The 136,783-nt window shown below is 38.7% G+C and overlaps 2 pseudogenes; both read right to left on the bottom strand.

Moving 5' to 3' along the window:
• Positions 1–36,014: 36,014 nt before the first annotated feature.
• On the bottom strand, positions 36,015–127,232 carry LOC124985690 (eyes absent homolog 1-like; annotated as a pseudogene).
• On the bottom strand, positions 58,884–59,527 carry LOC124985356 (pleckstrin homology domain-containing family J member 1-like; annotated as a pseudogene).
• Positions 127,233–136,783: the final 9,551 nt, after the last annotated feature.

Genomic DNA, 136,783 nt, shown 5'->3' with positions numbered 1-136,783 from the left:
ATACAAACACCTAATTGGGTGTGATGTATGCCCACCTGTTGTCCTAACTACTTGGGAGGTTGAGGCAGGAGGATCACTTGAGGCCTTGAGTTTGAGACCAGCCTGGCAACATAGTGAGATTCTGTCTCAAAGACAAAATAAACACATAAGTAGATGGGTAGCCCTTAGCACGGTCTCAACAAGGAAGTGAAAATGGTTCAGCCTAGATTTTAAAGGGAACGTTAGGAAGAGACTGTCTATGTTTCAAAAACCTGCCTTTATCTTACCAGGAGTGAGGCAAAGCCTTCCTGGTTTATCTTTTTAGCATTATCTAGGGGTTCTTTCTGTTGTCTTTTTTGTTTGTTTGTTTGTTTGTTTGTTTTTTTACCAGGGGTGGGGGATAGTGGTATGTAATCTTTCGTTGATAATGTGAGATGTAAATATTTTTTCCCAGTTTGTCTTTTAACTTTGCTTGTGTTTTTTTTTTTTTTTTCCACATTTTTTATTTGTAAAATAAAACTACATCAATTGTACGGAAAAAACAAAAAGAATAATCCATCATTTGGGGCATCAACATTTATGATTCTTTTGTCCTGTTAATGTGAAATTCCCTTAAGCCATATGAAATGTTCTTCCTATTCCTTTTGATTAACTTTGACTTAAAATCTCATTTTTCTGATATGAGGATAGAAACCTCTGCTTCTTTATGAGATCCAATTTTGAATGGCGAGCAGGGAGAGAACATGTAACATATAGGATGTGATAATTATGAGAGAAAAATTAGAAGTAAAAAATTAAAGTAAGAATGAAAGAAAAATATTTGGCTATTTGCAAAACAAATGAGAAAAAAATCAAGGGAAAAATAAGTGAGAGAAAATAATACATATAATTAAAAATAAGTGAATAAAATATAAAAAGAATACAAAACAATTCTAAATAGACTAATCAAACATCTTTGCCCTCAAAATACTGAGTCATGAAAAATAACTGACTTCAAAAAATGCTAGAAAGGAGAAAAAAGAGACAAATATGTATTTGTATAAGTATTCATGAACCATTCATGTTACAATTAAATAGAAAAAAGAAAGAAAAAGAAAATAGAAGTTCTCAATGAAAAGTTAAAGAATTATTCTTATTGTACTTTAAACCATTCTCAGCTTCCCTTCTCAGTAGTGTTATGTGTAGTGGGATGGAGTGTGATGTCTCCTCCATCCTCAGGATGGGTTGGCTAGAGTGTGAGAGGAGATCCAGTGGGTGCACCTCCTGAGGACAGCAGTTAGGCCTAGATACACTTCAGGGTCTTTGTTGAATGGCAGTTGGTCTCAAGATTTTAAATCTGTGCATCTCCAGGGCCTGTAGTTGCTAGTCCATTCTGGGAGACTGCACTCTAGGAATCTCCCCTGGATTTCACTTGTGTGGCAGAGGATCCCATTTCCCCTTCCATCACTCATAAACACTGCATTTCTTGGTCTTTGGGGTTCAATCTCCAAAAAAAAATCCCTTCCACCCAGCCCTTTCGAGTTTCTGGCCAGGTGTGTCTCTCCCAAATGATCCTGTGAGTCACAGGACTCAAGGATCAGGGGGAAGCCAGGTGAATTTTCACAACCTGTATTCCTATGTGTAAAGCCCTGTCAGCATTTGATTTTCTCCTAGTGACTTAGGCACTCTCTATGTCATGCAGTGCTGGTTTGCCAGTCTTGCATTTTGGGCCCAACTTGTTTGTAACAGGAATTGTCTCCCCCTGCTGCCAGCCTCCTGGCAAAACTGCAAAATCAATCCTTCCTGCATCTTCCACACACTGCAGGCAGAGATGCAATACTTTGCTCACAAGGATATTGTGCAGCATGATTTTTAGGTTAGTTCAGGGATGTATTTGATCTCTAATCTCTACATACCCAGATATGCCACAGGCCTCTTATAAATGGATTTTTTTTAAAAAAATTCCCTTATCCCTCCACCTTCCTCACAGAAGGAACACTTTTTTGGTGGTGGTGGTGCTGGGATTTCTTTCTCATTATATTTAATCTCCTGAGTCTCCAATTTTCTTGAATGTCCAGCACTAATTCCCAGTAAAGGATCCCCTCTTTTATTTTTATCCCCCTTGCTGAGGAGCTGCCTATCTGCTTTCTTGGTGTCATGCCACAGAGCAGCCAGGAAAGCAACCTCCTCTATTCTGCTGTTTTAGTCAGCTATTCCACTGCTACCACAGAAAGGTCTGACCAGAACAATGGTAGAGGAGGAAAAGTTTATTTGAGGGTTCATGGTTTAAGAGTTCTTATTCCATAGAAGTCCAACTCATTCCTTGGTTCTTCCATTTTATCACATGAGCCTTTGGGGGACACCTCATATCCAAACCATAACATCTGCCTTCTTGAAACAAGCCCTCTTAAAGTAACTCTGTATTAAAAAACCAACTCATTTTACTCATTTTTACATGAAACTGTTACTTTTAAATTTCTTTTTTTCTTCCTTCCTTCCTTCCTTCCTGTCTTTCTCTTTTTTTTTGTAATACTTTTCATTTATTTCCTAAATAAATAAAATATTAATGACTTCTTTCATTCTCTGATGACTCCAATTACTCCCATAAAGGTTAAGAATAAGAAGTAAGGAGCATAGATTTTTGGTTCTCTTTCAATGTTTTTATATTTTTGACACAGTTCACAGGTATGTACAAAAAGCTATATTGCATTTTGATATTGTTTAACATTTTGCTGATTCTACTTTTTCTGTATTAACATGCTCATGTTGGTAATAACATCATAAATATGAATCATAAGTAGGAAATTTAGATAAAGAACTAATAGGAGGTCTCAAAGACAAACACCTTAAAAGGCAATTGTGAAAATAATCACTCCAAATATCAAAAACGGATATGTTGAAAGGAAATTTAGTGACCTGGAAAATGAAGACAAAATATTCTGAGGACACAGTCCATAAATCAATTGTAATTATCAAAATTCAAAATAAGTTAAAGTCCTAAAACTTTCTCTTTCTTATTGCTTATTTGATTGAATTTTTTATTTGCATATTTTATACCATTTTTGAGTAGGGTAAATTTTTATTAGTATTTTTAATTGAAGGGCATTAGGATTCATTTTCACTTAATCATAAAAGCACGGAATATAATTTGCTCTAATTTGGTCCCCAGAATATCCCCTTTCCCTCCTCTCCTACCACCCCTGTTCCCTTTCCTCTGTAGATTTTTCTGCTGTTTTTTTTTTTTTTTTTTTTTTTTTTATAATTAGTTCTTGTCGGTATACATGTTGGTAAGATTCACTGTGGTATACTCATATATGTACAAAGGAGTGTTAGGTCAGACTCATTCTGCTATTCTTCCCTTATCCCATCTCTTCTCCCTCCATATCAGTCCTCTTCATCTAGTCCACTGAAACTGTTTTATCTCCATGTAATCCCCTCCTTTCTCTTCCTTTTTTTTTTCTCTTATTTTCCCTCTTATTTTGGACTAGCTTTTGCTAATCAGAGAAACATTTGATCTTTGGCTTTCTGAGTCTGGTTTAGCATGATAGTCTCCAGTTCCATCTACTTTCCAGCAATTGCCATAATTTCATTGTCTTTTATGGTTAAATAATACTCCACTTTGTGTATATACCATACTTTCTTCATCCATTCATCTATTAAAGGACACCTGGCTTATGGTTTAGATACAAGAGGTCCCCCAAATGTTTACATGTGAGACAGTATAAGAAGGTTCAGAGAAGATTGGATTTTGAGAGTCCTAATCCAACCTCCTCTCAGCCCCTGGACACTACCATCATATTCTCTGCTTCTGTTATTTTGACATTTTTATCCCATATGTAAGTAAAATCATAGAGTATTTCTCTTTGTGTATCATTTATGTCACTATGCTTGATGTCCTCCAGCTCCATCCATGTTTCATAAATGACAGAATTACTTTTTTATAAGACTGTATAGTGTATTACATACATATTTTCAAGACATATATATTTTCCTCACCCATTCATCTGTTAAAGCATATTTGGTTTGTGTTCTTATCTAGACTAATGTGAATAATCTTACAATGAACTTAAAAGTATAGATATATCTTTGCAACTTGTTTTTCAATTCCTTCAGTTATTATATGGTAGTTCTAGTTTTATTTTATTCTTTTAATCAAACACTATGCTACTTTTTGTAACAGTAGTACGAGTGTACATTCTTACCAAAAATGCACAAGGACTCCCTTTTCTCTACATCTTTGTCAACATTTATGAGTTTTTGTCTTTTTGATAATAGTCATTTTAACAGGTGTCAAATTACTTCTCACTGTGGTTTTGATTTGTATTTTAATAAGAATTAGAGATATTGAGCCATTTTTCATATGCCTATTGAGCAACTGAATTTCTTTTCTGACAAGTATTTATTTAGCTTCTTTTGCAATTTTTATCAAGTTGTTTGTAATTTTAGTATTGAATGCAATGTTTCCTTATATATTTTGAATATTTAAACCATATCAGTTAGATGATTTGCAAATATCTTCTCTCCTATTCCATAGGTTGTCTTTGCATTTTATTGTTTCTTTCATTTCTCTAAAAGCTTATTATTTCTTAATTGTTTCTCTAAAAACATTTTAGTTTGATGCAATTTCTCACTTATCTGTGTTTTTGTTGCCTGTGCTTTTCTGGCCATGTACAAAAAATATTTTTATGACTAATGTGAAAGTTTTTCCTGTTTTATTTTAGGAGTTTTACAGCTTCTTGCTTCATGTTTGTCTTTAATTGATTTTGAGTTGGTTTATGTGCACAGTGTGTGACAGGAGTCCACTTTCATTGTTTTGCACGTGGCTCCTCAGTTTTACCAGCACCTTTTGTCGAAGAGACTATTCTCTCCCAATTGGCTGTTTTTGTTTTCCTTGTGAAAGATCAGCTGATGGTACATGAATGGATTTATGTGGGGGCTCTCTATTCTGTTCCATTTGCCTATATGTCTTTGTGTTGGTACCATACTGTTTTGGTTACTATCATTTCATATTTTGAAAGCAAGAAATGTGATACTCCCAGCTTTTTTCTTTTTTTCTTTTTCTTTTGTCATGATAACCTTAGTTATCTGGGATCTCTTTTAGTTCCTTAGGAATTTCAAGATTTTTTTTCTATTTCAATATAAAATGTTATTGGGATTTTGATAGGAATTATATCAATTACTTTGGAAACTATGAACATTTTAGTAATATTAATTCTTAAATTTATGAACACATGATATCATTTCACTTCTTTGAGTCACTATGTGAGAAGAATTCTTTTACTGATGTTTTATAATTTTCAGTACATAGATAATTTTACCTTTCTGCTTAAGTTAATTCCTGACTATCTTATGAATGCTTGGCTAATGTAAGTGGCACCATTTTCTTCTTTCCTATTGCAGATAGTTTTCACTGGTTTTTGTGTGATAATTTTATATACTTCAACTTTACTGAATTTCAGTATTAGTTCTTAGAGCATTTTTGCTGTAATCTATGGGATTTTCTATATAGTCATGGATTTTCTATAAAGTCATGTCATCAGAAGATAATTTTACTCTTCCCTGATTTAGAGGACTTTTGTATATTTTTCTTTCTTGATTTTTCTGGCTTGTACTTTCAGTATGATGTTGAATAACAGGGCTGAGAGTGAATATTCATTTTACTGTTCCAAAATCAAAGAAAAAGTTTTCCATTTCCCCTTTGATTATATTAGCTGTGGAATTTTCTTGCATGGCATTGGTTATATTGAGGTAACTTCCTCCTATACCTAGTCTGTTGAAAGCCTTAATCATAAAATACATTGAATATTGTCACAAACTTTGTCTGCATCTAGTAAGATGATGATATGATTTTTGTCTTTTATTCTATTAATGTGCTGTGCTGCATAGGTTCAATTATTCTTGTATCCATTGGTACAAATTCCTCTTGAGTGTAGTGCATTAACCTTTCCATATGCTGTGAAATTCAGTGTACTAAGCATTTTATTGAGAGTTTCTGCATCTGTTTCCATCAAAGTTATTGGTCTATACCTTTCTTTTCTCCTTTTCTTTGTCTGACTTTGCACTCAGAATGATGCTGGTCTCATATAATGAGTTTGGGAGTGCACCTTCTTCCACTTTTGGAAGGATTTCAGTGTTAGTCTTGTTTCTTATTTGGATGTTTGGAATTCACCAGTGAACCTGTCTGGTTCTGCATTTGTCATCATTGGAGTGTTGTTGATTACTGACTCAGTCTCTCTGTCTGTTATTGTTCTATTCAGGTTTTCTATATCTTTTTGATCCAGTCATAGAAGGTGTCATGTTTGTAGGAATTCATCCATTTCTTCTGGTTATCCAATGTATTGGCATGTGATTATTCATAAGAATCTCTTATGAGCATTTTTATTTATGTATGATTTAATTTGTTTTTACAAGACTATGAGCTGAAAAATGTGTGAGTTGTCTTAGAAGGAGTCATTTTACTTATCAATATCAAGAGTTGAACATTACAGTCTTTCAATAACAACAAGAAGTATCATCTTTACCTTTAATTGACTGGATGGTGTCATATCTACCAGTTTCATGAACCAATCTCAGTGATTCAAACCTCCTATTGAAAAGAGCTTTTAAGAAAGTATATAAAAATGACTCTCAGGGCTGAAGTTGTAGCTGAAAGAATAGAAGCATTTTATATTTACAACTGTGTTTTATTGTTACCAGTGTCTGAAGGGAAAATGTTCTGACATTTTCCCTGAAATGATTATTTTATCATCTTCCTAGAAGTGGGTTGGAGTTCTCCAAATAGCACATTCATTCTATTTGCCTAAGAATCTGTAGTTCAAGGTGGAGCATTAAAATACTGTAATGTAGCACAGAGTCTTTAGCCATATTCTAAATTTTCACTTCAAATCTGCAAAGCAAAAGGTTTCACTGCTTATCATTTCTTAAGTTTATATTTAAAATGCAGGATGAGAGACTAAAAAAGAAAGCATAGGATTTAATCTTTGATAAAAATAATGCAATTTGCAACCATATATTAAACATGTCTGATGAATATTGTATTTTTCTCACATTATTTTTAAAATTGCTAGCATATGTAAACATATTGCCATGCTTTAGATGTTAGTGCTACATTCTTTTTTAAAATTTAAGATAAAAACATTTTGTACTATTTTAGAGGTAGCTATTTTGACCTAACTTTGCATTGATCAACACTCTTACTCTTTGATTGCAAATGTGCCCTTCTCTTCTATGTGTAATTATTACCACTCTTCAATATCGCCATCTTTTTTTATTTAGTCTTATTACAGAGTTTCTTTTGTCTTCTTATGGGAAAGAAGCTTCATATTAGAAATATTGTAGTGTAATTGCTTTAAAAGCTAAATTAACTCTTTAATATAAGAAATACTAATACAAGAGTAGACCATGATAAGCTATACTTTTAGAGGGTACATTTGTAGTTTGCATTATGTAAATCTGCATTATGTAAAATTAGTAAAAATCAGTAAAAAGAATTGGTAAAAGTAGTATGATACCATTTTAATGTAATTAATATGCACTACCAGTGCAGTTTGTTTTCTTTTATTTTAAGTTTTCCTTGGTGACTATTCTGGACTACAAATAGTAAAATGTCTCATTAGAAGTGGGTTAATCAGTAAGATGTACAATTATTTCAGTTTATAGTATTGCAAAGGTAGGCAGTTTAAGGTTATTTTCAATTTTCTGTTCACACTATACCAATAATATCTTTATTGTTCACAACATGGCTTGGGAAACATCCATCATGAAACTCATACAAGGTACACAGAGCATAAGGGAAAAAAACTTCTTTTTATTTTTCTGGTTCATCATAAGGAACATATTTTCTAGAAGCTTCCATACACATCATATATACATCTATATTAAAATTTAAAATTTTGTTTATAAATGACACATACTCATTTTATATGTTTATTGGTACAGTGTGAGGTTTCAATACGTGTATACCTTGTATAAGGAAGTGAAAGTAATTGGCCAATCCATCATATCCTGTAAGATGTTTATTATTTCTTTGTGGAAAAATCTTTCAAGATCCTTGTTTCTAACTGTCTTGATATAAACAATAGTTTATTCTTGACTCTGGTCATCCTACTATTATAGAACATCAGAACTTATTTTTCCTATTCATAACTTTGTATTTATTGACCAACTTCTCCTTGTGCATCTCTTTCCCCATTCTCTCAAGTCCTTAGTAACTATAATTCTACTATTTCTTTTTTTTTCCCCCCCTATAGGGTAATACTGTCTGCCTCAGTCTACTGTCTTTACTTCTACTTACTTTTCTTTCCACAGGGTAATACTGTCTTTTTTTATTATTATTTAATATTTTTTTATTTTTACAGACACATTTTGATTCATTTTACACAAATGGGGTACACCTTTTCATTTCTATGGTTGTACACAATGTATATTCACACCATTCATGTAAGCATACATATATACAGGGTAATACTGTTTCATTCTACTGTTTTTCCATCTCCACCCCCTCCTACCCCCTTTCTCTCTACACCATCCAAAGTTCCTTCATTCTTCTCTTCCCCCTGCTACCCCACATCGTTATATATTGTTGTGCAATTATCAGAGAGAACATTCGACCTTTGGTTTTTTGGGCTTGGCTTATTTCACTAAGCATGATACTTCATCCACTTACCAGCAAATGTCATAATTTTATTGTTCTTTATGGCTGAGTAATATTCCATTGTGTAAATATACCACATTTTCTTTATCCATTCATCAATTGAAGGGTATCTAGGTTGGTTCCACAATCTAGCTATTGTGAATTGAGCTGCTATGAACATTGATGTGGCTGCATCACTGTAGTATGCTGGTTTTAAGTCCTTTAGGTATAAACCAAGGAGTGGGATAGTGGAGTCAAATGGTGATTCCATTCCCAGCTTTCTGAGGAAAATCCATATGCTTTCCAGAGTGGCTGCACCAATTTGCAACTACACCAGCAATGTATGAGTGTGCCTTTTTCCCCACATCCATGCCAACAACTTATTATTGTTTGTGTTCTTGATAACAGTCATTCTAATTGGAGTTAGATGAAATCTTAGGGTGGTTATAATTTGCATTTCTCTAATTACCAGGGATGATGAGCACTTTTTCATATATTTGTTGATCACCTGTATATCTTCTCTGTGAAGTGTCTTCCTATCGCGCTCCCCGCCCGCAGAGAGACACGATACCGGATCAGAGCAAGTTCTTTATTTTCTGCTATCTGCTACTTCTGGCTGGCCGCGCACGGCTGCTCTTGCAAGGGCCTTACATTACATACAACAACCAATCAGCTTATAGATCACGAGGGGAAAGCATGGACAGTAATGGAGCATAATAGTATGCATATAGCAAGCATGCAGTGTCCACGAGGACCCATGGCCAATCACATTAACTTCCTCAAATAACGCCACTTGTTGCACAGAGAATTAGTCTGCTGGAGGTACCTGGTTTTGCTCTCAGCACTTCCTTGGCACATTGCCAGGCGCCATCTTGGCCGCATCGTAGGGCTGGGGGTCCGCGGTACCCCGACAGCTCCCCCTTTTTTATTTATTAAAAGAATGCTGGCTCGGGACCGTGCCTGTCTTAGGCGGAGTGGTCAACCATCGTCCTTACCCGTCATCGGATAACTGCAGAGCATGCTACAGCTCCTGTCTTAGGTCGGTACGAGGTTACCTCCATCCTTACCCGTCATTGACTACCGGTCCAGCATGCTCAGCCAGACTTGAGGAGAGCTGCCAGCCTCTAAGGCCATCATGGCTTGATGGAAAATGATGCGATCTCTGGCATGAACTTGGCGTATACGCATGATAAAGCGTGTGAGGAAGATAATTGCAATAATCATTAACATACACAATGCTCCCATTCCTGTCCATTGCTTTACAAAACTGAAAGAAGAGGATAACCAATTTTGTATTTCAGACATAGGGGCTATATTAACTCTAGTAGAATTAAGGCTAACAATTTGTGATCTAAGAATGGCAGTAAGATTATCAAATTTATAAGACCAATTGGCACGTAGCTGAGTAGATATGATTTTAGACAAATTTGCTGCATAACTAAGATTATGATAAGCTACAGGTGTAACGCACAGTCCCGGCAGATGATAAATACACCCCACGTTTAACAGTTCCTGTAAAAGGTCCATCTGTTCTTGAAGTGAGTCCACACGCTGGTTCACCAAAAGTAGTCCTGCTTTTAGGTGTTGATCCACTGTTTGTTGAGTAGACAGAGCAGTAGCTGTCTGCTGGACCACATCATTAAGCTTAGTTGCTGACTGTACTGATGTCGTCAAGGCTACAGCTGCTGCAGCAGCTGCTGTTGCTGATGCAACTACGGTGGTAATGACTGCTACGGTGATTCCAAAATCCCTCTTATTTCTGGAAAGCAATACTGGCAATTCATCATCTGTAACAGAAACTGGCATAGGCAGAAAAGTAGGGATTCGCATGACGACCGCTCGGGAGAAATTGGCAGCATTCCAACATTGAGAAAGGTAGCATCTAGATTGAGAGCAATTAAGGTTTGTGCTATTAGTGTTGGTTAGTAAAAACATAAAAGGAGGGAACACACAGACTGGGGTGGACAAGAATGAAAGATTTTGAGTACAATTAGTAGTAGTCTTGGCTCCACTCCTGTTAACTCCAGTCCACTTCCTAGAATTCCATTCGCATTGTCTGAAAGATCCTCCTTTAAGAGCAAAAAAAGGTTGTAAGTTAGTATATCCTGAAGTCGAGGTAAATAGCAACCAGTTATCAAAAGGATTAGTGCGCCTTCCGCCAAATTTGCCGTCATAATCATCAAAGTCATCAGTGGTACGCTGAGAAGTAAAATTTGGTGTGAAGAAAAATCCATGTTGAACTGGGGCTGCTTGCTCAGCATTTTGACAACCTGTCCAGGTAGGAAGTGTGGAAAATTTTGGATTACATGGAGGAAAAAGTCTGGGAGTTTTAAATCCATTAGTGGGAAGTGGTAATTTGTGAGGTATAAGTCCTGTAATCAAGGTGACTGCCCCTTCCCAATATTCCTTTGATATGGTTATGTGTGTACCATTAACAAACTGAAGACCAAGCGAACCGTAGCCTTGGGGTAGAGCATCAGGAGAATCCCTGGATGTAAAGAAACCCTGTACCTGCTTTTGGAGAACAATACAAGGGTTAAAGTCATTACTACTAATAGCATTATCCTCAGGTATATCAAAGCACAAGGTTCCAGGGAGGGAGAAAGTGGAAAAATTATATAGATGAGTATCTGGATCAAAAGACGTAGTGGGTAATCCTGTAGCCATTTTGGTGGTGAACAACGGAGAAAGTAAAGAGGAAGTATTAGTTAACGGTAAAGGATATGGCCAGGCTTTAACTATCGCCCATAATTCTCGTGTCTTCACCAGTGTTAACATCATCATTAGCAGGGCGCTTATCAGCACGATGTTCTTCATCGTTACTTTGATGCACCAGTCTGGTCAACCTTTCAGGTATCTAAATTGGTGTTTGCTGATCCTGTGGGAAGACACAAACAGACCCTCGGACCCACCGAAGAACTGGATCTGGACCTTTCCATGTACCTGTGAGAATATCTTTCCACTTTACCCACATTTGAGTACTTGTGGGATTAGCATGTCTCTCTGCAGCCGTGCTTCCATTTTTGTCCACATTTAAAAAATTTAAAATAAAAAGTACTAAATTTAGTTTGTCTTTAGGTGCTCTAAAGTCAGCACCTATTCCCCCTTTTTGTTTTATTAAACAATTTTTTAATGTTAAATGAGTGTGTTCCACTATTTCTTGTCCTTGAGGATTATAAGGAATTCCTGTGATGAGCTGTATACCAAAATTTTTTGTGAATAGAAGAAAACTTTTGGATGTGTAAGCTGGCCCATTATCAGTTTTGATGATTTTTGGAACGCCCCAGGCTGCAAATGTTTGTAAACAATGTTGTATAACATCTTTAACTTTTTCACCAGTGTGAGCTGAGGCCATGATTACCCCTGAAGCGGTGTCTACTGAAACATGATTTACTTGAGATTTCCAAATTCTGAAAAATGAGTAACATCCATTTGCCAAATATGATTAGGTAACAGTCCTCTGGGATTTACTCCAACAGACTGTACTGGCAATAGGGTGGCACAATGTTGACATGTTTTAACAATTTGTCTAGCAACATCTTTAGAAATATTAAACTTTCTTCTAAGAGTAGTAGAATTAACATGAAATTGTGAATGAAACATCTTAGCTTGTTCAAATAGTGTAAAAGCAAAGATGGTTTTTGTGGCTTTATCAGCCTTAGCATTTGCTTTGGCAAGTGGTCCTGGTAGGCCAGAATGAGCTCTAATATGTCCTACATAAAAGGGGTATTTGCGGTCTAAAATTAGGGCACGCAAGGTTCGAAAGTAAGGAGCAACTGTGGATCCATCGGGAATATAAGGCACAGTTTCTAAACAAGGTATTGATTGTACTATATAATAACTGTCAGATAACAGATTAAAAGGTTGATCCTTCATGATATTAAAAGCTAAGACTACTGCAGCAAGCTCCACTACTTGGGCAGACGAGGAAGGGACAATGATGGTTTCAGTTTTATCTCCAACTATTACTGCTCCCACTCCATTTTTAGATCCATCAGTAAATAGTGTTTGGCAATGACGCAAAGGCTGCGTCTTTGTAATTTTTGGAAATATAATTGGAGTATTTTTACAAAACTGTATCCATGGATGTTTAGGATAATGATTATCAAATGTTGCTGTGCTTGAGCAATATAAAACAGCCCAATCATCATCATGCTGAATCAACCACTGTATTTGTAGTTTAGTATAGGGAATAATAATGACCTTAGGGTGACTTCCAAATATGGTAATACAGGCCTCTAACCCCTTATATATCAATTGAGCTATTGCCTTAGGAAATGTTTGTAACTGTTTTGTGGGCGATGCTGGGAGATTGATACTCTGTAAAGGTCCTCCTTGCCATAGAATTCCATATGGGCTATGTTGTTCTGGGATAATAATCAACATTAGAGGTTGGGATGGATCACATCTTTCTGTATGATCTGATTGCAATCTCTGTTCTACCAACGTGAGAACCTTTTGTGCTTCCGAAGTAAGGACTCTCGGGGAATGGAGATTAGGGTCTCCTTTAAGTATATTAAATAGAGGTTTCAGCTCTCCTGTGGTAATCTTTAAATATGGCCTAATCTAATTTATATCTCCAAGGAGTTTTTGAAAATCATTTAGATTTTTAAGCTTATCGGTTCTAATGGTTAATTTTAAAGGCTTTACCATAGTAGCTGTAAGCTTAGTACCTAGATATTCTTGAGTTTCTCCCATTTGCAGCTTTTTTGGAGAGATGTTTAAGCCATATTGTTGTAGAGTGGAAATTAAAAATTGTAAAGCCTTTTCCAAGAATTGTCTGTTTTTGTGGCAGACAAGGATATCATCCATATAATGATAAATCAACAAATCTGGAAAAGTGTCTCTTGTAGGTTTTAAGGCTTTATCTACATATATTTGGCATAACGTGGGACTATTAGTCATGCCTTGAGGCAGCACGGTCCACTCAAATCTTTGGTCAGGCTGTGCATGATTGAGAGAAGGTAAGGTAAAAGCAAACCGCCAACAATCCCTTCTATGTAATGGGATTGAGAAAAAACAATCTTTTAAATCTAAAATGACAGTGGGCCAATTTTTAGGTAAAGCTGTAACTAAAGGCAATCCCCGTTGTATAGGACCCATAGGGAACATCTGTGCATTAATGGCCCTTAAATCATGTAATAGTCTCCACTTTCCAGACTTTTTCTTAATGACAAAGATAGGAGTATTCCAGGGAGAAGTAGAAGGTTGTAAATGTCCTGCCTGTACTTGTTCTTGTACTAATTTATGAGCCGCTTCTAACTTTACTGTAGTAAGGGGCCACTGTTGAATCCATTGTGGCTCATCATTTTTCCAAACTATTGGAATTGGTGTAATAACAGTGGCCCCTACATAAAACCCAGCCCTCTGAAATCATTTTTTGGAGGAGGTAAGGGCAAGGGTTGTAGTGATCCCTGTTGTTCTCGACCTAACCCTTGACTTTCTGTATATTGCATCTTTTTCATCATATGTGTCACAGGTTTAGAATTAATATTTGTTGTTAATTTAGCATTCATTTGAGTTAAGACATCTCTCCCCCATAAGGAAATAGGTATTTTACAGATATATGGTTGAAAAATCCCTGAATGGCCCTCATTATCCCTCCAGGACAGCGAAGCAGCACTCTGGTTAGGTGATTGAGCCACACCCAAACCTTGTAAATTTTGATTAGCTGTAACTACAGGCCAACCTTTGGGCCAAACTGCCTCACTTATTATACTTTTATCAGCTCCTGTGTCCAGTAATCCTATAAAAGGTTTATGTCCCACTATTAACTGCATTATGGGCCTATCTTGGAGGTCCATAGTAAAATTAGCCCAGGGTCCTCCTGTAGACCCAAATCCGTTAGTTCCCCTTATTGTCTTCTTACTAGGCCACAAGGAATGCTGACTAGGTAAAATTAACATTTGTGCTATCCTATCTCCTGGAGAAATGACTGTGATTCCTTTGGGTGAAGAAACCATAGCCTTAACTTGTCCTTGAAAATCAGGATCAATTACTCCTGGGTGGATTATAAGACCTCTTAAGGTAGAAGAACTTCTGCCTAGAAGCAATCCTACTGAATTTGCCGGAATATTTCCCTCCCAATCTGTGTCTATCATTTGTACACCCATATCAGGGTTTAATACGAGTCTGGAGGTGGCACAGATGTCCAATCCTGCACTTCCTGAGGTGGCTCTTCTTTCCTGAGCTTCATTCCCTTTTCGGTTGGAGGATACCACTGTCGTGGCACTTGTTGAATCACCCCGTATATTTGTTGTGGGCCCCAGGGCGGGCCCCTCACCCCGTTTTTTTGTAGCTTGGGGTTACTTGGTAAAGGATTCCCTTCTTTGTCCCTAACGGAATAACATTCACTAAGCCAATGATTTCCTCTTTTACACCGAGGACATAACCTGGGCCCCTTTCCTTGGCCATTGTTCCTGGAAGGGCAACATGCTCTCAAGTGTCCCATTTGTCCACATATGAAGCAGGAACCAGGAGGTCCCCCTTTTTTACCCCCTCCTCTTTGTGCTAATGCTGTGGCAAGAACAGAGGTTTGTCTGTCGAGTGCCGCAATAAATGCAGCACTATTTCCAGAGGCCTCATTAATGTCTTTGCAGACTCTTAAATAAGTAGTCAAGTCTTTATTTCTCCATGGCCTGAGGGCATCTTTGCCCCATTTATTGGCTTGTTCATAGGCTAACTGTTTTATTAATGGCATTGCTTGATCAGCATCTCCAAAAATTCTAGAAGCTGTTTGAATTAATCTATCAACGAAGTCTGCATAGGGCTCATTACTTCCTTGGGTAACTTTTGACAACTGTCCTTGTAAATCTCCTGACCCTTGTAGGGTTTTCCATGCTTTAATAGCAGCCACAGCAATTTGAGCATACACTGCAGGATGATAATTAATCTGTGCCTGGACTCCCTCATAAGGCCCTGTTCCAATCAACATGTCTCTGTCTACCTGAGGATTCCCTGAAGTTGCATTGCGCCTTGCAGTGTCCATTGAAATTTCCTGCCAAGCTGTTTTCCACATAAGATACTGTCCCCCTGACAAGGTTGCTCTAGCTAGATTAGTCCAATCCAAAGGTAGCATATTTAAGGACATCATGGTCTCTACCAGTGAGACTGTAAAAGCTGATTGAGGCCCATAAGTGCTCACTGCTTCTTTTAGCTGTTTAACCATTTTAAAATCTAACAGCTGATGAAACCTTTGATTCTGGGCATCCTCAAATACTGGATATGTAGCATTTTGTAAGGAGGCCCACCCTCGGTGTCTGCTGTGGTGTTCCTTTTTCTTAAACTCCATAGGTGGTGCACTGGGGGCAACAGGTGTACTAAGCAGTCTAGGCGCTAGGGGGCGCTCAGGTTGCATGCTTAACTTTCCCATAGCTTCTTCAAGTTTTTCCCCAGTAAGTTCCTCTTCGGAACTTTCTCTTTCCGTATAATTTTCTCTTTCTGAATTCTGAGAACATGATCGTTCCTCTTTAATTTCTTCTAAGATCTGACTTCCTTCTTCTAAAGGCCCCTTTAAATCCCTAAAAGGGTTTTTTGATTTACCTTGCTGCATCAAACAAGATTTACTAAGCGACCATATGGCCAGTGTTCCCATTGGCAATGGCTCTCGTCTCTCCGCATCGCGCAAATCCTCTCCTAGCTGCTCCCACTGAGGAAGATTTAGTAACCCTTCGTCTAAAAACCACGGAGAGACTTTCTCTACAGTATCAAGAAACTTCAGGGCCGTTTTTGCCTTCAATGGTGTTCCGTGATTTTTTAATAGTTCTCTAAGAGGCTGCTGCATTCTAATCTTAGACAGTTCCGTTCCCATGATTAAATCTTACAGCACTACGAGCTAGTTTAAATACACAAACAAAAAGACAAGCGCGCGCACGCACACACACACGCTCACGCACGCACACACATACACAGTTTGGTACCACTGTATAAGTCTGTATTTGGCCACTTCACTCGTCCCTCCCACGGGGATCCTTTTGTTATGAATTGTCGCGGCTCCGCGATCGTCGAGACGTCTCACCTTTGTACTCTCGGACTAATTTTGTCTTGATTTGAGAACTTATGTGAACTTACCCTTATATCTTTACTCGTTCCCGGTCTGTTTCGGCACCATTTATCGTGCTCCCCGCCCGCAGAGAGACACGATACCGGATCAGAGCAAGTTCTTTATTTTCTGCTATCTGCTACTTCTGGCTGGCCGCGCACGGCTGCTCTTACAAGGGCCTTACATTACATACAACAACCAATCAGCTTATAGATCACGAGGGGAAAGCATGGACAGTAATGAAGCATAATAGTGTGCATATAGCAAGCATGCAGTGTCCACGAGGACCCATGGCCAATCACATTAACTTCCTCAAATAACGCCACTTGTTGCACAGAGAATTAGTCTGCTGGAGGTACCTGGTTTTGCTCTCAGCACTTCCTTGGCACATTGCCAGGCGCCATCTTGGCCACATCGTAGGGCTGGGGGTCCACGGTACCCCGACATCTTCCCATTTCCTTAGCCCCTTTATTGATTGGGCTCTTTGTATTTTGGGTGTAAAGTTTTTTCAGTTCTTTATAAACTTTGGAGATGTGTGCTCTGTTTGAAGTGTGTGTGGAAAAAATTTTCTCCCATTCTGTAGGCTCTCTTTTCAAATTGTTGACTGTTTCTTGTGCTGAGAAAAAACTTTTTAGTTTGAATCTATTCCATTTATTGATTCTTCCTTTTATTTGTGCACTATGAGGGTCTTTTTAAGGAAGTCTGGTCCTAAGACAACATGATGGAGATTTGGGCCTACTTTTTCTTCTATTTGGTGAAGGGTCTCAGGTCTAATTCCTAGATCCTTGATCCATTTTGAGTTGAGTTTTGTGCAGGGTGAGAGATAGGGGTTTAGTTTCATTTTACTGTACTTATATGGGTATGTCTCTGTGTCTTCTATCCTGCACCATTGGTCTACCTGTCTGTTTTAGTACCAATACCATGCTGTTTTTGTTATTATTGCTCTTTAGTAGAGTTTAAGATCTGGTATAAGATTCTTCCTGCATCACTCTTCCTGCCCAGGATTGCTTTGGCTATTCTGGGTCTTTTGTTATTCCAGATGAATTTCATGATGGCTTTTTCTGTTTCCATGAGTAATGTCATAGGGATTTTAATTGGAATTGCATTAAATCTCTATAGCACCTTTGGAAGTATGACCATTTTGACAATATTAATTCTGCCTATCCAAGAACATGGGAGATCTTTCCATCTTCTAAGGTCTTCCTCAATTTCTTTCTTCAATGTTTTGTAGTTTTCATTGTAGAGATCTTTTAACTCTTTGGTTGGATTGATTCCTAAGTATTTTATTTTATTTTATTTTATTTTACTTTTGAGGCTATTTCAAATGGAGTTGTTTTCCTCATTTCCCTTTCAGATGTTTCATTGCTTTTGTATAAAAATACTTTAGATTTATGCATGTTGATTTTATAACCTGCTGTTTTGCTGAATTCATTGATGAGGTCTAGAAGTTTTCTGGAGGAGTTTTTTGGATCCTCTAAATATAGAATCATGTCATCAGCAAATAGTGTCAGCTCAAGTTCCTCTTTCCTATTCGTATCCCTTTAATTTCCTTAGTCTATCTAATTGCTGTGGCTAGTATTTCGAGAACAATGTTGAATAGAAGTGGTGAAAGAGGACATCCCCGTCTTGTTCCCATTTTTAAAGAGAATGCTTTCAGTTTTTCTCCATTAAGAATGATGTTGACTGTGGGCTTAGCATAAATAGCCTTTACAATGTTCAGGTATGTTCCTACTATCCCTATTTTTTCTAGTGTTTTGAGCATAAAGGGGTGTTGTATTTTGTCTCCATCAATCGAAATAACCATATGATTCTCATCCTTAAGTCTATTGACATTATGGATTATGTTTATCAATTTAGGGATGTTAAACCATCCTTGCATTCCAGGGATGAACCCCACTTGATCATGGTGCACAATTTTCTTAATATGTTTTTGGATATGGTTTGCCAGTATTTTGTTTAGGATCTTTGCATCTATATTCATCAAGGATATTGGTCTAAAATTTTTTTTCCTTGATGTGTCTTTTCCTGGTTTGGATATGAGGGTGATATTAGCTTCATAGAATGAGTTTGGTAGGGTTCCTTCCTTTTCTTTTTCCTGGAATACTTTGAGAAGTATTAGAATGAGGTCTTCTTTGAAGGTCTTGTAGAACTCAGTTGAGAATCCATCTGGTCCTGGGCTTTTCTTGGAAGGTGGGTTTTTCTTGGATGGTAGATTTTTGATGGCTTCTTCTATTTCATTGCTTGATATTGATCAGTTTAAATTGCGTATGTCCTCCTGGTTCAGTTTGGGAGGAGCATATGTTTCTAGAAGTTTGTCAATGTCTTTGGTATTTTCTATTTTGTTGGAATATAGATTTTCAAAATAGCTTCTCATTATGTTATGTATCTCAGTGATGTCTGCCATGATATTTCCTTTTACATCATGAATTTTAGTAATTTGAGTTTTCTCTCTTCTTCTCTTTGTTAGTGTGGCTAAGGATTTGTCTATTTAGTTTACTTTTTCAAAGAACCAACTTTTTGTTTTGTCAATATTTTGAATTGTTTCTTTTGTTTTAATTTCATTGATTTCTGCTCTAATTTCAATTATTTCCTGTCTCTATTCTACTATTTCTATGAAAGCACTGTTTTTAGATTTGAAATCATTTGTGAGTTGTGTATGAAATTATAACATTAGATTTGTGAGTGAAATCAGCAATATTTGTCCTCCTGTGCATGACTTATTTCACTTAACACAAAGTCCTCCAGGTTCCTCCATTTTGAAGCAAATGACAGAGTTTGATTATCTTTTTGTAGATTTGTGCATTTATGCAAAATTTATTTTATCAATTTATTTATTGATGAACACTACATTGATTCTATCTATTAGCATTGAGAATAGTGCAAGAACATCAAGAACATATACTAGGGAAAAGAATGTCTTCAGTACGTGATACTGGGAAATTAGATATACACAGGAAGAATTAAATTAGACAAGTACATCATATACAAAAATCAATGCAAAATAGATCAAATACAAACATAACCCCCTAATATAAAGATAATAGAAGAAACACAGCAGGTATGCTTCATAATATTGGTTGGCAAATGATTTTTTGGATAAGTCTTCAAAATACATTCAACAAAAGCATATGGAGACAAATAGAACAAAAACATCAAAGTAAAAAAGCTTTTGCAAAGAAAACAATCAACAAAGAAACAAGCTACAGAATAGAAGACGATATTTGCAAACTATATATCTGACAAGGGGTTAATGTCAGAATACTTAAGAACACAAAGAACTCAATACTGATAATAACAATTAACAAAAGGGCAAAAAACCTCAGGAGATATTTCTCAACAGAAGTATACAAAAGGCAAGCAGGTATATGAAAAAATGTTCAACTTTACTAATAATCTGAGAAAAGGAAATAAAATTCACAGTGAGATATCACATCACTCCTGTTAGAATGGCTATTACCAAAAATATAAAAATAAAAATGCTAGGAAGGAGGTAGAAAACAGGGAACATTTATACACTGTAAGTGGCAATATAAATTAGATGGTTATCATGGAGAACAGTATGGAGGTTCCAACTGTTGAACACTTCTTTTGCCAGCCATCTCTAATTACACTTTATTTTCTGCTATTTTCACCCAACAAAACACCAATTCCTACTTCAGAAAGCTATCCATTAGCATCAGATCATTGTTAGAAAAAAACTAAAACTATGTTGAATGATTTGCTGTCATTCAGTTTAAATGTTCACGATGATTTTATATATCAACTACTGAAGCCAGAATTGGGGACAGGCAGTTAGTGTAGATAGATCCCCTATTTCTATAGGGGATCATGTCAAATCAGAGGAATGAATGCCATGAAAGCCATCTGCCTCTGGAAGTTGGAGACTGCCCCTGGGAGAATGAATTGTCAGAGATCTCTGGAGCCCATGACTACCAAATTTACCTGCCCTTATCAAGGACTTGCAATCAAGGAGATGCTAATTAATGCTCCCTGGTACATTGCCTGGCTGAATCACTTTGGCCTTCCCCTGCCCCATCCACTCTCACTTTTTACATCTCACCTGCAAACCAGGCCTAGTCACGTAGGCAGAGGAGTGAACTGGAGAACAAAGGAGACCTTAACCTATAAAAGATGTAGGGTGCGCTCACTTAAATGGCGGTTTCACTAGTACTTTTATTCCTTGAAGAAGCTTATTTCAGAAATAGAAGAAAAGAGCTTAATCATTAAAAGCAGGAACTTTAGAGCTACAATTTTGGTTTGAATTTTACTTTCCTGTAGTGTAATTTTGAGTAAATTATTACTTTGTATGCCTTGGTTTCCTTACTTATGAAATGGGAAAGTATTAGTAGCTTACCTCAGAGAAATGTTAGAAAAAGTTGGGCTCATAGTAAGACATTGGTAAAAGTTAAGTTTCATGATTTTGATCATTTTCAAGATCTATAAATTTAAATTTATTTTGAATTAGTTATATAGCTCAGAATGCTATAATTCCTATTGTGAATGTTTTGGACTCTTGTTTTACATTTCTAAGACTTCCATTCCATAAGGGTCTTGAAGATCTCCTTTAGCTTCTGTTATCTTGTCCCATTTCAATGATATGCTATTTCTAAATATTTACATATAATATACTCTCCTTGGAAATGGTCTCCTAATTCCCTCAAACTCTCTTTATATTAGGAATCCTAACTACAGTTACTCTTATCCCTAATACTGTTCTCTAGTTTCTATATAAGGAGGGGTTATTCTTCTTGAGGAAAAAAAGTACATTTCCAGTTACACACAGACTGTCCATATTTTATTTATCATCTTTTTGGACCTCGTTTCATCAATTATATTCTCTCCTTCTACCTTCAGGGAGTCAATTGCTTTCTTATTCCTCATAATCACTTAAAGATGTTTCTATTTTTCCCTTTTATTTCTAGTTGTAATTTCTTTGCTGTCTGTGTTCCTTCTCAACCACTTTTCTGGAGTTAAGAGAATATATTCTTGGTTGTTTCTTTTCTCCTCCGTCACTTCATGACCCACCGTGGACTGGCTGCTGCATTCATCACACATGGAAAAAGTTCTTCTCAAGAAAGACATCAAAGGTGATAATGACAAAACCCAGTTATGTTTTCACTTCTCACTTTTTATTTCTTATCACTTTCAGTCTGTTAAGCTCATTCTTGAAATTTTATGTTCTTGTTTTAGAGACAGAGTCTTTTTTTTCCCTCCAACAGTTAACCTCTGAATTGTGTTCCCCCTTGAGCTCCATCTCTTCCTCTACTAATAAATTAAAAAATTCTGTTTCATTAAACTTTGGTTCATGCCTTTTTCTAAAACTTGACATCTTTGTTATAGTCTTTCACTAAATATCAATAATTTTTTTTTTCTTTTAGTATCTGTACGGAGTGTCTGGCAAGAAAATACCTAACAAATATTCTCATTGAATGAGTCAATCAGTTAATTTTAAGGAAGAGATTATTTTTATTGAATGTGAGGTGGTGTTTGCCTCAAGTTTTTTTAGATTATTACAAGAGTCAGGTGAATGCGCTAAATGGAAAATGCAGCCCTGACTTCAGGGCAATAAGAAACTAGCAGCTGAAGTGAATTAGAGGACTTTCGCCCTATCTAAAATGCATATGGTGGTGGCACGCCTGTAATCCCAATGGCTTGGGAGTCTGAGGCGGAGCATCAAGAGTTCAAATTCAGCCTCAGCAACAGTGAGGCTCTAATCAACTCAGTGAGACCCTGTCTCTAAATAAAATACAAAATAGGGCTGGGGATATGGCTCAGGGGCCAAGTGCCCCTGAATTTAATCCCTGCTAGCTCCCTGCAAAAAATTACATATCTACAAAATAATGAAGGATCATTTTAATGTAGAACCTAGTGTTTTCATTTGTTACTGTTTTCATTTTATTTTTTCAAAAGAAGCCATAAATTCTATTTCTTAATATGAAATATTCAAATATTCAGAATATGTGGCAAGCCAAGAAAAGGCCATCTAACATGGAAGCCTCTGGGGGACCACATTTCCACCTATGATTATGAAGACTATTAATGTCTATCCAAACAAGTATATGAGATTCTAAAAGAGAGCATAAAAGACTTTAAAAATCTAAACTAGGACTTTTTTTTCCCACTGGATTAAACTATTTGGACATATTACAGGCATTCTAGATATAGAGAGAAGGAAATGGAGTGATAGATGTAATTGCTCACATTTTATCCCCCACATCTTACTTATGCTAAATATCTACTACACTGAAAGAAAACGTATCACTTTAAGAAATACACAAACAGAAATGACTCATTAGTTTCCAAAAATCTAGACCATCTCCTCCCTGCTAGGTATCTGTTACGTAGTTTGGGATGCTACAGTGGTGAGAGTAGGTGAGGGGTTAATCCTACTCCAATCTCCAAGGGCACACCCTCATGTTTCTAAACAAATCACAATGATTTGCTGGGATCACCCAGGTCTAAGTCAATGTAATGACCTTAATAATGTACACAAATCCCCAAGCTGTTTGCTTCCTTCTGGACTATTCAAGTACCTGTACCAATAAATTCTCCTTATATTTTATTTATTTTGAATTAGATTTTAATTACAAGAAAGACCATAACTCAGGATTACAAATTGGATTATTTATATGAGATGATAATATTTCTGTTATTTAGTTCATTTGCTAAAATCATCCTGTTTAATTGGAGATTCAATAAATCATTTAACTGAATGAAAAATCAAAATGATTTTTATGTTGAGTGTGAGAGGTTGTATATCAATATTTTATACCATGGTATATTTGATCTCTTCCTAGAGGCAGCTCAAATGTTTAGATTTTTTTAAGAAAATCCTTGATATTATTTATATTTAGATATAAAATTTCCAAAAATTATTGCACACAAACAAATTTGATGAACTTAAAAGGTGCTTTCATCTGTTCTGATTAATTTGCCATATAAATCACCTCATCTTAACTATCCTTGCTAGCTAGAATATGCCTATCCTACACTTCTACCTGTCAAAGATAAAATTCTACCAAAGGACTAACTCAATTCTTAATTCATCCATGAAACTTTTCCAGTTATAACACATCACTTCTTTTATTGACCTTCAATAGTTCATTTATTTTGTGGCACTGAGGATTGAACCCAGAATCTTGCACGTGCTAGGCAAATGTTCTATTCTACACTGTGGGATGTCCCAACCTAACATAGATTTTATTTTAAAATATGCTTTTCACATGATTTTGAGTTACTGCCACAGGTCATCTATTGTTAGGTTGGAGTACCTATATCCATTTCTGTCTCCCGGTGATACTTAATGCAATACTTACTCCATAAAACAAACTCCATTAGTGTAAGTGGGATTCAACTCATTGGAGGCTCATGATTTAAATTTACAAAGATTCCTTGGCTGCTCATTACACCTAGCTCCTGTGTAGCTTTATGATCCAATATTCCCTTTAGAAAATAAGATATCAAATAATTATGTAGACATGTTCACATGAATCGGAGTTCTTACAAATTTGCGTGTAACTTAATGTGTGTAGATTATATATTAGGTGTCTCCCCAATGACATGTGATACAATATGTGAGACAATGCAAAAAATTTAGAGATTAAATGATTGGGTAATAAGAGGTTTGACCTAATTAATGCATAATCCCCTGATAGATAGGCATTAACTTGATGGTAACTGTTACAGGTAGAGTGTGACTGGAGAAGGTACTTCCCTGGGGTGTGCCTTTATAACTTTAGGTTTAATTTTGCCGTTGTTGAGCTGAGTTTCTCTCCCTCTTCCCCTCTCTCTTCCCTCACCCCCTCCCTCTTTTCTGGTGTGATATCTTGAGCTGCATATTCTTCCATGATGTCTTGCCTTACCTAGATTCCCCAGGAATGGAGCTGGCTGTCTATGGACTTAGAACCTTGAAACGGTGAGCCCCAAATATACTTCTCCTTCTCTAAAATTGTTCTTGTTGGGTGCTTTAGTCACAACAGCAAAAAATTTGACTAAAACAAATAGAATTGAGGCATATGTGAATCAGGGAGATGTCTGGTATTCCTAATTCATCTCCCCACAGTCCTCTTCATACACTGGGAGTGCAATTTAACATGTGAGGTCTTTAAGTCCTATGACACCTGAGCAACAGAGAGTTGATTAGTCACAGAAACAACTCCGTTTCAAATTTGGATTGATACATAGCTTTATATTTCTAGAGATCAGGCTCATAAATCATAAATTATCAGATTATATACTGTAAATAATCACATACTTCTCAATTATATCCTGTTAAACATTTTATAGACACAAAACTTTGAGACATTTCTACAACCCTTATTCAGAAAGCATATATTACAGCCTGTTAATGACCATTTCCTACCCACAAAAAATGAGATATGATACTTTTTTTCTCCATAATAATATTTTCAGGCAGCGTTCTAACTTTTATCCAGGGCACCAATAGATTCATTAAACTATATGTAAAGTAACCAAACTTACATTTTAAGATTATATTTTCAAGATACTAGTAATGAATTTTAATAGTGGTGAGGTATGGACCAATAGTTTCTTTCAGATATTCCAAATATCTGAAGATTTAAATAAAATGAGAACGATCATTTAAAGTGAATATTTTGATCATTCAGAATAATGGGGATAGTCATTTAGATTCATGCATAACTGACAATTTGCTAGTTTATTGTTTCCCCTTTCTTTCATACTAAATGTTTTCTTTTTCAAAATTCAAAGCCATAGACTTTGTTAGAGTTAAATAGCATAGAGCTACACATTTATCTAATGTATTTTTCAGTCACTTTCTCATTATTTCACATGTGTTATGTTCTCCCTAAGTACAGTTATCAGATAATATCATTCCATATTCTAAGTCTTTCAGATCCTACTGCTTAACACCATGTATGACTTTTGAGAGTTGCTTTAAAATGAGAAGGATGAAGAAGTAGATTTGATAAATGTCAATTACACTACTTATGCAACATCCTTTATTTATTTGTTGACCTACAATGAATCAATCCAAATTCCCCCATTCTGTCTCTTGAGCCCATGATTATTGTTTTTTATTTCTTTTATCTGGCTAATGCATGAAAACTTGACTTTCATGAAAGATGAGTGGGAGAGTTAAATCTGAGACTTCAGGATATTTTTAAAAAGGTAGGACAATGTGAACTGAAGAAAGTATAATTGAGTATCTTAATTTAAAAATCACAATTAACATGTGTTGTGCAACTATGAAAGTTAGAAAAGGTATATGGTAGGGAGATACGTAGAACAGGACTATGGAGCCATTCCATTCTATTTGTTTAAAATGAGTTTATCAATTGAATGTGTTAAAAACAGACTTTTAAATTCGGAATTAAATGAAACTGAGAAGGACAGCTTGTATGATAGATTGTTAAATCAATATTTAAAATGAATCTGGTGAACTGCAATACCAACGTGCAATTAACAAGGCAAAATTTGCAAAACTAAATGTAAAAGTTTTGATTAAAATCAGCTTTAATTACAGTGTCATTGTATGAAGGAGCCCAGGACAACTTAGATGAAAAACATCAATGCTGGGACATTAAACTCCTAATAGAAAGCATGAAGGGACTTCCATCTGTGAACCTAAACTGAAGCTGCATTAATAAAATTATAATTCTTTATGACATAAAGTAATTACACTTCACACTAATACAAAAATTACTGAAATTCTAATTAAGTAATCTCCCATTTAATAACAAAAGGGGGTTTTGTCCAGGTAAGGTTGATCATCATGGTGAATGATGTAGATATGTTTAAAGGAATATGAGATGTTCAGATAAGTTCATTCATATTTGAAGGACTGTAATTGTAAATAAGAAGAAAATTTGTTCAGGTATTCTTCAAGAGGTTCAATAGAACTAGTAGTTGAAATCTATGAAGTTTAAATTACTTTCAAGAGAACATTTTCAAGTAATTAATTCTGTCCTAGGTAGAAATGAGTTATTTAATGATGGATTACTTTGAAAACTGCTGTTTTTCAGATATTCCCAAACACCCAAGATCAAAGGTTCATAACCTTGATCATTTGCATTCCTGGAAAGGCAGGACCTTCATCCACCTTCAATGCCACATCCATTTGATTCAGTATGAACTGTTGTATCTTCAGTCTAATTATATTTTTTCCATCTTTGTGCTCTTACTGTTAGTTGATTTTGGTGAAATTTCTCTGATTGATCCAAGTGGACTTAAATTCTCAGGAAAGATTCATTTATTGAATATGTGGTGAAATAGTTTTGAAAGTGAATAAATATGACAAAATTTACATGGAGGACAAGTATGTAATAGATGAAGATGGTCAATACAGCCTACATTTACAAAAGTACAAAGGAGGCAACAAGGCACAATTACAGTGTTCTTTTTAAAGTTTTTTGAAAATGAATTTTCCACTAGGGAGGCTCTCCAACTACCTATATCACAATGGCTCCATGATCCAAGGTCACCTAAAGCAGATGCTACCCCTCCTGACAGTTTATCAGGTGGTCCTTAGCAGCCTGATGCTGCATCCCACAGCCTGCTCATTTGCCTCCTCTGGCCTCTTCATGCAGGCTTTGCATCATCCTACAGCACCACAAGAAGGCAAGAATATTACAGCAACATATTTTCAGAAAGAGACCGTATTCACATAAGCTTAATAAAGTATGTTAAAACTGTTTTAGTTTAGTAACTTTATTACTATTGTTATTATAAATGTCTTGCTATACTAACTTACAAAGTTTATCATTGGTATGTATGCATAGAAAAACCATGATATATAGGATTCAGTATTATCCAAAGGTTCATACATGCTCTGGGGGTCTTGAAACATGTGCCCTATAAATAATCAGGTACCACTATTTGTTCTAGTGGAAGTTTTTATAAGAGGGGATAAAAATAAAAATATGAATTAACTTCCCTTAATACCCAATTTGCTATCTTATTCTGTTCAATGTAAAGAGGTTCAATCAAATTCCCATACCCCCAAATATATATATACTGTTCCTCAGCATGCTTGAGTTCCAAAGGATATTAATACAAACAAAATTTCAAAGTAATTTACATAAAAAATAAAGGAAATATGCAATAATGTTACTTAAATTAATAAAGTTATATGTTATGGATCTTTTAAAAACAAAAAATAATTTTAGTGTTTTAGGTACTCAATAAACTATATGAGCAAGTAAAATCCTCTGGCATACATGGATAGATAGATTAGATAGATAGATAGGTAGGTACAGATATGTATGTGTATATTAGAGAGATATTAGTTATAGATACATATTCAGAAACATTCCTAATTGTATCAGTCTACCACACTTTCTTTCTGAGCTCCTATTGAATTTATGTATCATCTAATCACTCATAGCATTCAAAAGAAAAACTATTCAGTTACCTCAAGGTAAGTAAGTTTTTTTAAAATATTGCTTTCTTCCATACTTTTCTTAAACCCAAAACAGTACACAGAAATTAGTGGGTGCTCAATGAATATGTATTATTGATTTTTCACATCTAGATGTAGAGTTTTCTAAACTCCAATGACTTGATTGTTTCTCTCCACCAAGTAGTTTCCTATAATAACCCCTTAGAATGTAGTTTAAAGTAAATTGCCAGGTCACCAGTGAAGACAAATCTGCCAGTTTAGAAGCATATCGGTTATTACTGTCGAGTTGGATTCTGAAGTGTTTTTGTTGAAATATTCCACAACTGCTAGCATCTCTGCACCTCATTATTGTTAGGTCATGAGAGGATTTCATCCTGGTAAATTGCAAATGCCCCATTTGTTCAGACGTCCTGTATTTGGCACATCTGTGTGTATGTAAAACATTATGAGGAAGTAGGCCAAAAGAAAATTGTCATAATGCACCATTAGTGAGTCATCATGCCCCACAGAAACTTTCTGGCACTATCTGGTTATAATCTTATGCTCTGAAATATGAGAATTGATAGACCTTTTAATTTTTATGTCAGCTAGTGTAATTGCAGATGCTATTCTTATTCAAAATGGACCACATTTTGCCCACAGCCAAAAGTATCCAGCTCCTATTGACTTTAATGTGAGGGTGGGCATAAGAAACTGACAAGAGAATTCAGCCTAATACTTCTAATTGCTTTATTAATCTTAAGCTGGTTTAACTTAATAATATTCAATTGTAGAGAGTTTCACAGGTTATTTATTCATTTTCCATAGAAAGCATTTTCTTGAACCCTTTCAGAAAGGGCTTTTTTCATTATAAAGCAGATTCTTTGACTACAGAGAAGAGAGATAAATAGAGGCTACTCCCCAGTATCAAATATCAGCATAAGGTAAGAATGAAGCACACATTTCTAAAAGGAGATAAAGGGGAAATTTTTTGCAACATTTAAAGTAGCACACATCCTATTTCTATACTTTAAAATTTTAAATTATATATATATATATACTATATATATGAATGGAAAGAGTCCTGGAATGTGAAGAAATGAGGGACCATAAACCCAGGTAGGTAGGAATGAATGGAGTAAAGGACAGGTGAGAAGTGGAAAGGCCCCAGTTATTTTACCAATAAACTCTCTTGCATTATCTCACATATGAGTTTCTGGGGGGACACCTAATATTTAAACCATAAAAGAAAGCATGTCTGCCAAAATTAAAACTCAAATTTTTGATGGTTTGAAATTCAGAAAGTTGTTGCTTAAAGAAAAAAAGGATTATGGTTCCAAATTTATTCCTATTTTGAATGTAGTTGGGATTTTGTGGACCCTTGAGCTTGCATATATTTTTTAGAATAGCTCTATTTCTTAAAAAAAAAGAAAAAAAAGTTTTCTTGGGATTTTGATATAGATTACATGGAATCTCTAATCATTAAAGGTAATACAGAAATCTTTTTACATTATCTTCTATTTCTTAAATAGACTATGTTCATGCGCTGGAGTTGTAGTTCAGTGGCTAGAACTCTTGCTTAGCACATGTGAGGTACTGGGTTTAATCATCAGTACCACATAAAAAATAATTTAAAAAAAGACTTCTGCAGTATATGGTTTAATTGTCTAATATTTATGGATTTTCTGATTTCTACTTTTGATTTCTAGTTTATTCTATCATTTTTAGAAAAGTATTTCAGTATTTTAATATATTAAGTTTTTTGTGCCATAACAGCTGGTCTATTGATGATAATATTCTATGAAACTTTAGAAAATGGTGTTTGTGGATCTAATTGGCTTATATTCCTTTACAAGGCTCTGTGTTTCCTGATTAACATTCTGTCTGGCTATATTTTCCCCTAGTGTGAGGAGATATTGAAGTCTTATATTATTGTTCAGCTTTTATTTCCTCAATTCTGTCAACATGTGCTTCCCATATTTGGGAAATAGATTTGGGAAATTTGAGTTGTGTATGCATTTCTTGTTATTGTAGTATACTACAGGATGGCCCACTTTATCTTTTTAATATTCTACTTGCTCTTCATAAAGTTTTTGACTTAAAATATCTTTCATTTTATATGACTTCATGTTCTATAGTGAGCTTTGCATAAGATATATATGGGCAACTTCCTCCCTTTTGGTCACTTTAATGAAACATTTTTTCCATCCTTTTACTTTAACCTACTTATGCCCTTACACCTAAAATCAGTGTCCTATAGACAGCATGTAATTGGACTTTTTTTTCGGTTTTAATCCTGTTAACCAATTTCTTGTGTTTTAAATTAAATATATATTTAATTTGTATTACCCTTTATTAAATATAAATCCATTTAAATAAACCAAGGAAAAGGTTAAAATTATCACAATGATCTTATAAATTATTTTCTGCATTTTTTGTTTCCTACTTTTCTTATTCCTTTGTACTTCATTGATTTCTTTATAAAGACATGCTTTGATTCCTCTTCCATTTCCCATTGTATCTTTTAAATATACATATTTTATCATTTACATGGGGATTATATAAAAGCAGTTAAAGCCCAAACTCTTTTTTTATTTGTTTTGATAAATTATAGCAGCAGAATGTATTTCGATTCATTGTACATGAATGGTGCATAAATTTTCATTTCTCTGGTTGTATGTGATGTAGTCATACGATTTTGTGATTATATGTGTATCTAGGATAATGGTGTCAATATCATGCCAACATCTTTTCCACTCCTATGTCCCCTCCCTTCCCCTTCTTCTCCTTTACCCCATCCAAAGATCCACCATTCTTTCCTTGCTTCCCCCACATTATGGATTGGCATCTACATATCAGAGAAAACACTTGGGCTTGAGTTTTTGGGGATTGACTTATTTCACTTAGCTTGATATTTTCCAACTCCATTTATTTACCTGCAAATACCATAATTTTATTCTCTTTTAAGGCTGAAAAATATTCCATTGTGTATATATACCAGTTTCTTTCTCCATTCATCTACTGAAATGCTTTGAGGTTGGTTCCATAGCTTAGCTATTATGAATTGAGTTGCTATAAACATTGATGTGATTGCATTACTGTAGTATACAGATTTTAAGACCTTTGGGTATAGATGGAGGAGTGGGATAGCTGGGTCAAATGGTGGTTCCATTCCATGTTTCCTGAGGATTCCCCACACTGCTTTCAAGAGTGATTATGCTAATTTACAGTACCACCAGCAATGTATGAGTGTACCTGTTTCCCCACATCCTAGCCAACACTTATTGTTGCTTGTATTCTTAATCATTGCCATTCTGACTGGAGGAATATGAAATCTTAGAGTAGTTTTGATTTGTATTTCTCTAATTAATAGAGAGGTTGAACATTTTTTCACATGTTTGTTGTGAAATTGTATTTCTTCTCTGAAGTGTCTTCAGTACCTTTGCCTATTGATTGATTGGGTTATTTGGGGTTTTTTGTTGTTGTATTTTGAATTCTTTACATATATCCTGGAGATTAGTGCTCTAACTGATGTACATGTGGTAAAGATTTTCTCCCATTCTATAGGCTCTCGCTTGACATTATTGTTTCCTGTGCTGAGAAGTTTTTAGTTTGAATCGATCCCATTTATTGATTCTTGATTCTACTTCTTGTGTTAAAGGAGTCTCTTTAAGGAAGTTAGATCCTAAACTAACACGATGCAGATTTGGGCCTACTTTTTCTTCTGTTAGATGCAGGGTCTCTGGACTGTTCCTAGGTCCTTGATCCACTTTAAGTTGAGTTTTTCACAGAGTGAGAGATAGAAGTTTAATATTATTTTACTCCATATGGATTTCCAGTTTTCTCAGTATCATTTGTTGAACAGGCTGTCTTTTCTACAATGTATGTTTTTGGCACCTTTGTCTAGTATGAGATAAATGTATTTATGTGAGTTTGTCTCTGTGTCTTCTGTTCTGTAACATTGGTCTACCTGTTTATTTTGGTGCCAATACCATGACATTTTTGTTAATATAGATCTGTAGTATAGTTTAAGATCTGGTATTGTGATGCCTCCTGCTTCACTCTTCTTGCTAAGTATTGCTTTGGCTCATCTAGGTCTGTTATTTTTTCCAAATGAATTTCCTTCTTGCTTTCCCTATTTATATGAGGAAAGACATTGGGAGTTTAATTGGAATTGCATAGAATCCGTAGAACACTTGGTCACATGGCCATTTTGACAGTATTAATTCTGCCTATCCAAGAGCATGGGAGATCTTTCCATCTTCCAAGGATTTTGCTAATTTCTTTCTTTAGTATTCCATAGTTTTCATTGTAGAGGTCTTTCACCTCTTTTGTTAGATTGATTCTCAAGTATTTTATTTTTGTTGAGGCTATTGTGAATGTGGGGTATTTTTCCTAAGTTCTCTTGCAGTGGATTCATCACTGATATTGGAAATGCATTGATTTTATATCCTGCTACTTTGCTAAATTCATTTATGAGTTCTGGTGGATTTTTTTGGATCTTCTAAATATAGGATCATGTTCTTAGCAAAAACTGATAGTTTGAGTTCTTCTCATTCATATCCCTTTAATTTCTTTGGTCTGTCTAATTGCTCTGGCTAGAGTTTCAAGGACTATGTTGAATAAAAGAAGTGAAAGAGGGCATCCCTGTCTTATTCCAGTTATTAGGAGGAATGCTTTCAATTTTCTCCATTTAGAATGATGTTGGCCTTGGGCTTAGCATAGATAACTTACAATGTTGAGGTATGGTCCTACTATCCCTAGTTTTTCTAGTGTTTTGAACATGAAGGGGTGTAATATTTTGTCAAATGCTTTTTCTGTGTCTCTTGAGATAATCATATGACTCTTATCTTTAAGTCTATTGATATTGTGAATTATGTTTATTGATTTCTATATGTTGAACCAACCTTGCATCCCTGGGATGAACCCTAATTGATGATGGTGCACTATCTTTTTAATACATTTTTGTATGCAATTTGCCAGAATTCTATGACAAAGTTTTGCATCTGCGTTCATCAGGGACATTGGTCTGAAGTTTTTTTTCCTTGAAATGTCTTTGTCTGGTTTTGGTATCAGGGTGATACTGCCTTCATAGATAAGTTTGATGGGATTCCCTCCTTTTCTATTTCCTGGACTATTTTGAGAAGTAGTAGTATTAGTTTTTCTTTGTAGGTATTGTAGAACTTGGTTAAGAATCCATCTGGTCCTGGGTTTTTCTTTGTTGGTAGATTTTTGATGGTACATTGTATTTCACTGCTTGAAATTGATATGTTTTAGCTGTGTATGTCTTCTTGATTCATTTTGGGTAGTTCATATGACTCTAGGTATTTGTCAATGTCTTTGATGTTTTCTATTTTGTTGGAGTATAAATTTTCTAAATAGTTTCTAATTATCTTCTGTATTTCAGTTGTGTCTGACATGATATTTCCTTTTTCATCACAAGTTTTAGTAATTTGAGTTTTCTCTCTCCTCTTTGTTAGTGTGGCTAAGGGTTTATCAATTTTATTTATTGTTTCAAAATCTAACATTTTGCCTATTTTTAAAATTATTTCTTTTGTTTCAATATCATTGATTTCAGCTCTGATTTTAATTATTTCCTGTCTCCTAGTACTTTTGGTGTTTATTTGTTCTTTTTGTACTTGGTTAGGTCATTTATTTGTTGACTTTTAAATCTTTTCCAAATAGGTTCAATGAAATGAACTTTCCACTTAGCACTGACTTCATAGTGTCCCAGAGATTGTGATATGTTGTACTGGTATTCTCATTTATTTCTAAAATTTTTTTAATCTCCTCCTGAATGTCTTCTGTTATCCATGCATCATTCAATAGTGTATTATTTACCCTCTAGGTTTTGAGATAGTTTCTGTTTTTTATTTTATAATTGATTTCTAATTTCATTCCATTATCATCTGATGGAGGGCAGGTAGTATCTCTATTTTTTTTTTCTATTTGCTAAGAGTATCTTTGTGGCATAATATATGGTCTATTTTGTAATAGGATCTATGTGTTGCTAAGAAAAAAGTATATTTGATGGATGAAATATTCTATATATGTCTGTTAAGTCTAAGTTATTGATTGTATTGTTGAGTTCTGTAGTTTCTTTGTTTAGTTTTTGTTTGGAAGATCTATCCAGTGTTGAGAGTATTAAATTCACCCAGTTTTATTGTGTTGTGTTGGTCTATTTGATCTTGAAATTGAAAATATTTATTTGATATATATAGATGCTCTATTGTTTGGGATATAAATATTTATGATTGTTATGTCTTATTGATGTCTGATTCTCTTACATGAAATGTAAAGGAAATGCCCTTCTTTATCCGTTCTGACTAACTTTGGTTTGAAATCCACTTTGTTTGATATGAGGATGGAAATTCCTTCTTTTTTACACAGTCCATGAGAATGATATGTTTTTTTCTCATCCTTTCACTTTCAGTCTGGATGTCTCCCTGTGAGATGCATTTCTTGAAGGTAGCATATTGTCACATCTTTTTTTTTTAAATCCTATCTGCTAGTCTCTGTTTTCTGATTTATGGGTTTAGACTGTTAATATTCAGGGTTATTATTGAGCTATAATTTGTATTTTTTGGTCATTTTGGTTTATATTTTGTTTTTAACTTGACTTGGTATCTCCTTTGGTGGGCTTTTCCTTTAGTGTACTTCCCTCCTTTGCTGTCTTTGTTCATTTTCATTTCCTTCTCATGGAATATTTTGCTAAGAATATTCTGTAGTGTAGAGTTTCTTTTTGTAAATTTTTTAAGTTTTGTTTATCATGGAAGGTGTTCATTTTCTTATCCAATATGAAGCTTAATCTTGCTGGATATAAGATTCTTGGTCGCCATCCATTTTCTTTCAGAGCTTGGCATATGTTGTTCCAGGGCCTTCCAGCTTTGAGGGTCTGAATTGAGGAATCTGCTGAGATTCAAATTGGTCTCCTCCTATATGTAATCTGATGCTTTTCTCTTGCAGCCTTTAAAGTTCTATCTTTATTTTGTATTGTAGGCATTTCCATTATCATGAACTTTGGTGTGGATCTGTTGTAATTCTGTATACTTGATGTCCTATATGCCTCTTATATTGGATTTTCCATTTCATTCTTCAAGTTTGGGACATTTTCTAATGTTACTTTGTTTAAAATATTGTGCATTCCTTTGGTTTTGCCTCTGTGCCTTCCTCTGTCCCAATAATTCTTAAATTTGGTCTTTTCATGTCATCCCATATTTCTTGGAGTTTCTGTTTATGGTGTCTTACCACCTGCACTGTGTGGTTGACTTTATTTTCAAGATTATGTAATTTGTCTTCATTGCCTCTTGTTCTGTCTTCCAAGTGATGTAATCTGTTTGTGATGCTTTCTATTCAGTTTTTACTTATGTTTATTGTTTATTTACTCCATTTAAAGATTTTTGTTTGTCTTTTTTTTTCAGAATCTCTATTTCTTTATGGAAGTAATCTTTTCCTTCCTGCATTTGCTCTCATAGTTTCTTATTGAAGTGATCTTTTGTTACCTGCATTTGCTCTCTCATATCATCCTTTACTTTCCAGATCATTTTAATTATGTATATTCTGAACTCTTTCTCTGATATTTCTTCTACTGCGATGTCAACAGATTTTATTATTGTATCCTCTTGGTTTGTTTGGGGCACCTTCTTTTTTTGTTTTTTTTTTTATGTTATTCATGTTTCTTCCTGTCTACCAGTGTGGATCCAAGGAATCTAGTTTCTACCTTATAGATTATGTGTCCCTGCTGGTTTCTAATACCTTGCCTTTAAGGGGGAGAAAAATGTTGAAAGCACCCAGTGCAAATAATGTGCAGCCTTAAGTATCCCCTATTATGAAGTTTACAGGTTTGTCACAATGAGCAGAATGATATGTTTAATTATTATCTACAATACAAACAATAGGTTTGCAATAGTGTCTACAGCTTCTAATGGTGGACAAAGAGAGAAAAGGATCATGTAGGATGTGATGTTTATGAGATAGGAAGTGAGAATATAGAGTTATTAGATCATAGGAGAGTGAAAGAGAGATCAATAAAAGTTGGCTGTTAGCAGGAAAGACAGAAAGGGACTCTCAGGTGTAATGAAGCCTGCAGGGACCTTGGTGATGGTCTTCCAGATCCTGGCTAGATGGAAGAAGCCATGTTTGTAGTTGGCAGTGGCAGCAGTGTCAAACCTGTAGGTATCTTGGTGTTTGTATTTGCTTTTCCCAGAAAACCTGAAAATATCATGATTGGTGTGATTCTGAAAAATTCTTTTATATTTCAGTGGAAAGGATTTTCTGTATTTCTGATAGGGCAGGTCTAATGATTTTTTGAGTATCTGTATATCTTGAGAGTCCATTTTTTTTTCATTCTTGATTGATAGTTTTGCTGATACATTATTCTTGTTAGGTAATTTTTGTCTTTCAGCCCTTTGACTGTATTTCTTCATTTCATTCTGGATTGCAAGGTTTCTACTGGGAAATCCAGTGATAATCATGCAAGACAAAACTCATTGATGATACACCACTTTTCTCCTGCTGCTCAAAAGATTCTCTTCATGATTTTTGAAACTTTAGATTTAATGCTCTTCATTTTTTTGTGTCCTCATTTTTATCCCATTTGGGGATCATTAAGCTTCATGAATTGTTATGTCTTTTTCATTCTTCATGTTTCTAATTTGTCAACCATTATTTCTTATTGAATTCTTTAGGACTCAATTTCTGCTTACTCCTATTTACCATTTTTATCTCTCTGTTCATATTCTCACTTTACTGATTTAATTCAGTTTTTCTGTTTTCTTCAGGCTCATGAAACATTTTCAAATGGTTATTTAAGATTTCTGTAGTTAATTTATAAATCTCAGCTTTAAAATTGTAAATTACTATGGCTTTTTTTTTTACCCTTTGATTTAGCCATCTTTCCATTTGTCTCTATATGCTGCATAGTATAATTTAGATTCGTCCATTTAAAACTCAGACAACAATAGATTATCAAAGGCATTGTGGAGAAGAGTACAAAAGTTTGTAAATTAAAATGGAATGACCATACAACCCAGTAATTCATCTAAAGGAAGCATATTAAACACTTCAAGCACTAAAAGAAATTTAGGTTTACACTATATTTTAAACTGAAAAAGCATTCACTTCTATTCCATATGGAAATTCTGTACTCATATCTCCTCTGAATATTACATTATTGATATCACAGCTCTTTTTATATCATATAAGCATGAGCAAAGTTCTAAGATGCTTTTTATTCTTTCATATTTCAAATTTTACATAACCAAAAGAGATGAAATCAATGTGTTGAGGAGATATCCCAATTACCATGGTCAGTTAAGCATTTTTTACATTAGTCAAACTATGGAACTGCCTAAGAGTCCATCAATGAATGAATAAATTTAAAAATATGGGAGTTATATATATATACATATAGTTTGTGTGTGTATATGTGTGCATATACATATAAACATATACAATGAATTACTATTTATCCATATAAAATAAACTCTTGTCTTATAAAGCAATAATGTTTAACATACAGGATTTTACATTATGTAATATAAGGTAGACACAGAAAGTCATTTACTATATTGTTTCACATATAAAATCTGAAAAAGTTTAACACAATGTAGAGTGAAATGATGCTCACAATGGCCTTGTTTGTTGGAGTGTAGGGATAATGATCAAGGGATGCAAAATTTGAATTTCACATGTATAAGATTTGATGAGTTCTGCTTATAGCATGATAATATTTACAATTGTTCTATTCATAAAAGCTAATAGAATAGATAAAAAAAGTACAAGAATGATAATTATGTCCAATAATTTACATATTATTTAGCTATATATAGTCATTCCATTAAAAATATATACTTTAAAAATTCTGATGTATGTGGTAAATGCATAAAATTTAATTCTTCAATAAAATCAATCAATAAATAACAATAAAACATGTTTTAAAAAATTTAAGACTGTTATTTGTCCAAATCACTGTATTGGCTGCATCCAGGCATTATTGACAGCAGTCAGCTATGTTAGAGACTATTGAATCCTCTCAAATCTATTTTCAGGATATCTTCTCTGCAATGTGTTTGCATTCCTTAGTTTAAAGAGAATGCTTATATTTTATATATCTGTGGAGAAATGATGTCCTTGTATTTACTACTCTGCTATCCCATCCTACTTATATCCCTACATTCTAAGTACATTTACCATATTTACCAAATGTATTTACCTGAATCTAGTAAGTGAGATAATTCAGTATTTTTTATTTCTTTCTGCTTTATTTTCTGATTATACTGAGGACTTTTCAGCAAATCAAGGTGTAAATTATTTATTCCAAAGAGGGATAAATGGAAGATTTGGAAATTTCAGCCTTGAAAATTTACCCAAAAAATGGGTAAGTGTGGGTGAGAGTGATGATCAGAGAGTCTCTAATAATGTAAATAACAAATGTATGCCAGTTATCCTTGCAAAACACTTAAGTGTAAACAAAGAACAAGAACATATATAAGAAAAAAACTTGATATATGCTAGTCATTTTTGAAGAACCATGCATTTCTATATACAAATATCCACAGAAAGTTTTTAAATACAATTTTCTCTTAAAGAGAATTTGGAAAATATAAAAAGAGGTCTAGTCCATGCTTCAGTTAACAAATTGAACAATTTCAAATGTAACATTGATTTAAACTTTCACTAAAATATTTCTAAATACAGAAAATTTTAAAATAAAGGACATATTTCTATGTTTTATAAATTTGAGAGGTCCTTTACAAAAAGTTTATTATTCTGCAATCAACAGGTTATTCCTGTCTATGCTGAAATGTGTAATACTATTGCATGTGGTAAGTTTCTTACTTACACATTATTGCTTAATCAAAATGAAAATACAGATATTTGTAAACTGCACTATATATATATAATAAAAGTATGAAGACCTGTAGCAAAGGCTGTAGACACAATAAATACTGGTAGGTATATGTATACAAGCATATGAATGCAATGTAACTCAAAAAATTTTACCATGACTTCGTTTCTCATAAACATGAGTATACTTATTTTCAAGACCTCCTTTACAATTATAAAAAATGTGGAAAAATCTTTTCTCAATGTTCAAATCTTAACATCCATCAAACATGTATATTCAAGATAAGTCTTGCAAACCTAAAGAATGTGGCAGTGCTTTCAATCAAAACTTAAGCATTACTCAACATTGCAAAATTATTACTTGAGAGAAAACCTACAAATGTAAACAATGTGTTCAGATCTTTGAGAATAATTCAGCCCTTGGTAAACACCAGAGAGTTCATATTGGTGAGAAATCCTATAAATGTAAAGAATGTGGCAGAGTTTTTAGTCAAATTTCAAATCTTAAAAAACATTAAAAATTTCATACTGGAGAAAGACCCCTAGGTATAAACAATATGACAGAACTCTAAGAATTGTTCAGCCCAAACAAACCAAAGAATCATACTGGAGAAAAACCCTACAAGTGTAAAGAATGCAACAAAACTATTAATCAAATCCCAAGCCTTACTCAGCATCAGAGAATTCATAGTGGAGAGAAATCCTAGAAATGTAAAGAATGTGGGAAAGCTTTTAGTCAGATTTCAAGTCTTAAAAAACATCAAAGAATTCATAGTGGAGAGAGACCCTACAGATGTAAATAATGTGTCAAAACCTGTCAGGATTGTTCAGCCCTTTCTAAACTCCAGAGAATTCATATTGGTGAAAAACCCTACAAGTGTAAAGAATGTGGCAAAGCTTTTAATCAAATCTCAAGCCTAACTGAGTATCAGAGAATTCATACTGGAGAGAGATCCTACAGATGGAAACATTGTATCAGAACCTTTAAAGATTGTTCAGCCCTTTCTAAACTCCAGAGAATTCATACTGGAGAAAAACCCTACAAATGTAAAGAATGTGGCAAATTTTTTAGTCAAATTTCAAATCTTAAACAACATCAAGGATTCATAGTGCAGAGAGACCCTACAGGTGTAAACAGTGTGTCAAAACCTGTCAGGATTGTTCAGCCCTTTCTAAACACCAGAGAATTCATACTGGAGTAAAGCTTTAAATCAAATCTGAAGCCTTATTTAGCATCTGAGAATTCATACTGGGGAGAGACTCTATGAATATGAGCAATGTGTTAAAACCTTTAAAGATTTTGCAGCCCTTGCTACACACCAGAGAGTTCATACTGGAGGAAAAACACTACAAATATAAAGAATGTGGCAAAACTTTTAGTCAAATTTCAAATCTTAAACAACATCAAACTATTCACACTGGAGGTAGACCCTGCCAGAGTAAACAATGTTTTAAGACCTTTAAGGATTTTTCAACCTTTTCTAAACTCAAGAGAATTCATAGTGGAGAAAGACCATACAAGTGTAAAGAATGTGTTGAAACTTTTAAACATTGCTCAGCCCTGGTTATACACAAGAGAATTCATACTGGAGAGAAACCCTACAAATGTGAAGAATGTGGCAAAGCTTTTAGTGAAATTTCAAACCTTAAAAAATATCAAAGAATTCATAGTGGAGAGAGGTCCTACAGATGTCAAAAATGTGGTAAAGCTTTTAAACAAACCGTGAACCTTACTCAACATCAGAGAATTCATACTGGTGAGAAATCATACAAATGTAAACAATGTGTTAAAAGCTTTAAGGATTATTTAGCCATTTCTAAATATCAGAGAATTCATACTGAAGAGATACCTAACAAATGTAAATAATGTAACAAGGCTTTTAATCAAATTTCAACTTACTCATCTACAGAGAACCCATACTGGAGAAAGACCTTACAAATTTAAACAATGTTAAAACCTTTAAGGATTGTTCAACACTATCTAAACACCAAAGAATTCATAGTGGAAAGAAATGCCACAAAGTAAAATTTGTGGCAAAACTTTTAACAATATATCAAGCTTTATTCAACACCAGAAAATTCATAATTGAGAGGAACCCTTAAAATATTTAAAAAATGTTAAAATCTGTATTCAAAGTTTAAACCTTCTCCAACATCAGGTAATGGATCCTATATAGAAATCTCATGTGTAATGAATGAAAAGAAAATTTTCCAAAGTGCACACCTCAGAGAACAGCAAAAATATTTGTGCTATAGAAAAAATATTTAGTTTTTAAGGGTATATCAAATAATTTGTACATCATATACATGTACAAGTGTTACTGATGGAAAATCCTGTAGATAATGTAGCAATAACTTTAAATGTTCATTAAGGTTTGCTGGCCATCGTTAATTGATATGGTATAAATTTTACAAATATGAAGTATAGTGCAGAAAGCTCATCTCAGAAGAGACATGCATTCATTATAAATTCAAGCTTAATAAATACCTTTATTCTTGAAGTCTGGAGAACAAAATTCTTACATACATCTTGTATGACTTATCATCATGTCAGAAGAATAAGGGTCATTCCTGAAATATTTTAGTCTGCATTGTTTCCAGAGACTTTACAGTAAATATTGGAATATATTTTTCTTGTTATACATATTTTTTTACTAAGTATAAATCAGTGTTTTCTATTATGTAACACTTTTGTATCTCGAAGGATAGTTTATTCTAGTTCACACATTAAGCTATTTCACTTAAGGCTATAGGTAATGGTAATATACTATTGGGTAGATAGGAGTAAGGTCACTATTAATCCTTTTCCCCAGTGTTGTAAATTTTCAATCTATTTGGAGAACTTTTACCATGTTATATTTTTATTTATTCATCATTTTGTATTTACTGAGAGACTGATCATTCTTAGATGTTTTAGGAACATGGTGGTAAACCCCAGATTTCTGAATTTTATATTACTTCTAAAATTTAACTGTACATTGTTTTTCACAGGCCACCACTTTGGGCCTTCAAAATATAAAAAATAAATAAATAAATATATAAATAAAACCCCCAAACCAGACTTTGGTTGTGATTTATATAGACTAAAAAATATTTTTAAGTAGTTTTTGTTTCTTTTAGTTATACATGACAGTAGGATGCTTTTTAAATATTTATACAATCATGGAATGTATGTTCTAGTTAGGACCCCATTCTTATTAAGGTACATGTTGGTGGGATTCACTATTGTCGGGGTTTCTGGAACCCCAGCCTTGGGCATGGTCAAGATGGCACCTGACGCTGAGCCAAAAGCGGCCAGCTATACAGTAAACAACCAGCGAATTCCAATGATTGGCTAGTTAACGATGTGATTAGAGCATGCCCCCCTCGTGTACCTATCCTATGCTTGCAGCTGTCCGCGTTTACCTCGTGTACTCTCCCCTGATTGGTTGAAGTGTATATAAGCCTGGTGGGTGGGAGAGTAGAGGCGGCAGAGGCTGAAGCTGAGCTGGAAGCTGGGAGTGTGCGAAGCTGGAAGAAGCCGAGAGAAGAGAAGCTGGGAGTGTGCGGAAGCTGGGAGTAAGAAGAAGCCGAGAGAAGAAAAGCTGGGAGTGCGCGGAAGCTGGGAGTAAGAAGAAGCCGAGAGAAGAAAAGCTGGGAGTGCGCAGAAGCTGGGAGTAAGAGAAGTGTAGGAGAGGACTGTGCATAATAAACTTCCAAAAGCTTCAGACATTTGTCGTGTCTCTCTCTGCGGCCAGAGGGAGCACGATAACTGGTGCCGAAACCCGGGAAGATGAAGGCCTTATAAAGAAAACAAGGTAAGATATTTAAAAAAAAAAAAAAATTTTATACAAGTTAAACCGGTTATAAAAAAGTTAAAGGGTGTCAGGATGCGCCATCAGCGGTCCTGGGGACACGCGGAATGCGGTCCGGTTGAAAGGTATCGGGATGCGCCATCAGCGGTCCTGACGCGTGGAACGCGGGATAAGGGTATCAGGATGCGCCATCAGCGGTCCTGGGGACACGCGGAATGCGGTCCAGTTAAAAGGTATTGGGATACGCCATCAGCAGTCCTGACGCGTGGAACGCGGGTTAAAAGGTATCGGATACGCCATCAGTGGTCCTGACGCGTGGAACGCGGTCTAATTAAAGTGAAAGTAGAAACACGTTTGAAGCGGTCCAATTAGGGTGTAGGTAGTACGTGAAAAGCCGCTATAAAAATTCTAATGCCACACTTGATAGTTTTCCTTTCAGTAATCTCGTTGCTCCTGGCAGCTAGGCCACTGTTTGTTATTGTAACTGCCATAACTAAAGCTATTCAAATTAGTAACAATGGGGTCTGAAACGTCTAAATTCAGAATGCAGCAACCCTTCAGGGAGCTATTAAAAAAACCATGGGATGCCATTAAAGGAAAAAAACAGCTAAAGTATTTCTTGATACTGTGGAAAGGATTTCCCCTTGGTTTTTGGATGAGGGCCTTTTGAATACCCTACAGTGGGAACAGCTGGGGAAGGATCTTCGTATAGCGGATAGGCAAAACCCTTTGCCAGTAGGCACTATGGCTATTTGGTCTCTTATTAAATCCTGTCTGCAAGATAAAAAACAAAAAACCTTCACTCACCGAGCCTTTAGCTGAGGGAAGACAGGTTTTGGAAGAAATAAAAGAGGAACGTTCATATCTTTCTCAAAATTCAGAAAAAGGAACTAATTCAGATGAGGAACTATTGGAAGGGGAATTATCGGGAGAGGAACTGGAAAAAAGAGTACAAAGATTAAGACTAGATAAAAAGCCCCCTCTAGTGCCTGTGTTGCCTAGTGCACCTCCCATAAGTAGGGAACCCCCTCATGAAGCGTCCGGTTTCGGATTACGCTCAGAATGGAGTCATCTTGGATCTGTAGCGTATCCTGTTTTTGAGGATGCTCAAATCAAAGATTCCACCAACCCTTAGACTTTAAAATAGTGAAACAGTTAAAAGAAGCAGTTAGCACATATGGTCCTCAGTCAGCTTTTACTATAGCCTTAGTAGATACCTTGACATCATTAAACTTAGTGCCCCAGGACTGGACTAATCTTGCTAGGGCTGCTCTGTCTGGGGGACAGTACCTTATGTGGAAAACATCATGGCAAGAAATATCTACGGATACCGCCCGCCGAAATGCAGCAGCGGGGAATCCCCAAGTCGATAGGGACATGCTTATGGGTGTAGGACCTTATGAAACCCTTCAGGCACAGCTTAATTATCATCCAGCAGTCTATGCGCAAATTGCCGTGGCTGCAACCAAGGCCTGGAAAACGTTACAAGGAGCAGGAGATTTGCAGGGCCAGTTGTCAAAGGTAACTCAAGGGAATAGTGAGCCCTATGCAGATTTTGTCGATAGGCTAATTCAGACAGCATCACGCATCTTTGGAGATGCAGAGCAAGCCATGCCCCTAGTAAAACAATTGGCTTACGAACAAGCTAACAGGTGGTGTAGGGAGGCCATAAGACCATGGAGAAACAAAGACTTGTCCGCCTACTTAAAAGTGTGTAGAGATGTAAATGACACTTCGGCACAGAGCAGTGCCTTTGTAGCAGCCATAGACAGACAAACCACCTTGTTGTCTGCCGCACTTGCACAAGCCCAGGGGAGGTTCCCTTCAGAACTAATAAAGAGTCTTTAGGATCATGTTTTGTGTGCGGACAGAAGGGACATCTAAAGCCACTTGTCCAAACAAAAGGCCACCCTTTGCCCAGGGTGGGAACATCTATACAAAGAATAACCTGGGAACCGGACCTGGGCTATGTCCCAAGATGCAGAAGAGGAAGTCATTGGAATAGTGCCTGTCAGCCTATTAGAGATAGGGAGGATAATTTCCTAGGGTTGAATCCTAAACTTCAAAAAAATGGGAGACAGGGCCCTCCCCGGGGCCCGCAACAAATATACGGGGTAATTCAACAAGTTCCCCGATGGTGGTATCCTCCCACAGAGAAGGGGAGCGCAGAGCCACCTCAGGAAGTGCCGGATTGGACATCTGTGCCACCTCCAGACTCATACTAACCCCAGATATGGGGGTGCAGATGATTGATACTGATTGGCATGAAAAAATCCCACAGAACAGTGTAGGACTATTACTAGGTAGAGGTTCCTCAACACTAAAAGGACTTATAGTACACCCAGGGGTTATTGATCCTGATTTCACTGGACAAATAAAAGCCTTGGTCTCTTCACCAAAAGGAATTACGGTCATCTCTCCAGGGGATCGCATTGCACAAATGCTTATATTGCCCAGTCGACATTCTTTGTGGCCCAGTAAAATACAAATAAAAGACAAGGAGGTTTTGGATCAACAGGAACCACTTAATAAACCTTACTATGGATATGGACAGAGGCCCCTCCTAAAATTAAAAGTGGGAAATATGGAATTTACAGGTTTATTAGATACGGGAGCAGACAAAAGTATTATTAGCGCAATGGTCTGGCCAAAGCACTGGCCATTGATCACAGCAGCTCAGAGTTTGAGAGGCTTAGGAGTAGCAGAAAGCCCCAATCAAAGTGCTTCCTCATTATCGTGGAAAGATACAGAGGGACACACAGGAATATTTCAGCCATATGTCTCTAATGTTCCTATTAGCCTATGGAGACGAGACGTCCTGCAGCAAATGGATATGAAACTCACCACTGATCAGACTTACCAAGGGACTCCTGTAAGAAATATGTTACAAAATATGAACTATGATGATAAAAAAGGATTAGGAGACATAGTCAAGGATCTACCCAACCACTGCCTTTACTTCCACCAAAAAATGATTCTCATGGATTGGGTTTTTCCTAGGGGCCACTGATAAGCCATCAATCCCTATAATATGGAAAGATGATAAGCCTCGCTGGATTCCACAGTGGCCCCTAACAAAAGAGAAGCTAGAGGCAGCTCATAAGTTAGTATAAGAGCAGGTACAAGCAGGTCATTTACAACATTCTACCTCTCCTTGGAATACTCCAATATTCTTAACAAAGAAAAAATCAGGAAAATGGAGGTTATTACATGATTTAAGAGCCATAAACGAACAAATGTACCCTATGGGACCCATCCAATGTGGACTCCCTCTTGTCTACTGCACTACCAAAAAATTGGCCTACTATTATTCTGGATTTAAAAGATTGCTTTTTCTCTATACCCTTACACAAAAATGATTGTTGGAGATTTGCTTTTACTTTGCCCTCTCTTAATCACACTCAGCCTGACCAGAGATTCGAATGGACCGTGTTGCCTCAAGGTATGGCTAACAGTCCTACTATATGTCAAATATACGTAGATAAAGCGTTAACAACTACTAGACAAAAGTTTAAGAGATTGTTGATTTATCATTATATGGATGACATACTTATTTGCCATCCAGAAAAAGAAGTTTTGTTAGAAGCATTACAATTTATAACTCAAGCATTAGAAAAAAGAGGACTAACGATAGCCCCTGAAAAATTACAATTAGAGGAGATCCAAGAATATCTGGGTACAAGGCTCACTGCTACTACAGTCAGACCAACAAGGTTGACCATCAGGACAGATCAATTGAATACCTTGAACGATTTCAGAAACTCTTAGGTGACCTTAACTGGATCAGATCCTATTTAAAATTATCCACAGGGGAATTAAAACCTTTATTCGATATATTAAAAGGTAATCCTGACTTGAATTCCCCTAGGAAACTTACTCCCGAAGCACGGATATCCTTACAGCTAGTAGAGAATAGACTTCAGCAGTGTTACGTTGATCATTGTGATCCTACTCAACCATTAAGTTTAATCATAATCTCAGAGAAACATACCTCTTTGGCATAGTTTGGCAAGGAGGACCTCTGCAAAGTATAAATCTCCCTAGCTCTCCGGCTAAAACATTGCAATCATATCCCCAAGCTATTGCTCAGGTAATATTCAAGGGAATAGAATCTTGCATTACTGTTTTTGGAATCCATCTGTCTATTATTATAACTCCTTATTCCACTCAGCAAATTAATGGCTAATTAATAATGATGATGATTGGTCAGTATTATATTGTTCCACCTCAGCTCAGTTCGATAACCATTATCCCCAACATCCCTGGATTCAATTCTGTAAAAATACTCCCATAGTTTTTCCAAAAGTGACTAGGGTCCAGCCTCTTAAAGACTGTGTAACCATTTTACTGATGGCTCCAAAAATGGAGTAGGTGCAGTACTTATCAGTAAACAACTTCACACCATAATAGTTCCACCCAACTCCGCACAGGTTACTGAACTTGCAGCTGTAATAGTAGCCTTTAAATTAGCAGATAATCAGCCATTCAATCTTCTATCTGATAGCTTATATATCGTTAACGCTTTACAGGTTCTTGAAACGGTACCCCATATTTCTTCCATGTCCACGGTAGCTTCTTATTTTACTACGCTACAAAACCTTATCCTACAGCGTAAACATCTATTCTATGTAGGACATATTAGAGCTCATTCTAATTTACCAGGACCTTTGGCCAATGCTAATGACTTGGTAGATATGGCCACTAAATCAATTTTTGTTTTTTCCATAGAGGAACAAGCAAAACTCTTTCATGAAAAATTTCATGTAAATTCCACTACTTTGAGCAGAAAATTTCCTATATCTAAATGTATGGCTCGACAAATAGTAAAAAATTGTCAACATTGTGCTCCTTTAATCCCAGTACATCCTTTGGAGTTAAGCCCAGGGGACTGCTGCCTGGTCATATTTGGCAGATGGATGTAACCCATATTTCTGAATTTGGTACTGTTAAGTATGTACATGTGTCAGTAGACACTGCTTCAGGGGTCATTATGGCTTCCGCTCATTCTGGAGAAAAGGTAAAAGATGTCATTCAACACTGCCTACAAGCATTTGCTGGCTGGGGCATACCTAAAGTTATTAAAACAGATAATGGTCCTGCTTATACTTCCAAAAGCTTTCGGTTGTTTTTACAAACATTTAACATCCAATCAGTCACTGGCATCCCCTATAATCCTCAGGGACAGGGCATTGTGGAAAGAGCACATCTTACCTTAAAAAATTGTCTAAATAAACAAAAAGGGGGAATAGGAGCCTCCTACAAGTCTCCTAAAGATAAACTTAATTTAGTTCTTTTCATTCTAAATTTCTTAACTCTGGATAGGGACGGCCATTCTGCAGCTGATCGACATTATAATCCCCATAATACTCCTCAAGTATGGGCAAAATGGAAAGATATCCTGACAGCTTGTTGGAAAGGACCGGATCCAGTCCTTCGTTGGGTCCGAGGGTCTGTTTGTATTTTCCCACAGGATTAACAGACTCCAGTCTGGATTCCAGAAAGGCTAATCAGAATTTTACAGCATGCAAGTGATGCTGCTCCTCCTCACAATGGCGAGTATGAGCCTTCCTCCAATAACAAAAACTCAGACGGAAAGGCAAACCCGGAACCTATGGGCCATTGTTAGCCTGGCCATATTTTTCATTTCTACTAACACATTTTTATCCTTTCTTTTCTTGTTTTTCACCAATTCCTCTACAAGCCTGTCAATTCTACTGATGATTTTTCAGGTTGTGCTGTTTTTGGTGACAAGGATATCTCTAGTCTTTCTTTGCTTTAACAGGAGGAATTTTTGCACTTTGCCGTTGGAATCATACTACAAATCAGACCCAGAATAGAGCAACTCGTTCTGCTGACCCTAGCTGTAATATTGCTTTTCCTCACACGTCAGTTTGTGTATTTCCTCCCTTTTATGTTTCTACCAACTAACATTTCTAATAACACCTCTTAACTGTTCACTAACCGTGTGCTATCTCTCACAATACTGGAATGGTTCTTTTGCCACCTGTGCAATTTGCACATTTCTATCTTCCTACCAGTCCTAGTTTCTGTTGCAGATGTAGAACTGCCAGTGCTATTGTCGAGAAGCAGGAGAGGCTTTGACATTGCAACAGCCATGATCATTGTCATCACAGTCCTTGCAGTAGCAGCATTGACACAACCATAACAACGATCATTTGGCCGAGAATGCAGCTGCAGCCTTGCAGACCATAGAGACTCTATCAGAGAGTGGACGTACTATAAGAACAAGTGGATACTTTGCAAGAACTTTTGGGACTGGGATGCGTTTATTCCCTGAGAGCTCTTTTGCCCGTATTGTAACTCTACTGGGATGTATATTGTTTCTGTATTTAATATGGCTATATGGTTTTTCTTCTGTTTATAGATTTGTCAAACAGCGGGCAGGCTTAGGAGCTATGGTGGTACTCCTCTGCCTTGGCCTCCTTCTCTTCATTTGTTTTGGCATGCATCTACGAGCTAGCCAATAGAGAGATCAAATTATCTTTCATCAGGCCATGACCGCCCTAAAGGCCGACAGCCCCCCATTAGTATGGCTCTTGATGCTGGACCGGTAGTCAAAGATGGGTAATGAAGGAGGTGGCTGTGTACCAACCTAAGACAGGAGCTGCAGCATGCTCTGCAGACTCTGATGAGGGTAAGGACATATGCTGACCACTCAGCCTAAGACAGACACGGTCCCGAGCCTTAGTTTAATAGTAAAGAAGGGGGATATGTCGGGGTTTCCAGGACCCCCAGCCTTGGGCATGGTCAAGATGGCACCTGATGCTGAGCCAAAAGCGGCCAGCTATACAGTAAACAACCAGCGAATTCCAATGATTGGCTAGTTAACGATGTGATTAGAGCATGCCCCCCTCGTGTACCTATCCTATGCTTGCAGCTGTCCGCGTTTACCTCGTGTACTCTCCCCTGATTGGTTGAAGTGTATATAAGCCTGGTGGGTGGGAGAGTAGAAGCGGCAGAGGCTGAAGCTGAGCTGGAAGCTGGGAGTGCGCGGAAGCTGGAAGAAGCCGAGAGAAGAGAAGCTGGAGTGCGCGGAAGCTGGGAGTAAGAAGAAGCCGAGAGAAGAAAAGCTGGGAGTGCGCAGAAGCTGGAGTAAGAGAAGTGTAGGAGAGGGACTGTGCATAATAAACTTCCAAAAGCTTCAGACATTTGTCGTGTCTCTCTCTGCGGCCAGAGGGAGCGCGATACACTATGGTGTATTCATACAAGTACATATGAAAATTATAAAATATACATTTTTTAATGCTAGGTATTGAAACTGAGGATGCTTTACCACTGAGTTACAGATGTGATTCTTTTTATTTTGCAACAGAATCTTGCTAAGTTGACAAGATTGACCACAAAATTGTAGTCCTCTGGTCTCAGACTCCTGTGTCACTGGGATTGCAGGCATGCACCAAAATGCTTTGTGAAATATACAAATATTACAATCTGGTGATAAAATTTAGGATTAATTGAACTATGTATTTAATAAATGTCATGCATATATGTGCATGTGTTATCTGTTTGCATGAATGTTTGTGCATATAAATACTGAGAAATTCATTTCTGTCTTAAAGTATCTTACTTTAGCAAAAGAATGTAAGATGAAAGACATCTGTACAGGGAAAAGAGGAGAGTGTTGTAGTATGCTTCTAACTGAGAAGCAAGCTACATGGTTAAAACTGATTTTGAACAAATGCAAAATGTTTTGATTTTGCAAAATAGTACACAAAAGTGCAATACTTTTCTTGTTCACTATGTAGTAATTTAATTGATCAGTAGCTAGTCAATAACTAAAGTATCAGAATGAATAAAGTTAAAAGCCTAATTATATATCCACCTCTCAAAAAGAAACACAAACTTTAATAAAAAAGGATATAAATTCTTTTCTGTAAATCAAATACTTAAGATATATAAATAAAATTCATAGTTTACTTCTAAATCTCATGCCCAGAGAAAGCAAGTTCAAATCTTAGGACACTTACTAGCTGTGTGAGTTGGTCAAATAATTCTTCCTTCCTGTGCCTTCATTTCCTCCTCTTTAAACCAGGTCTAAGGATTCCTTCCTAATAAAATTGTGAGGACTTTTAAAGAGACAATGGACATGAGTGCCTAAAAGGAGGAACTGAGATATGAAGAGTTTAGCAATTCTTGTTCATGTTATAATTACTAACTCTTCTACAGCTTAAGTTTTTATATGTAGCCTTTTATAGGGCATGTTGTGGAACTGTAGATTCTTTCCTCCAACTTATTTTCCATCAGTTATTCTCTACAGAACTGCATGTTGTGGATACTCATTATCTATTATTTTATATCTTTATCTAAAAAGACCAGACAGAACATACTCCTTAAATAAAGTTATTTGAAAATAAGACTTGTCATTCTGAGTAATAATGTGATATTTGAAAATAAGTCCAGTCATTCTGAGTGATAATGTGATATCTGAATTTTCTTGTGAAAAATTTATATTTTATACTCACCAGAGGCAGGTATCAAGGTATGAAAGAGTATTCTTAAAAGATGGTTTTGGACTCATCACTGATAGTCATCCAGGATATTAAAGTTAAAGTCTAGGATGAACCATTCATAATCAAAAAATTTAAAGAGAATGTTTTCTGCAGCTCATGTGTCCCATGTAAAGAAAGAATATCATATCCAAAGGCAAATGGAAGCAATTTTAACTGTTCTCCATAGAATTTGTTTTCCATGTTGTTCTTACCAAAGCCAAACTTCCAAAAACATATTTTTCAGGTCTTTAGATAGGGTCCAAAGAATTTTACCTCTATTCTTTGCATTTTAGGTGATCACTTTCACATACTTTGGCAACTTTCTCCTGAAATTTATCTTCTGGTGAACAGCAGAGAAAGAAGAACCAGCCTGGAGGGTAGAGTCACAAGTTAGCATAGGATCATATTGGCATAAAATGCTGCTCTTCAACTCTGCAGTTGCTCAGAGGTGTAAATCTGAGGTGTAAATCTGTTCCATGCCACTAGGAGGTCCACTAGAAATTTCAGAGGCTTTCCCAGGAAGACAGTTTTAGTCTCCATTTCCACTAAACATTCTCTTTAGCTCTCCAGGATTGAATGTTGGGAATTCTAAATTATTCTGGGGAAGGTGATGCACAGGGCTAAAACATACATGCAACAGCAATCAAGGCACATACTGGTGAAGCAGGAAGGTCAGAACTAGTGCTTAAATGGCAAATGCCACTTCATATCAAGCATTAACAGACTGGAAATTGGTGTGAGTCTTCTAGAATACTGTATCCATTGTGCTTATCAGTGAAATCATTGACATAATTAGTGCCAATACCTACACTTTTACTGAAATTCAGGAATACCAAAGCTGTATGAAATTATCTTCATGGACTAAAAGAAGACTGAACACATGTCGTACTTGATTCTCAATGCTGCATCTGTGATGTGGAAATTTGTGTGCCATTTCTAGTACACACTGAAATATTGCAGAACTGGATTATTGTACCATTTATTGAATCCAGTGAATGAGTGTGTAGGGAAGGGAGGGGAAATTTATGCTATTGGCTAATCTTGTAATGCTCTTAGGAAATATTTAGAGAGTACAAATTTACCAAGACTTATAAAAACATTTGAAGACAGACTTAATAAAAAAAATCTCCACCTATAAGCTTAGATTTAGTTGTTGAAAGAGGTACATCCACCAACAAGAATGGTGGCTACAATTTCTTGCTGACTCCACATGTAATAGGCTCTGTTTTATGATAGTTACAGACTTCAAATAAATCTAATCTTCAAAGTAGGCCTGGGAGCTAGGTCAGGAAGAAGAATAGGTGGGTTAAAAATCTTGTGCAAAGTAACAGACTGGATAAGCAGCAGAGCCAACCTAAGCTTCAGCAAGAATCTGAGTTGTTTACTACTCCAGTTCTAGCAAGTACTACTATAATTAGAGTCCTAAACACTGAGGATACAGGAAAGAAAATGCATGAATTTTGAAAACTGAGTTAGACAATGACTGAAAGGCCCTGGGATAAAGATTACAGAGAAAAAGTATAAGGCATGGTCCAAGGAGGGTGTAAATACCCAAATGCATAAGTTGATGGTATTCGGAGGTGAGGCCTTTGGAGGTAATTAGATGAGGTCATGAGGATAGAGCTGCCATTATAGCATTAATGGCTATACAAGAGATTTGATCATATATATTTAATGTCTCAATGTGTGATGCACTCTGCCACATTATAATGTAGCAAGATTGATTTCCCAGCCCATAGAACTGTGAGTCAAATAAACCTCCATTTTTATGAATTGGTCTCAGTAACAAGACAAAGAAGGTCAGCAGATGAATGTCACTGCAGTGTTGGTGAAGGAGGATGGCATGTTGTAACCAGATTGTGAAGATTATGTGTGCCAGGTGAAAGAATGTGGTCTTCCCCTAACAAAAGTGCACCGAGATATAGAAAGAAACAGCTTATGCTAAGGAAATGAGAGAATTACATTTGAAGAGATTGAGAACAAAATGAAGTGCAAGGGTAAAACAGAGAATTAAGAAACTTAAAGTGAGGTCCTTCACAAGTGCCCTGAGAGGCAGGACCAGCAGGTCCCATAGAAGAACAAATCTCTGGTAGAGACTTTCTGAAGTGGTGTTTGAAATGTTCTCAGGCTGCAGTCTCATGTAATGAGGTTTGAACCACCTGGTAATGTCTGTCCTGGGTGCAGAAAAGGTGTGCTGGCCTGAGCAGGCATATGTGTCATCTCTTTTCTGGATGATGAATGTGCCACTAAGCCTACCTTTCTGTTCCCAAAGTCTACACTTTATGAAGACCAACCACCTTTGAGCTTGTGCACATCACTATTCATGTTGAGTTCTTTGCCCTTGTATTAGTGCTTACAATTCTGTACATGTCCATAGTCTATTTCAGATAAATAGAACTTGCTTTGATGATCTACTTTTCAAGACTAAGAAAAAATGAACAACCCAAGATGCACCCTCTACACTTACCTTTTTGGCTCCTTATTCTTCCACACCATCTCCTATAACAACATATACCACTTTTCTTCCAAACCTTTGAATTATCCTTTCAAAACAGTTTTCCTTTCCTAATGAACAAAAATAAATTACAGAAAATGTAAAGTTTGTGTAACCCAGACCAATGGCACTGGAACCTTTGATATAAAATGCTTTCTTCATGCTTCTGATTTAACTCAATCACACTTGTACAACTAAGAGTGCTTCTATGTCATTTGGTAGTATATTAAATGGCACAAAAGATTTAAAATTACAAATTATTTAGCAACATGGTATCCTGTTTCTTGAAACTGACAGTGTAAAATACTCTCTTCCCAAGGACTTGTTTATTAAAAAGTAGGATCTAGTCAATCTCAATTTAACAATTGAGAGAATAGTCTGATTTTGCAGTAATATTTTCATTTTTTTTTCTTACAAGCTGAGATGAAACAAAGACAGGCAATTCTGGCAATATATTTTAACTTAATTTTTTAAAAAAAGTTTCATAATATATCAAACTCTGAAAATACTTGCTCCAAAGACTATTGAGAATGGTAAGAGAAAAACAACTGGCATTGGCTTTGGTACAGCAAGAAAAAACAAACACTGGAATTAGTTTAGTCCTTCATTTTCAGGTTGAATTAAAGTCCCCTATGCCCAATGCGTGTACTTAAAATAGTCTCATACTACTACATACTACTTATGATTTCCTTCTGGGGACTCAGCACTACCTCATTCTGTATACTAAATGCTTCTCTGGAATTTGTCCCAACTTTCATGTGCTAATAAACTTTGCCATAATTTGTTTTCAAATATAATAATTCTACTTCATCAATACAGATTAAAATAAGATTAACACAGGAGTTAATATAAACTGATTGTTCTTTTTATGGAACATGACAGCATATAAAATTTCTGGTTATAATTGTTTACTACACAATTTATTTAGTACATTCATTTGATTAAGCCTAATTTCCCTATCAGTTAATCATGCCCCCACTGACCCAGGTGCCTAAAAGAAATTCCATACCAGCTTCAAAGTAGATGTATTTATTTATTCCAAACCATGTTTTGAGTACTTATTTATGCTGGGTATTGCAGCCACTATGATGAACAAAAGAGACAAACACAGTCCTCTAGAATATTAAAGACTGGTGAGGAAGTCATACTATAATTAATTATACAAGTACATCTTTAGTGATCAATTAGTATGTACTTTGGAGAAATATAAGAAGTATAAAAGTGCAAGAAGACTCATTAGACACACAGAAATTCCATCTTTGTCCCTTTTTTAGATAGAGATAAATAGCCACCTACAATGATGCTTATTCCCCTTCCCCTGGACTTAACCAAAATAGTGTTTACCTCCTTAAGGTAACAAACAAAGCCATAAGACTAGGCCCAAATCTACCTCTCCAGTTTCAACTTCTCATGAGTACTGCACAGTAATCAATCAGGGTCACTCACAACCTTAGCAGGAAACACATTTTAATCTCTGTCTCTCTGGTGTCCTAGCACATCTGTGTGGTAAACTCTTGTTATTCTATATCCAGCTCAAATGTCACCCTGTCCTTTAGCTTTCACTAATGGTTGCCCTCTGTTACCTCCTTACTAGAAGCAATGCTTTCTTGGTCATATGCACATTCAGGCATTCAGCAGCAACCTCCAGGGAATGGAAAAGAGTCTACACTTTGGAATCAGAACTGTGATTGGACAGCTATTTACTTGAGAGATTTACTTTAGTTACCTCATTATAAAAAGTTAAGATTGAGTTAATTATGTAAAATGCATAGTACAGTTCTAGACACCTAGTAGATACCTGACAAATGCTCATTTATATTTTATGATACTGTATTATAATTAAGATGTCTGCTTTCCCTGAGAACAAAAAACATGTCTTTGTATCCCTACATTCATTCCATATTGGTTTATAGTCCAATTAATTTTCATATTAGTCTTTTCTCCAATTGTTTCCTTCTTTTAAGTAGCTTGAATTTTTGTATCTCCACAAAAAATTGAAATTCAATTGTTCATACATATTAAAAATTAAATTCAAACCCGATTTCCAGTAATAGAGAAATATGTTGAGTTTTTTACAGTTTTATGTTGCTACTCTTTTCAGTTTACAAATATTTCTGTTGACAGTAACTAAAATAATAAAAACAAAATGATAATCTGGAATTGATGAGAAATTACTTATGCCTCAAGTACTCAGTCTTAATATTAGCCAGTGATATAAAATTTTATGACTACCACTAAATGGATTATATCTTATATTCTCTTGATGTCTAAAACCAATTTTGAAAATTATCTCTCTAGTATTCTGACATATTTAGCATTCTGAAAATAAGTTTCATGTACCTGCCTTTCACTTTTACTACCCAGGAATAGTTAATAAAAATAATTTTAAAAAAGAATAGCTCCCTTATTTTAGTTGCAGTATAAATACTTTTTTATTGGAAATACAATTCCTAATCCATATAGCAAGACTTTTGCCAATGTAGATATGAGCTTAGTAACTGTTACTAAAATATTCACACAATTAGTTCTTTGAGAACAGGAAAAAAAATACATTGAAAAATGAATCTCCAAATGAACAAGCCAGCAGCACCTTTGTCCCAGCAGAGACCCCACAAGTGCCTCACTGGGAGTGAATGAGGGAGAGTGCTTTCAGGGCTGGAGTTAACCAGGAGTCTGTCAGTGCTTCAATCTCAGCCCTCAAATGTTAACCAGACTTCCCTCTTAGCTGGACCAAGCAAACCTGTGGATTTAAAAGAACATATGAATTACTTTATCACCAATGCATCTCTATGGCTTTGTAAACATTTAATAGCACTACCAACATTGCCTTCAAGTTTTACAGTATATAAAGTCATTTTCATGTATTACCATTAAGGTGACAAATGTGCTTTTAGTTTGCAGGGAACAGTTACTAACTTTGCATTTCTAGTGTGCATTCTTTCTGGGTCACCTACTTTCTCCATTTCAGCTCACCATGTAGTTTTGGCAGAGCTGATCCTACCTTCTGACTGCCAGCATAGGTGTGAGATGATGGTTTTGCCAGTGAAAATTATTGTTGGCAGGACATTTGCTGAATCTATGGAAAGACAGCTCTTCCTCAACTAGAAAGTGCTAAATTGGTAGGATACAGACCTAGATCTATTGATGGTCCTTTTCCCACCTCTTGAGAGGGACAATCCAGATGATTCCTATCTAGAGGAAAGCATAGATTGCCTTGATGATATCACTTGAAAATCTGAATACAGACATGCTGGAAACCCACATCATCCTTATACTTTCCATTTTTAAGACCCTAAATTCCCTTTTATGCTAAAACCATTCTGACCACTGTGAACCACAAGGAACAGATCCAAGCTAAGGCAAGCATTGGTCCTGTAGGAGGAATGTGAACAGACCATCTTGTGATTTGGTTGAGGTTGCTAAATCCACATTACTAGAAGACCAACTGGATTTTGGAGCATTCAAGGGACTTCCCCCAGGTCACATCACTAGGTAAGCAGGGTAGTGGGCTCCATTCTGATATTTCTGTCGCTAAATTACAGCAAAATAAGTGCCAGAGAGATGCAACTACCTTAAAAAGTGATCATGTCCTAAAAGTGTGACCCAACAGTGAGTGATACTGTTGGAACTTGAAATACACTGAGGTCCTGGTGATGGTCACTTGCCTCCCACATTGTTTTTGTAGGTGCTGTAGATCTCTTTTACTCATCTGTAGTGGAAGATTAATTTTCTCATCCAGTCCACACCACCCTGGACACCATAAATTAGCACTTGTGGCTGCAGCAGGAAAGCCATCTGTTACAAAGTTATATGCGCCATTTAGGTATAAGAGAAGCCCAAACTTAACAGAGAATTCATCTTAATTAGATGAACAGTTAAGTCATATATATATATAAAGTGAGAGGATTGGTTCACATTTCATTGTGCTCACCTTAGATCCTGCCCATTACCATCTGAAGAAGCATCATCTTTATGAACTTGGTCATGCTCCTAAAATGCAAGCAAAATGATACACATCAATTTCCAAAGAACTATTTTTTTGAAAAGCCACATACAGGTATTTTTAAAAAACACCTTAATTGAAGCATTTTTCTACTATGTAAATCAGTAGGTGGCAGTCTTGCTAAATTGACATTTTTAACCTACTTGGGGTACTCTTCTGTAAGAAACAAGCAATGTCATCAAGGGTTGCTGTTATTAGGCTTCAGAAAACACATTTTTGTGCTTAGAAAGGAAAGTGATTGAAAAGCATGTGTGTTCCATAAATCTCAGGTACCTTTAGACATCACACTGCTCAAAACTAATTCAGTGTCTGAGCATAACTGACACCAGACATTTTGGTGAATGTAACATGCTAGAAAAATTAAACCTGATGTTGACTGCCAATGAAATTATGACCTCTGATTGCTGTTGAGTCACACACCAATAAGCTTGAGGCCAGAGTGCTAAGGAGCCCAGACAAAAAATCTGTTACTAGTTTGCCTTTTGAGAGATGTGAGTTTTATTCTGTGTGTGTGTGTGTGTATGTGTGTGTGTGTTTACACAGTATTAAAAAAAAAAAAAGCACAGGAGACTTCAATACCTAAGTAAAAATAATCAAACCATGTGTTATTTTACATTTTTTTCAAACTTTGTTTTGTTACTTTTTACACTTTGATTGGTACTACATGTTCATTTTAAATATTGAATTCATGAGTTTGTTATAGCGCAATGTTAGTTTGAACAGATCTGATTTTAAATCCTAAGCAGTGTGCAAACTGTTTAGAATAGCAAGTTGTTACTTTGGGTTAAAACTCTGCTGGACTAAGAGAATTTTTTTTTTTTTCTGGAAAAGAGGTACCTTTATTGAAGGAAGCGAACTTGGCGATCTGGAGACCAGTGCTGGGGTCTGGCCCCATAGGCAGGAGTCAAGTTCATGACTGGTTGAGGGTGACCCATCACCATTCACAGCTTCACCTACCTTCCTATGTTCAGCTGGCATGGGACAGTAGGGTTGTGCCAGTCAGGTGCCCAGTAGGCCCTGGATGGGTGCACCTCAGAGACCAGGCAGGGGCATGTGACGCTGCAGTGCCAGATCAATCTGGTGGATACCAAGGTGGGAGGGAGGAACACCGCTGTGCAGCTTCTCAAGAGGCAGTCCCTGTCCACCCCACCCACCCTCGGGCTTTGGACATCTTTAAGTCAAAGCACTTCCCACTGCAGACCCAGTTGTGGGCAGGAACTCAGGGCAGGGGGCCCAGCTCAGGATCATTCCAGCTCATTCAGCTGGGAACTGACACTAGCTTACTGCCCATCTCTCGGCAAGCTGCTCACCTGGAACATGGTCTCCTGGGATATGCTGAACGGCTCCAGGAGGTCCTTGCCTGTCATCTTCTGTATCTCGCTCCTGTAGAAGATGAGGTTTTTCTGCATGTACTCGAAGTTGGCCCGCAGCAGTGCCTCTGTCCACTACTCACACTGCTCCTGACTGTAGCACTTAAAGTGGTACTTCCTCTCTGGGTCCTCCACGAAGCCTGTGAAGGTGACCCTGTCTGGAGCTGGGTCTTTGCTGATGTGAGCCATCAAGGTGGACCCTAAAGGCGATGACTACTGCTCTCTTTAAAAAGAGAAATGTGGCCGCAGATGATATGAGGCGAAGCTCCTAAGACCCAGGAACCAAGGACCCTGATGGAGAAGCCGCAGGGCTCTTCCTGTCCGACTCTGCAGGACTCTGGCAGCAGGATTCCAAGGTGCCCAGCCTCGTCCATCCAGAATAGAAGAGGAAGTTGACCACCAGTTTCACCAGCCCGCTTGGCCATGCTTCCCTTCTTCCTCCCCCCCATGCCCAGCTCCGCCCTCAATTTGGAGGACTACTGGGATAGCGCCCGCAACTCCTTCTCGTTGTACAGCATGGCAGGCACCCCGGGGACAAGGGAGCCAGAATGCGGAGCACGTGTCTCTCCCTCCTCCTGACCACCATTCCCACTCATGCCCTCAGGAGAATGTTTATGCACCTGTTTGTCCAGGAGCCTCTGCATGTCACCCCATGCTGTCTCCAACCCCTGGCATAGCTGTGGTTAAGAGTGGGCTCCCAATAAACACTTGAGGAATGAGCAAAGGAAGTACTAATCTGGAGATACACAAAGTGTGTAGACCAGAAACCAGTAACATAGATGTTACTTCTTTTACATTTAGTCTCCAAATACCCCTGAGGCCTTCATTAAACTAAAAGTTTAAAAATACTGAAAAAATTTCTAGGCAAATACCCTTATTAGAAAAGGTTCTTCTGATTCAGGCTCTGGTCATTTTCAGATATGTTAATTTCATAAAAACCAGCGCCTCTCCTTAACATTCAGCCCTGACTCTGTAACAGAGATGAACTGCTCCAGTAATGGAAGGTATAGTTTTATGTTGTCAATTCCTTCTGTGTAATTCTGTCTCCATGGATTTGAGGAAGGGAGCAGGAGATAGAAGTGGAAAGAAACTCAAACCAGCTGTTCCTTAACAGAATTAAAATCTTGACAACCCCCCCCCCAACAACCTCCTCTCCAAAGAATCTATTTTCCAGGCAGCCCTCTTCCAGCAAGCAACAAGTTCCAAGGAGGAAAAGACTTTGACCTTTTAACACACACCCCACTCTCCTGAGGTCTATAACTTCAGATAAGAAAAAAGGAAAAGCTGGTCTAGGAACCCTCACATGGTGACTGCGAATTTAACATTTGTAAAACAGATCATTCTTGGAAAACACAGTGGGGAACCTCTCAGAGTTAACAATTTAATCTTGTTTTAGGAGACAATGACCATCGTTTGTGTTTGCAACAGCATGCTCATTCTAGTTTTAAAAAGTTGCACTAAATTGGGAGAAGACATTTCTGATCTTCACCTAGAAATGCAAATTTTATGATTGTTAGTGAATTATTTTCCAGTGTGTAGTTGGGGAAGGGGGATGCAAAAAAAATGCCATACTGCCATGAAAGAGAAATTTTTCTCTCTTTTAGGAGAATGAACTAAGGGGAGGGAGTTAAATAACTAAAGTGGGAAAAGATATGTTAAAAAGAATTTAATCCAAGGAACCAAAGTTGACCTAGAAGTCCCCTGCAGTGGGAGGAGTTGTTTGGAAGAGCAGAGTATGGTGATGGCTTCTCTTAAACTAATTTAGTTGTAAATTTTCACTAACAGAGGACCCAGTTTTCTTCTACCACTGTTGATGGTTCCACTGTTCCCCTTATTCTTCTCTACCCTGTATTTGTTTTCTCCTACTAGCTTTATTTAAAACTTATTGTTCCTGGCCCAGACCCTCACTGGAAGAATTATTCAATATCTTGTTTAGCTGTAATTAACTGTCAACAGCTTTAGGCTTTAACCTGTTGGGAGCAAACTCACCCCATGGTGACTTAATTAAAGCAAGTTTGGTATGATTGCTAAAAGGAAATTTTATTTCTTTATCAGAATTTTGTAAAATCATTTTAATGAAAAGAGATTTGAAAATCAAGAACATTTTTGAAAGAGCCTAATTGGTATCTTCAAGAATGAAAAAAATTAAACTCTTTGTAAAACATGATTTTAAAGTTGTTAATTCACTTATAAATGATAGAAAAAATACTGTACTGCACAAACTTTAAATATATAAATTACATACTGAGGATTTATTCTGTAAGTCCTTGAGCTGGCAAAAATGGTGAAAATGTTAATGCTCTTTAAAATCTCCAAAAAAAATTAATGAGAAACAGTAATATTGCCCTTTTGATGATTATCTATTAAAATTTAATTCCTGGAAGAATGGAGAATATAAAGATATTGCAATATTTCACAAAAGAGCTGCAAAATGTGTTAATGAGTGTGCTCACTCTCAAATTAGAATGGCAAGTACCTTACTTCCATCCATACATTCTGAAACTCAGTGTCCAGCAAGAAGATGAATTTTTCTCCTCCCACTTTTTTGGAAGTCACTAAACTTTTGGTTTGTCTTCTTAGAAGCCTAATTTTAGGTTTTTATTTTTGCTTTCTGGGTTTGGTCATTTTTTAGTCTCCATTTTTTTTTTAAACCAGACAATTAGATAACTGAAGAAAGAGAGAAAGACCTGGTTTAAGAATCCCTGACTTTAAGCAGAAAGAGCACTGGATTCTTGAAAAGAACAACAGCCACAAAGTTTAAAGTTATTGGAAGATTCTACAGACCCAGAAGACCAAAATGGAACCTGAGTCTATTTCCAAGTGCCAAATTATATTCCTAGAATCTCTAACTGCATATTTACTACTTTGAGGGCAGAATACATAGGATTCTAAGGGAAAGTAAGTTCTTATTCCAAAAGGTAACATTCCAAAGTACTTTGAAATAAATTTCCAATAACTATGTGATAGGACTGTCTGAAGATGAAATCACTACTTAGACTATCTAAGTCTAGGGACTGCAGTCACATTTTTAGGGGCCAGTCCAGCACATTTTATGCATTAATCTGCAATTGGTAGGACTTGAGATGTCTAAAGGATACCTACTCTGGGTATTTGGCCTGAAACCTTCCAGGGGGCTGAGACTGTGATTCAAGACACCTGATGGATTCTGTATCCACAACCATCTTAGCAGGTGAATGGGTGCCTGAGCTCAGAATGATGGCTATTCACTCATGTGTGGGGTTTTCTGTGAAGAGACTCCTGTCTTCTAGGTACTGTTCATGGTGCTAGAACACAGCATGTAACACAACAGACAAGAATCCTGACCACCTCGGGACTAACATTCTAGTGAGGGAGACACCTGAACAAATCATGCAAAAAATATAGTATGTTTAATAGTAGTAAAAATGCAAAGAAGGAAAACTACGGCAGGCAAGGGGGATATGAAATGCTAAGTGGGTGTCAGTGAAAAGGAAAGAGCAAGGGAAAAGCTAGTTCAAAGACCCTGAGGCAGGAGGGAAGATCCAGGGAGGAAAGACTGGACTTGCAGTCACTATAAAGAGCCTGGTAAACAGTGCACAAGTCATCAATTCCTGTCCTCCAGGCACTTACAGTTTTGCTGGGAAGAAAGAAATTAATTGACTTCACTGTGATAATTATAATTGTTGTAGATTTGTCAGATTTCTCTCTGGAAGCCAAATGAACAACCTTCTGCTGAGGGTTGCAGAAGAAGGATTCTGATAAAGCAAAATTGTATTTTGCTAGGTCAGGGAAGGATGGCACACACTGCTGTTTATCACTTTGGTGATGGAAGAAATCAAACAGACAAACAGTGCCTTGCTAGTGATGATTCACAGCTCCTGAGCTGTGGTGGCAGGAACAAAACAGTTTTTTAGTCTCAGACTCTCTATGTCAGACATTTAGCCTCAAATGACCATGGAGTGGGCAGGAGATGGTGGTATTTACTGCACAAGTCCTTGTTTTCTGAAGAAATGGCCCATGTTTAGAGATGCAGAGGAGCACTGTGGACTTAGTGAGCAGGCTCCATAAAGGCAAGGGGAGGACTTTTGAAAACCCTGTTTGTTTTCACCTTCAAATAACTGAGTAGGTAGGAAGTTAGAAAGGAATCAAGGTGTGGTGAAAAAAGGTATTTTTTGTCAGTCCTTTACAAAGGGATTTAAAAATAAGAAAGCATTTTTGCATAAGGGCTCAGTCACAGTCATCTAGGAATATATGACTTCATATTTTAACCTGACCAATTCTCACAAAAATCATAAATACATTCTAAGGAAAACAGGGCCAGTGCACAACATTGTGATTTATCCTTCACTAGGAAAACTACAATTAATGATGGAAGCTTGATATCAGTAAAGTATTGACCCCTGTTCCAGTCCTGGGCTAGGTCCATCCCTATTTCTGAAGTCCTAAAGGGACAAGGACAGCACCACCTTTTGATACTTGATTACCAATTTCTATACTGACACTCTGTATCCCTCATAGAACACTCTTCCTTCCCCCAAAGCACAGGCCAAACACATCAATAAGACCCATTTCTTATTCAGGTTGAGCATCCCTAATCCAAGAATCTGAAATCTGAAATGATCCAAAAAAAAAAAAAACAAAACTTTTGAACTGTGACATGAAAAATCCCACACCTGACCTCATGTGATGGGTCACAGTCAAAATGCAGATGCATTGAAAGTATCACATAAAATTACCTCAGGGTATGTGTGTAAATTCATATGAAATATAAATGGATTTTATAATTGAGAACTTTGAGTCCCATTCCCAAGATATCTCATTATGTATCTGCAAATATTCCAAAATCTCAAAAAATCTGAAATCTGAAACACTCTGGGTCCCAAGAATTGCAGATAAGGGACATTTGTCTTCCATTTCTTGTGGAGTTCCTGTACAGGTAGGCACATGGTTTCTCTCACTCACATAGTTTTTACTATTTCTTGTTCAGCTGAATTTATCATGACAGTACAATAGTGTTTAATGTCATAACCTCATTTATATAAATGAGAAATGAAGATTTGGAAGAGTTAAATAATGTACTGAGATACTGTATCTTTGACCCCAAATTCACACCTCCACCCCTCAATTTCCCATGACAGATACCTGCCTATTTAATGTGTCATGACTGAGGTCCATTGTAGTTTATCAGTTATTTGCAGTTTAGGGAACTGAAATGTATCCTTCCCTTTGCTTCACACCTACTGTGTCTTAGCTTTGTGACCATGACTCCTTTCCCAGCCTGGAGTTTAGATCCTTTGATGCCAGTTTCAATGCTCCATGTCATTACCAGGCCTTTAAATGATTGGTACATCAGACGGACATTGTCCTGAAGGTGTGCCAATGTGGGAATGGGGTCTTTGCCAGAAGTAGACAGTTCATACAAAGAGCAATTGTAGGTGGTAAGAGTCTGGGTTTTTGCACATCACACTGACACAGTGCATCGCAAGTAGGAGGTTTGAGGCCCAGAAACACAGATTAGACTACAGTAATGGGAGGTGGTGCTGAATGAGGGCAGATGGTAGTGATGTGAGGTGCAGCATTGGGCCCACAGGTATTAACCTGCAAACCCCTGTTCTAACATTACAGGCTCCTGCAATCAACTTTCAGATAAATACCATAAACCAGACGATCAAAGTGTACCCAAGGGCTGGGGAGATAGCTCAGTCGGCAGAGTGCTTGCATTGCAAGCACAAGTCCCTGAGTTCGATCCCCAGCACCACAAAAAAAAAAAAAAAAAAGTGTACACAAGCCTGGCTTCCTTTTATGTGACATGGCCTGTGCTTCACAGAGGAGTAAAATAAATAAAATTAGAAAGTTTCAGTTACTACTGGCACTCAGCTCACTGGCATCCAAACACTTACACAGCTCGATTATAAAATGCTCACTTGGATGGTTGGGGAAAACTTCCAACATGCGAGGCAGCTGAATACCAGCACTGGTGGAGTGAGTAGGCAGAGAACCACGTCGGGTCCAATCTCACGGCCATGCAGCAAGTACACAATTGCTTTTAGAACTCTGGTTGTACTGTTATTCTACCTTTTTAGTTCTGTCTGTCATTATTCTTGGTTTTGCAATTCAAGCTGACCTTTTTCTGATCCATCATCATCTATGGCCATCTAGGAGTGGGCCACAGACTTGTTCTTTTGGAATAAACCCTGGGAATAACTCTGATTTTGTACAGGGGCTCATATGCAAAATATTAAGTTATGGCAGAATTCTACTGCAAATATTTATTCTGCTTTGATAGTATAGTGGTTATACTTTTCCCCCAAGGCTTTCACTTGTACCATAATTATGTAAAAATGCACCATATGATTCAAGCTAGTTTAGAAAAATTAATAAAAAGAATTAAAGTAGTTACAATGACTCTTATAATCTGTGCCAAGTCAAGTATATAACAGCCAGCACATGGACACTCTGAACATGAAACTAGAAACCCAAACTCAGGGTAAACCCGAAACCTTTGAATAAACAGAAACTCTAAGAAGACTTCAAGGCAGTTTGCACATTATGAAAGGGTATTTTTGGAGAAGTTGAGTTACCAAGTCCAAATTCTGCTGACCAAGAGTATTTTTTTTTCATGTTCCAAATTTTTCTTAAGAAGACTAACACCATACTGCCAACTAATTGTTTCAATACCATCCTTTACAAAGTGGAGAAAAAGAGAGTCACTAGATAACTAGGAATTTTCCTTGTGCCTATTAAGACCAACTGAAGTTGCCAAAGCATTGGAAATGATCTTTAGTTTCTTCATCCTGTCCTATCTGTCATTAGGCAATTACATCCATAACACTGAACTTCCTACTGAGCAATACAGATACTTGCTTGAGACCTTTGACGTCAACAAGATGCTAAGTTATTCCTCTTATTTCTAAACAGGAAAATCTACACATGGAGCAGGGGTAGTGATACTATAGAGACAAATCCATACTGATTGTCAGAAAGCTTGATTTGACAAGTAATCAGAAGAACTTAATTTTTTTTAAAAGACACATCCATCTGGGGATCTATCTCCACTGTCCTTGTTTTTGTAGAAAGTCTAAATGGCACAGATGGTCTTACAGGGTGACCAGTGTTGGAGTGACAAGACATTTTAAGGGAGTGGAATTCCACAGTGCATTTTCATAGCACTTTTAACTCCCTGGATATTTTGATAACATCTATGGAAAAATAAGGTAAAATGAGTACTCCAAGAACCTGCTTTTCTGAAGGCATCTATGATTCAAAAGTTTGGGGGTAGGGGGTGGTCAAGGAACAATCCCCTGGAAGGGAAAGACTTGAAGAACCCTGCTTCTAGTTCACAACAATTTGATTAGGTATGTCAAGTTCGGTCACTGTAGCTAGGAAATTCTGTCTCTGAGTTAGTCCAAAAAATCCACTTTTTACATGTTTCTCTCTGTTAAAAGAAAGAAAGAAAGAAAGAAAGAAAGAAAGAAAGAAAGAAAGAAAGAAAGAAAGAAAGAAATGACTGCCCAATTGACACACTGTGTTTTTATACTTACTGGCTTGAAATAACATGATCCCAATCTGCTTTCTGACAATGTACCCAAGCCCTCACCTACTTTCAAGGGTATGTGATGTAGCAAAAAGACTGCCCAGTGCCCTCTGTCCAGTATCATGGATTCCCTGCAAGCCCACAGTGCAACCCAAAGGGTCAGGGAGATGTGCAGTGTGCAGCCTCTCACACTGGCAGGACCTGTCATCTGTCTGGGGTGCCCTTGGTGATCTTTGCATTTCCCTTGCTTTCCCACCACAATGCTTCCCTGCCAGAGGAAAGGATGTACATTACCTGTGGCTAAGGCCCAGGTGACAAAGAATGAAAGAACTTTTGAGATTTTCTCCATTCATGATTTGGGGAAATATAAGCTAAGAAATTAAAATAGAACTGGACAAAGATATTTTAAATTTTCCACCCTAAACTATCCACTCAGCACACCACTGGGACCAGTGCATATTTTAACTCAATATTTAAATATCTGTATCTGTTTTCATAGGAATAAGATGACTCAACTATACAAATCAATGGGAAAAGAAAACAGAACTTCAAATCTCAGAAACTGAAAGGAGGAATTTCAACATTTATGCTTTGAGAGTTGATAAGGTGCAACCTGTGGAGATACACACTGCCTTTTAAATTGTTTCTTACTCATTAAAAGAACATTTTAAGGGCTGGGGAGATAGCTCAGTGGCCCTGGGTTCGATCCCCAGCACCGCAAAAAAAAAAAAAAAAAAAAAAAAAAAACATTTTAATGTAATTAATGTTACAATATTCCTTAGGGATTATCTGTGAGAGAGAGGGAGAGAGAGAGAGAGAGAGAGAGAGAGAGAGAGAGATTTGAATTACAGCCTTTTTTACAAGGATAAGATGTCAGTTATTTTGATCTGATTCTGTTTGAATTGATATTCTTTAAATATTTAAAGTCTTCATATTTTTAATTATATGTTCTGAATCATTGTTATAAAGTTATTATTTTGCTTTTTTAAGGAAAAAAAAAGAAAGAAAGTGCCTGCAGATGGTATGTTAAGATCAAAATAAGCTGATGTGTTTAAGCTATGTGCTGTTTGGTATATTTATAAAATAATTGATGAATATTTAAGACCATAAATTAAAAGTTTCTTGGACTCCAAAACATTATTAGTAACAGAAGAAAGGATGAAAATATGTTCATCAAACTTTTAATGTTTTTCTTATAATACTAATTCCCTTTAAAATGTGCTGATAAAAAAATAGGATGTTGTTATGATTTTCCTTTAGCATGGGGCTTTCAGAATCCTAAAGGAATCACATGAAGATAGCTATTTCTTTGTGGGTACAGTAGAAGTAAACATATCAGTTTTACTCTGCTTCAAGTTCCTTCTTTCCACATAAATACTTTTTTTACTACAAGATTATATTAAATATATTTGATTTTATTCACACTCTCAACCTTAGGGTGAAAAAAGTCTGGCTTAATGAAAGCCATAAAGAACTGAAAATAAACATTTAAAACAAAGTGGCTTATTTAAAATTGTTAAACACTCTATCTCTAATGGTAATGTATTAATTGATAATTATGGCATATATTATACACTTGATTTAGTTATACCAATACTTACAATTTTCTTTACTTTTTAACTACTGTGAATACCACTTGTACTACCTGTTTTATTGATTAAATTTTTTGATAGTATAAGAGGATGAAGCAATTTACAAACTTCTGTAGGAACTAATGAAATGTTACAAACTTCAGATAACAAAGGACATTGCATTAGTGTCTCATGTCAAATTATATTATACAACTTAATCATTAAAATGCTACACAAAATTAAAATTGTATGGTGTACAAAAGTATGACAATGAAAGAATAAAGACCAGATGAATATGCAAAGTAGTACTTATTTTGAAAATTAAAAAATAACTCAGCACACACCTAACATAAATATCATTCTTTTGAATACTGACTCAGAACTACACTGATGAAGCCTTTCATTTACTGCTGAACTAATTCTCAATTTTCAATGGTGCTGCTTCTCACTTTTGCAAATGTAATTTGTCACTGGCAACATGCAGTGTTCTTTGTAACTCCTGTTTCCTTTCTTTTAGATCTATTATTCCTGCTTAGAGTATCTATTAAGGAAGAATTTTTCATAATGACACCAACTCTAGGCTTGCTGTGAATAATTACAGTATCATCTTAAAAATCATTCTTTTTATTACAAACTTGCTGCCAGAGCATGAAAAAAATATTCAAACCAGGAGACATCCAACCTCTTCTGAAATCACTCTAACCCTCATTGCCATTTGAGGACAATCACTCACATACTAGTTTATCTATAAAATATTTAACAAGAAGCTCTAATGTATATGGAAATAGTTGTATTGTTCATATATTAAATAATGAACTATAAGCTATAATACAAACTAGGTCATATTTCTAGAAAGTTTTTAGTGGGGTAGTTTTTCAGTCTTTCTAGTTATTTGCAACAAATACATATTCCATTTATCATTGTTCTATATTTATCTTTATTTAAATGCAAATATTATACTGACAATTTTGAAAGAAATATTTTTACATAATTGTGTTAAGGGCTTGGATTTTCAAGATATCATTGTCTTTCTTTTTATTGCAGTGTTGAGGGTGGAGTTCAAGGTTTGAATGTTTGAAAGAGAAATATTTATCAACTGTAGTTAACTTACAAATCATAAGTTTCATAATTTTAAGAAATGCTCAGTGTATAAAATAACGTGTAGCTCAGAATAAATCAGCTTCCATAACATCCTTAGTTAAGCTCATAAAAATTTTCCAAGCAAATTTTCTCTGCCATGTAATTATTACTGACTCCAGAAAGAAAAACATGCAGAACTGGATATAGGCACTTGAAAGAAGAAAAGGAAAAAAAGATTTCCTGTGAGTTGCCAGAAGATTCCATCATCACCTCCCCTCACTGTCAATCCCTCTCTCTTCCAACTGTCAATGGGCCTGAAATTCTACTGCTCCAAATCCTCCCTTCTGAATCTTCTTTTACATAACATAGATTCAGGTAAGAAGAAATTAGTTAAGCCCCATTGCCTTAGTGGGAACAGTCCTGTAAGTTAAATTTCCTTGTGCATGAAGATCCCTGGTGTACCCTGAATCATTAGATGTTAATACAGGAAATGGAATTGGTTGCATGAAAGGAGAACTAGGAAGAAATGTTGTCCATACTTATATTTTTCACTTTCTATAGAACCACCTCTTCTTCTCAAAAATGAAACTTTTAGAATCGTATGGACTCATGTTTTGGTTGTTTATATGCTATTCAGGAGAATATTATATATCATTAATATGGCATGAATATTTTACATGTTAAATATTAAGCATGGCAATATCACCAGAAAATATACAGGACACATGTGTCCTGTATATTTGTCATTTTTTATTTTTAAAATTCATTTTTTCATGCATTCAATGAATAATGAGTGAATACCTATTTAGATTCCAGGTACTAATCACACAAAGATAAATGAAATGCTGATTTTGCCCTTAAGGCTTTATCCACGTAGGGAAGGGCTGAAGAAAAAGGGTACAGGTGACTCTATGATTTTCTCTCAGGGAAGGTACTAGAATGCTTGCAAACCCTATTCCCCTTTCAATGCATCTCAGGCAGCACTTTCAGACACATTTATGTCATCTCCAGCATGAAGTTTACTCTGCTTGAGGTAGAGGCAATTGATGCATTTCACTTCTGTTTCTCTTTCTCTCTTATAGATGCATTAGAAAAATTGAATTATAAACACTTAGTATATTCCAATGCAAATGAACATTTGAGGATCTCTACAAAGAAGCTTAACCTTACTCTTAACCTTACTAATGCCACTCTGTCTCATGCATCCCATCAGGAACCACTCGCTCTCACCACGCTAATGTCAACTGTGCTCTACTCCCTCCCTTCCCCAGATAGTGGACATATCTACTGTTCATTAGAATGCTTTGTCCTTCTTTTCTCTTTTCCAGGTAATGCTTCTCTTGGTGAAGTTCTTATTGGCTTCTTTCTTTTCTCGACCTCTGACATCTCTGTAATCCACTGTTGGAATAACAGAGCTTCCGTTATTGATAACCCTCTAGGGGACAGACACCTGTGTCACATGTTACATGTTCTTTCCAAAACTCCTTAAAACCCTGCATTTGATGGATAAGTGCATGGAGACATATACAGATCACTTGTTTGTGCCCTTCCAAACATATATCTTTTACTCCAAGGTTATATCCCAACACTGGACCAAACACAGATGTCACTGAATGAAGCCTTCCAGATTAACTTATTGACATGATTGAATTATGAAAGAATAGGCACCCAATCAGAAGTTTTTTGATAATGCTACTGGATTCTGTCATTGAAGTGTTAGAAATGAGTAGTCTTGTGAAAATAAATACATTATTTTGTCAGATTTTAAAATGCTGTTTACTCAGGTAGAAAATTTATGCAGTGATGAAAAACATATAAAAGAAATCAACTTCAATTTCAGTCCTTAGAAGTAACCATTGGTAAAATCCTTCTTGTTCTTTCTATCCTCTTGTTCATTCACTCATTTATCCAAGCTCTGACATTTATTTAAGAGTTCACTTTCTTAAAGAAGAAATAGGCAAAAAAGCAAATAAAAGCAGATACATACATTTTAATCACTTTCCTCTTCCCCTCAACAATTTGTAAAAGACCTTTTTATATCAATTAATCACATATTATTATTCCAAATTGTTGTATACTATTCAATTTTATGATTGCTTCATATTTTGGGCATGCTACAGCTGATGGATAGTTTCAATATTTTCTTGGACTATTCAGTAGGGCAATTTTTAAAAATTCTTCTTAAAATCATATTTCAAATACAAGTAGTACTTCTGCATGGTTGTTGCTCTATATTAAGTTAGTGTAATGAATATTCTTGGCAGGTTTATGACATTCTTTTTTCTTCCTAGGCTTTCTTTGATATATTATTCTTAACTGATATTTTTAATTACTCAGGTCTCTCAGTTTCGTTCATTATATACCTTTTGCTTAGAATACTCTTCTCTCTAAAGTCCACCCCATGTAGTCATGCTGGTTCCTGCTAGTCCTGTGGTGGTAGTTCCTCATTCTTTGCCTGCAGGTTCCTGAACTGACTCTGCTACTTCACTTATTTGCATTCCCCCATTCCTGACCTGACCATATTGTAAGCTCCCTGAGAACAGAGCATCTTCATCTTATTTACTATTATCTCTAAAGATAGATATAGATAAAGATGAATTTTTTTGTTTCTTACTTCAACTTAAAAGTTTTAAATTTTTCCTTAGGTTTTGGAATAGTATCACTTTTCATTTTCTATAAGGACTGTCTTAGCCAATTATGTGATGACTGCTGTTTAAGATCATGGAATAGTCATGTGGATGTTAACTATAAATTATTCATCTTGGTCACCTGGAATTTAAATTATTTTTCTTATATTTTAAAGTCAATAATTTAGCTATTGCATTAAAAAGGAAACATATTCTTATTTCACCAAACCACTACGTGTTATGGCACATGAGCTGAACATGTCTTTCAACTGTTTGTTTTCCAAGCTGCTTCTGAACATGTCTTTCAACTGTTTGTTTTCCAAGCTGCTTTTTTTTTTGTCTTATTTTTGGAACTTGGGGTTGAACCCAGGGCTTTGCAAATGCAAGGCAGATGCTTTGCCACTGAGCTACATCCCAGCCCAAAGCTACTTATTATTTTTGGTTGATTGAAATATCTTATCTCCAATTCCAGTATGGCTGCAATAATATGAGTCTATGACAACTAGTGCCCACCAGCTGAAAGGGGTGACATCTTGAACATGATTTCCCTTTAACTTTCAACAGCAAAAGATGATTTTTACTCAGTTATGCTGAAAAAGGCAAAAGAGTTCACAAAATAATACTGTTCAAAAGCAACATCTTTTCCCCATGCCCCAACCCCTCCACCTGCCTTACAAATAGAAGCCCACAATTTGCAGTGAGGAGAATCCTGGATTCAGAAAGTCTTTATTTGGAAATGCAGTTAGAATATTGAGCAGAGCCCAGATAGAGGGTCTATTGTAACTGCACTGAAATGGGAAAAGTCTCCTGGAACAGCAACTTAAAAACATTTTGGGGAAGTTGGAGTTACAGACCTTCTTTTGCACTATTCAATAATAAAAAGGCAACTTGAATTGCTTTTTCTACTAAGAAAACTTTCTATTATTAAACTCTGGCTTTACAAAGTAGTGACTCCCAGTTGACAATTAGCAAGCACCTGTCAAATCAAAGATCTGAACTGAAGGTCCATCATAGGTGACACTGACAGGTCAATTTCATAGGATTTATAAATAAGCTGACAGTTACTCAGTCCACTGCTGAAAAAGTGACATTTCCATTTAACAACAATGGAATGTACTCCATTTACTGGGCAGGGCTGTGAGACAGGTTACTAAGCTGGGGCTCCTGATTCTGTTGTTCCCTAATTTCACAACATCCCTGTCACTCTGAGGCTCAGAGTTGACAATGGGAAGGTCACACATTAGTAGGGTGCTAAGACTGAATCCAGGTCTCTCCACCTCTGAAACGTACTCTTCTCAGTCCACACAATTACCTAATAGTCTGACAGAATAGTTACCACTTGGAATGACCACCTTTGCCTTACCTAAGTCTGAATCAGAAACTTTCTAAGTAGATTTAGATTCTGTGTTTCCAAGTAAAATTTCAGAAAGAGATCCCTGCTCCGAGATAACTTTTCTTTTTTATTCAGTACATTCTTCTTGGGAAATGATAACTCTGAAGCTTTCTCCTGAGCTTCCGATCTATGCATTCCACTACTTGTTGGACTCCACTTTTATGTCCAACACACACCACAAATTCAATATCCCAAATCCCAGTGCAGCATCTTCCTTCTGAGGCCAGTCCATTCTCCTGGGTTTTCCATCTCTGTCTTATTTCTCAAGCTAGGATCTAAGGTTGGTGTTGCCCTGTCCTTTATAATGAATATATCCTCAGATCCCATTCAGTCTACTTTAACAGCTTTCCCATCTGTACCTGTTCTCTGTTCTCCAAAAAAACCTTGGAGATTTCTCACCTAGATTATGGACATCTGACTTCACAATAGAATTCATTTCCATATTAATGCTAAAAAATTCTTTAATGATTACCCTTGGCTCAATGTAAAATCAACTTTCTTAGCAGATTGTATAAGACCTTTCATGACCCTGTCACCCTTGGAGGCTCTATCTTCCAGGTGCTGTGTACTCTGCTTTATACCTACTCAAAATCTGTTCCCAAACACCATACTCTCTCATGCTAAATGTTACTCCCTGGGGGTATGGTGATTTCTTCTTTAAGTCTTGCCACCTCTCTTCCAGTCTGGGTCAGCCAACCTGTATTGAACTCTACTAACTCTTTATGTACCTTCACCCACCATTGTGAATATCATACAGTGAAATTCTTGTTCTGAAGTTTTGTCTCCACCCAGTATCTGGGCTTCTTAGGGGCAGAGAATATATTTCATGTCTTCTCTACCATCCCGAACAAGCATGCAGAAAGGAGAATGGGTCAATTTACAGCAAAGTATCTCTTTCTCTACAATGGAAAAGCTGTTAAAACAGTTTTTCTGCCTATTCAACAACAGGAATTTGTGTCTGCCTATTTACAGACTATCTTTTGACAAAACCAAAACAGGTTTGGGGTTGCTTAAATAACTATGATTTTTAGGTTTGTAGGACATACCAAGAAAAAAAAAGTTTTAAAAGAACACTTTCACAGAAGCATTGTCCATTTTTTGGGGGGGGGAGACTCTGTTCTATTGCATCATTGTGTGACAGTACTCACATGCTATTCACTTCCTTCATGCTGTTCAGTAGGAATTGCCAAGTTCTGGAACATACAACTGGAAAGATTTTATGCGAAGATACTTGCAAAATGTAACCCAAGTTTCAATCTCAGTTTCATCATTACTTAATGGTTTTTTGGGTAAATTCACTCTTCTTCAATTTCCTATGTGTAAACTAGAGATAAAAATAAGATTGAAATGGTATGCCTTTACGCCATATACAAACAGAGAAACAACATGTATCCCATTTGTTTACAATAAAAAAAATAAGATTAAATTCACAATGTTGATGGAGAATGCATTTTTGCTGACATGAAAAGACTGTTCCTAAGATCTGCAGCCCTCCTGCCTATTCCCAAGGTGGGGGAAGGGGATGGGCAGAAGCCTGAGCCAGTTGGTTCACTGTGCCTGCTCCCAAAGGGGAAGGATGCTCTGTTTGACCAAATGACTTCACACATCACAAGGCTCTGCTTCATGCTACAACACTCCATAGCAAGTTCCTTGAGCCATCTTTCAAAACAGGAGGTGGTAAAACAAGAAGTAAAGATGAACTTACCAGTGCAAAGAAACATGTTCCCTTTGCCATGAAGACAAAATGTGCCTGTGGTCACAGCAAGAGAAGTCCTCTATGACATGCCTAGCACTAGTGGCATTTGCAAACTAACCACAGGCAATTTGTGTGTGTGTGTGTGTGTGTGTGTGTGTGTGTGTGTTCATGTTTATGGTATGATTTCTGTTGGAATTTTACATGGAAATTTTGGCAGAAAACCACTTATTGTCTCATGCCCTTCATTTCCTTTCCCTCCTTAAATCACTTCCTTTTCTTCCTCCTCAGCCCTATACTGCTTTACCCTGGACTCTTCATGCAGAAAATACTCAATAAGCTGTAACAGTAGCATAGCCTTCCTTATTGTGTTCCAGGTGTCAGGGTGATTTCTGTGCACTCAGCAGATACCAACTTTTGTAATCCTCACACAGACCCATGAGGTGTATGTCATCATCCAGTGCCACAGATGGGAAAGTGAGGTACAGGGGGCCCTTGTGAGTGAATGAATTCACAAGGTCAACCCCTGACACCTCTAGGATGATAAGATAAGAACCCACATAAGTATAGAGCTTTGAGTCAAGCTGGAAGAGAGTCATGATTATATCTAATGTTCTCATAAATTTTAGAAATTTTGAGGTGCTGGGGGATGCTAGGGGTAGAAGAAAGGTGAATGCATTCAATCAATGCATGCTGAAACATCCCAGTGAATCCCAGTAATTTGTACACTTAACATGTGTTAGTAATAATAAAAAGAAATATTTACTATGTTAAATAAAAGGATAAAGAAAACTTTTATCCCACTATTGAAATAAATCAGTTTTTTATTGTAGAAATTATTTTTTAAAATATTTTAATGTAGAAAAAACATTTTGCCTTTGTTTATATATATTCTTTTTCATTTTTTTAACTCAAAACTGGAAACACCCTGTGTATCATTTTACATCATACCTATTCCACATGAATTGTGATTTGACATTAAGAATTTTGAAAATGCGACTTTAAAAAAGAATAATATCGAAGTGTATCATGTTAGACAAGGTGAATGGATTCTAAGAGTGTGATTAATCTTCCTCACTTTTAAAAATTAACTTTTGCAAATTGTAGAAGGAGTAGTACCCACTATAGACTACTAAATTGAAAAACTTGGGAAAAAAATAAAGAACTCATATGTATGTCTTTAATGTACCAATTCCTGTATTAGGAACTCAGGATTCAAGTGGACAAGTCAGGACCTGTTGCTCTCATGAGATTTGCTAGTGGAGGACAGAGAGAGAACAAATGTTAAAATGTGCCCTAAACCAGTAGGGGAAGTTCAAACAGCTGTTTCTGAAACAAAACATCTAAGGTGTACACTCCCTCTAGTTCAAGCCAATAAAAAGGCACTGACTTGCCTCATAAACATGTGAAAGAATCTTCTTGTGGCAAGGGTTGAGACTTATCATATTTATTTAATTGCCAATTATGGAATTTATGTGCCATAGTATTGTTACTTTTGAAAAAGTATTATTTCTCTTTGCTATGGTTGCTTATTTATATGGACATTGAAAGAACTACTCTATTTTTTGTTAATATATAGCTTACTTAACTTTTCTTCATAAATTGCAGTAATGACTTGCTGGTTGGAATACTAATCAATTTTAAAGACTTGTTCATTCTTGTGGTAAAATACAAAACAGATGTCAGTCTTATTTACCTTTTTTCTTTTGTTATTAGCAGTCTTTTCTTAATAGTTTTTATACCTGCCATTCCACAGAACATTTGAAACATTTACTATATCAAATGTACAGTTGGCAGCTGGCAGTTAACTAGAGAGTATTTTAGAACAGGAAGGGGATTCTGGTGGAGAACAGTGTTTCTCAAACATCTCTTAACCACAATCCACAGTAAAAATAAAAAATCATTTTACATAATGATCTAGCAATCTCTCAGTCTTTCTTTTACACACACACACACACACACACACACACACTCAGCTGACATTTAGTTTGGCAAAATAAGACTTCACTCACTATGTGGAGTGTATTTTGATAATTTGCATTTCACAGCCCTCTCATGATCAATTTAGTTTGCAAAGCAAGGTGGCAGGAGGTATCCACTCATTGATTTAGAGATGGGAACTTTGGTTCCAGCATTTGTGGTTTTGTGCATGATAGCTGAGCTGCAAAGTTATCACACCCCAATTATTTTACCTGAGAGAAACTAGCAGAAGGGAGATAGATAAATGTTGAGGGCCGTCTTGGACAAGATGGCACCTGGCAGTGAGCCAAAGGGCACTGGATACCAAAATAAGGAAGTACCCAAAAAGGTTGCTTGCCTACTAGTTCCTTGGAGACTTATGACGTGTTGACGCCAGGCTCTAGGATTGGCTATTTAATATCATGCCGCACGTGGACAGCTCGTGATTCATATAGTGCTATGCTGACATTTCCTCTGTATGCTCTCCTGCATGAGAGAAAGCTTTGCTATAATTGGCTGATAAGCTAGGAGCCTGGGGGAGGAGAGAGTGAGAGGGTAGAAGAAGGGAGACAGTGGCAGAACAAAGGAGGCAGAAAATCAGGGAGGACGCAATAAATCTGGTCAACTAAAGATTGGTGGTGTCTTCTTTCTCCCTGCCGGTTCCGCTGGATGGAACAAATAACCATGGCTACAGGTTTGCCTACATGATTCTAGTAAGTGGAATTCTTCTCATATCAATTAGATTTTACTTTTCTATTTTAAAACTGTTGAAAATTTTCAAATGTATGCAATAGAAGTCAAATATGGCAGAAGTTAATGTTGAACATTATGGTTGAGACTCACCACATTTATTTAATTGCCAACTATGAAATTTATGTGCCATAGTATTGTTACTTTTGAAAAAGTATTACTTCTCCTTGATATGATTGCTTATATTTCCCCTGACAGGCAATGACAGCTATGGAAATTTTTTGAGCAAGAGAAAGTGGTTTAATATGTCTGCAGTTTTGGAGGAGTGTTCTGTCCATAATGTGAGAAGTGGGATACAAGGAGAGACTGTGGGTGCAGGGAAGCCCATAGAGACCACCTCCATGGTTCATCCAGGAGATGATGGAAATCTACAAGAAAGATTAAATTAACTCTGGAAGAAAACACATATTACAAGATTATATTTTTAAGTTTAATAAATGTGCAGAATAGAGTATGCATTGTATAAGAAATAGAGAAAGTAAGATTTTTTTTTTGCACATTTAAGTTAAAAAAATAAAAAGACAACCAGGACTTTGACACATAGAAGAATAATTGCTTCATGAATAAACCTAATTGAACTTCTTGTTGTTGTTGACCTTCTATGACTAAGGGAAAGTTCACTGGATCTGGTGGATAGGGGGCTGTTGAGAGTGGATGTGAGGGACTTGTGGAATGATGCCAGAAAGAATGGGGTAGAAGCATAAGGTAGGGAGGAACAAGAGAACTCTGCTAGGAAAGGGAGGGTCATGAGTTTATGGAGTGCATGAGGGATTTCAGGAAAGAAGGGTACTATCTACTGAGAGGAAGGGAGCAGGGCAGGATGCAGCCTTGAGTAGGATAGCAAACTTTGGACTATCTCTTCTGGGGATTCTGAAGGAAGTCTGTGGAGGTAGGAGAGCATTGCTGGCCAGCAGCAGGAGGTGCACATGCTGTTGGTTAATCCCTGGCTCCCCTTGTCCTGGATCTGCCCTTCACAACACAGCACCCAAGCCTCCCCAGATTATTCTACCCTGTGCTGCACCTGATCCATATCCCCTTCCTCCATGCAACCTCTCTAGTTGATTGTACTCCCTGGCACCTTGGGCCCATCCTCACAATCTGATTATTGTGACTGTGCATCTGCAAGTACCCAGGCTCAGCCTCAGCTGCCTGTGTGGAGGAGCCACACACACCCACAGAGAAATTCCCAGTCCCTACATGCAACATAGAGGCAGAACAAAAGCATATGTATATGGAGACATCTCCAAGCCTAGAGCAGAAAGGACTGAAGTTCACTCCCAAGGTCACTGTGTGACTATCAACAAGGTCCTTCCTCTATCTAAGCCTTAGTTTCTTCAAGTATAAAAAGAGATGGTCTATAGGACTCCTTTCTGCTTGGACATTCTAGACTTCCACAGTTGTACATTGTAAGCACTCAGACAAGCTCAATGGCCAGAAGTTCAGGAAAGTTCTATGGAAAATGAGTGAGTTCATGGAGATGGAGAAGGCAATGGAAACCTTTTTAATGCTAGAGAAGGAGGACCCATGAATTTCTTTATTTATTGTCATTCTCCATCTTGGAATTAGTACTGTGTTTTCCTATCTCTCTTCCCAGTGTCTGCCTAGGGCTCTGGGGTAGGGAATGTAAGCATTGAGGCAGATGAATGGTGATCTGAGGAGACCTTTGAGGGTGCAGGATATGGTACCAAGGGAGGGAAACAAAGGAAGCTGCTATTTGGGGCCAGCTACATTTCTAGTTTTCTCCCCACACCCCCACCTGCCCAAACCATTCCAATACCCTAATTAGTCAGTCACTTAGGCCCCTGTTAACTAGGCCTGATGAGCACCCAACTTCCTGGGGACCAGCCCCCTTATCCCCCAGACTAATCAGTCCTTTGCTCTTTGAGTGCGTGAGTGCATGCAAAATGCACACACATTCATATCCTCCCTCTCTTTCTCTCTCTCTCATTCTCTTCCAAAGCCCTGGGCCCCATTATAGCCTTCAGAGGGTTAATACAGGCTTGTTTCTGAATTTCCCCAATGAAGATGCCCCCAAGTGATGACTGAAGAGTTGAGGAGAGACCAAAGTTTGGGGGGTCCTCTCCAATCTAAGGTTTTTCTCTCAAAATTTTGGCATCAGAATGGGAAACAAAGGATAAATTTATGATTGGGGTACTCCATGGTACCCCAAGTCCTTGGATTTGTGTCTCTCAGTCCTCTATGTATGGTCAAAATTCACCCCACCCCATAGCCTTCTCCCCTGTACCTCACTCCTTCCCAGGTCTTTCTCATCACCCCTTCTACCCCTCAACACCTGCACTGTCAAACCAAACATACAATAAATTGTCCTGTCAACAAAATTCATTCAGGGACCAATTAATTTCATAGAAATGAACCAGGAGCCATCAGTTGCTGAAAAACTCAGAGTGCAGGGAGTGGAGGGAGGGGGTGCAAGCAGAGGGTGGGCAGCAGGGAAGTGGATGGAGAGGCTGGGGAAGTTAGTCTGACAGAACTTGGTCATTTAATGCTTAAGTGCACGCTAGAGAGCCCTGTCATCGCTAGCACCCCCACGTAGGATTAATTATCAGAGGAGAAGAGGGCAGCCCAGCCTGACCCAACCATCTGTCACCAATGAAGTCTGGAGTCACCCAGGTCTTGGGTCACCCTGGGTGTACTTCCAAGTCTGAAGTCCTCCTGCTTCCCCAACTTCCAGATCTTCCCAATTCCCTGTTCAAGGTCAATTACACTTACACATGACCCTGCCATCAGCTAGCCTACCAGGAAATCTTCCTCAGTTCCTTGACCACATTACATACCATAACTCCTTGTATGCTCCTATCATTATCCACAACCTTCTAGATGACTTTCCAGAACCCAAGGCATAATTGTCCCATTCACTAATTCTGTCTGAGGGAATGCTACCATCATCCATTCAACTGCTCAAGCAAGAATTCTTTGAATCAACCTTACTCCTCCCTCTCTCTGATCATTCTGATCCAATCAGAATCCAAATCTTGACAGTTCATGCACCCACAATTATATCAAATTTGATCAAATGTGTATGTTGGGGAAGGGCAGGCAAGATGTTATTTGCATTTTCAATGATAACACTTGCAACAAGTAAGCCTAAAATCAGGAGAGCAGGTAGAACTGATGATGGCTCAGTCTTGAATGGAGCAGAAAATTAGAAGCAAGTGGACAAGATCTGATACATTTGTGGAAAGTTATACTCTCAAGATCTGGAATCTGATTAGATGAGTTAGAAGGAGGAGCCAGGATGACTGGCAGAATTTTGGCTTAACACTCTGGTGGACTACTATGTACCATCAGGTCCAAACTCTTAATTGACTTTCAATCCATAATGCTCTAGTCTTTGCCACCAGATTCCTCTGTACTCTCTGCTCCAGCCACACTGACCTTGCCTTCTGTCCTTTGCACACCCTGTTCTCTGCATGAAATACTTCTTCCACCCTGCAACATCCCCCATTTACTTAACTAACTCCTACTCATCTTCCAATCTCAGAGTGAATGTCACTCATTTCAGGAAGCCTTTCCTGATTCATCAATATGGTTCAATAACTCCCCAAATCTCTCCATTCATCAACATATCACCCGAGTGTTTGTATAGTCTAACTTTTCATCAAAATATTAAGTTTCATGAGAATAGGTCTTGTGTCTTTATTCCCAGAGCCTGGCACTTAATGAACATAAGAAAATATTTGTTGAATGAATAAAGAGATAAGTAGTCTGCCTTGGCTCTACCATGAGCCTGACTTGGGGGTCACGGTCCCCAGAATTGGAACCCTCCTAGCATCCCAAGGCAGACTGGGGTGAGTGGAGAGACAAGAAGCACTCGGTCAACTTATGAACCCATCAAACTGACCCAAAACAACTGGGCTGGGCAGGTTCAGATGATGGAGAAGTTGTTGAGAGCTGGAGGTCACTTTGTCAGAGAGGTCATGTTGTCCTCCACTGGGAGGACTTCCTACAAGAGCAAAGCCCCGTATCTGGAAGAAGCAATCTCTGCTCAGAGCCATGTGATGGCTGAAGCTCAGGGTTTGGGGATGGGGGACACATGGTTGGAAGGGGACTTTCCAAAACTGGTTAAGGTTGATTTACTGGAGGTTGAGCTGGCAAGACTTGGAAAGCAACTGCATGGGAGGGATGAGGGAGAGGAAGACCAACTTGTACAGGGCAATGAAGACCAGGTTGAATTTGGCCTTTTTTCCCTGTCACTGCTGGGGTTCTTAGACTGCTTTTAAGTATGACCAGATCAAAGTGTTGTTTTTTTTTTTAAATTGGGAAAGACTTATATTTTTATTTTTTATAATGGATCTTCTGTAATATTTATGTTTTATTTGCTCATTTTAGATATACATGACAGTGGAGTGTATTTTGACATATTACACATACATAAAGTATAACTTATTTTAATCAGGACCCCATTCTTGCAGTTGTAAATGATGAGGAATTTCACTGGTCATGTATTCACATGTGTACATAGGAAAGTAATATCCCATTAATTCTACTATCTTTCATGTTTCCATCCCCACTCCCTTCCCTTCCTTCCCCTTTGTCTACTTGAATGAACTTCTATTCTTCCCCCAACCCCTTATTGTGTGTCAGAAGTCACATATCAGAAAGAATATTTGACCTTTGGTTTTTTGGGATTGACTTATTTCACTTAGCATGATAGTCTTGAGTTCCATCCATTTACCAGCAAATGCCATAATTTTATTCTTCATTATGGTTGCATAATACTCCATTGTGGATATATACCACATTTTCTTTATCCATTCATTTGTTGAAGGGCACCTAGGTTGGTTCCATAGCCTATCTATAGCTGCTATAAACATTGATGTGACCATGTCACTATACTATGCTGATTTTAAGTCCTTTGGGTTTACACTGAGGTGTGGGATAACTAAGTCAAATGGTGGTTCCATTCCAAGTTTTCTGAGTAATCTCCATACTGCTTTATATTAGTTGCACCAATCTGCATTCCCACCAGCAAGGTATGAATGTGCTTTTTTCCCACATCCTCACCAACATTTACTATTACTTATTTTATTTTTTAATTGCTTTTTTTATTGTAAAGAAATGGGATACATGTTGTTTCTCTGTTTGTACATGGCGTAAAGGCATATTATATTACTTATATTCTTCTGACTATCAGGAAGCTGGTGCAATCATGGGAAAGAAGGATGGAGAGATGAGAGTGAAAGCAAGAGACGACAAGAAAAGGAAATCGAGTTTGACCTGCGCAAGGAAGGTCAGTGATGGAGAAGTAGAACTTGAGGGTCAGAGGGGGTTTCAGTAAGCCAGGTGAGCTCCATCTCCAAGTATCTGGGCCCAAGAAGGACTAGTTAAAGCCTCTTGAGTCTAGCATATCTAGACTTGGCTGCAAATGGATATGAAGGTGATAAGAGATGGCCAAGATGACTGCCTCCAAGGTTTGCATTCCAAGGGACTGTGTGGCTTGGGGGCTATCAGCCGAGGTAAGAGAGACTGACTTGGAACTAGAAAAATGACTTTGTATACTGGGTAGACATTATGAGGCATGATGTCCCATAGACAGAATTATAAGAAAGTGTCAAGAAAATTTTAAAATTAAAATTCCAAAAACAAAATCCTTGAAATCATCAAAAATTGAGAATACAAAAGAAAATCCAGATTTAATCATAACATTATTGAGGACAACTCACATTTATCCAACCTTTACTGTGTTCTGGGTTCTGTGCTCTTCCTGAATGGTCCACAATAAGCAACCCTGTGAAGAAGGTTTTGTTATTTCCACAATAGAGATGAGATAAGGAGAATCAGAGAGAGATGAGTCCAAAGTCACATAACAAGAAGGGGGCAAGGCTGGAATTCAAATTCAGATTCACATACCTTTAAAATACATCTCTGCCCTTGCCAACACATATTCACTTTAAAAAGTGCATGAAAATCCAGTAGGAGACAAATTAGGGAGCAAGTTGAGCTCCCTATTATTTAAAAGGTCTATAAATATTCAGGAGAATAAAATATGTATAGTAGGCAATTATTTTTCTAAAAAGAAAGGAGAGCCAGGCATGTTGGCATATGCCTGCAATCCCAGTGGCTCAGGAGGCTGAGGCAGAAAGATCTCAAGTTCAAAGCCTCAGCAACTTAGTGAGACCCTAAGATACTCAACAAGACCCTGTCTCTAAAAAGGGTTGGGGATGTGGCTCAGTAAAGCACCCTTGGGTTCAATCCCTGGTACCAAAAAAAGAAAGGAGAAATAGGAATATATACATATGTATATATGTGTGTGTGTGTGTGTGTGTGTGTGTGTGTGTATACACAAATATAAATGCATATATATGTGTATGCTTATTTGATTACATTTCACAAAATGGAAAGATAAACAAAAAAATGTTTTTTAGAATGATCATCTCCTAGAAAAGAAAGAATACAAAGGAAAGATGACAGGGTAGAAGGTAGATATTACTAAGTATAACTTACTTTACAGATTTGAATTAGAAACTATGTAAATACTTTATAGGATGACACAGTATAATCAAATAAATAAGTTAGCACTTAAAACACAAAATGAAATAAATGAACATAACTATCTATTGAGTTGATATCATAGTTACATAGAGAGAAACTATTTCAAGTAATTTAAGATCTAATAATTGACTCTATATACATCCCTAGTGGAACATACACTGATAAAACAAATAAGATGTGATGTTCATGTTCTCAGAGGCTTTTGGTATGAGAGAAACAAATAAAAACAGATGGTAGATCAATGAAGATTAGCAAAATCTCCATAGTCCTGAATTTTATTTGAAAGTATCAGTAATACTTCTCCATGCACTTTATCTTTGAAAATATCTACTTCATGGCTCTGTCCACTGAAAACAATAAACTAACCAACTTAGTAGAAGTAAGCATCTCTACTTCCAAGATTGTGGTCCTGAAGTACTATTTTGCACTAAAAGGAACCAGGGTTCCCTGGGAAAAATGGAAGATTCTAGATCTAAATTATACATACCTGATTTCAGGAATCTCATCATATCAGAAAGCAAAGAAACTATCAAAAACTATTAGAACCAAAATAGAGAAGTAGACCAATGGTACAGAATAGAAGACACAGAGACAAACCCACATAAATACAGTTACCTCATACTAGATAAAGGTGCCAAAACACACAATGGAGAAAAGATAGCCTCTTCAACAATGGTGCTGGGAAAACTGGAAATCCATATGCAGTAAAGTGAAATTAAACCTCTATATCTCATCCCACACAAAATTCAACTCAAAATGGATCAAGGACCTAGGAATTAGATCAAAGACCCTGCAAAAAACAGAAGAAAAAGTAGGCCTGAATCTTCATCATGTTGACTTAGGACCAGACTTTCTTAACAAGACTCCTAAAGAACAAAAAATGAAAGCAAGAATCAATAAATGGAATGGATTCAAACTAGAAAACTTTCTCTCAGCAAAGGAAACAATCAATAATGTGAAAAGAGAGCCTACAGAGTGGGAGAAAATCTTTTCCACGTACACGTCAGATAGAGCACTAATCTCCAAAATTTATTGAGAACTTAATCTTTACACCAAAAATACAAAGAACCCAATCAATAAGTGGGCTAAGGAACTGAGTAGGCACTTTACAGAAGATATACAGGCAGTTAACAAATATATGAAAAAGCGTTCAACATCTCTAGCAATTAGAGAGATGCAAATTAAAACTACCCTAAGATTTCATCTCACTCCAATTAGAATGGCTATTATCAAGAACACAAGCAATAATAGATGTTGGTGTGGATGTAGGGAAAAAGGTGCACTTGTACATTGCTGGTGCAGTTGCAAATTGGTACAGCCATTCTGGAAAGCAGTATGGAGATTCCTGAGAAAACTTGGAATGAACCCACCTTTTGACCCAGTTATCCCAATCCTCTGTTTATACCCAAAGGACTTAAAATCAGCATACTACAGTAACACAGTCACATCAATGTTTATAGCAGCTCAATTCAAAATAGCTAGATTGTGGAACCAACCTAAATGCCCTTCAACAGCTGAATGGAAAAAGAAACTGTGGTGTATATACACAATAGAATATTATTCAGCCATAAAGAAGAATAAAACTATGGCATTTGCAGGTAAATGGATAGAATCGAAGAATACCATGCTAAGTGAAATAAGCCAATCCCCCAAAACCAAAGACCAAATGCTTTCTCTGGTAAGTGGATGATGATACATAATGGGGGTTTGGTTGGGGGTAAGAGAAGAATGGAGGAACTTTGGATTATGTAGAGGAAAATATGAGGGGGAGGGGGAAGGGGGAAGGAAGACTGTGGAATGAGACATATCATTACCCTATGTACATTTATGATTACATGAATGGAGAGAATCTACATTGTGTACAACCATAGAAATGAAAAGTTGTACCCCATTTCTGTAAAATGAATCGAAATACTGTCAAAATACTGTCTGTAAAAATAAAATAAAATAAAACTATTAGAGTCATATAGAAAAACTTATATAGCAACTAGAGGCTCCCATTGGCCAAAGATTGAGCATTAAGAGAATATTAACTGTAATTGATTGAAACTCATCAAATATACTTAAATCCCTGAGTATATAATTAAAAGAAAAATCTTATTGATCTTTGAAGGATGCTAGGGAATCAACACATTATTTGGAACACTGACAAGTAAAGAGGAAGAATCAAGCTTTTCTATTGCCTTTCTTATATGAACTGTACCTTAGGATAACCAAATAGTACGCAAGAACTTTCTCTTCATAAAAATTTTCCAACTAATATATGAAAGTATGGATAGAATTAGAATATCATCACTTTGCAACTTCTAATGGAGTTTGGTAATGATCATTCATAACTATTAATTTGCAAAAAGAGAGACAATACAACATTAGGTACCTCATAATGAAAATACAAAATAAAACAAAATTGAACTCTATAAGGGAGGATTTAAAAAAAAAAACAAACCTGATCTAATGAAACTTCTATATGTAACTGCCACTTTATAGGAAATCCTATGGACAGAGAAACCAAACTATGCGAGTTTAAAACTCCAAACCATGGGAAACAATAGGGTAAATGACTGCCTCCTTTAATAAATAGAAAGGCAAGGATGGAAAAGACTGAAACAGACTTAAGAGTTAGATTACATTATATTTAAATCCTGCAAGCGGTTAAAAGGTAGAGGAGGAGTAGGAGGAGGAAAAGGAGAAGTTATGAGTCAATCAAAACTATATGAGCATTGCATTTATTGACTACTATAAAATTTTCAGTTGTGCTAGTGCTATTATGATTATTTTAATGTCTTTTTTCTTCAGTATTTATTTATTTTAAATTTTTAATTTGTTCTTTGTAGTTATACACGACAGTACAGTGTATTTTGACATATTATACATACATGGTAATGTCTTTTTATTTTAGAGATAAAACTGAAATATTTACAGATTATATGATATAGTATCTGGAATTTGCTATAAAGTACTCTGTGATATAGAGTTGGCTAAATGAATATATAGAATAAAAGTGATCACAAATTGATAATTGTTGGAGCTGATTTCATTATATTATTCTATTTTTATATGTTTGAAGTTTTCAACAATATAAATACATAAATCATTGCTATATTGAAAGAAGCTGGTAAAATTTGGAGTAGCTATATCCCTCATCTTGACTTTCAGATAGTAAGCGGCTTTCTGAATTTGCCCTACCCACCAAGCTGAAGACTCCAAAGAAGCTGACCAGTCCAGAAGAAAAGTCCTCTAGATACTGACAATCAAGGTCTTACCAAAGACATCTGGGTCTCTACTTGATCACTCTTCAGCAATATTCACTAATCATGTCCCAAACATGAACGCAGAACTTCCAAGCATTCTTTTAGTGCCTTACTTTTGTGTATTGATGGACAGGAAAGCATATTAAGGGTTTAAAAGCCTTAAGTTTTTAACATGAAAGATAATGATTAGAATTATATACTATAAAAAAGAATTTGAAAGAATCAAAGACAATTCATGGAAAAGAAGAAAACTTAAACTCCTATAATTAATAGCTTCAGAAAAGTAAAAGAAACACCCATGAAACAAGTAAAGGTGTTTTAAAGTACATGTAGAAAATAATTTTTAACCCCCTAGAAATTAATATAAATGATCTATAATATTAGAAGTAAAAATATTCAGTAGAAGATTTTAAAGATAAAAAAAGAAAAATTTTCAAGATAAAATTGAGAAAATCATGAAAAAGGAAAACAGCCACAGAAATGAAAACTAGAAAATATAAAAATTTTAAACTAGAGGATATCTGTACATTTAAACATCTGACTGAAAGGAATCTCAGGAAAAAATGTGAAGAAAATAAAAGTGAGAAAATTTTCAAAGAAATGCCTCCAGAAATTCCTCAGAAATGAGGAGTATGGATTTCTAGATTAAAAAGGCCTACCAAATACCCAAAACAACTGATTTACAAATTCCAACACCAAAGCATATAATTATGAAATTGTAGAATATCAAGGAAGAAACAGAAACATCTAAAATAAGAGAAAGAAGGAAAAGAAAAATCATTATGACAGTTTGGAAATAAGAATGGCAGCAGACTTCTCAATGGCAATAATAAAAATTATAAGGTAATGGAATAACACTATCAAAGTTCTAAGGAACAGTGATCACAAGTCTAAAATTCAATACCCAGACAAAATATCAATCAATTATGAGATGAAAATAATGTCATTATCACACATCCATAGTCCCCCCAATTTAGTTCTCATGCGTTCTTTCTTGAAAAGTTACTAGAGAATGTTCTTCATCAAAAATGAATGAGTAAACCAATAAAAACAAGCAAAATATTTAAGATAGAAGACAGATAAGGAAAGTTCCCAAAATGTCAAAGAAGGAAAATTCCAAGATGATGACTTTACAACATCATCATGGAGTTACTGGTACCAGATAGAAACAAGACCAGGTATCACATACAGCTATGTAGGTTGTTCACTGACCTAATGTATCTGGCTTGGGACCATAAATGAGAGCTGAAATCCCTTTCTTTTTTTTACACTCTACTGACAAAGTCACAATCTTGATGAGGATTTGCCATCAAACCTAGAGGAAAAAGAATTGCTTACTAATTGATCTTCACAAAAGGAGCACTGTTTTAAAATGTGTCATCCTAAGAAGCTCCTTTTTAAAAAATCCATCTGTTCAAACTCAAAAGTTAGTGTTAGTGGTGGCCCTTAATTGAAATACTTTAGGTCCAAAAAGTATGCCACCAATAAAAAATTGATAACAATAGATTACAAAATATAGTTGTTATAGATGAATTATTAATAAGTAACTAGAAAATTTAGCAAAAACAAAAAGCATTATTAACTCTAGGATAAACAAAAGTTATATGAGAAATTAAATGTGATGAAAATGACAACATGACTCACCTATAATAAAAAGAAATAATTTTATATACACACAAAAAAAATTGTTGATTTTACTCCAAATTGTGATAGGAGTATATTTGGAGAATGGACAAGCAAAAAGTGAATACAGATGGTGATATAAGAAACCCCAATCCTAATCTTCCATAATAATAAGTCAACAAAGTTGGGCATAATGGCACATGCCTATTATTCCAGCAATTCAAGAAGCTGAGGCAAGAGAATTGCAAATTCAAGGCTAGCTTTGGCAACTTAGTAAGACCCTGTCACAAAATAAAAAATAAAAAAGATTAGGGAACCTAGTGAGTTAAATACCCAGTACTAAAAACACACAAACACAATATGTACATTAGTAAAAAATAATATCTAAGATAAAAAGTTAAAAATAGTAATATAAGTATGCTCTTTCTATGAAAATAGGAATTATGTACAACAAGATTTAGCGAAACAACTTAAAAATGATGACTGATGAAGAACTGATGAAGACAGATACACCTGTAGCCAGGTATGGTGGCACATGCTTGTGATCCCAGCTACTCAGAAGCCTTAGGTAGGAGGATCACAAAATTGAGGCCAACCTAGAAAAACCTATTTCAAAATGAGATTTTTAAAAGTGCTGGGGATGTAGCTCAGTGATGGAGCTCCCATGGATTTAATCCTCAGTACTGGGAAAAAATTAGTAGATATACTTGTTTTTTTTTTTTTGAGCTATGTAAACATACCATTTTTAATGAAAAATTCAGCTACACACAAAAGTTAGAAAAATAGTTCAGTGAATCTTCATATTCTAATCTGTCAGGTTTAGCCATTATTAAGATTTTGGCATACTTGCTTTTCATAAACTTTGCTTTAAATTTTAAATTTCTAGAAATATACATAATAAATTAATATGGTTACTTCTGAAGCATGCCATTGATGTAGAGGACAGAAGGGGATAGGAAAGAGAGAACATTTTTTCCTTTAAATGGTTTTATTTATTTACTTTTTTTTTTCAGGGTGGAGGACCAAACTCAAGGACTTGTGTGTGCTAGGCAAGCACACTGCCACCAAGGCTTAAGTGGATTTTTAAATTTATTTTTATTTTACAAACGTATACCAGGTACTGCTCTGAACATTTTATACTAATTTAATCCTCATAGCAACTAAGTGAGGTGTGTACTAGTTTTATTCCCACTTGATAGAAGAAAGTTAATTGTCCATCATTTGAAATTTTTTTTCAATGAGCAGGTGTTGCTTCTTAAGTAATTTTTTAAAAAATAATGGGTCTTAAAAATGTGTCCCCTATCTTGTATGACAACTCTGGTTTTCTGAAGTCTTTTCTTCTCCAGTGTAAAAGTCCCAGCTCTTCCAATGATACCTTAAAGATAGAATTATTACACATTCCTGTTAATAAATCTCTCTTTCTTTCTCAAATGTGTTCCATTTTAGGTGATAAGTTGTATGATTACCCTACCCATAATACTTGATGTTTAGATTCCTTACCATTAGGGGTTTCCCTCCTCTGGACATTGCTCTTAAGAAGGGTTCTTAGCCCTGAATCTAGCAAAATGTAGGACCAGTGGGACCACTGATCTTTCTTATTCCAGATTTCTCCATCTACTGAGTCATCAGGCTCTGGCAGTGCCACACAATTGACTCACTGTGAATTTGCTATCAAATAAACTGTCTTTTTGCATGATTTATTCCTAAGCCAGGGCTCCCAGGTTCACCTTTTCACCTCTGATCTTCTTAACCTGCCTGTAGAATTCCACATATACCCTCTCCAAATGTCATTTGTTCTTATAGGATCATCATTCCAGCCGGTCAGTATCAATTCAAGTCTCAATTCTGTCACCCAACTTATTAGCAATCCTGTTCCTCTTGGTGTCATCTGAAAGTGTGATAAGCTGTATATTTGCATCTTCATCTGAGTCACTGAAACATCACATGGGCAGGAATGAGCCACCGGCTCAAAGACCTTCTACTGGCAAGACATAAAACTTTTCATCACTTCTCTTTGGGTACAGTAAGTCATCAGTTATGAATCCTCCAAGCAGGGCCGTCATGCAGACTACATTTCTCTATTTCATCCACCAGGATAGTGTGACAAACTGCTTCATGCCCTGTTGAAAGAAAGAATATATATATTTACCACTCCCTTAACTTCTTCATTCAATAGCCTTATCAATGCAAGATGCATGACATTCTATCCTTCAGAATTTGTTCATAGAGAACCCATTCTGGCTTCCACCTGGCATTGTTTTCCTGACTAGGTATTGCCAGACTCCATGTACAATAATCATTTCTTAAAATTTCCCAAGAATCAACATCAATTTTGAAAATCTTTTGGTGAACAGAATGGTGGTATCTGTCCAGCTTCACTCCATAGCATCATTCTCAGCCTCCATGAGTCCCCAAAGTCCCTGTCAGCAAATTTCTGATCACATAGATTGACACCTACCTGGAGTTGCACAATTTTTTTCTTACTATTTCTGCTTTCTAGTAACTCAACTTGACACTCTGGAAAAAAGGAAGAGAAAGATAACAGGTCTTCTTGCTCTGTCTTTGGTTAATACTACATCATGACCTTCTATCCCAAAGGTTGTCCTGGGTAATAAACACAATTTATTTATTTATTTACTTACATTTAATCACACCAGTAATACATAAATACACTTTCATCAAAATACAACTATTACTAATGTAACAAAAGCTCTTATTGGTTGCTCCTTCTAATTCTAGTCCATTCTTTCTTGTTGCAAACTTGGTGTATGTTCTTCAGTTTTTTTCAATATGCTCACACACATGTATGTACAAAAAAGCACATGCTTTGTTTTTTGTGTTGTAACTACATTGACACCTCTAGGTTTTGAATACCCAAATTTTATATATATCTCACAATAACATTTTCAGATGTTTACATAAGGAAAATAGATACAGTATTTACATTTCCCAAACTCAATATAATATTCTAAATATAATTATGTACAAGAAGAACACCAAGCTACATTTTGAATAGCTTCTGTAGGATATCAGACTCATGTATAGACAAGGGGGTGTAAGTCTGGAGGTGGGCCAGTACTAAGAAAGTTCTTACTACTGCTAACCATTTGTTGCAACAATATTTGTTGTTTGGTACACAGGAAGAAATGTTTTAAGCACTTTACAACCCAACATAATAATTTGATATTTATTTATAGGCATTTTTCTGGGCTTAGTTACATATTATAAAATTGACTGAGGGATTTTGAGCTGACACATAACCTGCTTATCATTTTTCCCATTTGAAATAATGGAAAACAAGCTCCTAGTTAGTATTTTCATGTGGAACATCTGATTCGAAGGAATGAATTTAAGAGTGAAAACATCTACACGTCAGCCATATGAATGGATGAATAAAATGTGATAGGAACATACAATGGACTGTTATTCAGCCATAGAAAGGAATGAAGCTCTTACACATGCTCCAACATGGATGAACCTTGAAAGCATGATGCTATGTGAAAAATGCCAGAACCAAAAGACAAATATTATAAGATTCCACTTCTATGAAATATCTAGAATAGGCAAATTCATAGAGACAGAAACTAGATTAGATGTTACCAGGAGTTGGCAGGAGGGAGGACTTATTACTCAATGAATAGTTTCTGTTTGGCATGACAAGCATTATTTGAAATAGTGGTGATGGTTGCATAATGTTGTAAATGTAATAACTCAATTATATGATAGTAAATTTCTTATATATGTTTTTACTACAATAAACAAGGAAAGATAGAGCCAGGCACAGTGGTACATACCCAGGGACTTGGAAGGCTAAGGCAGGAGGATTACAAGTTCAAGACCAACCTCAGCTACTTAACAAAGCCCAAGCAACTTAGTGAGACCCTATCTCAAAATTAAAAAAATTGGAAAAAGGTCTGGGAATATGACTCAGTGATAAAGTGCCCCTGGGTTAAATCTCCAGGACCAAAAAGGGGGGGATATGTTTTTTAAAAACCTCTATTTAGCACTAAGATTCTCATTGAGTCCTACAAAGAGTCCAAATATACCTATGGAGAAATTCAAGGGGAATCTTATTTTTCTTATTAATTTTTTTAAATTTTCCTTGAAACAAAACAGGATGCCTGTATACATAAAAACTACATTTTTTCAACAGTTAGCTTTTCTCATTCAACAATATACTTTGTGAAGCTCTCTCCATTAGGACATTCAGCAGCCCACTTTGTAATTGCTGCAGAGTCCACTCTAGAATAGATGCCTACCAGGTCTGTTTAGTCACCCCCTACCAGGCAGTTTTACCAGCCTCTGCTCATTTCAAGCTCTCATCTTCATATGTTCCTGATAATTTGTTGTCAATCTCATGTCTCTCTCTCCTTGGTCACTCCTCCTTCTTCTCATGGCAGAAGCAAAGCCTCAGTCAATATGACCTCATCAGGGAACTACTTAGTCAGTCACTCTGGTATCATCCATGCCTCTCTTGGAGCAAGAAATACAGATTCAGGAATGCTCCTTGCATTATTGTTCACAAAAGTAGAAAGCACAGACAAGTTCCCATCAGTAAGAGATTATTCAGTAAAGTTATTCTCACAGTAGACATTTATGGGACTATTCACAATGTCAATGTAGATTATAGAACTATAGTCATGGACATAAAAAATTGTCCACAATACATTAGTAAGTAAAAAATAAAGCTTCCAGGGCTGAGATTGTAGCTCAGTGATGAAGTGCTTGCCTCACAATTGTGGGGTACTGGGTTCAATCCTCAGCACCACACAAAAATAAATAAGTAAAGGTATTGTGTACATCTACAAATAATAATAATAAATAATTAATTAAAAATAAATTTTCCAAAGCAAGGTACACTCTATAATTCTATCTTTGTAAAAAAATTGGTTGATTATGTATTATGCATAATACAGCCTGGAAATCTATATACTAACATATTAACAGTGACAGTATAGGTGTTAAGATTGCAGGTGACTTCTATTTTGCATATCTGAATCTTCCAGTTTTTCTTCAATTAGCATTCATAACTCGTGTGATGAAGGAAAATAATTTTTAGAAAAAGGTTGACCTCCATAACTGTATGGAGCTATCTATCTTACAGAACAAATAACATGCCTTACATCCTTCTTTCTTTCTTGCTGATAGTTTCAGTGTCCACTACAAGAAAGAGGGAGGGAGGGGGAAAGGGGATGGAGCTGTCATTCACAGGCATAGCACCAAGCCATAAACCTGGAGCTTTCTCCATTGTTATAGAAACTAAGTGGTTCAGATATTATTCATCCCCATTTCACAGAAGAAAACACTAAGACTCTGAAATGATAAGCAATCACTTTCAATCATGCAGCTAATGAATAAAAAGTGAAATTGAAACACAAGTCTGCCTGGCCCCAAAGCACACTGCCCCCCAATACTTTCTCTTCCTCTCTGCCCCCTCACTCTCATGCTTTTTCCAAAATTTCTATCAAATCTCTTTTCTCCAAAGTCTTTTCCATCAAAGACTGACATCACAAGTCAGAGGGTAGAAACCTAAGCAGTAACATACACTAAGTTTCCTAATTGTCTCACCCTAACAAAACTACCACCCTCATTTCTGTAAACGAGTTGTTTATTTTCTCAATGATGCTATACTAAGCACCTTCTATGTCTCAGACAGAGAGAACCAGGCACTGCAGACTCAGTGATGAACAGGATAAACATGGCTCTTGCCCTCACGGATTTTACATTCGGCCTGGAAAATGCATTATTAACAGTGCATGGGTCTAAACAGAGAGCACATGCATAGCAATAGCCACTGTGGGTTCACCAAGAACCAACAGCTCAAATGGCAAACGGTATCCAAAAGGGAGCTGGGTAGAAGTTCAAAAGGAATATCAGGAGTTTTGTTCCATGATTTCATCCTCAGCTCTTCCTAGTCACTATTTTTGTTAATGATCTCCAGTTTCATCAGATCATCAGAAGATGTAAAACTTGTGAATGGTGAAAGACAAAATTGGGGCATCATAGGATCCTTGGAATAGTAGGCTAAAATTAACATAATGGAATTTGGGGGGGGAAGATGAAATTCTAAATTTGCTTCACAAATCAATTGCCTCATTGCACTGTGAAGGAATGGTGGTTTGCCAGTAGTCCATAGGAAAAAAAGCAGGGAATTTCTGGTGCCTATGAGCTTAACATTGGTCCACAAATTCAACTGGCTATTAAAAAATTAGGACATAGAAATGGGCATTCTGATAGAGCCCAGTGTAGGATGGAAAGACACTGTCCTCCAGACTGCTCTGAGAGGGCCCTCCTCCCACACAGAGACCAGGGGACACTGCAAGTGTCAGTACAGATGTGCAGGAACTTGCATTATTACATATCAGAGCTGAATATCTGGTTCATCCCTCATTTATGGAGTGGTCATCTGAGGCCCAGAGAGGGGAAGGGGCCTGCCTCATGGCATCAGCAAGTGTGTACCAGAACAAGACAGCTCTCAACTATCTTGAATGAAGGAAGAATGTATGTGGATGAGGATAAAATACATAGAAGATGAGATCAGTGATATCCATCCATTTCATCTTCTTAGAAGCATCAAAGAGGAATTAAAGTAATAAATCTTCCTATTGACTTAGGCATGGGTTCTTTGTGCTCAGTACATATATGCCACCCCCAAGGGCTCTATCTTGATCCTACACACTCACCTCTCTGCCCCAGGTTGGTGCTGGAGGCAATGAGGAAAGCACTATTCAGTTCTTGCCCATTTTCTGGGTTTTCTTTCCTTTTCCCAATATCCCTCCTCCAAGAAACCCTCCTGAATCAGAGGCAGTAGTGTTGACCTCCTAGCCAGAGCACCCTGACAGCTGAAACAGTCCTTACTCAAAGCTCAAGGCTGGGTAGATACCCTAAATTTGGTAAGGGGCAGGAGCCTAGAGCAAGTTCCCATCTTATACCTTTGTACCCTCTCTCCACAAATGCTTCTGTGACCCTGGCCCCTCATCCCTTAACCTGGCCATGGCCCTAGTCTCAGATCCATGTCTCCCTCACACCCCCATGTCTCTTCCCCTCCCCTGGGATTCTCTGTCTTTATCTCTGGAAAGTGAGGCTTGTGCATCATCACTAATGGGCTAAACAGCAGGGTCAGCAAGGCAGGTAGCAGTAAACGCAGCAATTACAGCTGCACCTCCATCCCAGTGCCTTCACTCCCTATCCATCTTCCCTCATCACTGGGCAGTGCTGAGCTGACCCTGCTTTCTTTACATTAATCAGGTTAATTAAAGTTAGAGTGCACATTTTAATCACAAGACAGTCAACACAGGTGGGGTGCTTGGAGAAGAGTGAAGAGCTGTCTTTCCAAGGAATGGGGGTTGGCAGGAGGATCCAGGCCTGGGTGTGATAGCCTAACCTCCAGAATCCCATTTCTTACAGGGGTTGCTCCCATTCTGTTTCAAGGCCTTGCTCCTGAAAACTTTTGCATTCTGATTCAAGCCAGGGATGAGGATCTGGATATAGTTAGAGGCAAAGGAGGATCTGATTCCTTGACTCTCTAAAGAGACCAACTAGACCACCATATTCTTCCTTCCCTTTCTCATGAACTGCTAGCAAGGTTGTACACTGACAACTCACATTCATATTTTAGCCTATGTCAGTGCTGCCCGTAGAGTTGTGCAATGTACAACTGGCACAACAGCACAGAGCTGTCCTACAGACCATCTCCTAAGAAACCAAGTGCAATACAGTACAGGAAAGAGAATAGAGGCCACTGAGTCTATATTGGAACTCAAGGAGTTTGCTAAGAGAAAACAGATAACAGAGTCAGCCTGCACCTGTATTGATTCCTCTATCATCCCCAACACACTGGCATCCCCCTCCCCATGTCTATCCTCATTCAATGCTAAGTGACCTCCTCTGCTTCCACAGCTTCAAATATCACCATGCTGATTAAGACTGCTATATTATTTCATTTTCTGTTACTATAATGAAACACCTAAAACTGCAAACTTAAAAAGATAAGAGATTTATTTAGCTTACAGTTTGGAAGGCTAGGCAGGTTCTAGCAAGGGCTTCCCTGGCTGTATCATATCATGGCAGGTGACATCACCATGGTGGTATCACATGCAGGAGTGAGAAAGAGAGAGCAGATCACATGATGATACAGAAAGCCAAAGTGAGGGGAGTGACTAGTCTTGTTCTTTTTCTAACAACCCTCTTGCAAGAACCAATAGAGGATTCCCTCAGAGCTATTTTAATGTATTCTGAGGGTAGGACTCTCAATAACCTAAGAACTTCCCACTAGGTCAACTTTTAAAGGTCTCCTCACCTCTACACTGCCATACTGAGGACCGAGTCTCCAACACATGAACCCTCAGACAGAAAGTATATCCAAGTCATCCAAGCCCTTTCCCCAAAATCTTTCTCCCATCCCAGCTTCATATACTATTTGATAGAGAGCTTTACACAGAAGTCCCTCCTGTCACACAAAGAACATGACTGAAACAGCTCAGAAGCTTCTCTCTAAATTTACCCCTTTATCCATTCCCTTTCCCAATGAACTCCTCCTTTTCTTGTCCAAGTTAGAAGTCTTGGAAGTTATTTGAGAATACTTCTTGGATTTTTTAATGAGTTTGTTACTGGTATTGTAACAATGGTCAGAAATTTAGTGGTTTAAAACAACATATTTTATTATCTTTTAGTTGTGGAAATCAGAAGTCTAGAATGCATCTCGCTGAGCTCAAATCAAGGTGTCAGCAGGGTTAGTCTTTCTGGAGGTTGCCTTTCCCAACTTTGAAGGACACTGGCATTCCTTGGCTCATGGCCCCATTCTCTGTCTTCTAAGACAGCAGGATAGCATCTTCAAGACACTCCTGACTCTGGCCCTCCTGCCTTCCTTTTAAGGACTCTTGTGAATGCATTGACTCATTCAGATCCAAGATAAATCTGGAGTTGATTAGCAAACTTAATTCTAATTGCAACCCTAATCCCACCTTGCTCTATAACATAACATATTTACCGGTTCTTGGGATTAGATGTAGGCACTGGGGTACCATTATTCTGCCTACGACAAACCCCAAATGCCAAATTTATCTACAGATCCTATCAATTTTATCTTTTCCTTCCTTCAGCACTTACATTCTTCATCTTGAATGGTGTGGACACTGCAATCATCTAACAGTCTCGCCCTTTCCAATTCATTTCCCAAGTGACTGCTGCAATAAGCAGATTCTTTAATTGTTCCTGATATTTCTTCCTTTTAGCCCACTTCTGATATAAATTCATCTAGATCAGGAAAAAGGATGGCCTGGGCCTGATAGCAACCTTCAACCCAGGGGGACCTCATTCACTGGATAAACAACCAGCTTCTTGTCCTTTACAAGAACAATTCTAAAAATTCTGAAGTGCATTTTTTTTGATACTAGGTATTGAAACCAGGGACACATAACCACTGAGCCTCATCTCCAACCCTTTTATTTATTTATTTATTTTTTTGAGAGAGGGTCACACCAAGTTGCTTAGGGCCTCACTAAGTGATTGAGGTTGACTTTGCACTTGTAATCCTCCCGCCTCAGCCTCCCAAGCTGCTGGGATTACAGGTGTGCATGATCACACCCAGCCTAAAGTGCATTCTATATGATTCCTCAGAGGTTTCCCAAAGGTTGAGCTTCAATTGCCCACAGCAGCAACTAGCTTTCCTCTCTGTTTCACTCTCCTTGTTCCTTCACTACTGCCCCCTGGGAACTCCTCCCAAATAAGCTGCCTTCTCCCAAGTCCTTGTCTCAAGTTCTGATTCCAGAGAAAATCAAACTAAGATGTAGAGTGACATCTGAAAATCTGACCAAGTCACATCCTTATTAAAGTTGGTCAGTAACTTTAGCCTGACTGCAGGTTAAAGTACTAACTTATAGGTTGGTCTTCAAAGCCCTAGGTAACCAAACTCACTTCTCCTGTCTCATCATCTGCATCCAGCCATTTATCCTGTATGTCAGCTGTGCCAGATTTCAGCATAAACTTTCACATTCCTAGGTCTTCACTCATGCTAAGAGGGCTGCCTTCTAGATTCTGCCACTAGACACAGCTGTATGGATGTCACATAGCAAGTTCAAACTCAAGAACTCTAAAATCCAAACTCAACTCTGAGTCATGTTCTCTTTCCTAATTTTGTTTTTCTCTGTTTTGTCTGAATCTTCATCATCTTTCCTGTTTCTTTTTCTTCCTCTAGTCTTTTATTTCCTCCAGATCTCAACACATTCCCTGGGTAGTCACCTCTGCTCCTGTGGCATTGCCTACCACCTACCTCCACATGCTGATGATTCTCCTCTCTTTGTCTTCGGACTGGTCATCTCTGCTGAGCTCCAGTCCCATATCCAGTTGTACCTTGACCTGGACATCCTACAGCAACTTAAAGTCAGCACATTCAAGACTGGGTCATTACCCCATCCTCCACCTCATCCTCCAGTATGTCCCTTATGGAATCACTAACTACCCTGCTCTTAAGAAACCGTCAATACCTCCTTGTGTCCTATCCCCTCCCTGAATCCTGCCCATTCTGCTTAATCTCTTCCCTCTTTCCTCAGAGTCTCATAATCTCTCCTCTGAATTGTTCAATGGTTGTAACTGTTTTCCTTGCCTCTCATCTTGACTTCTCCAATCTATCTTCCACCCATCAGCCAGAGCAATCTTTGTAGCCCACATATCTGAGAGTTGCTTCCATGAAATACTTGACAGGAAAAGTACACATTACTTAACAGGATCCAAAGTCATTTATGCTCCAGGGTATGCCCTCCTGAGCAACCCCAGCCTCCTCTTATGCTATGCATACCCTTTGATATGGTTGCAGTGTCCTTCCTGTACCCCAACATCAGCAATTCCTTCTCTACTTATAAACTTTTTTTTATCTTTTAAGCCACTTTTTCTGGGATGTCTTCAGAACAGTGCCACCATAGCAGTCCACATAGTACATGCTATAGTCATGACATTATTTACCAGTCTGGCCCCTCTGCTAGACTCTGAACCCTTGAGGGCCAGGACCCCATCTTAGTCCTCTTTGTTCCACAGCACTATGCCCCTGACTCTAAGCAAGAGTTCATTCTGTGCTTCCTGAACAAATGAACAAATAGATGTGCAGCCTCACACACAGCTAATACTTACCTATGCAATGATACACACATAGTCACTGTATTCATGGTTACTCAGGCAGAGACAGTCATCCTCATTCACACTGTCGTTACAATGTACAAGGAGTCTTTGACAGTCAATCGCATGCCTCAAACATCACTTACCTGCAGCCAAACACCAGCACTCACCCACACTCCCACCTCCATGTCAACCAAATCACTCACAGTCACACCTACACAAACATGCATAGTCACAAACTCCCACACAGCCAAACACACAAACTCACACAGAGGCACACACACCATGCACACGGCTCCGAACACCTTGAGGGCACACTTCATCTCCAATTGTGAGCAAATTCTGTTGGTTTTCATTAATCTACAGACTCTGTGTTTGCCATTTTCTGTGGCTCCCCCTCTCCCTCTTCCCCACTCTCTCTCTTGCTGCTCCAAGGCAGGTGAGCACATCAATTTTCTCCCTTGTCTGTGGCAGTTAAATTAAATGGAATTGGCCTGATTGCTGAAAATCAAAGGGAAGGTTGGTAAAGCAATTAAATCCCTCTAATTCCTCATCCTGAAAGGTGCAGCAGTTCTGAAGCTAATTAACTTCATAATGAAAATCCTTCTTTACCCTTTTAGGCTCTTCTCCCTAGGTCTCCTCTTCTCTCCTCTCCTTCTGTGGAGAAGCTGGCTACTGAGGAAGCGCTGGATCAGCTGCATTAAAAGTCAGAACCCTAGAGAGGTCTCAGGGGGCTCTCCTGTGTTCCTGAATCTGACTCCCCCTTTCTCCTATACCCAGTTGCTGTTTATCTAATATTGCATTTCTAACATCCACCCCATCCCATCACCCAGCTCTGCGCTGACGCCAGTTCTAGTCCCACACCCAGCCCACCTTCTGCCAGCTCTGCTGCAACACTCACCTTCACCCCAAACACCTAGCCTCACTCCTACATCAACACTCCCTGGTTCTAGCCCTACCCAGCACCCAGCTACCTCCAACTGTAGCCCATCTCCACACCAGCCTACTCTAATGTACCATCTGTACTTTTTAAACTAATATGTACATAATTTTAAACTAATATGTACATGAGGCACTGGAACTATAGACAGGAACAAAAATCAAGCCCAACCCTAAAGTATTTCCTTATGTTGAGGTATAGCCAGACCAGCAAGACAATCACCATATGAGTTAATAAGGTCTTCTAAAGAGAAGCTGTCCTAGTGTGTTCAGTCTGCTATGGCAAAATACCATAAACTGAATGTCTAATTTAACAAATGGAAATTGATTTCTCACCATTCTAGAGGCTGGGAAGTCCAAGATAAAGGCACCAACAGGGCCCATTTCCTTATAAAGGACATCATCTTGCTGTGTCCCTCCATGGTGGAAGTGACCAGCTAGCTCTCTGGGTCCTTTTTTTACTATTACTTTTTAGTTATCAATGGATCTTTATTTTACATATTTATATGTGGTGCTGAGAATCGAACCCAGTGCCTCACACGCGCTAGGGAAGCGCTCTACCGCTGAGTTACAACCCCTGGGGTCTCTTTAATAAGGGCACTAATCCCTTTCACTGAGGCTCTGCCCTTATGATAATCAGATCCCAATAGCCTGACCTCCTAATTACAATTACCTTGAGGGTTAGAAATTCAATGTGAATTTAAGGGGGATATAAACATTCAGACCACAGCAAAAAGCCCATGATAAGAGTCCCTAAGGGGCTCTGGAAGACCAGAAAAATACTTGAGCCAGATCACTAAAAGGTAGCTGACTAACTGGAAGAGAGAGATGGTGTCAAGAGCCTGGGCACAGCTTGATGTAGGAGAGAGCCAGGGCTGATCATGGTTTGGGATTTAGTTTGGAAAGGCAGCCCCCTGGGGCATGCGGGAGGTTTGGTCATGGAAATTAGGCTGAGCCAGATCATGGAAGGCTTTGAAGACAATAACAAGGAGCCTTGGGCTTTTTCAAACAATGTCAGAAGCTGTAGAAAGTTCTGCAGGGCAGACAGTTGACTGTGTCAGACTTCTCTTTCACTATACCACACATGGGAGTAGGGCAAATGCAGAGAGTCTGGCTGCCTCACAGACATATGAGAAAATCTATGGCACACTGGCAGGGAGAAGGCCTGTAGAACAGGAACCACAGAGACATCCAGTCAAGCTTGTCTAAGAAGGTAATAGAGCAAGTGTCTGAATGGCCTTCTGTGAATCAAAAGGAGAGGCCTTAGTTTCTGTGCTGCCTGCCACCAGCCCAGCAAGGCTGGCACTCTAACACCTTCCTCTCTCCCCTGCTGGGAAGTCCATCCTCTCTCATGAATTCAGATGCCACCATTCACCACTGCCTCCCCAGCCCAATCTATCATAGATCCTCAGTGGATATTTGTTGATCGATACATAGAAATGAACGGTGACTTCCAAGTCTACATGCCCAGCTCCAGACCCTGATTTTCCACCACCAACTGAACAGTTCCACATAAATGCTTCCACTGCATACTCAATACATCCAAAATCATATTCAGCCCTTCCACCAGCCCAACTCCAATCCTTCTCTTCTAAGTTTCCCATTTTAGCAAATGGCACCACCACACTTGCTAGTGACTAAGCCAAAGGCCTGGGCTTCAATCTTGGCTCCTCTCTCTCTCCCACCCCTACCCCGACTTCCAGTCTCCATTCCTATCCATTTGGTCTTCCCCTTGGATTTCCTCTCCTCTCTCCAACAGCATTACCACAGTCATCATCTCTCATTGTCTGTTGTTTCATTCCTAACTATTCTTTCTGCTTTGGGTCTCAACCAACTCTAATCTATTTTCCAGAATAATCGCTCTAAAGTGGGAAATATGGTCACATTATTCTTCTGCTTACTACTGTTCAGAGTGGCTGCTCATTACCTGTAGAGCAAAGACCAAATTCCTCAACCAGCCTATGGGACACTCAGGTTCAGCCACAGCAGATGTCTTACAGCTACAAATATCCTGAACTCTTGTCGTGATGCCTTGACTCATGCTCTTCCCTAACTCCACTCTTCCCAAGTTTCCCCACCACCACCTCATTCACTTACAAAAACTCTATCATCTCTCAAAACTCCCTGAAATTGTCTTTAGAAGTTCTTCATTTGGTTTCTGTTTTCCTTTGAGCATTTCTATGTCTTCTAAGCATATTACATTAAGCAAGTATTATTTTTCTAGTGGAAAAAAATTCTTTGGTGCAGCTAAGAATCCCCTTCTCCCTAAAGCTTTTCCTCCATGCTCCTCCCCATAGAATTCAGCCCCCTTTGGGCCTCACTGTGCCCTCTCTCCCACCCACTGGAAGACCAGCATCCTTATCTGTTTGCACACCTGTCTCCCTTATGTAGTGAGGCCCTGGAGGACAAGGGTCTATGAGCATCTTGCTCATATTGGTTAACCCAGTGCTTGGCTTATCAAATGTGCTCCATGATTGTTGAATGAATGAATGACCAAGTGATCTGAGAAGGAGTTGAGGGCTTGGTTAAACCACAGCATACCTTGGGAGTCAGGGTATTGAGGGCACTTACTCTAGGAAAAGTGAAGAGTAGATGGTGTGCCCATCCCTGACAGGGCCCTATCACATTACCATCCACCCACCAACATCACCCCTAGGTCTCTTTGCCATGAGGAATGCTGCTGGTTTCATGGAAAGTTAGTAATAGGACTTGCCAAATAAAGAGGGCCTTTGCCCTGGTTCCAGCCCAGCCCTTACCTGCACCTTCAGAGACCCTCAGAGGCATAAACAGAAAAACAGAGGAAAGAAGAAGCTGAAATGTGGAATAAAGTAACAGACAGAAAGAATGGCAGAGAGAAGTTGTCATGAGAACACAGGGGAAAAAGTCAGCAGCAGAGACCAGGAGAGCAGATAGAAAAACACCAGGCACAGCCCAGGAGCCTCAGCACACATAAAACTCAAGTTGGGACTGGGGGACAGGGATACCAGGGAGGGGGAAAGAAGAGAGTGACTCCCAATCCTCTGCAGGTGCCAGCCTCCATCCTGGGCGGGTGCCTCTCCCCATTCCAGAGCCAGCGGGCAGCACCCAGCAGGGGGCAGATGAGGCTGCTACATGAGTGATGAGCGCTGATTTAGGTCCAAATTTGCTGCTTGTGGGGCTGGCTCAGCTCTGAGACTGGAAAGGGAGCAGGCAGGGTGAACCAGGCTGGACTGGCATTAGGAAAGAAGGGCATCTCTGTGGAGAAGCACCTGGCTCTTTTCTCTGAGTCCCCAGTGGAGCCAGTGACCAGTGATTTGGGGCCACAGCCAGAAGACTTGAGAGGGTATACCATGCAGGGCCTAACTTTTTTTTATAGAGTATAGCATAGGTACCCTGAAGGACCTAGACAGACTGACACACACACACACACACACACACACACACACACACACACACACACACCTTTCCCCCACCCAGTATTCACACCTAAGCTTCTTGGGAATGGCTGCATGTACATACTCAGCAACACTGAGCACCTATTGTATGCCACAGTTCATTTGAAACACTTGCACACTTAGCCATACTCCACACAACCTTAATCCCATGGCCCCTCAGATCTGATGCACACATGAAGCCACACTCCATCCCACCCACCACCTCATCACCACTAGGATTCATGTTCACACTCACATTACAGGTCACAGTCCCACCAGACATAAGATACAGTAGTCATACTTGGTCACAAATATCCACCCCCACTCATTCACACCCTTTTAAGAGTTGCCCAGAGTGAAAGGCAATTCACACAGACAATATCAATCACAAGTCACCTCACAGTCTCCCAGACAACCTCCCATATGCAAAAACAGAGAGACACATGGGCATGCACATGCACACATGCACACACATGCACACACATGCACAAATTGTTAAGTTTGGGAGGGAAAAAAGTGATAGGGATAGCCCCAGGAGTCTGAGTCTTGGTTTTGAAGAAAGTAAAAGGCAGTCTCAGGTTACTGAGCCTGTGGAGGCAGATCTGTGGCCATAGCCCTAGCAGCATCCAGTGAGGGCAGTCATAGGGTCCAGGTCTCTTAGGGATGGTCCTTCCATCCCAGTTCACTTGGCCCTGTTCATACTGTCCTAGAAGTCCTCCACCCTGCCAGGGTCTAGTCCCCTTCAGTTCCTACAGTCACCACCTCCCTGGCCCCTCTCCTGTCAGCTCATTCTCCTTCCATCTGCATCCCTTCTCCTCCCTCCACCAACACCCCCCATGCCTGCCCCCCAGCCTCAGTGATAAAAGAGCCAGATTGGAGTGGGTGCCACACAGCTTCATTCCCCACCCTATAGGCCCAAAAGCCAAATCATCAGTTAAGTGATTAAATCAAGTATGTCGAACAAAATGTTATGGACTGACATTATGGATATACAATTTTATGCCATTTGTTGCCATTTGTTTATCTAAACAGGCCTGGTTCCACACAGACATACAAACTCACACCTTCCATCCTACCCTCCACCCAGAAGGATCCCCCACCTCAACCAAGGCCAGGGGTCAGGGACAAGAAGACATGTGCCTGAAAGTTGAAGAACTGGGGTGTTCTTTGATGTTCTTGGGAATCTGAAGCAACTGGGGGACCAAGAGCCCTAGAGGGCTGAGGGATGGGTGGGTAGGAATCAGAATTTCTCCCTGGCTTAGGAGGGGATGAGGCCCTTGGGAGCAGAAGGTTAAGGTATCAGAAGTCCTGAGCATAAAGACTGTGGCTAGGGCCCCAACTCAGGGCCATAGACCAGGGCCAGGGAAACCTCATTGGCAAGCTGCCAACCTGGCACTTGGCATGTATGTGTGAGTGTGTGTGTGCAGTGGCAGCACAAGAGCAGCAGCTATGCACAGTTACGACTCTGGGTGCTTGTTCTCTCTCTCTGTTCTGTCTGCTCTGGGTCTGAGGCTATTCTTGGGACCACAGGCACAGGCCAGGAGTCCAGTAGCTTATCTCCATTTACTCAATTCTCCTCAATATGAGACCACAGGGTTGGTGCTCATCAACCCAGAAGCTGGGGAGTCCCTTCCCCACACTCTATCCCCAAGCAGCTTCAGCCTGAAATGGACCTTTAGTACTACATCCATGGTCCCTGTGAGCTTAAGTATAAGCTCCCAGTCAGATGCTCAGCCATCCTGGCCCTCCTGCCTCTTGCTACCTGGCCTCTCACCTGTGTCTGTCCACATTTGTGGGTCTCTCTGCCTGCCCATCCCTTGTCTATCACCTGTGCCATGCTAAGTATCTGTGTCTCTCTCACCTGTGTTGATTTTCTTTCTGTCTACCTCTGGATCTGATCTGTTTTGGCCTCTGACTCTTCTGGAGGTGCAGGCTTGGTCCTCTAGCTACCCAATTGGAAGGTGAGGTCTCCATAGAAGGCTACAGGCCAGAGGAGGGGGTGAGGAGTTGGGACAGAGAAAGGGTAGAGCAAAATGTTATGCACCAGGGATATGGATGGTGGACAGTCAGGTGACCTTAGGGCACTTAAAGGTTTGGAGCTGTTCCAGCAGCTGGAAAGAAGGTGGCTGTGTAGCAAGAAAGGGGAGGAAGGGGTGGGAAACCTCATGCCCACAAAGAGGCTAGCAAGGAGACACAAGACACAGGAAGGCCCCAAAGAAGGGTGTGTTGGAAAGATGATGAACAACCTCTCCAAGAGCTTATTAAAACTACCCCAAACACACACACACACACACACACACACACACAGATCCCACGTGTACACCCATGCCCACTCACAGACACTCATGGGCACACTCCAGCCACACACTCTGGGTCATTGTGACACTTCCCAGATACACAGCTCAAGGTCACTATTACACACCCTGACGATCAGGGACAGTGTCACCAGCAAAATAAGAACCCTGAAGCTCACTGAGCCCAAGCCAGGCATCCCCAGTCCACTTTGCAGGGCTCACCCTCCACTTCCACACAAGGCATCACACTGCCACCAGGCACCCTCAGACAGGCATCTCTCTATCACTGATGCGTGAAAAAGATTGAGCACACAGAGAAGAGCCAAAAGTGAGCCACAGAAACCCATGAGCAGGGACAGAGAAATAACCATAAAGACTCCAGAGAAGGCTGAGGCTGGGGAAGAGGCAAGGAAGGAGAAAGAGACGGAAATGCTGGTCAAGTGACAGAAGAGAAAGACAAAGACAAAGAGAAGAAAGAGACTGGAAGGCCCACAGGGAGAAAGCAGGACAGCAAGAGGAGCTAAGGGATGCTGTGGGCAGGCGGGAGAGGGTGCCCGGGATGCATGCGGAAAGCCGGCAAATGCGGGTGGTGGTGGTGGCTGAAGTTGGAAAAGCTCATTTTGCTGTTAATTTACTCTCCTGCTTTTGGGCCACTCTGCCTGCCGCTGCTGCCTGCCCGGGCTGCCTGTTCCAATATTAGATATAAACAAGTAAACTGTGTAATGGATCACATTAAGCAGGCCTTGCTTCTTGAGGCAGGATTTAATTTGCATGGCAGATTAGCTTGTCTTCCCAGCAAGACACCCTGGGGCACCAGAGCTGTAATGGGATCCTGCCTTTTAAAGCCCATTAAGGCAATTGAGAGCACCTCCTAATCTCCCTCCCCGCCCTACACCAGAATTCCCTCCTGCCGGACTGGGAGGGACTTGTGACCACCAGTCAGACTACATCTTCCAACCCCCGTGTGGTGACGCCATCTTAGTCCCCACTTGGGTCGTTAAAGTGACAACCCACGGGTTGCCCCTTTTCACCTCTTGCCCTGGCACCTAACCTTAGAGAATTTTCCCTGTGCATATCCTCAACTCTACGTCTGAGTCCCCAGTTGCCCTCAACCCATTTTCCCCCTCTTCTCCAAACCTCCCCAAACTCCAGACCAGTGCCCTGACCCCCCAACCTCTCTCTTCCCCCTTATGGCTCTCCCAAGCCCTCCACCAACTAGTGGACTTCTTGACTGAGGTCAGAAGTAAGAATGTGTTCCACTTTTCCATTTTTCTTTGAACAGCTAATTAATCATTGAGCCTCCTATTCCTTTAGCAATATTGTGCTCAGGATGGAAATCAGAGCAGGACTCAGAGCCTACATGGAAATCAATGTTCAAGTCACAATTTGGTTGACTTTAAGTTTATAAGTGGTAAGTCTAATAGGACATTAATCCTCAGAGGAATCCTTTTAGATCAGTTCCACTGTAAAGATAAGGAAACTGAGGCTCAGAGAGGAAAAAGGATTTACTCAAGGTCAAACAACTGAGAAGCAGCAGCTTCAGGACTCAATCTAGGTCTTCCTGACCCCAGTGCAACAGCCCTTTGATATACTATGGTATTACAGTCAGAATCAGGATCCAGAGAAAAACAAGTCATGGTCAAGACCCATATCAGGGTCTGCATCAGGATCAGGCCAGCCATAGATATCTATCCCTAGCCCCACCACAGGACAGGGTGAGTAGAATTCACACCATGACTCAGTTTCCCCATGCATTTAACAGAGGGTACTACTGAGTGGATTTACTGGGCACTTGTCAAGAGGACAAAACAGCCAAAGGTTGGTGGCATCAGAAAACAGGGCAATTAGGGATAGACATAGAGAAGGACTTCCAGTTTGTGGCAGCATCCATCTGGGTTCCTTCAGCATTAGAGACCTTGAGCTGGATTGGGCTAAGCAGGGAGGAGGCTAAGGAGCCTGCAAGCAGGGAGATGGGACCCAGGATGGGTGGGATGGAGTCAGGATGTTTGAGAAGGGTCAGTTTAGCTCTGCTTGGTTCACAAAGGGTCCTTGTTGTGGGTAATGGGACTGGCCTGACAGCTTTATTTGCTGTCAATGGCTTTTATTAAAGTCTCCAGTTTCAGACCCTCCAACCTCCAAGCATTATGTATGCTCCCCCTGGACCCTGACCCCAGTCCTTGGCTAAGCTGACTCTAAAGGACCCCCTGTCCTGTCTCCTGCCCTCCGCCAGGCACCAGCCTCCCACCTCCATCTGCCTCCCAGTGAGAGAGGGGAGAGAGTCTAAGCACATCACAATCAGAGGGGACATCTCAGCCTTGGCCCTCAACACCCAAACAAGTCCTAATCTCCCAGATTTTGTGGCTGGTGTTGGGGTGGAGCATGAGACAGCCTGGGCAGAATTGAGAGTCCTTGAGGGATGTGCACCCATCTGTTCCCTCAGTCTGCACCCAGAAATACTAGAATGTGTACCATTTAGGGAATGAGAAGAGGTTGGGGATAGGGACTACAGTTTGATTCCATAAACATATAAGGTCACCCTCCACTCCCACCAGACACCAGATCAGGGCTGCAGGTAGGAGAGTGGAGAAATGTGTCCAAGCACAGACTGCTACCTGGGTGTGCACTCCCTGTTCCCTTCTTTCCTCCTGCAGGCAGGTAAGAGTGTTTGCCCCATGGAAGGAAATAGGCAGTGGGACCCAGCTGGGCCTTGACCTTGGTAGGTAGGACTCTCAAATACAAAAATATCATCAGGTAGTTTGACCCCACTTCACCAGGTCCAAATCCCTCCTTTGTACTCCACTCCCTCAGGCCTCAATTCAGAGCCCAGAAGCCAGGTCCTCACACTCTACTTTCTGATAGAATATAATTGGGGTTGGGGGATGAAGAGAGCCAGACCAGGTTCTTCAGGATCACCTCTCAAGAGCAGAAGTTTGGAATCAAAGCAGGGACCTGATTTCAGGAAACCCTTGCTAAGCAGGGGAAACAGAAGAGAGGCAAAGAGGGAGCCTCAAGGGGCACAGGTGGGAACTGAGGGGGGTCTCAAATCCCACACATGGACCTCTGTGGTATGTCACACCCACTCTGTGGAGCAAGAGGGGAGAAGCAGCTGGTCTCCATTTCCCACCTATGTGAGATCTGAGGCAGGCATATTGCCTGGCCTTTGACTGTGTACAGTGAGGTGTGAGCCTTGGGGAATCTGCGCATGTATGTGCATACACATCTGTGTGTGTGTATGTGTGTGGGTGTGGTTGTTAGGTCCATGTGAGTGTGAATATTTGGAGAGTCAGGCAGGGAATCAATTTGCACGCTTATATGTCTCTTCTGGGGGTAATAAACTATGGAGAGTAGCTTCTTAGGTTATGTAGAAGAATGTGTCTGTGTTCGAAGGTGACTACATGTGTTTACTGTGGGATGTCATTCCTGCATGGAGTGTATAAGAGAAGGGAAAGTCCAGGGGAAACTTAGCCCACCCCAGGGTCTTCTGCACTTCTGGCTCGTCCTGTGCCAGGCCACTTGGGGAACACCCGTGCTTTATGGTGCACGCATGAAAAATGGAAATGCTGATAAGTAGTCATTAAGTTGTCTTGCAAAAATGTTAAATGATAAATTGGGTAATGTTATTGTTGAAATGAAATATGTAAAATAAATGAGTTATTTATTTCTAATAAATTTTTTGTTTATGATATATTTGCAGGGGTGTTAATTATTTTTCCCCTCAATAGGGGCAACACATAAATTCTAATAAAGTGCAGGCTGTGGTGAAGGCAGCGGTGATGGTGGTGGCTCTTCTGGGCTGGGCTGCTGGAGGACCTCAGTCTGTGATGGATGCTGTAGTTACAAGTGATTGTTTTACTCACTGCTGTTCCAGGCTCCAAATGTGGCCTGTTTTGTCTCTAAATAAAAAAAGAAAGAAGGAAAAGAAAAGCAAGTCAGGGAAGAAAACAAATAGGCCAGGTTCTCCATGAGGAGAACACCCCTCCACAAGGTCTTGCTCCTTGCTAGCTGCATAGGCCCTGGACATTTCTGTCATTGTCACCAGCTACAAGGAAGAAGCAATACATACATAAGCAAACCGAGCAGCGAATAATTTTCCTATCACCTAGACGCATCATCAGCACTGAGCCCTCACATTAAGCTCAGTGTCCTCAGTTATTCCTGCTCTCCCTGACCCCCAGTTGGGGGTATCCAGGGAGGCAGGGGCCCCCATTACTTTGTGTTGCCAGTCCTGCCCCACCACACCTCCTCTTTCCTCTCAAAGGAAGCCCAGCTCTCCCTTGAACCTCTCTTCTCTCTCTCTGCCCTTTCATCTCCAAGCCCTCCTATGTAGGAACCTCCAGGACTATCCATGGCTTCTACAGGGGGACACTTGTTAGGTCCTTTCAGGATCCATCTGACCAGAAGTTGAGCTAATCCCTGGCCTGGCCCCTGAGGCTAGAACGTGTATGGGGAGGACATTCCCCTTCAGAACAGGATGCCTCTGTGCAGGACATTATCTCCCCGTGGGTAATAAAACTGCTGGGGCAGGACAACCTGGTAGTCAGGGACAGGCAGCATGGGCACCAGATGCAAGGCCACTCTGTCCCTGCCCCAGGCATCATCCAACCCTCCCTCCAACCCCACTCACCCAACTCCCGGAGCTGAACTAGATTCCAAGTTCCAAGTTCTCTCAATGGGACTCTAGGCTGACCTCCACTGGGGGGGTCTCAACCACTTAGCATGCTTTTCTTTGGAGGGAAGTGGGTCATGGGAGTTGGGCATATTTAGGAGGTTCCTATGTGTCCTTTAGAGCTGGAGTGGGGAAACCATGCCCCCTAAGCTGGGATCCCCCAAACTATCAGAAAGGTGACCTGTACTTTTGCCACCCACCTACCACTGCCCACCACCCCAGCTTAGCCACTGCAACTGCCTCTTAAAAACCATCCCCCTACATAGGTGTGACCCATGTGCAAGTGCAAAAGGAGCAACAGGCCAGGCTTGTAGGATGAAATGTTCTTTGGCGTGGGACTAAGAGGAAGGCAAATGACAAAATAAACCAACACAGACATGACCTCATGCCCTGCCACATTCAAAATGCCACACTCACCCACACAAAGGTAGTGGACTTGGACATTCAGACAAGCATTATTCATGTTCAGTGGCAAAGTCCCAGCCCAAGGCAATCACGGTCCCACAAGTGCCGATTCAACACAACTACCCTTTTAGGGGAGTTTGAATCAAGAATTGTGAGGAAGGATGATCAAACAAAAGGGACATGAAATCATTGCCCATCTGTGGGGCTTTGATTAGGTGGAAGGTGGGGACATCAACACTGGGGGGAAGAACAGCTGTAGCCACCCCCAACCCAGGCCATTAGAGCCTACCCCCCAATCTTATCCCCAACCCTCTCCTACCAAGACACTGCACACCTGGTATACTTGACTACCACAGTCTCGGTGAGCACCAGCCAGGCTGCATAATCTGGATTCTTTTCAAAACATGTAAAATATTTGATCATCACTTGTTTAAACTGTATAAATGATCCACCATGCTTTAATAGAATTTTTCTATGAATTGGCAACAAAGCATGAAATGTGATATTTTTACCATGAGTAGTTGGGAAATTAGTCACCTCTGTCCATGGCTTTCTGATGGCAGAGACCCCCATACTGTCTCCTCCCTTCCTCCCCACCTAACTCAGTTTATCCTGGACCCTCTAAATGCTAACCCCTCAGCTCCTGCCTTTTTTGGATACTTGGGGGAATTCTATCTCATTGCTCCAAGGAGCCCAGCTGGCAATCACTTGGTCTGAGAGAAAAGACCAGTCTTCCATCAGCCCATTTCCCAGAGCCCTCATCTGAGGTCAAAGTCTCATTCAGTGAGTCTCACCCCAGACTCCAGTTCAGGCTGAGCTGGGTTTGGGATGGGTCATGGGTTTAGGGATAGTTATGGAGCAGAGATGTTGATGAGGGCAGAGTGTTGGAGTCAGTCTCAATTTCCCCCAGCTCCTCAAAAGTGCGCCAAACCTTTCCACTCCCAAGGCTGATGCACACCCACACGATGTTACACAGTCACAGTGGGGGGACCCACACCCTACTCAAGGGAGCTTGCTGGGCCTGGCTCCTGAGGCTGATAACCTGCTTAGTCAGGCTGGGAACAGAAGATACTGAGTCTGAGAGGAACCACTGTTGGTGACAAGAAAGGATCAAAGATGGAGTGGTCTTCATCAGCAGTGAGCTTCAGAGCTGGGAGTGAGCAGTGAGCTCACAATGCTGAGATTATTTTGTGCCCATTTATGTTGAGCATTATTACAGTTATGTCTGCATTGATAATCCCAGTATTTGCACAGGATACTTGATCCTATTTTGTAAATAATCACTGTTTTGAAGGTGGTCTGTATACATCCCCTATTCTTGTTCTCCTCAGGAAGTTACACTTTTTTAATATTGAAGCCATGTTCGTGAAAGTAGCATATAGATATCCAGAAATAGAGAAACAAACCATGACCTAATTTTACTGCCAACAAAGCAAATTGAAGCAAATTGTGTGGCAGGGTCCTTTGATTTTCCAACTCATAGCAAAGCTTGGGAAGAAAATCAAAATATAGAGTTTTAATGATTTTAAAGAAAACATAAAGCAGCCAGACACTCTATTGATAGTGTTGCATAAACATACAAATTTTTTTTTCTGTAAATTCAGCAGTTTTGTCTCTATGACAACAAAACACCTTTTATACCCTGAATTCTGTCTGCAGCCAGCTGAGCCAAAGCCTTATCATGGTCAGCCACAAGGGAGCATAGCGAGTGACCCACAGAGAAGGCCCTTTCTCAACTACTCCCACTTGGCTTTGGTCAGCTCCACAAGTTACTATTCTCTGTGCCCTCTACCTGCCCAATATTTTGGCACAATGCACAAAATAACCACATGGTCTTCAGGAGAGAACTACAGTCCAGCCTGTTGAAGAAAAGTAGTTATACATTGAACAAAAAAATCACAAAGACCTGAGAGAGGAAAATATAACACTCAGATATCAGCCTCAAAGGACAATCAAGTCTATTTATGGTGGCAAAAAATGAACCTACTTCATCCTATTATTCCTCTGCTAGCTGGAACAACAAAATATGCACTACTGCATATTTCATCATTTTGATCTAATTTAGTATATACAAAGAAGAAGATGAAGTCAGGGTACCAACCTGTGGGACTGCCTTGGCCACTCATCATTCTGGAACCACATGGCCACAGAGCTTTGGGCACTGCTCTGCTAGGGTGGTCAGAGAAGCCTGTGGTGTTGATGGTGTGCTTTGGGTTTTGCCCAGTGGTCAAAACTTTGAGAATTAATCCTGTGATTGTTTCCTATTCACTAAAACCCATTCTCTCTTTCTTCCTGGGCACACAGCAAGGACACATTTCCCAGCTTCTTTGGTCCTGAGCTGTGCGGCCAAGATCAATGTCATGGGCAGAATTGTGTGTCCGTTTTTAACCTTGCCCACAACACCTCTCAATCTCATTGCCCTGGCTTTTTTTCCTTTTGGGTCAGATTATGACAATGATCCCACAACCCTGGAAAACTGTATGGTGCAGATGGCACAATCCGTATCTGTACCATGGATCCTTGCTCAAACCAAACCACCTGGAATATTCACTCCAGAGTGTAAAACAATAAAGTATAGAAGTGGTTCCATTGTGTTTGAACCAGTCAGTCCATGAATCCATGTACTGACCTGTGCTGGGTTTCTTTGGAACTCCAGTTACATACAGGTGACATTGGCATTGAGTACACACTTTTGTCAGTCACAGTGTTGCTGACATTTAATTGTCTCTATGCCCTTAAGGTAGGAATAAAAGGAATCACCCAAAATTCAGGGCACAATATAGCAGGGGCCACCTTTCTCTAAAGGGATGATAAGTATTTTAGGCTTTGTAGGTCTTAAATAGTCTCCTACATTTTCCTTTGGTTTTTTTTTTTCTTAAAAAAATCCTTTAAAAATGTAAACAGATCACTGAGTGACCCCACCTGACCCCTACACCGAGGTCGGACGCCATCACTGAGCGACCCTGCCCGACCACCACACCAAGGTTGGTCGCCATTGCAGAGCAAGCCAACGGACGAGCCAGGACCCCTGTATTGTGGAGCTAGCCTGCAGCAGCCAGCCCACCCAACCCCCACCACGAGGTCAGAGGCCATCACTGAGTGACCCCGCCTGATACCCACACTGAGCTTCTTTATAGGCTGGTGCAGGCACTTTGAATTATTCATGAGGTCATGACCATCATCATTGGAAGGGTAGCTCCTTTCCTGAGATACCTACAGAGACTGGAGGACCTTTGACAGGACCCAGGAGTCAAGAAGAGGAGGCATTGAGAGACTCGGGACCAACTCAGAGCCACCGGGTGAGTCTCTCCTTCTGGTTGGGCTCCCTTGATGGGGCAGTAGTCCGGGAATGCAGTGAACTTCATGGAGTAGAGTGGCCCAATGAGACTCCCCCACTGGAGCCGTGAACCCGGTCAACCAGGAGCATTGCAGAGGAGGGCCGCAGAGCAAGAGGCTTTGATGCAGAGTGAGGGTCCCAGGCCCAGGCAGCAGAATCAGATCACAGGAAGCTTCTCAGAGGAGGGTTGCACAGCAAGAGGCTTTGGCAGAGGGTGAGGCTCCCTGGCCCAGACGGTAGCTCTGGTCCCCAGGGAACATAGCAGAAGAGTGCTGCGCAGCAAGGGAGTAACTCACAGGGCCCCAACCCAGGTGGTAGGTCTGAACCCCTGGGAACATCACAGAGGAGGGCTGTCCAGTCCAGGTGGTAGTTCTGGACTGAAGGGAACTTCTCAGAGGAGAGCTGCCCAGCAAAACTTCCCCACTGGGTGAGTCTTTCCTGCTGGGTGAGGCTTTCCCACCAGGGCAGTAGAACCAGAGACATAGGCCCAGACCAGATGTACCCCAGTCTGCAGTCTAGTCCCCCTTTGGCTGACCATCAGTCAACAAATGGAGGTACCTCTGCCCCTGATAGGGAAAATACCCCACCTGAAGGCCACCACCCCTAGAGGGACATCTTCCTTGTAGAGCACTGCATTACAAAGTTCCTCCAAGACTTCAGGCTACTGAAGGCTAGGAGGTGAGTTATTGGAAATCTAGAGGGATGCTATAAGTCAATAGAGGAAATCTGCAATATTTCAGAGTTTTACTACTAGAAGGATAGATATCAGAGCAATATGAGAAAACAAGGGAAGAAAATGTCCCAAACAAACCTAGATGCTACAGCAATAAAATCCAATGACAGCATGGCAGAAGAAATGTCAGAAAGGGAGTTCAGAATGTACATAATTAACATGATCAGAGAAGCAAACGATGAGATGAAAGAGCAAATGCAGGCTTTGAATGATCACACCACTCAACAGTTAAAAGAGCAAATGCAGTAAGCAAAAGATCATTTCAATAAAGAGAGATACTGAAAAAACAAACAAACAAACAGAAATCCTTAAATGAAGGAAACCATAAACCAAATTAAAAACTCCATAGAAAGCATGACCAATAGGATAGAACACCTGGGAGACAGAACCTCAGACATTGAAGAAAAAATATTTAATCTTGAAAACAAAGTTGACCAAATGGAGAAGATGGTAAGAAATCATGAACAGAATCTACAAGAATTATGGGATATCATGAACAGGCCAAATTTAAGAATAATTGGGATTGAGGAAAGTACAGAGAAACAAACCAAAGGAATGAACAATCTATTCAATGAAATAATATCAGAAAATTTCTCAAATCTGAAGAATGAAATGGAAAATCAAGTACAAGAGGCTTATAGGACTCCAAATACACAAAATTACAACAGACCCACACCAAGGCACATTATAATGAAAATACCTAACATACAAAATAAAGACAGAATTTTAAAGGTTGCTAGAGAAAAGAATCAAATTACATTCAGGGGGAAACCAATAAGGATATCAGCAGATTTTTCAATCCAGACCCTAAAAGCTAGAAGGGCCTGAAACAACATTTTTCAAGCTCTGAAAGAAAATGGATGCCAACCAAGAATCTTATACCCAGCAAAACTTACCTTCAGATTTGACAATGAAATAAAATCCTTCCATGATAAACAAAAGCTAAAAGAATTTACAAAAAAAGCCAGTGCTACAGAATATTCTCAGCAAAATATTCCATGAGGAAGAGATGAAAACAATTGTATAAATCAGCAAGGGGAGGAACTATGTTAAAGGAACAGCCAAATAAAGGAGAAACCAAGTCATGTCAAAAAAAAAAAATGAGTCAAATGACCAGGAATACAAATCATATCTCAATTATAACACTGAATGTTAATGGCCTGAATTCATCATCAAAATACATAGGCTGTCAGATTGGATTAAAAAGAAAGATCCAACAATATGCTGCCTGCAAGAGACTCATCTCATAGAAAGAGATACTCACAGACTAAAGGTAAAATGATGGGAAAAAACATACCATGCATATGGACTTAGCAAAAATGCCAGAGTATCCACCCTCATATCAGATAATGTGGGCTTCAAGCCAAAGGTAATCAGAAGGGATAAAGAAGGACATTTCATACTGCTTAAGGGAAGCATAAGTCAGCAAGATATAACAATCATGAATATGCCCCAAACAGTGGCTCATCCATATACATCAAACAAATCCTTCTCAATTCCAGAAATCAAATAGAACACAACACAATACTAGGTGATTTTAACACACCTCTCTCACCACTGTACAGATCCTCCAAACAAAAATTGAACAAAGAAACCATAGATCTCAATAACATAATCAATAATTTAGACTTAATGGACATTTATAGAATATACCATCCAACAAAGAGCAGATACACTTTCTTCTCAGCAGCACATGGATCCTTCTCTAAAGTAGACCATATTTTATGCCACAAAGCTAATATTAGAAAATACAAGAAGATAGAGAAACTACCTTATTCTATCAGATCATAATGGATTGAAATTAGAAATAAATGACAGAGTAAAAAGCAGAAACTACTCCAACACCTGGAGATTAAATAATATGCTATTGTATGATGAATGGATAACAGAAGACATCAGGAAGGAAATTTAAAAATTCTTAGAGGTAAATGAGAACAAAGATACATCATATCAAAATCTATGGGACACTATGAAAGCAGTTCTTAAAGGAAAATTTATTTCATGGAGCACATTCAATAGAAGAAGAAAAATTCAACAAATAAATGACCTAATGCTACAGTTCAAAGCCCTAGAAAAAGAAGAACCAAGCAACACCAAAAGTAGAAGAAGACAGGACATAGTTAAAATCAACACTGAAATCAATGAAAATTTCATGAAACTCAAATCTAGGAACTATAAGTCAAATGTTACTGGATCTCAGCCACATTTATTTGCTTATGTGCCATCCATAGCTGCTTTGGCACTGTGAGAGCAAAGCTGGAGGTATGACAAGAATATGGCCCACAATACTAAAATATTCATTCTATGACCCTCTACAAAGCATGTCGTAATCCCTGATGTAGAGATTCCAAAAGAGAGAGATCATATTCTTTAAGTAACCAGACCCTGTACAATTCAATAGGATACTGGGTGTCCTGCTGTACTATGTCATTCTAAGTCTTCTGAATTTTCCCTACCTCTATGTGAGAGGGCCATGCTGAAAAGGTCTCAGAGTTTAGTATTGTCCCCGAAGACAAAATAGGAGCAATCCTCTTTACTGGAGTGTTCTGATGAACTGGGCTAGATAAACTACTCTCAAATTGTTCTCTCCTCAATGTGCTAAGTGATCCCACCCACTAGAGAGGCTTAGATGATCTAAACTCATGCTATGATGACTGAGATACCTTTAGAAGTCTTGCATATTATAAAACAAATATCAAAGAGCAACTACAAGTGCAATTGGTTTATAATGTCTATTTTAGAGACCAGTTAATCAAAGAACAAATAAAAAGCAAAAATAGTCCTCTTTAGAAAAATTCAGAAATTTGAATTTAGTTTAAAATTAACTTAAAAATACATTTAAAAAATGACAATCAGGACAAATATTACCAAGAGCCTCCTAATTAATAGTAGCAACCATAGACTTTACTTTCCTTCTACTGTGTTGTTTCTTTCCTCCTCCCTAGCCACAGCTGTAGTCCCTGGCACCCTCTTTTTGTTCTCATCACCTTTGATATAAAACAACAGTTCCTTATAACACCCAACATGCCTTCTTCACACAGCTAGGATTATATGGAAGGTGGGGCATTCCCAACATTTTTTCTTTTCTTTTTTTTGGGGGGCACGTATTGCTGTAATTGCCCTAATTTTGCATTATATAAAACAGATCTTGTATCCCCTTACTGAATGGCCCACTCATTGAGTTGCCTAAGTTACTGTGACTAAGCTAATTCTCAAGTATCTGGTTCCCATAGTGACAGAACAGCTATCACATTGTCAGGCATTTATTTCTTTATATTTATGTAGAAAACTGCATGCTTCCCTGGCAATGTTCAGGAACACAACTAAATCTGCTCCAAAAAAGAAGTCTTGCCACTGAACTGCTTTAAAACTTTAGGGGAACAGAAAGGATACCAGACCTTCTGGTCAGCTTAGTTGTTGTTAATGTTAGGGCATATCCTTGTTGAACTACAGATTATTAAAAGGCTTGATAAAGAGATGTGAGAGCAAATTCAGATGACTCCAATGTTCTCTGAGAACATTAGGTAAGATTTCTTGCATGCTCTGATTATGACTTGACATGCTCACCAATGCATCTTCAAGTCACCCTGACAAGAAGCAAATTGCCCACAGTATCCAGCACAAAGATGATACTCAGTAAATGTGTAGGAAGAAATCAAGCCAGCACTGAAGGAGCTTCTGACCCTAAACTGGGTACTGTGGATGCTCAATCTAACATCTCCTGCCCAGATCAGTCCTTCTGGGTGCCCCAGGTTCACCTCTCAACTTCCTCCTTGCCTTATCCCAGTAGGTAGCTAACAGGCATCTCAAACTTGTCCAACACCAACTTTTCATTTTTCCTTCAAATTGGTTCTTCTCTATCTTGACAAATGCGTGGCTATTCTCTCAGTTGCTCAGGACAAAACCTAGGAATCATTTTTCACTTTCTCTATTACTTAACTGCTCACTACAATACAGATCATTTCTAGATCCTATTCTCTCCCTGCAATATAATCCAGAATCCCATCTTTTCTCTCCAATTCTACTGCTAACAATTCTGATCACTGCTAATACCTCCTCCCTAGATTACCATTTTTTCTTTCTCAACCATTAATTCCCCACACTTTGCTACTCTAAAAATGTAACTCTGAGCTCACCTCCCCCTTGAAGTTCTCTCATGACTTTCTGGGGCATTTGGTGAGAACAGCTTTCCCAAGTATGCCTGGGAGACCCTTTGGAAACTGCCCTCATCCCTAACAACATCTCCATTGAGGCTCTGTCTTCATCACTGAGCTCAGTTGCATGGGGCCTCACTGTCTCTCAAACAGCAAACACTTCACTGACTCTCCTGGCTGTTTCCTCTGTTTGCAAGCCTTTTTCCTGATTGTCACATGTAGGCTTCAGGCCCAAAGTCAAGCTCAGGAAGGTCTTACTCCAAACAGGATTCCTGAAGTCCTCCCTCAGCCCCCTCAACTTATCAACACAGAGTAAACTTATGATTAATTAAATCTAATCACTCATACTTTAAAGAATATATAAAGTTGACTTTTGAGGATTTTATGATCCAAAACATTTTATCTTATGCCTTAATATGAGAAAATTAAATAAGCAAACCAAATATTATTGGTGAAGCCTTAAAGTACTAATGGCTGATACTTAAAAAAAATTAAACTCATGTTATCAACACTTTGATGTGAGTTCTGGACATCAGCTTTCTTTAGGAGTTAGTTAAATTTACATATTTCAGTTAAGAACATCTTCAAGGCTCTACCTACTAACTACATGTTGATGGTTTAATATTTAATGAGTTTTTAAGTATTTGCAGAAATAAGGTTAAATGTAGCATTGATAGAAGATAAAACACAAAACAGACAATGACACAGCTCATGCTTACTGAGTCCTCACTATGTGCTGACCACATAGTAGAATTATTTATTTTTTTAATAATTCTATGAAGTTGTTTTTGTTAATTATCTTCTCACAGAGAATTTACTTAATAAAATGGGATAAACTGTGTTTTACAGAAATGTATAAACAGAAATTGAAATGATGGGTTATCCTTGCTCTTACTTGTGTGTGTACGTATGTGTGTGTTTGTGTGTGTGTGTGTGTGTGTGTGTGTGTGTGTGCATGCACATGGGCTTCTAGCCTTTTTGTGATTAGATATGACTTTAGAATTAGGAAAACTAAATTGTTAAACTGAAATAATCATATCCATACTTTCACTCCAGATTGCATAATAATTCTATAACAGGAACTCAATGTTTGCTTATTGAAATAGATATCTACAGAAAGAAAGAATACCTGGCATATTTGTAATGAGAACATAGTTCTTTTATTGGTATCAATTTTAATATTTAATTGTGATAAAACCCTAGAGTCATGAAGACATAAGAATTCAGTTTCTAAGACTCCAAAGCAATAGCTTCAAGAATCTAAGACAATATTATTTCTAAGACATTATTATTTCTAAAAATTAGTAATATTATTTACAGAGAATTTTAGGATTTAACTGTAGTTAATTTAAATACCTTGAGTTTTTCATAGGAAATATTTATATAACCAACAGGTAATACACTAAAAAGAATTCTTCAGATTTTGGGAAAACCAAATATAGAATACGTTGAAGTGGAAGATCTAAACATGAGAGGCAGTCTGCAATATTCTTCTTTATCTGTAATACCAAGATAAATACTACAGTTCTATCATGGATGAATTAGTCCTACTGCTATTTAGAGGCTTAACATGATACACCATTCAAATAAATTTAGCCCCAACAGAAATGGATATGTAAAGACATCCATAACAGACATTTTAAAAATTAAATACAAATACTGCTCATCACTGAAGATAAGAACAAGTGAAATATTTGCTCCATTGAATATTTTGGGAATTAAAGGACAAGGAAAATAAAAAATATGACACAAAAGATTTTTGTATGTCTGCTATATATTTTAAATAGCATTCAATCATGTTTATTTATTGGGATCTGAAATAAGCATGAGTTTAATAGCATAAAGTCTGTCTTATTTTTAAAGATCTAAAAGTAATCTCCTTTGGTTCCTTTATATGTTTCTGCTTTACTTAAATACTTGACTATATTAATAAGTTATTTTCTGTTTTATATTTTGAATTTAATTAATTAATTTAATTTAATTTAATTTAATTAATTGAATTTCAATTTAATTTTTGCTCATTTGGAAAACAAAATAAAATTCTAGGCATATTTATTCCAAAGAAATTAAAAATGGATGCCTGATGGTACTCACCCTCCCATATCTGTTGGTGTAGGACCCCCTAAGCAATGAATGGAAAATAATGATTGTCTCATCCAAGTCCCAGATGAACACTCTCTACAAAGGAAGAACCAAATCAATGTGTTTGCCATTGGTTGAGAAAACTGTTACTCAGTTAACTTCATAACATAAAATGTAGCTTCAAGGATCTAAGGCAATATTATTTCTTTAAAGATTAAAACATTAAAAATATCATTTACAGAGAATTTTAGGAATTAACTGTGGTTAATTTAAGTACCTTGAGTTTTTCATAGGAAATATTTATATAACCAACAGGTAATACACTAAAAAGAATTCTTCAGGTTTTGGGAAACCCAAATATAGAATATAGTCTTGAAATGGGAGACAAATAAAAGATCAGAATTTATTCTTTTTTAAAACACAACAGTTCCAGAGAGCATCTTTCACACTTTTTCTTTTCTTCTTCCATAGGTATTGTCTCAGATGAGGTACAGGAGGATAATTATACTAGCAATGTCAATCTAAACATAGGGGAGGGTTAATGTATACATCCATTTACATCTGTAGTACAATCTCAGTTTAAGTTGTGAAGAAACAAAAAATGAGCTATAAGATCTGTTCTTCAACTTCTCAGATACAGAGGGGCAATTCATTAAAAATTACTCTCTCTTTTTCTTATCTCTGTTCATTAAGAAGTGTTAAAATAAAGCAGAGACTTAATTGCAGTGGATTTAGGGCTATGAAATCTACCACCCTTTCAGTTCTTATTTAATCACTCCTGCTTTTGAACTGTACCAAAACATGTCTCAAAAGGTGATTACCATTTCAGTTTAGAACAATTCAGGCTTTCCTTTCTCAAGTGGGTCTTCAATTTCAAAGTGAACTGTATTAAACATTTTTAGTTTGGCACTTATTTAATAGAAATGGCAATGGTATTGAAAAGTACAAAATAATTTTGTTCAAGCATAATGACAGTTTACATATATTTTCTTAGAGAAAAATAAATAAGTGCTTTACCATATGGTTAATATGAATGAAAACACAGAAATAAATCATTGTATAGGGCTTGGGATGTAACTCAATGGTGAGGGCTTTCCAAGCATACATAAGGTCTTGGGTTCCATCTCCAGCATCCACAAAAATTACATAATCTATAGATAATATGGAAGAGAGAAAAATTTGCTTTAATGTTAATAAAAAAAGAAAGCAATAAAAATAGCATTTGAATACATACTACAGCTGTTTCTGTAGACAGTCAGCTACACGATGCCCTATATTTACTTGGGTGTCAGCAATGACATACCTCAAGGTCAGAATCTGGGGGAGGTGAAGGATCATTGTTTCTTTTCCCCCATCAACATGATCTGAACCTCAACTCAATTGATTAGAGAATCTTTAATGGTTGTTGAAGGTCTGCATATTGTACTGTATTCTGAAGAATATAGGAAGCACTTTCATTTAGTTCCACCACCATGGTAACAAGATCAATCTTGTTTTAATTCAGAGGGAAGCTTGAAAAGTGAAACACATTTTTTTCTGCTTAAGTCCTACATTATCTTTAACTTGTACTTGGCAAATGATTTGTGAGATATCTGATTCCAAGTTCTGTTTTGAGATAAAGAGTAATTATAAACAATAAAAATTTAATTGGAGATGAGAGACAACAAGTTGTACTAAGTTGCCTAGATTTCCCTTGTGATTGTCTATAATTAGATGGTATACACTCCCTCCCCCATCCATTTCTCTTACTGCATAAATGGCACCAGTGTACACTGAGAGGCACACACATTTGCCTCAGCTGTGGCTTTCCCAGCAACCTTTATTAATATATTATCAAGAATAAGGCTACCAGCAAGACCATCTCTCATGCGAGTAGGAGCAGAGAGAATCAGACTTAGAGTAAATTTTACTCTAAATAACATGAGAGTTCTGTAGTTCCCATTTAATCTAAATACTAGCATAAGTTTTCACCATAGTAGATAAGACTTTTGCACATCCTCTTCCATCACTAACAAGATGGCAAACTTCCTCATGTAAGCTGATCATGTGTTTCTCATATCCAGAAACCAAATAATGACCTATAAACACATTAGTTAATTATGGTCAATAAGTCGATAACAATTCCTCTCAATGAATCAACTTGTTTAGTCATTTGGGATGTATTTTTGAGCTTATTCATCTCACAGGCCTGATAGAATATGACACTGACTGATCAATATTAACCATTCTCTCAACCTATGTTAATATTCTTGTATTACAGGAGCAGATGGTTAAGGTATCTTCTGCTTAAGACATTCCAAGTCAAACATCAATCTTCCATATTTTACAGAGATCCAAATGAATATATTTTAAAGTAGTTAAGGGGATTTGAAGTTGTTTTTTGAAGAAAGATGACCTTTCATATTTTAAAAATACACTGCTATGCACATCTCCATAGAGGCATCTAGGTCATCCCTATCTGAAATACCACCTTGAACAATCTCTTTCAGGATTTCAAAACAAACATACATTTTTCAATGAGCAGAGTTAGCATTTGATTCAATCTGCACTTCTGCTATTTTCTATAAAATCTCTCTTGAAGTGTGACTTATTTGACTTTTGGAAGTTTCTAGAGAAGAAATAAAACAAATCAAGTAATGTATCTTATTGCATTAAACCATTGCATTAAACCAGGTGCTCACTGAGACAGAAATGGTGAAGAGAGACCCTGTGCCCTTTACCCTGCCTTCCCATGTATTCTCATCTTGAAACCCTGTGTTGTGGCCTCTTCAGGTGCTGAGAGCAGCATAGTCAGGATGCAGAAGTCCTCCAGTGCTAAGATGACTGGACAGGACTCCTGTTTCCTTATTCTCTACCACTGCCCTTCCCCAGCCCTGTATATCTTTCATCCCTGACAGTCTTGAGTTGTACTCTGTGTCTGTGAGCTGGTCATCTTATCAGTGTTGTTTCAGTGGAATCAGGTGGTGTGTTACCTTTTAGATGGTTTCAGCATGAGTCTCTGGGAACTGATCCCAGCTGTTGTGGGTCAACAGTTCGTGTTCTCTTTGTTAAGTGGTGTCCTGGTCCATGCTTGTATCAGGCTGCTGGCTTGACCATTGTCCCACTCACCTTAGTTTAGGAATCCTTAAGGGTAAGGACATTGAACACCTTGCATGTGATTTTATTCTCTTTGAGCAAAGTCCCCTCAAGTCTTTTGCTTGTTTCTTTAAGATTTTTTTTTTGTTTTATGTTGAGTTTTGATAAAACCTTACACACTCAAGATAGTAGACATTTGTTTAATGTGTGGATTCGCTTCTTTTTCCCTATTTTGGTGGTGGGTATTTGAGTTGAAACACTGGGACACTTTACAAATGACCAACATCCCCAGTCCTTTTTAGTTTATTTTTTTTTTATGTTTGGGATGGGGGTCTTACTGTGTTGCTGAGATTGACCTCAAATTGAGGTTAAGGTGATCCTCCTGTATAAGCCTCCCTTATTTTTGTAATGATAGGCATGGCTACTATACCCAGCTTGCATTTTCACTCAGTCTGTATTTTTCTTGTTTTTATTTTATATTGAATTTTGAAGATACCTTATACTCAAGATAATAGTCCCTTTCTCAAGGTGTGACTTGCATTTTCTTTTTCTGTCTTTTTTTCTTTTTGGTGGGTGGAATTGTGGATTGAACACTTTGGCACTTTACAAATGATTTCTATCCCCAGTCCTCATAGTTTTTTTGTTTGTTTGTTTGTTTTGTTTTGCTTTTACTTTTAATTTGGTGTCTCACTAAGTGCTGACTGGCCTTAAATTGAGGATGAGGTGATTCTACTGTCTCACTTTCCCACGTTTTGAGGATGACAGGCATTACCACCCAGCTTGCATTTTCATTCAGTGTGTCACTTGTATTTATAATCACTGAATCAGTGATTTAAATGAGTAGAAATTTATCAATTTAGTAATCTTTCTTTTTCTAGATTGGACTTTACTGAAAAATCTGGGAATGCTTTGCTTAACCCTAGGTTCCCAGGATTTCTCCATTTTGTTTAGTTTTGTTTTCATAAATGGTATGGTTTGGATCTACAGTGTCCCCCAGATCTCAAGTGTCTGTGCTGCAGTGTTCAGAGGTGAAGAGATTGATTACAGAGGCTCTAACCTCATCAGTGGATTAACCTATGTAGGGGATGTACCCTAATGGCGGCTGCACCCTCGTGACAACCTCTTCCTCATACGTGGCACTGCCTGATCCACCAACAGTTTACCCAGACTTCTTTGTACTGCCACTCTCCCCCGGAAACTGAAAAATGTGTTTGTACCCAGCAACTCCCTGATTGGCCTGCTGATCTCCACCCGCTACTGTTTGGGATTGGTTAGCAGCAGTTCCATGAACATGATCAGCTTGTGCTTGCCATTTAGTCCTATGGGACGCTCTCCCTCGTGAATTCCCCGTGCCTTGCTGACCTTTAAGCTGATTGGCTCCCACCTAGCCCCCACCCTACATAAAAGCTGTGTAACTCCCTCAATAAATGAGTTCCTGCTGTGCTTCGTGGGCTGACAGACCTCCCGGCTCTGGTGGGTTTCCATTGCCGCCAACACTCATCATCCTGCTCGGCCCCGTATTCTCCTCAGGCGGGCCCTGAGGAGGTACATCGGACCTTGTTGCTCAACAGGGAGCAACAAACCCACATAATGAGTTAATAATTTGAATGGAGCAGGCTGGGCTACAGCTCAGTGGTAGAGCATCTGCAGAGCATGAGTGAGGCCTTGGAGTCCAGCCCCACTGTGAGCAAAACCTATAACCTATCACTTGAATGGACTTGTGGGAGGTGTTGGAAATGAGAAGCAAGTTGGGTTTTCTTCTTCGGGAACTGGATCCCAGGATGTGGCTGGGGAACTTGTAAGGTCCCTCACTGCCTGTCTCTCTGTCCCTGCTTTCTGGTTCCCAAAACTGAGCACCATTCCTCTTTCCTGCCCATTCTCTATGAGGTTTCTGCAGCAGAGTTGGCCAACCACACAGTGACATCATGAATCCAATAAACCCTGGCTCCTCAGAGGTGCCCTTGGCAGGTGTGGTGGTCACAGTGGGGAGGAACTGACCAACACACTGTGCATCTCATAGAGCTGTGCTTCCCCCAGATCCATGGCCCACTTTAATTTTTGTATAAGGTTGAGACATAGCACATTTCCTTTATCCAGTGGCTGTTACCTGCTGCTTTGCACTACTGTGGACCAAGTTGCCCTTTCACTGAGTTGTTCTCTTGGCTTTGTGCAAAGTCAGCTGGTCCATTTCTCTGGCCCTCTCCTGGGGCTCTGGTTCAGTCTGTTGACCCTGTGTCTCTCCCTGTGTCCGCCCTCAGCATTGGTCTTTCTGACTGGTCATGGGATGAGTTTGCAAGTCTGGTGGACCAACTCCTGCAGCTCATTCTTGTTTTCAAACTATTTCATCTGTTGCTGTTCTTCTGCCTTTCAATACAAGTTGACAGTGACCTTGTTTGTGTCTAAGAAAATCTTGATGTGTTATTGACAGGAATTTCCTTGCTTGGGTTTTCCTTGTCCTAAGTTTTTTCCTGCATCAGATGGTGCTGTGGGTTTTGCCTTGTTCATTAAAGAGACTGGAGGAGAGGACAGCGTATTGTATGAACAAGCAGTTGTGTTCACTGGGTGTGTTCTTTCTGCTGATGTCCCCTAGTCCCTCCTCACATAATGCTCCAAATGGCAATACCCTTCAGAATGAAGTGGTAAGGAGACTTTCCAGTGAAGGCAAACAGAGAATAGACCAACAGCAACCTGCCCTGTGGAGGGTCCAGAGGAAGTCTCTGTTCAGAAAGGAGTGTTGAGAGGAGGGGCTGGGGGCCTTCATCTTTTTGATGATATCCTCATTGTCATTCAAAGGACTGGTAGAGAGGGAAACTCTGTGGTTTTGCTGTGAAAATGGATAGGAAACTGGGCCATAGCTGGCACTACACCAAGTCAAACCTCTCGTTGTTTTTTCCAAAATAGGAGAGTTTTGGTGCCATGAGCAGCCTGAAGGTTCCACAATCCCCAGCATTAATTTCTTGACCCATGAGAAGCTTTCAAATGCCTGGCATGGTGGCCACAACTGTCATCCCAACAATTCAGAAGTCTGAGGCAGGAAGATCACAAACTCCAGGCCAGCCTGTGCAACTTAGTGGGACCTCATCTCAAAATAAAATTATGGAGAAAAAGCTTTAAAATAATGAGTTAATTTCTTACCTCTTCTTACACTTTCTGCTGGGATTCAGGTCTGGAAGAAATGCTGGCTCATCCTGCAGAGTGGCCAGGATGGCAGTGAGCTAGGTGTCCTGGAATACTACAAGCATTACCAGTCTAAGAAACCCTTGTGGATCATCAGTCTGGATCTCTGTGAGCAGATGCAGGTAAATGTGACCTTTCACAAGAAGAGGCTACCATGTGGCTTTGTGTTTGACATCAAGACCAACAAGCACACTTTTTACCTGGTGGCTGAGGCAAAGGAGGACATGTATAAATGGGTGCAGAGCACCTGCCAGGTCTGCGCCTCCCATCAGGAGGTAGAGAGCACAGGTACACAGACGCACACCTTCTCTGGAGGCTGATATGACCTCAGGTTCCCTTTGTTTGTAGAGCAGGTGCCACCCATGGCCAGATGTCAGGAGGACCCATGGCCCTCCCTGTGCTCAAATGGGAATCCAAGAAATGAGGGTCATGATGAAGCAAAATATGCTCTGTGACCTGTCCTCAGGCCTCTTGACCCCACCTCCATCTGCCAGTGGGTCACATTTTCCCTCCCTTAGCTTACACTTGGTGACTACCATCCTGAAGGGAGACTTCCTGGGTCCTCCTCCATCCAGCCTCTGCAGTTAGACTTGGCCTCAGTCCTCTGTGATCATGTTGATGAACAATCCAGGACTCCTTCACATTCACCTGGGAGAAGACAGGTTGGGGGGGTAATAATTGACTGATTTTTGGCTCAGCTTTCATTTGCAGTGGTCCGTCAATCTGGATATTATTGTGACATTTAGAAAGCTGTGAATGTACCAAAATGAAAAGAATTTTACATTTTGAAATGGTGACACTTAGGGCACATAAAATTTTTAGCAATTTTATAAAAAATATGTTATTTAGGTAATGGGTAACCAAGCAGGTTTAGGTACCCAGGACTGTGCTCACACCAGCCTTTGCTGCTGCATTCCTCAGGTCCTCTAAGTTCTGAATAGAGGGCACTGTGATTTCATGTTACACCAGGCCCTAGAATGTTCATAGCCAGGTGGGCCTTGGGTGAAGTACTGCTTTGGAGCTCTAATTTTTGTCTTCTTGGGGGAAGATTATGAGCCCATTTCTTTCACTCTTTGGGAAGAGTTGCTTAGTTTTTCAAAGTGGGTTTTAACTTGTCTTGTGTGCTCTCTCTGGTGGGAAGCTCCTTGATTCTCCATGCATGTCTTCCAGCTTGCTCTATATGATGATGTTTCAGATCTGAGCAGCTGACTACAGAGTCTGTTTTTGTGGGCCAAGCATGGTGTGGGGACAGGCAGCAAGCCAGACTGTCTTGTGGAGTTCATCAACAGGCCAGGGACACTGACTTGGGCACTGAGTGCTGAGTGAGGGGAGGTTTTACACAATCAGGAAGATTGTTAGTGAAATAATTGAATAGTTGCTCAATATCTTTGTCTTCTAAAGAATGCGTTCCCTTGGGCCCTTGGCTTCCTGTACATGAGGGATGTTCTCTTAGCTGTCTGGAGGTTCAGTTACTAGGTGGAGGACATTAGTTGCATGTGAGAGCTTCAGTACTGTGAGGTCTTTCTGAAGAAAGATGTTTGCCTTCCTTCTCAAGAGAAGAATACAGTGTGTTTCAAGTTAGCAGCTTGTATACAAAATGAGCAGTTCCTACAAAAATCCTCCAGAAGGGTCAAAGTTTAGGGACTGGTATTGTGGCTTGGTGGTGATCTTTCCTCTCCTGTGTGAGGCCCATGGTTTGATCCTCAGTACCAAATATAAATTTATATAAAAATAAATAAATAAGTAAAATAAAGGTCCATTTACATCTAATACAATATTTTTATAAAGAGTCAGAGATTATTCATTAGTCAGGTTTCCCAGATGAGTGGGGAGATATGAGGGAGTAAAGGGTCAGCATCTCTCAACTTTTCATGAAAGATGCTAGTGCAGTAATGGGTCTGCAAATTGTTTTTCTAATAAGGAAACACCACTTCTTTCCTGTCTAACACTGACACTTTGCAGAAGTGAAGATCTTTCTTTTCACCTGGGCTGTGTTTGCACAGACACTCAGCTTTCATTGCCTAAAACTCCCTCAAAGCAATGCCTTTCTGTTCCCAGGTCTGTCAAGAGCCTTCCCACAACTTAGCTCAGGATCCAGCACTGTCATAGGAGAGGATATGCCTACATTCACAGCAGCCCTCAACAGCCACAGAAGTATGTGACAGCAACTCTGCTTTGAGTTTCTGCCCTGAAAGCAGAGACATAGTATAAATCCAACTAGCAAGTGATAACAACTCTCAGAGCTAGCCAGCACTGAAGCCAGGTCATACAGCTGTGTGACAGCAGGATTCTCTCTCATTAAAGTCTGATTTTTTGTTCCAATGCCTAACCTCTTGGTCAAAGGTTCTGATTACTTCTTTAAATTGAATCAAATGCTTTCTGCTCTCACTCAGGACTTCAAGGGTGCATCATGGAGTTTTTAAAGTTGGTATTCTTAAATGATGGTTCTGTGGAAAGGAGATCTCTCAATCCCCTGAGACACATTCTGCTGGGCTCCCGGCAGGCATACCCTCTTACCTTTCATTTATTAAGGGATGCATGGGGACCCATCATAACACTTGTGTCTTTTTTCAACAGAAAGGAGTTTTGTGGAAGACAGAGATGTTTTTTCTTACAAAAATTCTGTCTTTTCTGTTTTTGAGATGGACTCTTCTGGTTTTACCCAGGCTGGCCTGAGCATATGGGCTCCAGCCCTCCTCCCACCTCAGCCCCTCCAGTGCTGAGAAAAGAAGATGTGCCTCCACATCCACCTGACTCTCTTTTTAGCCCTTCTGTCCACCCCTGGGATTTTATTTCCTTTGCCACCTTCCGATTCCTCACATAACCCACACAAACCTACTCAGGGTAAAGCCTGCAGTATAAATACAAGACTGGGAGGGACACAGTTTGAATATTGACTTCAGGTTGCTTGAAACAACTTCCTGACTGACAGCTCTTCCCTAAAGAGACCCAGGGGTGATGCTGACAAAGGGGAAACAGTTCTCAGAAGAAATATGATGATTCTGTATCACTTATGGAATTTGTTTCTGGGATTGCTTCTGGAGGGTGCTTTTCTATCCCTGGGGACTTGCAGTGGGTGGCAGAAGGAACCTAGGTCACTTATATAACAGGGCACATTCCATGGCCTGGCTGATGAGGCCTATTCAGCAAAGATGGAAGCAGAATGGGGGCCATCTTTGCAAAAGGTGTGACTATGAACCACAGGGAGCCACATGTACTGGGGCTACTCAAGAGCAGCAAGAGATAGATGACCAGAGACCCCCACTGCTTACATAGAGGGCAGAGAAAAAGCAGGGGTATGTGAGGAGGGAAGTTACCATTGGGTGTGACTTCAGTGCTTAATATCTATCCATCCAATGTTTACCCACTTCAGAACAGGGTCGTTTCCCACCCCTCCTTATTTTCACCTACAGGTTCCCTGAGAAACATTTCTGTAGTCAGTCAAGGAACCCTGCTTCTCTAGAGCTAAAATGAACCTCTCATGTCAGCAGCACTGCCAACAACAAAGATGCTCCAACCTGCCACACCACAGTTGGACTGCTCTCTGACAGGCAAGCTCCCTGAGTGGGAGGAGGCACAGCCCACCTGGTCCTCCAGAGCACTGCAGCAGCACCTCTACCTGTGCACCCATTTGGACCAGTGTATGAGCCATGGAACAGAGAGTGCAAGGTAGGCAAGATCATCACCCTGTGACCACACCAAGCAAGGGGATACTTGGCTCCTTTTTTAGAGCTGTAAGATTGGATAAGCATGGTCCCATGACCACACATGCCAGGTGCCACTGTGCCCCTATGTAGAGCTTTAAGATGAAACAAGTAAGGTCTTGTAACCAGATGAACCCAGGGGCTCCTGTGCCCTTGCTTTACAGCTGTAAAGATGGCAGTGAGGAGGACCTCTTTTCAGGTAAGTAAACAACAGAAGGTGATCTAATGTAACCCCCACAGTCCTTGACAGTGGCAAGTGATGATCAGGTTCCAGGGAAACTTCCCTTGTGGAAAAGTAAGTGGATTATAAGCACACATCACTGAGTCTGGCTCAGACCCTACCTTAAAGGCTGCCTGATTTGGTGGAATAGCCCAACACCTTCATTCTGAGGTGCACACATCACCCTCTACCACTCACAGGGAGAGGAGCTTAATCCAGGAAGAGAGGGCTAGAAAGTAAGGACCCCTGGGCGAGGCAGCTGCAGGACTGAAGTCAGCTCCCAGATTCTCTGCAGTGGGTCAGTGGGGCTTCTGGTCAGTCACAGTGGGGTCCAGATTCAGGTTCTGCCATTGTCTGCCATCTTGATCACTTCATTAACTCTTTGACCTCCTGTCTACTCATTTCCAGAATGGGAAGAGCTAATGTAAGGCTTGCAAGGAGCATCAATAAGTTCTGGACAGATCAGTTCTGTTTCCTGCTGTTCTCTGGCTGTATTCCCTCCCACTAAGTGCCAAGGAGTGGAGAGTACCAGGTCTTAAAGTAACACTTATATACAAGGTACTTAACACTTATGCCTGGAAACTAATGTGTACAAGGTGCTCCTGAGGTTTTTGTGGCATGCTCCTTCTCACAGAGGCAGCTGGGGATCCTGAGATCACACCTTCCTTGGGAGCTGTGGACACTGCTCTTCATCTTGCTGTAGATCACACCTGGCACAGAAGGTTCAATACAATGTTGGCATTGCACCACCTCACTTCTGAGACACTGCTCATGAGTCATAGAAGGGATGCATCAGTGATGCTGCTGGATCCACTGCATCTGCTTCCTCTGTAAAATTCTGTTCATCTTCCCAGCTGGAATTCATCTCCTCTCTGGATTAACCTAGCCACATTTCTTGAGACAATAGGGATCAATCCCAAGGTCTTGTGCATACTATTCTAGCAGTCTACTGGTGAGCCACACCACAGGCTCTTTTTTTATTTCAGAAGAAAAGAGGGTCTTGTTATGTTGCTGAAGCTGGCCTTGAACTGGAGATTCTCGTAACCCACCCCTTCAAGAGGTGAGAAAATGGTGTGGGTACCACTCTAGTCAATTTCTATAATCTCTCTCCCTGATATTATGGGTCTTATTACATTTGGTCCTCTGAGAAGAAAGGACCCAGGACACTTGATAAATGAATGGTAGAAAGGTGGACAGGCCATACACTACAGAGAGTGTGGCAGAGGACCTGGAGCTACCCACTGCTGGGACAGAATTGTGGGTGCATGTTCCCAGTCTTACAGTGTTAACAGATACACCAATGAGCTAGGAGATAGAAAGGTAGTCTGCAAGGCTATAAAATTAAGAAAGCACACCAGAGATGGGTGGTTGGGAAGTTAGCTCAACTTTGATAACTATTCATTCAGTGAAGACACAGGAAGCCAGAGCCAGAAAAAGCAAGACTGTGGAAAGCAAACTCTCTGAGGCAGTGCAGCAGTTCATCCTGCTCCAGAACCTTGTGAGGAAACTTCCCTGATGTCAGGGCAGATTCCAGGTGGCTAGGAATAGCACATGTGCAGGAGAGACACTAAATGTAGGCACCTCTACTTCAAAAGTAAAATGTCACATCCTGAGGGGCAGACTTTGGGTGGTGAGCCATGTGTCACAGGGGGAGGCCCATGAAGAGTGCAGGGTGATCACAACCCATCCGTATGTGTAGGAACAACAGGAGGTTGGTCCCTGCCTGCTCCACAGATGCTCCTGTTGTGCTGCCCTAGGATCTGTGCCCTGGTACTGCCTCCCCTACACTCACACATGAGCATGCAGAGTCTTGTTCTTGACATGGTTGTGTTTTCTCTGAATCTGCTCTCTGAGAGCTGAAGAGCCCCCAACTTCAGTAACTAAGCCACAAAGGAAAGTCTGTGACACAGATTAACTGCCACACACAGGGGCGAAGGATCAGGACATTTTCTTGCGGAATCAAAACTGTCCATTCTCCAAAGAATTGTTAAAATCCAGAGTTCATGCAATATGCCAGTCACAGTATTCAGGAGACAATCCAGACTTTCTCAACATACAGAGAACAAGAGTCTTAAGGAAGGAACAGAGACCAACCTGAACCAACTCTGGAGTTATCAGATACTGACTCTTAAGTCTTCTATAACAACAATACACATCAGAAAGGAAAACACTCATGAAATTAATGCAAAGTTGGAGAAATCCTCTGAAGTCTGCCTGTGTGAGGACACTTCATAAATGTGAAAAAAAAGACATTCTCAGGAAAAAGAATTCCCAGGATATATTCCTTGAAGGTATAGGCAGGGCATTCTTCAGGCAGAAGCAGGGGACCAGAAAGAAAGGTGAACCCCAGAAGTGTGCATGTCACTAGAGTGAGAGCAACTGGCTCCCCCAGGTCATGCGACCCATGTGACACATTGTTCTGCATACAGGATCCCTGTAAAAATGAGCAACATACACACCATTTATGGTTCCTTTGAAGTAAACACTGCATTCTTAGTGTTCTTTTCTTTTCATAAAAGTAATAAGTGAATGGTTGGAACATATGAAAATATTCATGTGTATTTTCTTATATCTGGAAGGTACATATAAATGATGTCTACCTCTAGAGTCTGAATGTAATGCACCTGTGTCAACTTCACTGAAATATTCACATGTTTGAAAATCTGGGACTTAATGTATTAAAACATATAGAAAAGGAAAATTTTAAAATTGTGTAGTGAGGCTTTCCCTGATTTCCTTTCTCCTTAGCTCCCTTACCTTCTCTTGCCATGTGAGGTCCCTGTGACACATTGCCCATGTATCTCAGGTATATATGTATCAGTTCATTTTTTCAGTGCTGGAGATTGAACCTAAGGGTGTGCTCCCACTGAGCCACACCCTAACCCTTCTTTTATCATTTTTAATTTGATCTTATTAGTTGTACGTGATAGAATGAGTTTCAACATATTTTATATATATGGAATAAAACTTCTCATTCTTGTGGTTGTACATGATGTAGAATTATATTGGTCATGTAATCATGTATGCAAATAGAACAGCCCTTCTTTTTAAATTTTGGCATAGAATCTATAAGTTGCAGAAGCTGAATATGAGCTTGCAATCCCCCTGTCCCAGCCTCCTGAATCCCTGGGATTACAGGTACAGCCAACATGCCAAGCTTTGGGATTTTCATTTTGAGAGAGCCTTCAGTGGCTTCAAATCTCAAAACCACAGTTTTCTTTCAGAATGTAAAGCTGCCACTCTGTAGCCTCCTGACACCAGTTGATTCTGATAGGCCATCAGTTTAAGTTTCTTCTTCTTCCTCCTCCTGAATGCTTTTTACTTCTTTATAAAAAAATAATCTGTGAAGGACACAACATAAAGTTTACCATCATAATCACCCACATCTGTTTATCTGGTGCCTGGGACAGTTGGAATTCAGAGGCCTAGGGTGACCAGTGAATCCTGGGGATGGTCGTGGAGCTCCCAACTATCAGGCTCATGTAGACAGAAGATGGATCTGGCCTGCACACCTGCCTGTCTTCCTTCTAGCAAGATGCTGGCTTCTTCTCCATATGAGCTCCTGAGGTCGGAGGAGCTTCCACAGGTCAGATGTCCCATGAGTGGGACTGAGCCTCATAGCCCTCTAGACACAGCTGTCAACTTGTTATACATCTGAGATCTCCTCAAATGCATCAAGACCCTGAGGCCTCCAGAAACTGAGAGTTGCTGCTGTGAATATTGACTCTCTTTCTCCCAAATACAATCCTATAAGGAATCCTAACATAAAGGATGAAAAATCAGACCTGGATCTTCAACCTCACCCTCCAATTCTCCAGAACACCAACACAGAACAGAACCCTTGTGAAATGTAAGATGTCATGCTGGGGAGCCAGGTGGACCTTATCAATAGAGACCTAATGGTACTGCCCAGAAGAGGGCACTGGAGAGAATTCTGACACAGACCTGCCTCTTGGTTTCTCTTTACCACTTGACTGACTTTAAAAAATAATGATTAACCTCTTTTCTAGCCTGAATACTGTTCCAAAATGGGAGTTTTGCTATAGATTTTTCCATTTTACACAAAGGTATTTTCTGCTCTGCCTCTTGATAGGCTGTAACGCATGGTAGAAAATAAATGTGTGGGCTTGGTTCGGATGTCTCCTCCTCGCTTACAGAACCCAAGTCCATGAGCTGACTCCTGTGAACACTTAGAGGTGTCAGGGTTCACTGGATCCTCTCTGACACCACCCAGATTGCTCTCAACTTCACCATATTTGCTTTCCAATGTGTTTCCTCTTGGTGCCTTGGAATGAGAGCAAGCAGACTGTGTGAGGGTGCAGGAAAGAATAGCCCCACTGAGCAAGCAGGCATGTTGTGGCTAAGGGCAACCTGCAGGGGTACAGGGAAGTCTGACTCACTTAGAATATGCAGGCAGTGTGAGGGCAGGGATAATCTTGCTGAGGTGCAGGGAATACTGACCAATAGTGAAAGCAGGCAGTGACGGGTTGGGC

This window comes from Sciurus carolinensis, chromosome 5 (genome assembly GCF_902686445.1).
Source record: "Sciurus carolinensis chromosome 5, mSciCar1.2, whole genome shotgun sequence".
Taxonomy (NCBI): Eukaryota; Metazoa; Chordata; class Mammalia; order Rodentia; family Sciuridae; genus Sciurus; species Sciurus carolinensis.
This window is presented reverse-complemented; position numbering and strand designations above follow the sequence as displayed.